Here is a 144179-nt window from a genome sequence, read left to right on the forward strand (position 1 = left end):
TTTAATCCTCATCACATATGAAGTGGCAATGAGGGGTGAGAGAGAAATTAGTCCTCTCTACAGTATATTTTATAAAGCATATACTTTGTAAAATATATTATAAAGAACTATACTTTCAAAGTGTATTCATTTGCTGAATTTAGAGGAAGGTCAAGCTAGTACTTAACAGAAGAAATTTAAACCAAAGAAGTGGCTTGCAGTTTAAATTAATACTGGGAAATCTTTTACTCTAGGGGAATGTTAAAACTATGTAAGAACAAAGTTTTTAAGTTAGCCCCAGGCAAGCAAAGGGAACACCTACGCTCATGCAGACGTCTTTGTCCTTCCCTAACTGAAAACCAGAGGCTGCTAGGAGTGACCTTGGGTGAGCGACTTCAAGCTCCCTTTGAGTCTAAGCCTTTGCTGTTTTCTCTCTCTATAATCCAAATAGTTCTGAGTCAAGGGTCATTGTGAAGGTCAAGTGACAGTTCTGAGGAAATAGCCCCATAAATTCTACAGAGCCATGCAACCAGTAGTGGTTATAAGAGCAGGCCTCCCTGGCTTTTCTCCAAAAAAGTTATCTCCACATGTGCACAAATACAAGGTAGTTCTCTCTTCCTGCTAGCTGGGGGTCTATGGCTCAACATCTGGTCATCAGATTGGGTGGCAAACAGCTCTATCTGTCGAATCATCTTGTAAGTCCAGCACAGGCTTGGGAGCGGCTCGCCTGCACCCAGTTTTCTCCTCGTGTGTTTCTCAGTTCTCCACCTGCCTCAGGCTGTTTTCATGCATCCAGATTGGAGCAGGCTTTTCCCTGCTCCCAGTTGTGTGAAACCGTGGCTTTCACGTGTGCCTTGCCCTAGCTGACTCCATTTTTACAAGCATTTGGCTCTATTCTGAGCACAAATAAAAAAGTGGCATGCACCTGATAGGATCACATGTCTGACAGCATCACCTAATAAAACTTACCAGATTATACTGAAAGCATACAAGTACATGGGTGTATCAAAACCACATCAGAAAAAGGTCCCAAAAGTTATTGAATATAATAGACCAACAAGAGGGGCAACACCCTCTCCTGGACGTCATAGAAGGAAAGACACCCAGCAATCTGATGATAACAGCCTTATTAATTTGTCATCTGACCATTTGGTACATGGGTGAGTCAAAGGATCCACAGTGGAGAACTCTATAGTCCCTGAAGCTTTGGGTCAGCAAAGTTCTCAATGCTTGACAAGTTTCCCTTGAGTTGCTGACTGCCTGTCCATTTTTCTGGACCCAGACCATCTGATCCACAATTGAGTGAGTCAGAAGCGATGGGATAATAAAATGATGGAGTAGAGAGGGTGTGGGTAGGCAGGTTCGGGCAGGGAGAGGATGGAATAGGAATCCCTTTCCAATAGAAAAGGAGATGACACAGGAACAAGACACAATGGAGCTACAGTGTTCAGGGGCCCTAATGAGCACTGTGCTACAGTGGCAGGGTGGAGGTGAGGGTCTGAAGGCTACGAAGCAAGACCTTGAAGAAGCTGAGTCAGTAAGGATATGTCTACTGCTCCCGAAGGAGCCAAGGCTCTATTCCCAGAGACAGCTGCCTGCCAGCAAACCCTCTTTGCCTCTTCTTGGACCTGGACTGTAAACAGATCCATGATCTCTTCGCTTCCTCTCCCTAGGCTAGCTCATTTTCAGGAGGCTGTAGCTCTTACCAAGAGTTTAGCAATTCCAATGAGTGCTGAAGTTGTGGGTACAAGCCAGGCCAGAGAAGCTGGAACAACTTTACTACCCTCATCTCTATCTTCACTTTCTGCCTGAGGCCCCATTCCTTTTACAAATGCCAAGACAAAGAGAAAAGAAACATACAAAATTTGCTTTTTGCTGAAGAACAAGGCTAGTGGACAAGACACAAGCCTCCTGGCCATTGTAGGACAAGACACCAACAGAAAGGAGGACAAAGGCAAACAGAAAGTCCAGGTGTGTTCTCAATAAGCACTAGGAAATGGCCAACTGACGTCAGGTAAGAGCTAATGGAGTGAGGACTTAGTCAAGATTTGTTGTTCTTGATTGGATGGAGATCTACTTTCCTGTAAGGTCTAGGAATACATCTTTCTCAATTCCCCACTTTCGGTTTTTGCTGATGTTTCTTGTCCACAATTCACATGCCAGGATACAAATGTAGATCAGATTTCCATTTAGATGCACGATGCATATCTAGGACATCTTCAAATGTGTCTTGAGATTATCAATGAACATATTGTTTTCATACAACATCATCACAGCCTGACTGCCTGTTTGTACATACAATCTCCCTGTCTCTTTATTGTCCCAGTTAGACAGAATATTTTCCATTTTGAAGGGGCTAAATATTTTCCCTAAGGGATTCACTAAGACTTGAATTTGAATTCAGTTCTGTCAAAAGCAAAGCCTGAATATTTTATTGCTACTTCCCACAACATTCTCTGCTTTCTAAACTGTCTAGAATATTTAATAGTCTGATGATTTTTTCAACAGAATAATTCCTTGCTTAATGCAGTAGAAAAACAAACATACCCTAATGTCTTGGTGTTGAACTTTGCAGCCTCCAGAAAGGTGAAACAGTATATGCCTGTGTCTTTAAATTACCCACTCTTAGGTGTTTTACTGTATTAGCTCATGTAGTTCAAACACCTGCCCTGGTGAAGCGGGAGGAGTTGAATTTATAGTATGAGTAGCGAACAGGAAATTATAGCCATAAAATTAACCTAAACTCATTCTTGTCCACTCGACAAAAACATTAGTTTAACAGTGCCCAAACACAAACTGTGCAAGAAAACAAGCCAATTGAGCAAGACTCAACAGAACCGATACAGGATAGGATTATTCTAAGGATTCGGAACATTGTAAGTATTGGTTGTAGAAAATATTCAAAGAAATAAAAGGCTAAACTGAAAAGAGCCTATGGGATACTGTGGGCAAGGGGAAGATCAGAAGCAAAGATTCGGCATGGCGGGGAAGGAACAAATCAGAGCCAGTTCTCTGGAAGAGTCACATGAGGATGTGTACCGAGAAAACACAGTATGGCTCTGCAGACTTCACACGGAGCAAGGTGATTGTTGGCACCGTAGGAGGGATGAATGAAAGACAGGATCTTCTTTAGAGGAAGCTTCTGTCCAGGAAAGGGATCAGATGGCCAGGTAAATAACCGAATGCCACAAAGTATGGTGGGTTCGAGAAAAGGATTCAGTGTTGGCACAGACAAGAAAAGCTATCGAGTGTTCAAAGCTTGGTGAGCGGTTCTCTGGGAGGCTGGATGATGCCAGTGCTGAGAGAACTGAACTGATGGAGGCCTGGCTTGTGAGGTTCCAGAGGGAGCTTTGGGCGTCACTGAAATACATATCTGTCAGGGCTGCTGCATATTTGGAGTTAGCCCTGGTTCTGGTCAGCTGAGGCTGAAGAATCAGCTGTGATTAACAAGAGACCATTACTGCTGAAGAGAAACTTTTTCCTTTACCAGGACAATTGGTGTTGGTTATCTGGAACTGAAAAATGAGTGGTGATTAGTAAGAGACCAGCATCACTGTGATGAAATCTTGGAAGTGTTTTCTCATAGTCCACACACAAGCTTTGTTCCGGAGGCATCCAAGGTTGTACCTCCTACTGGCAGCAGAATTTGGTGGTATCAGAGTCTCCCAGTTGATACCGGTTTTGAAGGCATAAAAGGGGTTGCAGAGAGCAGCAGAGGCTTGGCATTGTTGGGCAGGGCTGATGTCCCTAAAGAGAGCCAAGAATTTTGAACATGACCATACCATGGGATGACCACCAAGAACGGCAGCACCAGTGGATTGGAGACTCCTGGAGCATAAAGACAAGCTGTGTGTGCTGCAGAGGGAAGAACTGGAGAAATGACCCACATCCTTTGGAGACACCCAGAAGACCATGAGAGAACCCAAGACAATTGGACATTGAGTTATTTAAACTGTGGGAGTCTGGCTTTGCTTCGATCTGATTGTGACTGTGTCCTAGTTATTCCCTCTTGAAGTAAGGAAGTACTTAACTTACTTTATATTGTGATGTGGACATTAATGTGTGATCTTGGGGATGAACAAGAAAGGAAAGGTTATGGCTTAACAATGATGTGTTTGTGTGTCAAGTTCACAAAGAGTTAATGGCGTTGTTTTATGTCAACTTGACAGAAGCTAAAGTCATCTGAGAGCAGGGAACTTCAATTAAGAAAGTGCCTCTTTAAGATAGTACTGGAGGTAAGCCTGTAGGGCATTTTCTTATTTAGTGATTGATGGGGAAGGACCCAGCCTATGGTGGGTGGCACATCCCTGGGATCTATAAGAAATCAGGCTGAGCAAACCATGATGGGCAAGCTAGTAAGCAGCATCCTTCCATGGCCTCAGCATCAGCTCCTGCTTTCAGGTTCCTTCCCTGCCTGAGATCCTGTCCTGACCTTCTTCCATGATGAACAGTCATATGGAAGTATGAGTCAAACAAATCCTTTCCTCCCCAGCTTGCTTTAGTCCTGGTGTTTCGTCATAGCAATTGCAAACCTAACACATTATACTTGTATTTTATTAAATTATTGCCTATTCCACCACCCCCATCCCAGAGTTTCTTGACTATGTTTTTCTTCGTTTCTTCAGTTCAGTTGTTTGTGGCTCACAGATAAAAGGGCTTTCAGGCATGGGTCTGAAACTAGACTTTTGGTTTTGCAGATAACAGTAGGCTGGGATGAAACATTTTCTTAGAGGACTAAGGAGGTAATTTTCATTTTATAAGAATGCTTCCAGTGTTATGTTTGGTTTTGTTTCTTACGTGAATTTTTAAAGGTGGTTCTCCTTCCTCTGTGGCAGATAGTTATACTGGGTATAGAAGTCTCAGTTGTCTGTCTTTGGTCTTTTAGGATTTGAAATGCATTGTTCCGGGCTTTTACAAGTTTCAGAGTTTCTATTGAAAAATCAGGTATTATTCTGAGGGTTTTCTCTTATATGTGAAATATATATTTCTATATTTTTTCTTTCTTTTTTGTATATTTAGTGTTTTAATTATGTTAAGCTGTGGGCATTTCTTTCTGTTCCAGTCTATGCCATTGACCTGGGATTCTTTTACCTGATGTGTGCCTATAATTTGAAGGTTAGGTATTTTGATGGAGCCCCACATTTCCTGCATTTTTTCCTGTGATGATGATGATGATCGTATTCTTTACTTATTTTATCTAGATTCCATATTTCATATTTGATATTTTATCTTTTGCTTGATTCATTTTACTGGTTAGGCTCCTCTCTCCTCAGTTTTCTGATTGGGATTTTGAAATTTGAAGTTCCATATTTATTTCATCGTGCATTTTCTTCAGTGCTTCCACTGCTTCAGCCTTTAAATCCTGAACCATCTTCCTCTCTTATCCAGCTGTGGATTTGTATTTTCTTGGACATCTCTCAAGCATATTGTTATCATCTTGGATTTCAATGAAATATTTGTTCATGTTTTCTTTAAATTCCTTGAATTCTTCAATGCAGCACATGAATGTTATCTTAGGTTCTGCACCCTGGAGTTTCCATTAGACACCACTTCTATAAGACCACTGAGTTTGATGAAAGACTTGCTGTCTTGGCCATTTATGCCGTTTTTGTTTTTGCAGTTTGGCTTGTGCATGTGGCCCTCTTCCCTTGGTTGTCTGTCTGAAGTGATAACCTGGCCAGCCTTAGGTGGGCTAACACAGGAGCTATGTGACCAGAGATATGCTAGGTAAAACTTGTAGGTGAGCTTTTTGACTCAATGAGACAAAATGGCTCCCAAACCATGGGTTTGGTGCTAGGCCTATGGGTGCAGAAATAGCAATGGGTGGAGGGAAGGCTGGAAGAGGAAAGGAGGGTCTCCACCGTTAAAGGCAGTTCTGAAATGAAGCAGAGTCAAAGCACATTAATCTGGTCCTACACCTATGGATGTGAAGATGGCTACAGGAAGGAAGGATGGGAAATGGAGGACAGATAGGAAAGGGAAGAAGCAACTTACCCAGCAAAGGCTAACAACAATAAAAATGGTTTGAGGGTAGATGTCTGAAACCAGGTTTGCGGTTTTACAGATGGCAGTGGGTTGGGTGAGTCATTTTCCTAGATGTCTAGGGAGATGACTCTCATCTTGTTGAAAGACACTTGTTGGAAGACAGATCTGGATTGGAATGGGAGTTATTTCCTTTCTTATTGTGTGACAACAGGGATGGTACCTAACTTTTTTTTAGTTCACTTTTTTGTCTATAAAACTGAGGATGAGGAAGCCATCTTACAGTTGTATGTGGCTCAGAGGTGAACTATCTAAAGCAGGTAGTGAATACTGAGTATTCATGTGCTCCTTACACTTTACTGGTTTTTCTAGTGCTAAATTTTACATTTCAGTAACTTTGAACTACTTTTGGCAGCAGAAGCTGCTATCTTTAATCTTATGGTTCCTACAGTGTGTACTTTGGTGGTAAAAAAAATGAGAAAATTAATTTTAGAATGCATGAATGGGAAGCAGAGGCAAGCAGATCTCTGAATTTGAGGCTAGCCTGGTATACAGAGTAAGTTGCAGAGCAGTCGTGGCTACAAACAAACCAACCAAACACATTCAGAATAGATTAATGACTGTTAGATGGAGGAAAGTGTCAAGGTCTCAAGATGTTTTCCTTCTGGTAATTTAACAAGAATACCTCCAGTTGTTGAGCTTTGTATTAGTCTGTTTTATTGCTGGGGAGAGACACCATGATGAAGGCACTTGAAGAAGAAGGAGGAGGAGGAGGAGGAGGAGGAGGAGGAGGAGGAGGAGGAAGAGGAGAAGAAGAAGAAGAAGAAGAAGAAGAAGAAGAAGAAGAAGAAGAAGAAGAAGAAGAAGAAGAAGAAGAAGAAGAAGAAGAAGAAGAAGAAGAAGAAGAATGTAATTGGGGTCTTGCTTACAGTCACATATGGAACTTGCTAAATTTTAAGGAGGAAAAGATTGGCCTGAGAACTGAAGAGAGTTAAAACAAAATCAGAAACTGGACCTGGTGGTCCATCCTTACAATCCCAAGGCTTGGGAAGATTGGGCAGAAGGATTGAGAGTTTGGTGTCAGCCCAGATCACATAGTTCATGGAGACCATTGGCTACAGAGGGAAACCCAAACAGAATAAGAATCAGAAAAGGAGGAGGAAGAGGAGGAAGAAGAGGAGGAGGAGGAGGAGGAGGAGAAGGAGGAGGAGGAGGAGGAGGAGGAGGAGGAAGGAGTATAGAAGAAGAGGAGGAAGAGGAAGAAGAGGAGGAGGAAGAAGAGGAGGGGAAGAGGAAGAGGAGGAGGAAGAAGAGGAGGAAGAGGAAGAAGAGGAGGAGGAAGAAGAGGAGAGGAAGAGGAAGAGAAGGAGGAAGAAGAAGAGGAAGAGGAAGAAGAGGAGGAGGAAGAAGAGGAGGGAGAAGAGGAGGAAGAGGAAGAAGAGAAGGAGGAAGAAGAGGAGGAAGAGAAGGGGGAGATCTGCCACCATTCTTGGTATTTTTGTACAGAAAAAATTTTTAGGGAAGAGAAGTGGGCTATATCTACCTGGAGTGGTGCTTTAGTTTCTTTTACTGTTGCTATGATAAAATAGTCTGATAATGGAACTTCAGGAAGAAAGGGTTTATGCTGTCTCACTGTTCAAGGGTACAATCCATTATGGTAAAGAAGCAAAGGTAGCAGGCGAGTGAAGCAACTGGTATGTTGCACTTAATTAGAGAGCAGAGATAGAGAAGATACCTGCTGCTTCTTGGCTCCCTTCCTCAGCTTACAACATACAGGATCTCATCCAGGGAATGACCCTACCCACAATTAAGATGAGTCGTCCTACATAAGTTAGCATAATCAAGCTGACTCATCACATTCTCCGAGGTTAACTTCAATCCAGGTCATTCCTTGTAGGTATCTGGAGACATGACTCCTCAGTGATTCTTGATCAGTGGTTCTCAACCTGTGGATCACGTCCCCTCTGTGGATGGAACAACCCTTTCATAGGGATTGTAAATCAGGCATCCCATCTCCCTGGGGTCACCTAAGACCATCAGATAATTATATTATGACTCATAATAGTAGCAAAGGTACAGTTATAAGGTAGCAGCCAAAATAATTTTATGGTTGGGGGTCATCCCAACATGAGAAACTATATTAAAGGGTCGCAGCATTAGGAAGGTTGATAATCACTGTTCTTGATTCTATAAAATTGATAGTTGACATGTATATATAATTATAATAACCATCATAGGTTTTCCAAATACCAGGACAGTGGCATCTTTTGCCACCATATGAGGCAGGACGGTGATTGGCTAATGTAGGGAACACAACATTCCGTGTTCCTTTCCCTCTGGATCCGTAAGTCTGTGGCTTCCTCACTGTCTGGCACAGGTGGGCTTGTGAAGAAGTAGGGTGGGTCACAGGCAGGAGGCAGGTGCCTATCACTTAACTCCAAAACCATTGATGGGGAGAATTCTGGGGAGGGAAGCTCAGAACATCTCCCATCTCAGGAGGTAATGAGCCTGGAGCCAGAGCTTAACTGAATCCTGCTCTAGGTGGTTGACAGCACCCCTAGCGACAGGGGGCACAGTGGTCAGTTCTGTACTTATTTTTGTTTGTGCTTTGCCATTTATTTAGTTTGTTTTATGTATAAGAGTGCTTCTGTCTGCATGTGTGTATGTGTAGCATGTATATTATTGGTGCCTGCAGAGGACAGGAATCCCTGGCACTGGAGTTATGAATCGTTGTGAGCCACCATGTGGATCCTGGGAACCCAACCCAGGTCCTCTGCAAGCGCAATCTATGTCATTCACTGCTGAACCTTTGCTTTAATCCCGTCATGTTTTTTGACCTTAGTGAAGAGAAGTGTTTTATTTGGCCTTCCTTCTTGGCAGTTACCATCAGCACTGGGCTCCTGGAGTTAGCCTCACCTTGGGTGAAAAGGTTCTCCCATGGCTCTTTTGGAAGAGGAAGGTAGTAGGTAGGAATCTGAAGACACATCGAAATTGCTCACTACTCCCTGCCACTCATGTTAGTCCACTAAGTCATGTTACTGGGAAAAGAGCGCCTCCCCTTTCTCCCCAATTGTCCCATTTGAACTGCACCTTCACTGGTCCTCTATCTACAACTTGTGTTGTAAATTTAACCTATCACTGTAGATTTATTTTTCTCGTTGGCCTCATGATTCTGCTTTTCTCTGCTCTTCCTACTGTTTTTTAAATATTCCATAATACATAGTTATGTAGTTACCCAGAGAACATAGTTTGGATATCGTAATGGTTAGCATCCGTTGTCAACTTGACAACATCTAAACTTACCTGGATGGTGGACCTCTGGGCATGCCTGTAGGAGACTACCTGGTTGTGCTATTTGAGGTGGGAAAACCTGCTTGCTGTGAATGGTACCATCCCTAGCTGGGAATCCGGACCACATAGGTAGAGATAGGTATCGGAGTAGCGGTGACATTCATTTGTTACTCTCTGTTTCTTGACTGACTGCAACAGACCAGCTGCATCGAGCTTCAGGTGCCTTGCCTTACCATGTCAGACTAACATCTTGTACTGCAGACAAACTAAGCCTTTCTCTCTTAAATGACTTTTGGGGGATTTTTTTTTTCACAGCAACAGGAAAAGAAACTAAGATAGAAATTATTATCTGCTTAGGGGAGGGATGTAGGAGAGTGTGGAAGTTTGGGTTAGACAAGCCATTGGATGCTGGAAGCACAGCTTAACAGGCCATCCTCATAGGATTGTAGAAGACAAAAATGCCATGGCATGTTAGGTTTCAAAGAGGAATGAGGACCCCATTGGGAACTGAGATATCCCTGTGATGATGGGCATCACAGATCTAGCTGTACTCTGCTTCTGGGTTGAACACTTGAGAGAGGCTCCATCTTGTTCTGGAACTGGAACTTAGCAGCACTACCCACGTGGTACTGGTTTGAGGGCTAGGAATGATGTATAATTGAGGGAGTTATGGGGTCTCTTTTATCAGTGTGTGTGTGGGGGGGTGTGGGTGTGTGCAAGGATTGGGCAATGTCCCTTCTGAAACTTTAGCTACAAATGTTTCTGTACTGCCTCTTCCACAAGATGCCAACTATATCTTTCTTCCAAATAACCATCTTACAACCCTACCTTTGTCTCAAAAAGTTGTTATGACCACCTTGTTATGATTATCTTGTTATGAGCACCTTGGTATGACCACCCTGTAATCATGTCTTTGTTTCAGGAGACCATTGTGACCACCTTGTCATGCTCTTCTGTAGCCCTGCTATTTGCCAGCCAAACCCCTCTACTCCTAATTATAAAAGCCCTTATCTTACCTTGTCCGAGGCGGATCTCTTGATACCTACCTGTAGGGAGAGACAGCCCATATATACAAAGAAAAAAGCTTACTTTAATTCATTTGGCCATGATGACTTGGGTTGGTGGTCTTTCTGCTCACATCTGGGGGATTAGTGGTAGCAAGCTTTCACTACTCTCTGTTCCTGATTGTGAAGGCTATGCGACCAGATTACTTCAAGTTCCCACTATCTTTAGTTACCCACCAGGATCCTTGAATCTTGAGTTAGAGCAAAGCCTCTCTCCATTAAGTTACTTTTGTCAGGGCATTTAACACAGCCTCAGGAAAAGAAAGTAACACAAATACATTGGCAAGTAAGTTTACAAAAGAACAAATCAAGTGATGGCTACAATTTAACAAAACAAGGCAGCTGTGTCTTTTGTGATGCACAAAGGCGGGGGAAGAAGCCACCAGTGGCTTCCCTTAGTCTAGGCTTAGAGATAATTACAGCCTTACAGATGATGTTTCTGCACTCCTCTCCCATGGGGTTTGCTCTGCCAAGGAATGTGTCACGCCATCAACCCCAGCTCTTTTCCAAGGATAAACGTTCCCCTGACAAAAAAGAGGTCCCCCCCCCCTCACCATTCGCTTAGCTATCAGGAACAGTTCTGTTTACTCAAATCCTGTCTCTAAGTAGCCAACATGAAGGTGCCGGGTAATAACCCCTCCTGTACTTAATCACTTCCACCTGGTCCTTCACTCCATCTAAGATTGTTTCAGCTGGTAATTTTCAAAGCCCCCCCCCCCACCCCCGAGTAGGACCTCCACTCTGCCATGCATCCCACAGCTTTCCTCTTCCAGAAAACTCTCCGTGTGTCTTTATTCCACAGCAGCACGGGTCTGGGCTAGGGGGGTGGGGTGGGTGGGTGGGTGTGCTGGGGAGTATGTTCTTAATTTTTCTCCTCTGTAAGTCCTCTTTCTGCCAAAGCCCTTGGCCAGGATCCAGAAATGGCACATTTAATAATACCTAGTGTGTTCGGGTGATACTTCATAATTACATTGGTGCTGGTGGAATTGTTGCCTTGAGGATAATTTCTGAGTGTGATGAAAGTGGACAGCTGTGTGGCCCCCGCACGCCCCCTACTGGAAGATCAGAGAGTCAAGAAGGAAGAAGAGAGGAAAGGAAGGGAAGAAGAAAGGGATGTGAGGCGCGCCGCCTGCTTTTGGTAGGGGAAAGAAGACAGGTTGATTAAAGGGGAAGGCTTTTAAGGCTCAAGGACAGGAGATGGGAGTGTAGATGGCACCTTGGCTGGCACCTGGCATGAGGTTAGCTCGCTGACTATTCCTTAGCCACCAATGGTCCCCACGTTGTGTTTTCTTAGAGTACTCACTATCCAGGCTCGGTGCCTCACTTTAAAGTTTGGACCTGAGACCCGAAGGGAATACAGAAGGAGAAGGGTCCAGGAAAGGCTGTGCTAGGCAAAGGGACGATGCCTGGGTACCAACAGCCGGGCCATTTGTGACAGAGGCATATGGCCAACTCGTTGGCCATAGCTTTGGAATATGTGCCAGCAGGGCCACCTAAGAAGCAGCTGCTCTTAAGCTTGGTTGAAACCGCTTGGGGACAAATGCTCTAATGGGCTTCAGTTGCCAGGCCTTTCAATGAGCCTTGCCCTTTGTCAGTAGCACACAGCTCAGACATGTTGTCGCTGGAAGACCTCTTCTCCACGTGGCTCTCATTCTAGATCTGAAGTTTGGCTGCGAGGTGCCAGGACACAGCTTTAGCCCCAGGAAACTGTCATCACCCATAGGAGACATCTCTCTATGGCCATTGCTTAAGAGCACATGTACCCAAGACCACAGCGGAGCCCACAAAAGCAGGCGATTTGGAGATCCGAGGATGCCAAGCTCCAGAGGGCACCTGCTGGTCACACTTGGGCTCTGCTCTGAGCTGGTGACATCAGCTTTGTGGCCTTATCATTTCCCCAGATTTCCAAACAATTCAGGGAGGATCGTGATAGTTTCAGCCCAAAGAAGCTTAAAGGTCCAAGATGTGATTTCTTCAGAGCAAAAGACGTAAGAATGACATTATCGAGAACTCTGCCCCAGTTGCTGTGTTCAGATGCCAAGTCCCCAAACAAAGCAAAAACAAACACCAAAAAGGAGAATGAAAACAAGATGAGCTACCGTGAGCCAACATGGTGGGTCCTGGCAGCTGTTCAACTTGACTTCATCATTGCCACCTTCCTTCTTGGGTCACTGAGGCTCCAGAGAGCCTCACACTTGCAGCAAGTGACCGACAAACAACGGGCATTTATCTCTTTAACTCTGGAGGCTGAGATCCAAGATCAGGGTGTCACCAGACTCCCTGTGTGGCAAGAACCCCTTCTCATAGCTACTCCGTCTTCACACATGTCTCCTGTGGTGGACCACTCCAGAGAGCCTTCCAGAGCCTATCTTAATTTTTTATTAAATATTCTTTGAGATTATAACTACATCATTTCCCTCTACCCTTTCCTTCCTTCAAACATCCCATATACCCCTCTGATTCTCTTTCAAATTCAAGGCCCTTTTATCTTTAATTGTTATATGTGTGTGCATGCTTGTATATGCATACACGTATGCGTACACACACACATACAAACACAGTTTCTTGATCCTGCCAACTCTACCAGGACAAAAATTCCTAGCAGCTCGCTGAATCCTGAGCTTCTAGCCTTAAAGTCCACTGATGAATAAGTAAATCAATGCATTAGAAACTAATTAATTAGCTGGGCATAGTAGTTCATGCCTGCAATCCCAGCTGGGGCAGGAGGCTTGCTATGAGCTTGAGGCTGCACTGAGCTACATAGTTTCTAGACTAGCCTGAGCTACAGAGTCTCAGCAAGCAATGACAGCAGCAGCAGTAATTTAAATAAATCAAATAAAAAGCATCAGAAAATGAGCTCTGAAAGGATTTCCAACCATATTAGTTAAGTTTAAGTTCTTGACCAACTTGAGCTTTTATTCATTTCCTTTTATGTATAATCTCCCAATGGATCCATGTACAGGATGGAAAGGTCTGCTCCTCTCCAATCTGGGAATACACTTAAGTGGTAGGTGCCTCCATCTGCCTTCCCCATGCTGAATATTCCATTTGGTTATCAGAGGGACAGGTGCTCAGTAATTCCTAGCCACTGAACCCATCCTGGGTGTCTATCTCAATGAGAGGTTTGAATTTGGAAAGAACTTATGAATACAAATATGGAACTGTTTCATTTTTTCTTCGTAGTCTTCTGTCTGGTTAGAGGTCTTGGCCACCATTTTCTGAATTGTCAGTTTCCATAATATATGTCAGTGATGGTCTCTGGTCTCTTGTGGCAGAACAGACAGCCTGACTGTCCCCACAGCAACTGAACCTTGCAAATAAAAGGCAAAGGGAAGAGTTTTATGATAATTTACAAATCAGCAGCAGCAGGGGTATTCTGAAACATACCTTGAATTTCTTCAAAAGCAAACTCCCCCATTCTCTTGTTGTCTGATATTAGCTCTCATTTTAAGGCTTGATAAAGCAATTTCTCTCTGTTTCCTGTCCTGGTTCTCCAATCACCCCATAAAAGGACCAGTCTGGAGAATCCAATAGGATCACTCTATGGAGCAGAGACTTAGAGCAAATCTCAGAGACAAGGCTCTGAGCTGGATTAAATGCCAAATGTGGCTTTTTTTTTTTTTTACAGGAACTTGGGAGGCCCCTGATAAATCCAAGCCTCTCTCTTTAACTGACCTGGCTGGAACTTTTGACACACAGATTACAAAATGGGCGTAATTAGTTGGAGATATTAATGGATTCTGTCATGTAAAATATTTGTAACAAAGCTTTTCCTTGAATTCCAAGCAGAGAGTTTTGGCTCCTGGAGCCAAAGAATCCTTTGTTCTGGGGATTACATCACAGAACTATTTTTAGAGGCCAAGTCTGCTTTGCCAGGGCCTTGGGGTTACTGCCTTTCCTCTTCTGCCTTCCAACTCCAGATTTTTTTGTTCCCCTTGTCCATTTCTCTTCTTCCCAGAGTTGATCATACAGATGGCATGACCAAAGAGAAATGAAGGCCTTATGAAAGCCACCTGGGGTGTAGGTGCCACCTCTGGGTGCTCCCAGAGGGGTGAGAATATATTATATACTCTGCTATAATATATACTATATAAGACCTTAACCCAGTAGAGACTATTTTACAGTGTCTGAAACCTGAGGCCAGAACTCTGGAGAGACGAGGGAGTCTTCCTTTCTCCTCTGTGTCCAGCTAAAACAAGATGTATCTAGTTCAGCCATGAAGGAGAACAGCCAGCTATGAAGGGGGTCTCTGTTTGCAAAATGGCTTTCTACAGCAGCAGGATCTGATTTCGAAAGGACAGGCCTATGAACAGAGGAGCATCTCCTCTCCTCAGCCAGGTGTGAGCTTTTTCCTGTCCACTTTACCCTGTTCATTTGATGTGGGCCTCTATCTACCAATGCAGGATTGGACTTTGTGGTGCTGAGGAAGCTGAGGACCGGACAGCAAAAGTCACCGTCCTTAGTTGTTGAAGCAGCTAGCCAACTGTTCTGCTTTGAATGTAGCATTCTTTCCAGCAAGCCAAGCAGGGTTCCCCAGATGGAGAAGAGGAATTCTAGGAAATGCATGTCTAGAGGAGGAAGTCTCAGCTTTGACCTGGCTTGACTTACCTTGGGGACCAGGACAACTGGGACACGTCCTTCAGCGACTGGGGCCATCTTGCTGGACAATGGTTACTGTTGCCTCCTCCCTCTTATGTCTTAGAGGAGAGGGCTTCATGGTGACCCAGAGCCCAGGGGCATGCAAAATTACTGGTATAGGGGTATGCTGCACTTTTGTGTGAATTAGCCAATGGCACCTCCTTCAAGCAAACAGTGCCACAGCAAGTTACCCAACTTTTTTTTTTTTTTTTTTTTTTTTTTTTTTTTTTTTTTGGTTTTTTGAGACAGGGTTTCTCTGTATATCCCTGGCTGTCCTGGAACTCACTCTGCCTCTCAAGTGCTGGGATTAAAGACACGTGCCACCACCGCCTGGCACAAGTCACACAACTTGAGGGAGAAGACCATAAGGGAATGTAGCATGGGTCCTAACATTTTGTAGGGAGTCAGAAAAATTACCAGTGGAAAAGAGGAGGAAACTCTTCCACATAACCAGCCTGAATGGAGAATCTATTCTCTCTGTTCTCTAAGCTTTCCCAGATTATGAACAGTGTCTACCGCAATCCTTTCAAAGGTAGGAAGGCTCTACACAGTAAAGCTAGGCTTCCCTTAGGAAGCACAAGAACAGGGTCATCAGGAGAGGAGCTCAAAAGCTTTGTTGCAAGTGGATGCCTAAAAAAAATTTTTTTAAATTAAAAAAAAAGGGGGGGGATGCATGGAGCCTAGATCCTTTGGAGTTGGACCTGCATTTGATCTGTGCATTGGGTAGTAGTGAGACTGTAGAAGGGGTGTGGACAGGCTGTGGGGTAGATCGCGGAAACACCTCCTTCCTCTTTGGCTTAGAGGTCACCTGGGGCAGCAGAGCCTCCTTGTGAGCATCTGAGAGCTGACCAGGAGGAGCTGAAGACAGGAGGCTCTTCTCTAGATTTTTTTATTGTGTAAATTCCAGAATGTTTTGGTTTTTTTTAATGACTCTGAAGAGCAGAAACTGACATAGGGGGCTGAGCCAGGCTTAAGCTCATTAGAAAAATAAAGAAATGGCTGGCTTTTTTTGTGCCAAAGATCCGTGAAATAAATTTATACTGTTTATAAGCTCCAAGAAGGGTTTCAAGTTCACATTCATTCGGCCCATTAACACCCCTCCCACCGCCCACCCCGTCCACCCCCCACCAGACTTCATGACCCAGATCCCTATGTAGGATAGCTTCCTCCCTCATGCATGGTTCTTAAAAACTGCACGACTGTCCTTTTGAAAGAAACTTTTTACTACAGCCAATTAAAAAAAATTAAATCTGATTTTACTTATAAAATGTTTGTAGTGGATGTAGGAGAACCGGAAGGGGTTCATTGGTTTGTTGTTGTTGTTTTTGTTGTTGTTTTTTATTGTTGTTTTTGTTTGTTTTGTTTTTTGCTTTAGGTCCATTTTTGACTCGTGGGAGAGCTGGTAATCCCTAACTACCCAGGATAGTCTAGGGTATAGCTGGTAATTCCTAACTACCCAGGGCAGTCTGGGACAAGGGTTTGTGCAGTTTTGAGGAATGCTAAATAATACGTGGAGATCTCAACTTGGTGGATTTCTTGAGAGTCTGCATAGTCAGTGTCTGGGGAGACAACCTCTCCGAGAAAGGCATATGTTCTTCTTATCTCCGTTCCCCTACCCACAGGCCACATGTCTCTGAGCTTCCTGGACCCTCCTAGTTCTTCATCTCAGCTGAGGAAGGGGAGGGAGGGAGGGAGGGATGGGAGAGAGAGAGAGAGAGAGAGAGAGAGAGAGAGAGAGAGAGAGAGAGAGTTCAACAGGAGGCTGAAATGTGGCTTTGATTCTCATCTGACCTTGGAGGCCATCTTAAATGGATGACTTTGTAAGGGAGGAGATTACTCTCCCCACAGAGGTCAAGGCTGCATTTGATCTGAATTATTACTGTCCTGACCCTGTCCTTCCCCTGCAAAACCTGGAACTGATTCTGTGGGTGGTTTTAAAAATCCAAAGTAGTAAGAAATGTTTCCAGTTCTGTGTTCTCCTGTGGATTATTTCTAACATATGCTATGGGTCTGAACAAAACTTAAACCAGGGTGACAGCACGCTTCATTCAAGCAGAGTCTGTACTTATTTTGAGCCTGTGATGTAAAGCAAAAACAAACAAACAAACAAACAAACAAACCTACAAGGGTCTCCTCCAGCCTCTTGTGTCTTAGCAATAGTTCCTATTTTCTTGTGCCACATGGAAATGGTCTGGAGCAAACTTCTCAGGGTGAAGATGGACATTTCACCTGCTTCTGTGAAGGCCTCCTAGGCCTTCTCAGTCCCTTGTCCACAAAAGCAGCATTCCCAAGCTGTGCACAGAGGCTGTGGCTCCTGACCTTGGTGCCATAAGGCTGGCTGTGTCCTCTGAGGCAGTCTGGAAGCCTGGTATCTGCTCAATAGGCCCCGTGCTTTTTTCTCCATATGCTCTCTGGAGCCTACAGCTTTCTCATTCAGCCCGGGTGAGAGAATCTGTTCTCTGTCCCACACCCAGAGGATCCTGTTAAAGACCGCGTACTGTGCTTCCTAGTCACTCAGTCAGCTGGCTGCAGCTCTTCTTTGCCACCCTCATTTGTGGGTTCCAGAAATTTCTTAGCCATGGTCCCAGGATCTTCGGCTCCAGCCAAGACTCTGCCTTTTTTTTTTTTTTTTTTTTTTTTTTTTTAGTTTACTTCTTGGCTATCTCCCTCTCAACCCCAGCTCTGTACACATTGTTCCCTCTCTTCTTTCATCCAGGCAGGCTTCCTCTCCTCTGGACAGGGAGTATCCTCATGAACAACAGAATCCCAGAAGAAAAATGAAGAGTAAGTGGCTTAAGGGTCAAGGGAAGCATAAGGCAGAACCGCTGTCTGGTTCTGTTGGTCCTGGGCTTGCTGGGCTTGCCAAGGGAGGCAGGCCAATGCTGGACAGTTTGCAGAGCTTCAAGATTAGCAAAGAGTAACACCTGGCAAAAGCTGGGGACAGTGGAGCTCAGCAGAGCGAAGTCTTGGAGTGTTGAACGACTAAGCTCTGGATACAGAGGAAGCAATGGTGCAAGAGTTATTCTAGCCAACAGCAGACATGGCTCATGTTGGTTTGCCTTCATTGCTTTGGGCTTTTCAAGGGCAAAGAAAATGATGTGGGAGAACTGATGACTGCTTGGCCTTGATTCTGTCCACCATGCTAAGCTCTGCATGGTATAAAAAAACATGGGAGAGAATAAGAAATATGTGTTGGGCATTGCACGATAAAGACCGGGGTCATTAGAGAAGAAGAAGAAGAAGAAGAAGAAGAAGAAGAAGAAGAAGAAGAAGAAGAAGAAGAAGAAGAAGAAGAAGGAGAAGGAGAAGGAGAAGGAGAAGGAGAAGGAGAAGGAGAAGGAGAAGGAGAAGGAGAAGGAGAAGGAGAAGGAGAAGGAGAAGGAGAAGGAGAAGGAGAAGGAGAAGGAGAAGGAGAAGGAGAAGGAGAAGGAGAAGGAGAAGGAGAAGGAGAAGGAGAAGGAGAAGGAGAAGGAGAAGGAGAAGGAGAAGGAGAAGGAGAAGGAGAAGGAGAAGGAGAAGGAGAAGGAGAAGGAGAAGGAGAAGGAGAAGGAGAAGGAGAAGGAGAAGGAAGGAGAAGGAGAAGGAGAAGGAGAAGGAGAAGGAGAAGGAGAAGGAGAAGGAGAAGGAGAAGGAGAAGGAGAAGGAGAAGGAGAAGGAGAAGGAAGGAGAAGGTGGTTACCTAGGAGATTCTACAACACATGGATGTCAGCTGCACTCAGTGGAGTACCTGCCTACGCAGCTGACTCATGAGCTTGGGTTTGGAGGCATATTCTATGAAACACAAAGCATGAACAGAGCAACCTCCGAAGGGTGTCAGAGAGGCAGGGTGACAGTGGGCTGTGGATTGTGAAATGCGCAAAACAACAAAACGGACCAGTTGGAATACAGGAATGACAAGAAGTTGAAGCCAGCACTTAGGAAAGATTGTGTAACGGATGAAGAAACGAGCCTCCGCCTAAACCACAAGGACTTCTGGGATCATCTTGTCAGCAATTAGAATGTCACCACTTTCTTCTTCTCTTTTCTTGTTTACTATTGGCATTCTCTTGCCCCATGCCCGGTCACAGCTGGATACACGGCCATCCAATTATAAGCCGGATTTCTCAATTTCATGTTGTTATTACTTTTGCACTTCATTGACAACATAGCTATGTTATAGGCCCATGGGGCATGAGCAAATAAGGTATGCATTTCTAGGTAATATCATAACTCTCTTTTGTGGGAGACTTTGGGACCTTCTCCTGCCCATTTCTGCCTCTGGGATCTAGATGTGGAAGCTACATGCTGACTCTTAGCCTTGCTTCCTGGGATCTTCCTGAGTGGAGCTGACCTACGACCCCAAACTCTTTCCCCTTGTATTTTATTAAACTCATAATGACTTATGCTGTTGTGTTTCAAGGTGCTCTCATTATAATTCTTCATCTAGCAAACATTCATGAGCACTGAAATTTGCATTTTGCATAATAAATATCAAGTTTAGCTGTGTTATATAGGTCAAAATGTTGACTGGAGCCTTTGTGTACTGTTGGCACTAAGGGACCTCTTTCTATGCCACAGTCTGACTCCATGGCATAACCAGTCAAGCTCTAGTTAGCTCATCTTTTCCACTACTGAAAAAGAAAAATCTCCAAACTGGGAATAGTAGAAAGTGGAGTCAAAGGCAGAAATGATAGCGTTTCATTTTGGATTGGTTTAGAAATTGTGAATTGTTACATGTTTGGTCTTAAGCTTGGGCAAATCAAGATTCTAGGGTACAGAAAAGATAACCTTTTCTCATGATGACAGTTTCTGAGATATCCTTTTCTTCTAGAAAGCATGAGAGCAATTTTGATAAGATCAGGTTACTAAGATAACATGTAAGACTGAGTGTGATATGCAGCAGCTCAGGGCCAGCCATACCTTTGGACTATATTTATGATGGAAACCTTTTCTTTCTGCTGCAACCAGGTGTACACATTTGCTGGGTATAATAGTCAAGGGTGACATATGTGCGTTTTTAGGACCTGTACATTGCTCCAAGCTCTTTTGGCTTTGAAAAGTCAGCTATTACGTTGATGGGTTTCGTTTGATATGTGACTTTTAGCCTTTCTCTTGCAATACAGTTTGTTTTGTATATTTTGTATGTTAAGTGTTATAGTTAGGATGGAAAGGTATCCTGCAGTTGGGAGTCAAAGAATACCACAAAGTCACAATGCACACAAACCTCACACAAGAGATTTATTAGGAGGGGAAAAACTCAGGAGGTTGTCTGCCTCTATTTGGGTGAGAAGCAGCAAAGAACTGAGCAGAACACAGGATTTATATAGGATGGAGGGGTGTGGGAGGTATGGAGAGCTTTCTAGGGTGGCTTGGGATTGGAGGGATTATGTGGCCTTATTTTGGGCCAAACTCAGGGATTGGTAGAACTTTATGCTTTTCTGGTAAAGTGAGGTCTGACCACTCTCCTGCCTGGGCTGGGAATAGCTGTTAGAGTCAGAATGGCCATTCCTGTGAGGGGAGTCTTGGAAGCAGGACCTGGCTAATAAAGCTCCTGGGGTGAGACCTAGCTGGTGGAGGCTAAAGCCTGGCGTTTCCTGTGCCTCAAGGGGTCGCAGCTGTCAGAGTAGCCAGAATAGTCTAGAAGCCTGGCTGCTGGAGTCTTCAGGGACAGGGCATACAAGGAGTCTGTGAGCATGGTGGCAAAGGCTTCCTGCCTTCCAAGTTGGTGTGATTAGCCAGCATTAAATAATATGTCATGGGGAGTTTCTTTTTCTACTCCTGTCTACTTGGCATCTGTGTGCTTCTTGTAGCTGTATAGGGGTGTTTTCTTTTGCTATTCTATTGAAGACCTGTTATAACATTTACCTAGGATTCTTTCTTATATGTCTATAATTCATGGTATCTCAAGGTTCCTACATATTCTTATCATGTGTTTGTTTGCATTTATTGTTTATTCAGTGGGGTGGTCCAATCTCTCTATGTCATCTTCCAGTCCTGACATCTTGTCTTCTAAATTCCTCACTTCTATCCTCTCTTTAGCTTGTGTTTCCTTCACTATTTGTTTATCATTTCCATATTAAATCCACTTTTCAAATCCTGAATTGTCTTCATTATTTCATTCAGTTCTTTGTTTGTGTTTTCTTGAACTTCAATCAGATTTATTCCTGGATACCAGGGTGTTACTGGGGTCTTAGTGGTGTGTGTGTGTGTGTGTGTGTGTGTGATTGCTTGGGTGAAATCTGACCAGTGGACCAGTGCTTGGACAAGGTTTTCTGCCTGCAGGAAGAAGGCAGAAAGTATGCCTAGTAGGGATTACCAAAGAGCCATACTGCTGACTGCTGGCTCATGGTCCCAGGAAAAGGAGTGGAAGACTGAGAGGACTCACTTAGAGAGCTGGCAAGCATGGTTCCTTGCTGGTTCTGAGGAGGGAAAGGCAAGCAGGAGGAGAGTAATTAAGCAGAGTTACCAGGAAAACACCAAAGTAGGGCTCCTGGCTGGGCCAGTGTAGACAAACATGGCTCCTGCCTAAGACATGGACCTTGCTTTGGTATCAGAACACCATCAACTCTTGCCCAATACAGATTTCAATATCACACAAATCCATTCCTTATAACAGCACTGTTTTCTTTCTCTCTGCATAACTCTTGATGGCCTTGTTTATCTGGAGAACCATGACTAATACAAGCGACTTGACTTCAAAGTTTGGGATGAGTCAGAATTTAGAATATGTAAAGTATGTACCATGAATGCTATTAGTCACATCCTTAGTGAGAGGGACAGACCTGGATAGTCGGGTAGGTCACCACAATCACAGATCTGGCTTGCTGTAACTCATTTTTTTCTGCTGTTGGGGAAGGTTAAAAACAGGGGGACCTGGCACAAGATTGGGCTCAATCCACTGGTAGTGAGTGAAGGCTATGCTGGTAGGTGCCATGTCCCCTTATTTTCTCTGGATTTGCAAAATTCAAGGCCTAACAAAGGAGAAAGTCCTGGAGATCAGGGAAGTCTGGAAAAACCCAAAGAAATCAGCACAAAGAAGTGGATTCCGGCGCTGGAACCCATGAATGGACAAAGGACAAACTGAAAGGCGGCATTCCCTAAGTGGTGTGTAAAATGGGGGCTCCGGGTTAGTCAGCAAACAGTCTTATAGAGAATTTAAGAAACAAAAATTTGCACTGAAAAGAAGAAAGGAAAAGAAATATTTCCATAATAACAGAAATACAAAGTAAGGTTATGAACCAAAGGAAAACAAATAGCACATGCTTTTCAATAATAACTTTAAATTCCAGTGTCTTCATTCTTAATTAAAAGGCACAAGGTAACTAAATGGATTAAGGAAAGATATACATCTGTTTGTTGTCTAAAAACAAACATGCAAACAAACAAAAATCCATTAACATCAAGAATAGACACAACCTTGGAGTGAAGGGATGCAGACAGGATTCTAAGTTAATGAGACTAGGGAATAACTAGGTGATGGGCGGTATTCTAGTATGGCAGACTAGATTTCAAACCAAAATTAATCAGAAGCTATAAAAAAAAAATTTCACTCTGACCAAGGGAGCAATTAACTAACGAAAAAGACACTACAGTCTTAAACATCTATGCACTAAATGCAGGCACACTCAATTTCATAAAAAGCACACCACTAGACTTTAAACCACAGATTAAACCCAATACACTAACAGTAGATTATTTTAGTACATCTTTTCCCAACAGAAATAATCCAGACCAAAAGTAAAAAAAACTGAGATTAAATGACAATCTGGATAAATATAGGTATAGTCAGGCAGACATTAATGAAATAGAAACAAAGAAAATACAAATAATCAAACTAAGGACTTTTTTAAAAAGATGAACAAGATACTTTTAAAGGTACCTACATTTATCTAGATAACAGGTACCTACAGGGCAGTTCACCCAAAGAGCACAGGACACACATTCTTTTCAGAAGCCCATGGAAGTGTCTTGAAAATAGATTGTATATTGGGACACAAATCTCAAAAGTGAAATTACTACATGTAGTCTATAGGACCACAGTGTAATAAAGCTAAAAATCAATAGCAGAAGAATCTTAGTAATTAAGCAAACTTATGGAGACTAAATAATCCACTACTGATGGATGAATGTCCCAACGAAGAACTCAAGAAGGAAATTTAAAAATTCCTAGAACTAAATGAAACTGAAAACAGAGCATACCAAAGCCTTGGGGAAACATTGAAAACTGTCCCAAGAGGGGGAATTTATGGTACTGCATGCCTCCATTGAAAAATTCAAAAAGGGGGCAAATAACTGAAAGATTCACTCATGAGTTTGGAAAAGCTCTAATAAAGCAAATTGTAAACCAGAGGTCAGGAAGATGTAATTAAAAATAAGGACAGAAATTAATGAAATAGAAACAAGCAAAAATACAAATAATCAAACTACGGGAAGGTTGGGTTTTTTTTTTTTTTTTGAAGCTTTTTAACTAAGTTAACCAAGTGAAAGATGAACAAAATTGACAAGGTTATTGGTTTAACCAAGTTATCCAAGTAGAAGAAAGAGAAGACTCAAGTTAATACAGATTAGTAGTGAATACAAAGATGGATAGGAAAGCACCACAGCAGACAAGGAAGGATTTCAGGAACTGTGAGGGAACATTTTAAAAATGGATTGACTTTTAGATATATCCAAACCACCAAAGTCAAACTAAGAGAAGACCAACAACATAAACAGACTCATAAGATTGAAACAATAATAAAACTCTTCCAAATAAAAAAAAAAAACCTAAATTTACAGATTTGCAAACGAATTCTACATGACCTTCTAAGAAGAACTACAATCATTTCTTCTCATGTTATTCCAAAATTATACAAACATATGCAAAAATATACACCTGCCCTTAGTTTGATTTTTTTGTATTTTGTTTGTTTCTATTTCATTAATTTCTGCCCTAATTTTTTATTACCTCTTCCTAACTACTGGCTTACTCTTGGCTTTGTTAGAGCTTTCCCAAACTCTTGAGTGCATTGTTAAGTCAAATATATAGAAACATAAGAAGCATTTCCAAGAACAATATTATTCTAATATCCAAACCAGGTAAGGTAAAGACACTAAAACTAAAACAAACAAAAAACCCTATAGATCAATACAAGATAAATACAAGAATAAATAAACAAAAATAAATACAAGAATTGTTAACATAACACTTCAAAACAATTATAGGCACACATCTAAAAGTTCACCCATCATGGCCAAGATGGCTTTATTCTGGAGATACAGGGATGGTGACACATATATAAGTCCAAATATGCAGTAAATCATATAAATAGATCATAGGCATAGACATAATATAAATAGACTGAAAGACATACTCTGAATAGATATGGAAAAAACCTTGACAAAACATGCTTTCTTGATGAATGTTGGAAGAACATATCTGTCTTAGCTAGGGTTACTATTGCTGTAAAGAAATACCATGATAAGAATGATTGGAATGTCAAGTCCTTCAGGCATACACCAAGGAATGGTATAACTGGGTCATATGGTACATTTACTTTTAGGGTTGTTTTTTTTTTTGAGGATTTTACACATTAATTTCCAGAATGGCTGTACCAGTTTGCATTTCTACCTACAGTGAATGAGAGCTTCTCTTTCTCTACAACCTCTACAACATTTGCTGTTTTGTTGACTCTTGCTGTTTTGACTGGGGTAAGATGAAATCTCAGTTGTCTGAACTTGGAATTTATCTAATTGCTAAGGACAATGAATACTTATTGAGGTATTTCTTAGCTATTCTTATTTGAGAAAACTCTGTTTCGATCACTTGCCAATTTTTTAGACTCCCTCTTGTAGTTACCTGGGCTGACTCCATCTGGCTCTCAGTGGCTTTTGGGAAGTAAACCACTTTGTGCTAGCACTTTATGGAAGTAATCAAGTGTTGGTAAACTGTGGCATACCTCTAAGATAAAAACAGCCACCATGCACCAGTCAGGAGGAGATAGCAACCCTGTTCCTCAAAGAACTGAATGCTACTGGCAACTCTAAAGGAACTGGAATAGGTCTTCCCAAAGTCTAGCAATCTAATAATAGTCTGCCACTCCATCATCATGAGAGTCTGCTGTAGTTGGTTGTTCTGACAAGGACAAGAGGTGGGAGGTCGATGCTGGTTTTACTGACCCATAGACCTTAGGTGGAGACAGGGCCATGAGCACAGAATATATTTATATCTCAAGTTTTAAATTGTTTATCAGCAGCATTTTTATAACAATGGCGTATAATCCCATAAATAAATAAATAAGAACACAGTCCTGTCAACATTTTGACTGTGACCTTGGGAGACTGGGACCCAAAGATCTAGCCTAGCTATGCCTAACCCACAGAAACCATGGGATAATAAAGAAGTATTGTCTTTAAGTCACTGCATTTGTGATTTATCTTGCAGTAGAGAAGATTACCCAGGCATAGATCTTACAGTTTAGAGTGGAAGATGAATTCAGCAGATGCATGCGGTGGTGCATGGTATTCTTTCTCTAATACAGTGTCTCTTTCTTCCAGCTATTTGTCATGTGACTTTAGAGTTTGTCCTACAAGAAGCATAGGGTTCATTTCCCCAATCTTTGATTTTGCTTTGGGACAGTGGAATGAGACATCCTTTGCAGACAGCCTGTTTACAGCCTGTTTACAGCCTACACCTTAAAATGTCTCTTTGCTTTCCTCTGCTACTCCATCATCATGAGAGTCTGCTGTAGTTGGTTGTTCTGACAAGGACAAGAGGTGGGAGGTCGATGCTGGTTTTACTGACCCATAGAGCTTAGGTGGAGACAGGGCCATGAGCACAGAATATATTTATATCTCAAGTTTTAAATTGTTTATCAGCAGCATTTTTATAACAATGACTTATAATCCCATAAATAAAAAACAAATTACAATTGTAATTTTTTCCATGAAGGAGAGATATGGATATAAAAATGAGATACACTGAGTATATTGAGGTATGATGAAAATATTTCCTAGACATTTGAGAGCCAATGGGTAAAGACATCTGCTACCAAGTTTGACAAACTGAGTTAGATTCTTGGAGCCCATATGATAAGAGAAAACTGATTCCCACAAGTTTTCCTCTGACTGCTACATGTAGCCTGTGGGATATAGGACATGCATAAATTAAATAAAAGTTAAAAATGAAAATAATGTTTTGGGGGCTGGAAAAATGGTGGTTCAGTGGTTAAGAGTACTTTCTTCTCCTGCACAGGACAGAGGTTTGATTCTTGGCACCTAAATGGTGACATCTGGGACTCTAGTTCCTGTAGATTTATCCCACTTTCCTGGTCTTTCTGGGCACAAGACACACACGACATGATATACCCATGCATACATGCAGGCAAACACATATACAAATACAAGTAAACCTTTAAAAAAAAGGAGAAGGAGGAGGAGGAGGAAGAGGAGGAGAAGGAGGAGGAGGAGAAGGAGAAAAGGAGAAGGAGAAGGAAAAGGAGAAGGAGAAGGAGAAGGAGGAGGAGGAGGAGGAGGAGGAGGAGGAGGAGGAGGAGGAGGAGGAGGAGGAGAAGGAGAAGGAGAAGGAGAAGGAGAAGAAGAAGAAGAAGAAGAAGAAGAAGAAGAAGAAGAAGAAGAAGAAGAAGAAGAAGAAGAAGAAGAAGAAGAAAAAGAAGTAACACTAAGGTGAGATTCCTTAGGAATCAAATGGTAGGAGCTCTGCTCCACTCTGTCATGGAGGAATGAGAATGCATCAGTGTGCTGTAGAGGTTCAGGGCTAATGTGATGGATATATATTAAAAGAAGACCCATAGAAGAGATGTGCCTACAGCAGGCATCGTGGTCCAACACTTGTTGTCTTCACATCAGAGAGGCTGAGAGCATGAAGGCATCTCAACCCAAGAGGCTGAATGACTCAGCAGTCCCACCATGGAGCTTGAAGCCTGGACAATGATGGAAGAGCCATGACTGGGCTTCTGTCCACACTGGAAGGCCAAAGATCATCATTGTCATCATCATCATCATCATCATCATCATCATCAGCAGCAGCAGCAGCAGCAGCAGCAGCAGCAGCAGTAGAATAGATGAACTTACCATCAAGGCTCTAAGGCAAAAAGCAAAGCTTTTCTTCCTGATCTTCTTTTATCTGGCTTCCAAAGAAAGTTGATGCCCAGATTTAGGGTAGGTCTTCCCACTTTGAATAAATAGATAAGGAAAATTCTTCATAAGCGAATCTAGCAGCTTGCTTTTTAGTTGGTCAAAGTAGAAATTTTTGATTTCTTTGGAAACTCAGTTATGTCACATGATATTTTTCTGGAAGCTATTTTGTGAGAGGATGTTTTGCTGAAGCAGACACAGGAGAGGGCATATGATGTTTTGCTGGACTAAGGTACGTGATGTTTAGAAAGAATATAAATATAACCCCACAGACAGTGAGAGGATGTTCTTGCATTGTTACACTTTGCAATGCTTTGCTGTTCTTTGCTTGTCTTCACTTAGTAGAGAGAAATGCCACCAAAGAACTTCTCATGGTATCTCAGCTGTTTCTTGCTGATTCAGAACCTTGCAATTTCTGCTTCATTAAGTTCTGCTTCATAGAGCCACTCCTACTGATTCGTGTTTGGTGTTTGCTATTGGACTAGACTGCTGGTATCCTGACAACGAAGAGTGGAATCACCCCAAAGAACTATTTCTAAACTGGTCCACAACCCCCTTTTCCTATAATCCTTCTTCTTTCCCTGATACATTTGGTCAGTGGGCTAGAAAAGAGGTTGAAGCATTTTAGAACCCTGAATAAAGTAGGTTTAGAAATATCTAAACCTACATACAGTTCATTCCAGATCCCATCAAGTTGACAACCAAGATTAGCCACCGCAGACGGGAATTCTGTCAAACAAAGGAGAAAGAAGCACAAAGTCCCCAGGTAGGAAAGGGTGCTTAGCACATTTGAGGATTTGCAGAGAGGCCAATGCGACTGAAGCTGGGGAGGGCGGTGAGGAGGAAGATGAACAGCCAATGAACATACAGATAAACTATTAAGTGCTTGGAGGCATGCTAAGTACATTCTTCTTTATGGTTGAAACAGGGATTCTGTAAGGGGCTTTCAAGTGGTTTGAATGAGAATGACCCCCATAGGCTCATATATTGAAACACTTGGTCCCCACTTAGTGAAACCGCTTGAGAAGGATTAAGAAGTGTGGCCTTGTTGGAGAATGTGTGTCACTGAGTATAGGATTCAAGATTCAAACACATGCCAGGCCTCAGTCTCTCTCTCTCTCTCTCTCTCTCTCTCTCTCTCTCTCTCTCTCTCTCTCCCACCTGCCTGCTGCCATACTTCCCACCATGATGATCATGGACTAATACTCAGAAGCTTTAAATAAGCCTCTAAGCAAGTGCTTTCTTCTAGAAGCTGCCCTGGTCCTGCTGTCTCTTCATGGCAACAGAACAGTCACCGAGACAGATAAACTGGGCAAGCATGATGCTGGAAAACAAGACACAAGACTTTTTTTTAATTAGTTCTGGGAAGAGACAAGAGTGACTTGGATCCAAAGCCTAGTGGTGTTGATGGACAGAGAGAGTAGATCAGGATGTTGGAATAGGTAACTGATGAGGGGGAGCTGGGGAAGACAGTATCATCACTCACGGGAGTGCGACCCTCGGAGCATTTGCTAGGTCCAGCTGAAGAAAGCTGGAAGAAGAGTATGCCCAGGATAAAGTCCTGGGCTTGCTGTTTAGGAACCATGGTCAGATGATGTCTTCTAAACATTAGGTTCTCCTCTGGAAGTGACTGTGTTGCACTTGCCTTATAAAACTTCATTCTCTCAAATGAAGGCATGCGAGAGAGGGAGTTCTGCACACCAGCCTCAGAGTTTGCAGCAGGATCTTACCTTGTGGAAGAGACATAAAATGGAGATGAGAGCTAAAGGCTTGGGTGGCCAGGCTACCCTTGAACCTGTCCATCTGGTTGTTTGAGGGAAAATCGGTGCAGAGAAAGAATCAAACCTTGAGACCTCATGGGGACATTCCTTTGTGACCAGCATAGAGTGGACCATGAAGGCTTTTTCCATTGTAATTGTTTCAGACTTGGGAGCTAAGAACAGTTCCTGTTCTTCATGACACCATTAGGACAAACTGTCCCTGTTATCCCTGAATCAGAAACACCATGTCTTGGCGTTGGAAAATTCTTGGGGTTGGGCCTGGCTGCTGAAAATCTGGAGTTAAGTAGTCACAGAATGGAGGGGCCTGTGAAGTCCTGCTTTTCCCTGGGCTCTCGCCTACGTGAAGCATAACAGTCTGTACTACTAGCATGCCCTTCCAGCCACAGAGCTTTGGGTGAGGCCAGAAGGTGGCAAGTTTTGATCTAAGACCATTTGTTGAGCTTCTCATGCTGTATTGTGCCTAAACACAGTAGGGGTTTGACAGTGGGTGGTAGGATGCTCACTTAGAGAGGTTACTTCCAACCCCTCTCAAATAACTGTTTCCAACTGTGCCCCAGAAGAGGGTTGATATGTACCGTCACTCTTGGAAGGCTCCTAGATGTGACCCAATCCTCGAGTTTCCTCTTTCAGTTCACAGAGATGCCAGGTGCCTTTGTTTCCATGAGCACCTGCTTTGATCTTGTCCCTGTTCAACATGCAACTCCCATCACTGTCCAGAATACTTGATGGGTGTTTCCCTCCAAAACAACTAGGAAACACCAAGCTGTGAGCCATTCACACTAACTTAGAATCATGTCCTTCGACTTAACAACTGGTTGGGCTTTGATATCCTCCCAGAGCATCTCCCTTCCACTATCTGCATGGAAACAATACTTATCTCACCAAGCCACCATGGAGAAGCCATGGTAGAGATATCCATGCAAGAACTCCACTCACAGCCTTCACAGAGTGAACCTTCTTGGATTGGTAGTCCATGAGTCACCCTATATCTCTGAGGTTCTTTTTGAGGTTCTGAGGAACAGAGGCCAAAGTTTCAATTGAGAAGGATCAGAAAACTCCAGGACCCCATGTGTTTTACATGTCTTTTGCAACAGGATAGCCTACTCTAAGCAGCCCTTCTCCATTTGGACAGCAGGTTTCCCTGGCCAGGCATCTGGATGACATTTCCCCAAACGCCTCCTCTATGTTAAGTTTGGGGTGAAGGATGTAAATCTGACACACCCACATAGAAGCCACCAGTTTCTGCTTTCACTTGTGTTTTCTCTCTCTCTCTCTCTCTCTCTCTCTCTCTCTCTCTCTCTCTCTCTCTCTCTCTCTCTCTCTGTGTGTGTGTGTGTGTGTGTGTGTGTGTGTGTGTGTATGTATGTGTGACTTGCAGCCTTTCCAGTGCACATACCCAAAGCAGAGTTAGCATTCCTGTTCAAGCCACCAGGTGGTTCCTCAGCCCTTCCTCAGGTACATATAATCTTTGGTAGTCAATTGACACATGCTATGAAGTTGTATATGTTATATAGTAACATTGTACGAAGTAAGTAGTTGGTAACTGTAATTGGGTAATTGAGTGGTGTTTAATAAAAGCAGTATATCTATAGATAGATAGATGGATGGACGGGTAGATGGATGGATGGATAGATAGATAGATAGATAGATAGATAGATGGATGGATGGATGGATGGATAGATAGATAGATAGATAGATAGATAGATAGATAGATAGATAGTGGGGAAAGTAGAAGAAAGTCATGGCATAAGGTTGCCTTCTCCAATCTTAGCCTGAAGGAGCAGGGTCAGAAGTGACCCATAGGCCGTTCAGTGATGAGAAGCAGTCTATTTGCACTAACTCCTTTGGGAGGGCTCTAAGAGAACATCTTACATTGCTTGACCAAGAAGCCAGAGGCTGAGAGGACTTACATGGTTTTTTGTTTTGTTTTGTTGTTTGTTTGTTTGTTGTTTTCAGCTCATGTGGTCCAGTCTCCAGGGCCTTAGAACAAAGTAAAGATGTACTTCGCATCTGGAAGGAAAGCCAGTTTTTAAATACAGCATGTTGGCCATACATGCATTACGCTTGTGAGACATCTCCATAGCACAATTTGGCTGCAGGTAGATTCTACTGCAGATAACTATCTTCCCAGGCTGGTGTGCTTAGCTCAACCTTGTCTAGAAAGATGGGGCTCGGGTTAGGGTTACCCTCTTCAGCTCCTTCTCTCCCGGGCTTCTGACCAATAGGATGGAAATCTCTGCTTGGATCCCGTGGTTGAAATGTGTGTAAGACACAACCCTAGAAATCAACGGTGACTCCCTTGTCCTTACTGCCCATCAGTGCAGGGTGGGGTAGTCACGACCTCAGCGGTTCTCAACTTTCCTAATGCTGCAACCCTGTAATACAGTTCCTCATGTTGTAGTGACCCCCGGCCATAAAATTATTTTCATCGCTACTTTATAACTGTAATTTTGCTACTGTTATGAATAATAATGTAATTATCTATGTTTTCTGGTGGTCTTGGGTCACCCCTTGTGAAAGGTTCGTTTGACCCTCCAAAAGGTCATGACCCACAGGTTGAGAAGCACTGTATTACTGCAAAGGACCTTGGTAGAATTGAGTGTACTGTGCTCCAGGCTGGAAGGGAAACTTGAGCTGATCCTCTTTAGCTCTGCTACTCCTTCAACTGTAAGATCCCTAACTGTGGCCTTGAGCAGATGTCTACTCAGCTCCATGGGTCTCAGTTTCCTCCGTGCTGAAATAAAATATCATGGCTAGAAGATGGCCCCGGCTTTGTGAGTGACATTGGGTGGAGCACAGCTGGGATCATTTGTTCACTGAGACCCATTACACTGCTTTGTCCAAAGGGGATCACGTTATACCTCCAACAATCTTTCATAGAGCATGCGCGCCTGCCCATGACCTCTGCTTTACATGATTTCCAAGCTATCTTAAGGACTCATGATGCCTTCCACAGCCTTGGATTTCACACAGCTGATGCAAATGGTGAAAGGGAGTCATTAGAGTCTTTGCCCTTTTAGATTGTTCCTGTATAAGAGTTGGTGGGTAGCTAACCCAATGGCTGCCTCAAGGAGACACATCTGAGGTTTCCCCAGCAAGGCAGAGCTCCATTTGGTGTATAAATTGCTCATGGTGCCTCCCCCACACAAACATTCTCTCCATAAATTGCTCACTTTCCCTCTCAGTGTCTGTTTTTTGAGTTCAGCCCCCAGTCAACTTCTGGTCTCATGGCTACCGTGGAGGAAGCAGTAATGAAGAGGGTATGCAGCTAATAATAGTGTATTATTCTCCTCTGAAATCATCTGTCTCCTATTATGGGCAGCATGCTGTTACAATAAACCAGGTCGGAAAAACTAGCTATTTAAAAAACAAAAATCCACAACAACCATGGTGACACATGGCTCTAGGTACAGGGTTGAATTCTAATTTGGTAACATGTAGATCTTAGTTCCCTTATCTGAAAAACTAGACAGGGGGTTCTAATTGTACCCATGTACTAGAATCCTACAGATTGAAATATGCTATAAGTCTGAACCCAAGTTTGTCTGTTAATTTAGGTAAGGTGGGACACACATCTTAGATGCTGAGGTATTTGTGATAACATTTTTTGTTTGTTTGGTTTTTGTTTTTGTTTTATTTTGGTTTTTTTCTTGTCCTAATAAGATGGTGCAGGTTAGGAGGTTGATAGGGAGAGAATTTCCTAGTCATTTTTATCTCCTACTAAGACTGGGTGAACTCTTCTGTTCCCCAATGATCACTCACTTTCCTCTCTATGTGACACCTCCTTTCTATTCATCTGAGCACCTGGTTCAGAAACCTGTTGTCAGCTATGGCTGAAAAGTAATGGGTGTGATGGATGGGACTTGGTTTCTGTAGCTCATGGCCACGACTTCATTCCTATGAGGAAGGAGAAAGAAAGCCATCTCCGACGTCCAGAGGACTTCCTCTTTGTCACCTCTGACCTCTTATGTATAATGTAACTGTGAATAATAAAGTTAAGCCAAAGTTGATTTTTGTTCATACCTTTTAAAGAAATTGACAAAACATTTTTTCCCTCATCATTCTGTCTCACTTAGGAAATTCCAACCTTTTTCAAATGAGGCAACATTACCTTTTCCCCAGTTATTTACCTCTTTTCTTTTTCTTTTTTCTTCCTTCCTTCCTTCCTTCCTTCCTTCCTTCCTTCCTTCCTTCCTTCCTTCCTTTCTTTCTTTCTTTCTTTCTTTCTTTCTTTCTTTCTTTCTTTCTTTCTTTCTTTCTTTCTTTCATGTTATCACATCAAACAAAACCTGATAAATTTAAAGTTTCCTTACCTGGCATGCTGATATTTGAATTCATGGTACTTTGCACAGTAATGAAGAGCTGACAAACAACTCGCTACAGTACACATTCAGCTGAGGGTCTTAATAAAGCTTCCTGGGACCCAACTGTGCTCATTCACTGTAGGTAGGCTTATATGGCTGACTTTGTCTTGAGTAACTGAGGCAGACTCTCTTGACTTAAGAGACAAAGAGAATTATTTCCTAGGTCATTTCAGAAACAAAAATTGCCAACCCTCACTATTACAAATATAAAATGTGCTGAGACTGACTTGGCCATGCAAGGGATGGTGTGACATGGTTCCTATCCCTGGAAAATAGCCAGAAGGGAGTGGCCTCCACCAGTGTTAATAGTTGCTGTTGGTGTGAGACTTGTTTGTATAATTATGTACATATTTTCATGTTCCTCCTTCAGGGAATATTCCCCCTCTTAAGGTTAATTATTCTATGATAATCAGAGACAGCAAGAGTTTGGGTGACAAGGGTGTATCTATGTCCTAGGCAAAAATGATAAACACTGAGACCTTCATGAGAGCCCTTAAGGCTGTAGACAAGAATTCTGAAAACATGAGTGCAAAAATATGTAATTTCTCAACTCTGCAAAATATAAGAATGCAATATGAATTATATGAGGGTCTTCATGAACCCTAAAGAACAGAGGCAGCTACACTATGATCCAGCTGGTCAGAAAGATGCAAAGGCAGGGCATATCCCTGAGTTCAAGGTCAGGCTGGGACAGAGCAAGTTTAGGCCCAGGCATGGTAAGAATTGGTGATCTCAGAGTTAGATCCCACCCAGCTAGCTTATATAGTCTGTGCTTACAAAGGCAGGCAGATCTCTGAATTCATTTGCAATGTTTTCTTTTTTTAAATGTGCTTACTGTTTCTAGCAATCAAGGGGGCTGTAGTCATGGGATGCTGATTCATGGGAGAATTAAAAGGGAACCTGGGATGCTAACAGAACTGGTATATAAATAAAATAATAAGCTTTGATCTGCTAGAGATAAGCTATCTAGAGAGTTTTTGCAATTGCAAGACTAAACTGTCTAGAACAGAACACAGGCTGTTAGCTTGTACCTCACAATTTGACTTTAAGTTATTCTTTTTGCTGCTCCCAGACACCCCTTTCTCAGAACCCTTCTCCAAGCTGAGGTTGGTTCTACAAAAAAAATGCAGCCCAGGCAATGGTGGCACACACCTTTAATCCCAACACTCAGGAGGCAGAGGCAGGTGGATCCTTTGAGTTCCAGGATAGCCAGGGCTACACAAAGAAACCATGTCTTGAAAAACAACAACAAAAATATATAATGCTTATGCAATATGATCTAACCATGTCTGTTCTTTAATTTCCCTATTTAATGTTTTATTAAAAGTTTATTCGTATTTTATTGAGTGAATTCTCTTAGAGCCATTTGGATAGCTGTGTTGCTCAATAATGACCTTTATTAGTATGATTCCAGAGAAATACATGGAATTGTAAATTTTATACTTGTACATTAATAACATTCAATATGTAAAAGTAGTAGGTTGATCTGTTCTAAACTCTCTGATGGCTGTGGGCACTTCTTGCTACTGCCCCAATGTTGTGGATTCTCAAATGAAAGACACACACACACATGCACACACACACACACACACCACACACACACACACACAGCTTCTATTTTAATATGCCTTAAGCAGTGCAGTGGCTGGGCCACTCCCAAACTTCCATGTCACTAACACCTCCCCTCTGATACTCCTGAATTATTACTTACTGAAATCTATACCCCATCTATGCTACTCTAGACCCAATTAGTGAGGGGTCCCTTGGGTCCGCTCTGCCCTGTTTCTTACGTGGCTCTGTATGCTTTCTTTCCTACAGCTCTCAAGCTTGGTCCTCCAGCTTCCCCTGCAAGACAATTCTAAATCCTCCTTCTTCTCTGGGTTCCCTTGCCTTAAAATCTAAAATCCTACCTCCTGTCTCTCTGCTCAGTCATTGGCCACCAGCAACTTTATTTACCAATTAGAGCCAATCGGGCATGGGGACCCAAAGCATCTTACATGAAGATATGTGAATTGAAATGTAATTTGGGAACCCAATTAACATAATATAAACATCCACAACATTTCACCCTTTTCGTCCATTAAAAGGCCCTTTTTCTTCTCAGATATACAATGAACATAATTATAACAGCTGTATAAACTATAAGGTATGATATACACTAATAACATCTAGTTCATCAATTTTTGTCAGTTTAGGTACATTACTCTAACATCTATTCTAACTTAAAGAGTTTACGATTCTGTACCTGAATCACGTTCTGATTTTAGCTTGCATTACTATCTGAAAACTATTCTTTCAAATCTATATCATCTTCCTTAATGCTAGACAACTTAAGTTTGATTATCAGACGATAACTAGTCTTCAATCCCATCAGTGATTGGAGAACAAATTAAATATTACCTGAATTTATAGGAAGCACAGAAACTTAGCTTCCAAAACTTAAACAAAACCAAAACCAAAAACCTATAGGACCTTGTTGAGAAGAAAATCCTAAGCAGGACAGGTTCGAGACACTTGTCACAGGTAGTGACAAGGGCAAAGTTCATATGAATTGTGATTGGAGACAAGACAGGCTTTGAGTCCTGTGCTGACTGGTTTTATGTCAATGTGACTTAAGCTACAGTCAAGAGAGCCTCAATTGAGAAAATGCCTCCATAAGATAGGGCTGTAGACAAGCCTGCAGGGTGTTTTCTCAGTTAGTGATTAATGGGGCAGGGCCCAACCCATTGTGGGTGGTGCCATCCCTGGCTGGTGGTCGCGGGCTCTATAAGAATATCGGCTGAGCAGCCATGGTAAGCAAGCCAGTAAGCAGCACCCTCCATGGCCTCTACATCAGCTCCTGCCTCTAGCTTCCTGTCCTGCTTGAGTTCTTACCCTCACTGCTTTTGATGATGAACTGTCCTATGGAACTGTGAGTGAAATTAGCTCTTTCTTCCCCAAGTTGCTTTTGGTCATGGTGTTCTATCACAGAAGTAGTAAACCTATTTTGAATGCTTATCTGGAGCTAAGCACACAGTGAGACAAGCAACACTGTTTATTTTATGTGGCTGCGAGCAGAATTCCTGAATGAGTGACTTGAAGACGGGTTTATTGTGTCTCATGGTTGTAGAGGGCTCTCTGATCATGCCATGTGGTAGCACGAGGTTGAGTAGAATATTATGGTTGCATAGGGTGTGGTGCAGGAGTGTGTGCACCTCATGGCCGACAGGAAGCAGAGTGAGGCCGTAATGGGAAGGATCTAGAGCAAGAGATAGTTCCCAAAGGCAAGCTCTGGTTACCTATTTCCTCCAGCCAGGTCCCACCTTCCACAGTCTTATCACTTCAAATGTTCAAGTCTTGAGTCCGTCAATGAGTTAGGCCAGTGGTTCTCAACCTTACTAGTCCTCTGGCTCTTTATTACAGTTTCTCATGTTGTGGTGAACCATAACCAAACAATTGTTTTCATTGTGACTTCAGAACTGTAATTTTGCTACTGTTATGAATCCTAATGAAAATATCTGTGTTTTCCGATGGTCTCAGGTAACTCCTGTGAAAGGATCTTTCGACTTCCAAAGGGGTTGAATAGGTCAGCTCAGGATACTTTGGAAAATTCTACCAGACCCCTCCCCTCCTGGGAGAGAAAGGTCATAGAGCACATAGGCACCCCTCCTCTCTGGAAGGAAGAGGCTAATTGCATTCCTCACACCACAGGGGGTGGGGGACCAACTGCTGGCCACCTGCAAATGAGGGAAGACCAGAGCACATAGACACATTCCTCAGGGCTGAGGGACTGCTGGCCCCCACAGACAAGAAAAGCCCTTGCTACCTAAGGACCAATCAGTTTAAAAGTTGCACTGTTCTGCCAATCACATTGTACCTAGTGGCTGTTGGTCTATTCTACCCCTGAAAGCTGTATAAAAACTGGCTGAATGGGCTGCCTGGCATTGCGGCTTCTCCTTCTGTGCAGGGCAACCCCAACACACTGGAACAATAAATTCCTCTTGCTTTTGCATTGATCCCAGCTCCGTGTTGCTCACTTGGTGGGGGGAGGTTCCCAGTAAGCTAAGGCTCATCAGAGTCTTACAGGGTTACAACAGGTTGAGAACTGCTGGGTTAAACCAGTTATTAGAACAGAGCCCTCTAGTCTTTAAAAACTAGAGATGCACTTTACTAGCCTAGCTGTGTCTCAGGTCATGAAGTGATAAGATCCACGTGCTCTAGTATTCTCAGGCTGAAACTGGTGGAAGCAGGAATGAGCCTTAAGGCTGTCAGGAGCAGAGTGTTTGAGGCACACCCAAAGAAGAGAGATTTCATATAGCTTTTATAAAAGTTGTTTCTACCTGGCACAGAAATATCACCTTGTAAAATATCAAGGTGGTGATATCTAAACCCAAGCTTCTGTCTGCAGGTATCAACTTGATGTAGAAGTGGTTTCGATGGCCTGTCTATACCACCCTTTCTCAACAACCTGGCCACTTGGAAGACAAACATCTCAGGTAGGAGAAAGAGAGATGGGGATGGGGTGGGGGTGGGGGGTTGGGGAGATTGGGGGATATGGGGGTGGGGGTGGGGATAGGAGAGACTTTTTGAATTGAGTATCTGTCTTGGGAGAGTCTATGGAATTGAAACTTGACTTTCAGATCAATTTCATGTTGTGTGCATCATGTGCAATGGCTGACATATCTTGTGGCCTTTCCAGCAATTGGTGAATTTTCTAAAGTGTTCTCTTCCTCTTCCTCTGACCTTATGGCCTTAGATGATTTTTTAGCTATGTTTACAACCAGGTGACCAGGTTTGTAGATACACACACACATACACACACAGACACACACAGACACACATACCACATCACAAACCACATACCCTGCTCTGGCCAAAGATGCTCCTGTCAAACCCTGAGGATACTCTGGGACATGTGACTACAGCATGGAACACTGGGAAATCAAGCTACTTTACCATCAGTCTGATGCGTACTGCAGAGAGCAAAGACCAACTGGAAAAAAAGTGAGTTTACTCAGCAAATAACGTTTTAAAGTGATCAATTTATCAAGAGTTGCCAGGAAGACAAATTAATATAAAGTAACTCTAGGAAGAAACTCAAATATCTGAGTCCCCTGCTTAAACAGAAACAGTGAGGTTTGATGCAGATGTCTTGAAAGGGGAAATAGACCTAGGGGAACTGTAATATGATAGAGCCAGATCTTTTGACCCTCGCCAGGGTCATCCATTCTAGGACCCTACCAAGACCCAGAACAGTGGTCAATGGCCCACGGGGGTTGTGTTTTCCTGTACCAGGTGCTACAGCATGCACCACACAAATGGAGGGACCAGCTCAGCTCAGCTGGAAGAGCCCCAGACATACAAAACTTGCTCCAGAGAGCAGTTAGGCTCCAAGGTCCTTCCCACAGACTTGGACAGAGTAGCAAAGGTATGTGTGAAGGGATCGCAGACACCTGGCAGAGCTTCCTGGAAGACTTGTGGAACCCTGGTGCCATCTGATGGCCACGGTGGGGAATGAATGGGAGACAGGAGCAGGACTGCTTTGGGTGGACCCCAGAGGTGGCTCTCAGCTCTTAAAGTACTTGACTTGGCAGGTTTAAGTCCCGAGTCCCACAGCTCTGAAGTAACTAGTGTACTAGATAGAGATCGGATCCTCCAGAAAGTCTTTGGATAGTCTAACCCTGTAGGTTCTGTTAGGTGTGGCTGGGAGTTAGGTTTTTACACAGCATTCGAGAATGCGGAAGTGAAGCAGGGTAGACTGGGAGGTGTTCCAGGCCAGAGTGTAAGGACAGCATTGAGTCAGGTAAGACATGGTCCCCAAGCATTAAGGGCAGTCGTGGGTGGACAGCTAGGTGGTGTTGTGGGAACAGAATGCGGATTTCCTCCCCTTTCTGAAACCCTGTCATCCTGCCTTCCTCTCATCCACCTCTCTCTTTCTCTCCTCAATCTTTCTGCTACGAGGTCCCCATTTTGAGTGGGAAGGAAAGCAAATTCAAATCCATAAAGATAAGGCAGACTCTCAGTTCTTTTTCTGTATTGGTTATTCATGAAAAAAAAATTAAAATGTTGGTTTTTTTCCACGCAGGTTGTCTGCCTAATGCTGCTGCACAGGTTACCTGTCTGCCCGCCGTGCCACATGGGCCGCAATGAGATACACCAGGCCAAACAGTTCCATGTGGGGCTTTATTTAAGATGGGGAAAGGGGTAGCGGGTGGGAAGAAGGAAGAAAAGAAAGAGAGAGGGGGAGAAACGGTACCCAATTATATACGGGTGATGACATAAATTACAGGTAAAGGTGGGCCATTGAATTTTGGGTATATGGTGGCTGTTGCCTTGGCAACAGGCCTATAGCTACACTGTCCTAATTGTTGCCTATATGACATCACAGGTCTCGGTACCAACAAAAAAACGCCAATGTCTATCTTCCAGAAATAATTTTAGGCTACCTTTTTGTAGATTTACAGGCATCAGGTTGTTTCAAGCCTTAGCCAAGAGAGCAGTTCCTTTTCAAAGGAGTCCTTGTAGTTTTAAGGGCCCTTGGCGTGGTCAGGCTGGTATGGAAGGGGTTAGAGATTGTTACTCAGCAGCCATTGCTCTTTGGAGAGTTCCATTATCCAGGAGTCATTCACTCTTAGAGCTTGGTAGGCTGAGGTGATTTTCCTGGGGATCCTCACTGCTTAGGGGCACTAGGGAAATTTTATAAGAGGTTCTATTTGACGGTTGTGCTAATGGGGATTCTGAGTATAGCCAAAGCTGGGCACACTAACACAGTCCAGCTTTATAGAGACTGGAGAGCCAACAGGTCAACCTCATGTTTGGTTCACTCTTGTCCTCCAGGCATGAGGCATCTTCTTCTAGGTGCCTGTTCAATACATGCTTAAGGGAGGCAGCTTTGAACCTACCAACAAGGAGCAGAAATTGGTTGTCTCTTATCTAACTTGTAGAACACGCCAGCTTGATGCAGTATTGGGAAGGGAAGGGAACAAGGTTTGAATCTACTTCCTTGGGATCCTGCTGAAGAAGGCCAGGGCAGTTTCTTCTTCTACACGTGGGATGGTAAGCTCTCCGGGTTAGAGCACAATCTCTGGTTTAAATACTCACATGGCAAAGGGATTACCGAGTTTAGGGTGGATGGTGTGCGCACATGCATGCACAAAACAGCGGTGCTGTTTAGGACGACCAACCGTGACAGAAAGGCAGGGAACAACTGATTGCTGGATCTGTGGTTAGGGTGAGGCGTTCCTTTTGCCCTAGGGAGCCTGGCTTCCATCTTTGCAGTCTTATCAGCAGCGGGCTCTGGGCATTTGGTAAAACAGCCGTGTGATACCAACACTACAAACTAGAATTAGAATCTTTAGTGGCCATATCAGAAACAAAAGCCAGCTGAGGATGGATATCAGTGACGTCGTGGGATCACTCACAGTTCTCTCTCCTCTATATTTTCAAGCTCTGCCTTTGTGCCTGTCTGTCCTAAAGTCTACTTGACCAATACTTGTAAAATTCAGTCACAGCTGGGTATGGTAGCACACCCTACAATTTCAGTGTTTTGAAACTGAAGTAGAAGGATTGCTATGAGTTTGAAGTCAGCCTTGGCTATATGAAGTCTAGGTCAGCCTGGGCTGAAACTCTGGCTTCAAACACACACACACACACACACACACACACACACGCACACACACACACACACACACGCACATTCAGACACTCACATATAGAGCACTGACTGCTCTTCCGGAGGTCCTGAGTTCAAATTCCAGCAACCACATGGTGGCTCACAACCATCTATAATGAGATCTGACACGCTCTTCTGGAGTGTCTGAAGACAGCTACAGTGTACTTACATATAATAAATAAATAAATAAATAAATAAATAAATCTTTAAAAAGAAACAAAACTCCTACACTTAAAAAAAAAAAAAAAAAACTCTCTCCCCTGTTGGACATAACCCTGTGGCTATCAATCATGTAGAACCAGGCCTCTGGTTCTGGCTGGATTCCACCTCCACAGTCAACTAGCTATAGCCAGGTTTGCCCCGCCCACAGTTACTGGGCAATTGCCAGGAGGCCTGGCCCTCTATAAAAGGAGATGCTTGGCCCCTCCTAGCTCTCTTGCCCTGACTTTCTTGTCTGCCCTACCCCCACCCCATTCCTCCTCTTTCCCTATTCTCCCCTCTTTCCACGTGGCCATGGCCAGCTCTCACCCCTCTATCTTTTCTTTCTCTCTTTACTTCTCTATCTCTTTTCTTTTTCTTACTTTTCTGTAATAAAGCTTGAAAGCCATGGCTGTCTCTTCTTATCTAAATCCGCCATGTTGGAGTAATGGAAAAGGCCTCATAGCGTTCCCAGCTGACAGAAAGGACCAAGGACTTCCCCACCTGGCCTGGTTTCATCCACAGGTACTCTGGCTTTGCCCCACAGGACTTGCAATCCAGATGCCCGCCTAGCCAGGCAGTCTCCCTCTACAGGTACTCGGGCCCTGCCTCGCCATTCCCTACATTTCCCAGCTCTCTGACAGTCTGCCATAAGAATGCGTTTTGATGGGCAGGTGACAAGGGCTGTCTCTTTTGAGACAGTCTGACTGGGGTCAAGTTGAAGCCATTGGCTCTGGAAACACATGATTTATGACCAGAAGAGTTTCGACGGGCCCAAGGCAAGCATGTAGATGAGGTCCTTCCGTTGACATAGGCCCGAGTCCCTTTGAAGGGAGACCTACCTTGGTCCTCAAGCTGAAGACAGCAGGGCCACTGGGGAAATGTTTCCTGTCTCTAATAAGTTTTAAACTTGTGAGTTTTTGTTGGTTTGTTTATCTATGTAAAAATAAACAAAGCACCTGGTTTTAGTCAACAAACAGTGGCCCTTTAGGTCGTCAGTCCCTCCTTTTGGTCCCCAGGTGAGGGCTGGGGGTCCCCAGTGAGGTGAGGACCATGCAGTAAGCCAGCAGAGAGCCTTGCTCCCTGTGGACTTGTGATGTCTCTGCAGTCTAGAGAAAACCTTGGTTTGGGGATATCTATGCGGTATACATGGCCTGTCTTCTAGAACCCTGTGTGACTTCAGTGGGAAAGATCTTGAGCTGCCCCTTTCCCCACAAGCTCTTGGCATGCAAACCATTAGCTTGAAGTCCCCTTAAGCCAGTGGCGTCTCATTCACAGACCACATTTAAATCCTGAATCTAAAAGTATTCTGGAACTGTCTTTGAGCTTTTCTCTTTCCAAATAAAAGAGTTTTGATTTCAGATGTTTGCTTCTTTGCCAAAATCCTAAAGTCACAGATGCCGGGCGGTGGTGGCGCATGCCTATAATCCCATCACTCTGGGAGGCAGAGGCAGGTGGATTTCTGAGTTCGAGGCCAGCCTGGTCTACAGAGTGAGTTCCAGGACAGCCAGGGCCATACAGAGAAACCCTGTCTCAAAAAAACCAAATCCAAAAAGTCACGGACTCCACCCCCAGACCACAGGGACTGGACTCTTGTAGAATGTTCAGATACTGAAGCTGGGTTGCTCAGAACTTAAAGCCGTAACTGACAGGCAACGAGCTTTGCAGGCTCTCTCTGTGGGCACCTGGAAAGGGTGGCAAAGACGACAGGATGCTGGTGGGTTCTGAAGGGTGCCTGCCACAGATGCCTTTGGAGCTGCAGCAGGACATCTCTGGATTGCAGCAGAGCTTTTACCAGCCACCTCGCGCCATCTTACTGTTGGACATATCGCCAGGTGGAGAAGGGAGAACAACCTAGATCTGGCAACTGAGTGGAGGTACCTCAGTGGTTCCGGTGACTCAGGAGGGACCACACATCCCAGCAGCAGGAGAGCACAGAGGCAGATTGCCTTCAGCACTGTCTTCTTGCCTTTGTTCTTAGATATTTCAAAGCAGAGATCATCGCATCCTGGATCTCAATATGACAAAGCAAATGTAGATATTTAAAGTCATTTTTCAAGATTAGAATTAGAGCCTTGGAGATCTGGGCTTGGTGGTACTGTAATCCCAGCACTTGGAGAGTAAAGATGCCACATAGTGAGTTCTAGTCCAGCCTGGGTAATAAAGTCAGAGGCTGTCTCAAGAAATAGGGGTTTGCAACCCTATAGGAAGAACAACAATATCAACCAACCAGACCCCACCCCCACCCCCAGAGCCCCTAGGGACTAAACCACCTACCAAGGAGTACACATGGAGGAACCCATGGCTCCAGCCACATATGTAGCAGAGGATGGTCTTGACAGGCATCAATGGGAGGAGATGACCTTGGTTCTGTGAAGGCTTGAAACCCCAGGTTAAGGGAATGAGAGAATGGGGAGGTGGGGGTGGGTGGGTGGGGGTATGCCCTCATGGAAGCAGGGGGAGGGGGATGAGTTAGGGGGTTTTGAGGGGGACAGGGAACAGGGAAAAGGGATAACATTTAAAATATAAATAAAGAAAATATCTAATAAAAAATACTTAAAAAGAAATAATAACCCAAGGCAACAATATAATTAATTGTGAAGCCACAACATATTTTCCTTACATTTTTCTTCTTCCTATTTTAATATTGGTTTTCTTACTATTATAAACCAAATCTAGTCATGCTGGGTAGCACCCTGGGTCTTGTGGCCCTGCCTGCCTCAAAGCCTCACCCGCTGTCTCTGTTGTTGGCTACACGGGGCCTGGCCTCCTTTGATTCAACTGCACCACAGAACCACTTTTCTGCTAGAATCTTCTCTGCTGCTGCACAGGCCTCTGATTAACATTGATTCATTTAACATTTCTACTGTGAGTCACCTTCCTCCATGCAGACGATAGAAAACAAAGAGTACACGTCTACTTGGTGGTGTGAAAGACACGAGCCATGTGTGCACCAACGTAGAAGAGGCAAATGGTGTTACAGGAGCATGAACCGTGGCTGGTGCGAGATCTGAAGAAAGAATAGGAGACAGTGCTACATGACACAGTGGAGAGAATGGCCCCATGGCATGGGTCAGCGTCCAAGAAGCACCAACAGTGTGCAGAGAGCCTGAGTTGCAATGGGTGTGACGCCAGAGGAACAAGAGAAGGCTTTCTTTGTCACTCTGGAATATTCTGATATTGGTGTGTTGTGGATGGCGCTCTGCTGCTTGTGTTTTATGTTAATTCTGCTCTCCCAGGAGAGGTTGTCTGGAATGAGGAATGAGTCACCTTCCTTCTTCTTCTTGTGGCTTCTTGTGAACCAATCCCCTAATAAATAAAGGAGCCAATCACTGGGCAAGTAGGCGGGACTTCTGGGTTGGAAGGAGAAAAAGAGGAAGCAGGAGAGAGGACCTTTTGGAACAGGGACAGCATATGGGTAAGATGTAGCTGATAGAGTTTCCCAGTAGCATGGTGGATTCACAAGGATTCACCACCAGAGAAATCAGATTTTAATAAGGCTTACAAGATTAGATTTTAGTTGGTGCACCCAGAGATTGAGTTACCATTGTTTCTGAACTAAGTTTGTGTCGCATTTTCCTTCACGCAGTGGCTCATCTTGGTTCAGAGAGAAAGGTATGGTGGCAAAGCGTGGGTTTGCCAGATGTGCACTACAAAGGCTGTGGGGGATTTGAAACATGGGGTTGGCGTGGTAGCGACCCACCAGTGGGAACCTAACGAGCTGGGTGGAGAGATTACAGAATTCTGAGTCAGAGTCTCCATGAGATAAAAATAAGTCAGCCATTGCCTGCCAATGCATGGCCAGCCAGGCTGCTGGAGCAGAGAGTTGGAGGCATGAGAGAAGGAATGTGCCGGTGGTTCATTTTTTAATATTCCCCCCCCCCCCGCCCCCGCAACATTGGTGCTATGCTTGCAGGATGCATCTGTCCCAGATACACATCACAAATGACCTCGTGCATGAAGGCTTAGCTAGGATCAATGGGTTTGGTCCAGTGTTTCCTTTATATATAGACGTTGGCTTTTAAGCTTTTGATATATGTGCCATCCACTGGATAAGCACAGAGGTTAGATACCTAGCCAAGGAACAGGAGGGAGGAGTGGCTCTCCCAAGAAAGGGCAAGTAGAATATGTTGTTATGGAAAGACAAAGGGGAAACTAGAACGGGGGACTCAATAGGGAGGGGATGGAGCAGGCAGGTAGCGGGAGTAGGAAGAGGTGACTGATACTAAATGCCATTTAAAAAGCCATATGGATACCAACTACTGTAGAAGCTTCCGAAAATATTTACATGCGTGAGAGGAAGTTAAATGCAGTTGTCAGATAATAGTTGAAGCAATGCCCCAGTGAGACATCTTATGCCACCAAATAAAATCTCAAGTGCCAGGAATGGGTTATATCTTGGGTTATTGATCAAAGGAACCCCATGGCAATCCCAAAACATCACAGTATATCAACGAGTCTGTTGGCTACTCTCCACAACCTGGTAGTAAAAATGCTAATTTTCTAATAAGTAAGTATGAGTATCATCTCTATATGCCATTGAACATGGAGAAGTTAAACTAGTGCCTAACTAGAAGCTTCACTTCTACCAGCTAGTGCCCATTCTGCTGTAGAGAACAGGCTCAGGGATTGGGTGGATCGTCCTCTCCTGTTCCTTCAGCAGACTCAGTTTCCTTCCATTCTTTGCCTTGCACTAACCAGAGTACTGTGATGGACTGTAATCCAAAAGTCTTCAGCCAACGCACCTCTTGATAGGCATACATGATTTTCACTGTCACGATGGGTTGGCTACAACATGCAATTATGAGCCACCCAGGACAAAGGGACTACTCCCGTTCCCAGTGGTCTCTCCTTCCTCTCCTGCAAAAGGAGTACCCGCTTATGTCTGCTGGACTCTATGCTGTCTTTCTGAGCACCCAGCCTGGGAACTCTGCCTTTGGAAATGCCATTTTCCTAAGACATTTCAGTTGATCCAAGGTGTGAGGTGAAATGCTCGCAGTAACCTGTCAAGGGCTGACTTTGGCATAGAATCTTCAAGGTTAACGTGCTGGGGTAAATAGGAATTGGACGCCAGATTTCAAGCACTGTTCCTTTAGGAACTCCCTGCTGCAAGCACTTTAATGAAAAATGATAGAAAGAGTTATTGACCTTTGAGATATTTAATTCCACCATGCAGCTAAGCATCTGTAGTGGATCAGGCCAGGGGAGATTACATCTGCCCCACTACGGAGACATTGCCGTAGTTTATCTTCAGAATAGGCAAAGAAAATGTGTCTAATGAATCCCTAAAGCATCGTGTGTGCAGATGGGTTGGAGACGGACTTAGCAATTTTTCATCCTCATTACCGTGGGAATCCCTTGGAAACGAGTCAGAGATCATATGTAAATTTAACCTGCTAAATTCTCACCCTTCTTGCAGAGACTCAGAGTGGGATGATAAATGAAGACATTAAAAGAAGTTAATAATTTGAGAGAAAAGCCCTTATTAAAATAAAAATGAAGGAGCTTCACATGCTACATTCACTGGAACTGTGTGCTTTAATAAAAATGAAATAAGCCCCTGATGTGCCCCATCTGTGCAGCCTCCTCTGTGCTGAGTGGAAGACGAATGGTTAGAAGACATGGCCGCTGCCCTCCAGAGGCGTGCAGTCTAGACCAAACACAGGAGACAGAGCTGCAGTGCCAGAAAGACGCAGCAAGGGAGAAGGAAGGCGGGCAGGCAGCATCTTTTCATATTTTTATACTATAGTTCACAGCTAAACCCCAGCCTTCACCCTGTTTCCTCGCCTCCCTTCCGTGATGTAACTGGAATGTGTTCTCCTAGGGGAAGGTTTAAGTTGTTACTACATTTTTATTTTTGGAGGGGGGAGGGTAGCGTGAGAGGGTTTCTCTGTGTAGCCTTGGCAGTCCCAGAACTCTGTAGACCAGGCTGACCTCAAATTCACAGAGATCCACCAGCCTCTGCCTCCGACTGCTGAGATTAAAGGCGTGCACCCCCACTGTCCAGTCGTTACTGCATATTTTAAAGAAAACAAATAGACGTTAAAATGTGGGTTTGAGTTGATTAATCTCGATAGAGGATATTTGGCTTTATGTTTTCTCATTTTTTTCTGTACTCTATCTTAGAAATTTTTTTTCACTTAAAAGGTTGGAAGTAAACATTATACACACTGTGTAATAATAATGTTGACCACAAAAAAGAAGGGAGGGGAGGAGAAGGAGAAAGGAAAGTGAAAGGAAAAAAGTAGACCAGCCAGGAGCGAATCTTAGTGGTAGAATATTCTGCTGGTGTGTGAGCCCCGGGTTTGGAGGAAGACAAGAAGGATGAAAGGCAGAAAAGAATGGAGGAAGTGAGGAAGAGGAAAGTGCACAGGGAAAGAGGACCGAAGACAGGGAGGAAGGAAGGGAGGGCAGGAGGGAGGGCGGGAGGGAGGGAGAGGACAGAAGACATAGGGAAGGAAGAAAGGAGAGAAGAAGTAATGGAGAGAGAAAAGAAGGAAGAGAGAAAGGATGGAAGGGAGAGAAGATGGAAGAAAGGGAGGGAGGGAGGGGAAGAAAGAAAGGGAAAGAGGAAGGAAGAAAGAGAATTAAGGAGAGGAAGGGACACAGTGAGGGAGGAAAAAAGGAAGAAAAGGGGGGAGGAGGAGAAGGAGGAAAGAAGGAAAGAAAGAAGAGGGAGGGAAGGAGGAAGAGAGGGAGGAAGAAGAAAAAGAAAGATGAGGGAAGGAAGGAAGGAAACCATTAGTAAGAACACATACGATCAAAGGTCACTTTGGATGGAGAGTTAGCTAATTTAGGCAAAAAGATGAGGTATGACTTAGTGTGTTAATCAGGGTTTTCTAGAGCAGCACAGCTGATAGAATGAACACCTATTTAAATGAGATTTAATTACATCAGCTTACATGATGCATTCTGGGCAGTAAGCAAAGGCTCTCTTCAGACAGGAGAGGCTGAAATCGCAGCAGTCCTTGCTAGATAACCTAGCAGCCCCAAGCTGGTGCAGAAGACCGGGAGGATTCCTGGAGACCTACTGGTCTTCCGTCCATGTGAAGGCCCAAAGCATCTGGGTTCTGGTACCAGGAAAGGTGAGTCTGCAGGAGCAGCAGGGTTAATGAACGCACCGCTGAGGTCTGCAGGCGAGCCTGCAGGAAGCAAAAGCTGGTCCCCTTTGGTGTCTTCATAGCTGGGCTGCCAGCAGAAGGTGCCCTGTACACTTAGAGAGTCTTCCCCCTTCTATTACTGTAATCAATAAAACTCCTCACAGACATTCTTAGAGGCTCATGTAGATGTGAGAAATAAGATCTTCACTGCCTAATAACAAATTCAAGAGACCAGTGAAAGCGAAGTGGTTTTTAATATACTGTTCTGCAGAAAGGAACATCAGCATAAAGCAAAGGCAAGGGTGGCTGGCGTGGTGACTGGGTGCAAAACAAGAGTTTTTAAAGTCTCCCCCCCCTTGGGCTGGAGATATGGCTCAGCAGTTAAGAGCACTGACTGCTCTTCCTAAGGTCCTGAGTTCAAATCCCAGCAGCCACATGGTGGCTCATGACCATCTATAAAGAGATCTGACACCTTTGTCCGGTGCATCTGAAGAGAGCTACAGTGTACTTTGATATAATAATAAATAAATATTTGGGCTGGAGCGAGCAGAGCTGACCAGAGCAAGCAGAGGTTCTGAATTCAAATCCCCAGCAATCACATGATGGCTCACAACCATCAGTACAGCTACAGTGTACTCATATACATAAAATCAATCAACCAATCACTCAATCTTAAAGTCTTCCCCTACCCCCACAGGCTGGGATTTCCCACCCCTTCCTCAAATTCCTCATCCTATTGGTTAGGATGCAAAGCCTTATCTAATGAGTAATTTGAGGCTTGAGACTGTTCCCCCCTTTTCTGACTCAGTGATATAGCAGGCTACCTATAACTTTTCAACTCTCAGAATTCCAAGATAAGCCGGCGCCAGCTCCCTCGTTTATCTGGATCTCCGATGAACTCTGAGCACACCTCATACTGAAAACGGACCAGGACATTTCTTTCAGACGCTCCCCAAAGCCTTATCTCATAATCGATTCCAGATCCTACAAGCTGGCCACAAAGATTAACTTCCATACTTGGAGCGAGGAATGGCGGGGATGAACCGAGAAGAAACTTGCCAGGAACGACTCTCATCTGTAACTCTTAAAGAGTAAGCTTCACGGCCCTGAGAGCGTGTTCAAATGTCTACCTTCTTCATTAATTCACGCCACAGATAATGCCTGCACACCTGACATCTGACACAAGCTTGCTAGGCTGCGGATTCTTCCACGGGAGTGGGCAGGGTGCCCACCCTTCCTGGAGTCCCCATCTCCCCTTTTATCATCCTTAAATGAAAGGGACGCAATGCAACCTTGTCTATTCTTTCAGCTTCCTTAGAGCGAGACCCCGTCTCCTACCGCTCTGGGCCGTCACAATGGCACGCTGTCATGACACTGGTGGGTGCCCATTGAATACTTAATTAACTCAAAGGAGCGATTGAGAGCCTCACTGGGGTCAAAGATAAAGATAATGTTCCTCTCAAGGGACATTTACTAAGTTGTCTTAACTCAATCACGAGACAGAAGGAGTTACTGAGAGCTAAAAGCACAGGTACACACTGGTTAGAGGACTGGTTAAGAGACATCCACTCAAAGTTTTGGCTTCTGATAATGAAAGGTCAACATTTTTTCCAACAATATATTTATTGTATGTATTATAATATTATATAATATATACTGTATATTTCATATATAATTATAATATAATATAAATTATATATGTCCAGACATATTGATAAAAATGACAGATCTCACATTAAAGGACAGTATCCAGGTTTCTATCATTCCTTCTTATTATACCTCCATAACTTATTATTTTTATTTATTTATTTATTTATTTATTTATTTATTTATTTATTTATTGTTTTATTTATTTATTGTTTTATTTTATTTATTTTTTTTCAAGACAGAGTCTCACTGTGTAGTTCTGGCTGTCCTGGAACTCACTCTGTAATTCAGGCTGGCCTCGAATTCACAGAGATCCAGCTGCCTCTGCCTCCAGAGTGCTGGGATTACAGGCATACACCACCACACCTGGCTCTGAATTAGATTTCTAACAACAGAAGAAACAAAAATAGAAATCACAAGCTAAGGCTTTTCTGTTTTACTCCTTCATTTTTTTTTTTAATTAAAAATTAAAACAAAATCCTAAGTTTTATAAAGTTCTCTGTGTTAGTAATCTGTCTGTCTGTCTGTCTGTCTGTCTGACCAGGTGACTTTGGAGTGTTGAGTTTTCTCTTTCTTGTATCACTATTGTTCTATTATGGGTTATATTTTTCTCCTGTGGTCTCATGGTTCAATTTTATTCTTCACTTCAGCCAAAGAATTCTTCTGTTTTGTTGTGGTACCTTAGTGGTAACAAATTCCTTTAGCCTATTCTTATAAAAGAAGGGTTTTGGTTTGTCTATTGTGGTATAGATTTTTCTGGGTGGAGTAGTCTGGGTTGGCTGTTGTTCATTCAAAATTGGAAATAAATCTTTCCAAGCCCCCTGGGTTCTTTCCATTGGTAAACCCGCTGTCACTCGGATGGGCCTGCCCCCGGTGGGCAGATGTGATGTCAATGCCCTTACTTTGGTCTGTATGTTTAATGTTTAAAGTATAATATGGCACGAGGATGTTTCTTTTCTAGTCTTCTTTGTTGTCATAAATATGCTTATTATATTTATTATCTAGATATATTAAAATAATATATCTGGATATCTAATTTTTACTATCTATTTTTCTAACTCTTAGAAGTTTGAGTTATGGTTCTTTTGAAAATGTTTCCAAGCTTCAAGAACAAGATTCTTCTCATTTTCCTATGCCCCTAGCCTGTAGATTTGCTCTTCCCACAGAGCTGGCTGTACTTTGGATCTCACTCCTGAGTCCTTTGTCCTTGTTGACCAACGCCCCCTTCACCTTGTCCTTCCTTTGATCCTCTTTACCTTGAAGATTTCCACAGATTTTTACCTGACACACTATGGATTTTATTTCAGACATTTAGTACTTTCATTTTTCCTTCAGCATTTCTGTTTCTTTGCTGAATTGTTTTTTTTTTCCTTCATTTTATTTTCTGCTTTGTATTTTTGATTAGGGTATAATCTTATTATTTAGTTTATTTGAGAATATTTATAATAATCAATCTTTTGAGTTCTCTGGGATTTTGTCCAGTTTACTCTCAGCTGTTTCTACAGAATTAGTAAAAATTTGGAAGAACGACATTGTCTTTATTTCTTGTGGTTATTTGTGTTGGGGTTTACAAATCTAAAATTGTTTCCTTATTTGAGTTTCTTTTAATTAAGTTACTTATATTATTTTGGTGCAAGTATTTGCAAAAGAAGTAGAGGTGAAGTGTTTACTTCAGAAAATAGTTCCTCCATCCAGGAACTCAGGAGCAGTGGACTCCCTGAATAGAACATTAACATCAAGATTAACCATAGCTTTGGGCTGAGGCATCCTAGCCAATTAGCAACAGTGACGTCCATGCTTATCTGTGTACTGTACAAAGACTGTCTTGTGTTTTCCATTGTCTTGTGTTTTCTATATGGTTTACCTGGGAACTTATAAAGTCCTATAGTTTAACAGCATGTTAACACATTGCTCTATGTATGTAGCTGAGACTCAGATTTCTTTTATAAAGGAGGTGTTGTGCAGCACTCTCTTTTTAATTTTTTTCTCTTATTTGTGAGGCTCTACCCACATCATTTCTCCTTCCTCCTTCCTCCTTCCTCCCTTCAAATCTTCTCATATATCCCTCCATGTTCTCCTTCAAGTCTACAGCCCATAAGGAACTAAGTAAATTGTTTTAAGTGTGTAAAAGATGAGGCTTAGAGATTTGATATTCATACATACACTTTAATATTAAATATTAATTTAAGGTCAAAGGTAAAAGTTAAATTTAAGATGCTATTTGTATTTGTCAGTATTTATTTTCAGTAATCATCTTTTTCTTGATGAGGAAATGCTGCCCAGGTGTCAGATGTCATGAGCTTGGCTCTATTCAACATTGTGATACCCACCTGTAGCTAAGAAGACAAAGTCCTGCCCCTCTTAAATGCTGGGGCCAAATGTAAACCTAAGTTTTTCTTTTCTTTTCTTTTCTTTTCTTTTCTTACCATCTATGGAACACACGTGCTGTCTGAAAGGTTTCTTCTCACAGCTCAACCTCGACCTTCTGCAGTCTGAAGGACTTCTCCAGTTCTGTGTTCTTTGACTAAAGGAGGCTATCAGACACCCTGCACTCAAACTCACAGGTTTCAGAGAAATTATTCAGGATCACTAAATGATGCCATGGGGCATTGATGGACAGTCTTACAAGATGAGACCCAATTGTGTGATAGGGCCCTCCCAGAAGAAAGGGAAGGCAGCATGGCACATTCAGTATCCATTGCACACAAGAGATAGGAGCGCATTGCAACCTGGATGCATGCTACCATATAATGAGACAAAGGGGCTAAAATATAAAGGAAAACTAAGGAAAGGCTACATCCTACTGTGGTTGGACCTTAGGAAGTGAGCGCTCATAACCAGTACTGCATGCATGCTGCTCCTAGCATAGACTCCCAGGGTCCCATCTCTGCATGACAACCCCACAACCTTTCTCAGGGGTACTTGCTCTGGCTTTGAAGAAAGTGATTTCATCTCCCTTGCCACTGGGGTACAAACTCTAGGATGCCAGGTGAGGTCACCTCACCTGGCACCAGTGGATGGATTGATTTGGATAAACATCCCAGGAGTCCTCCTGGCATGCTGGGGCAAGGACTCCGGGAACACAAAGGAGTCAGTCAGAACTATGAACCAGCCAAGGGCGTGCCGCCCATCAGACCGGTAGAAACAAGGTTTTGTTTTGGCTTGCTTGCTCCTCAGAGGCACAATGGAAGCCTGCCTGATTACTTCCCTGAGTCGCCCAATTAGCTTTGCAGGAAACAGCTGTGACTCGAGGTCACTGGGCAGCAGCTTGTGTGAATGTGAATAACTAAGGCAGACAAGTTTCAACACAACTCAAGGGTTGAGAGCAAGGTGGAGTCTTCAGACTGTGGGTCCACAGAAAGTGTCATAAGGCTTATGGTGGCTCTCTGTGGACATCCTAACATTGGGGTTTATACAGTGCTAAAAGGTACCTGAGATATCTTTACAAGGAGAGTGGACAAAGATGGATGAAGGGGTTCCCCATCCCCCCTTCCATTTCTTGTGCCTTATTGTTGTTTTCTATAAGGAGAAAATGAGTTACAAACAAATAAAACTCATACCCAGTAGAGGGTATGATTAAAAAATAATAATAAAGGAGATATTCAGGATATTATAGCGTTGACATTCTATGAAATTGATTGGTCTTCTCCATTCAGTCCGTTCCAAAGGGACACTAGATAATGAACTAGTTAGCAGAGTGTTTAGAATTATCCTGGGGAACTCAGGTGTATCTGTGTGTCTGTGTGTTTGTCTGCATGTGTGTCTGTGTGTGTTCCTTGTACATGCAATGCCTGCAGAGGGATTTGAACTGCAGTTATAGATGTTTGCCCAAATCCCCTATTAATTGCTCTCTGAACTACCCTGGCTCACAGCCTGTGTGAAGAGAACTGTACAGTTAAAATGACTCAGATGATTGCTTCCTCAGAATACCAACCGAGACCCAAGAAGTTTGGAAGCCAAAGGAAGTCTCTTGTCTTATGACCCATTGTATCCCCCAGAGCTGATGGTACTCCCCACACCTACCACAGCCAGGCCCATGCCAGAGGCCATCCACACCTCTGAAGCCACCACTCCTCCAAAGCCACTAGAGACCTCCTGACTGCAGCCACTCCAGATCCACTGGTTCTAACTTTATATACTCTGGCTGGGGAGTACCAGGAGGACCTGCTGGCAGCCCTGCCCCTCATAGTTGCTAAGGGTCTCTGCAAATGTAATTGAGGGAAACTACTGTGATCAAGATGTCAGATGCATGGGGAAAATGTACTTTTATGTATCAACCTTTTACCACAACTGATCTCCTGAGTTGGAAAAACTAAACTCCATCATCCACTGAGATGACTGGACTGTGACTTATGTGATGTAATCTACCATCCAGACTTACCAGCCCACTTGGACTAATTGCCTCTCATTCTCCTGACTCTGTTTAACACAAAAGGTGCTATTGAATTATTCAGGCAACTTTGAGATGCCAGGCAGGCGGTGTTTTTTGAGTGAGTTGTATGAATTATGTGGTTGTTTGAAGGAGAATGGTCCCTTAGGCTCATATATTTGAATACTTGCTCCCTAGTTTGTGAAAATGTTAAAACACGAGGCTTATGCCCAGAATTAGTTCTCCAAGGAAGAGAACTAATACCTAAAGGGACTCTAATAATAGCCAGGAATTTCAGTAGCTCAGTATTAACATGAGGCTCTCTCTTTTCAATAACATGCAGGAAAGAGAAAAGGTCATGCACATGAGCAAAATCTCAGAGGTCTCTAGGAACCTAAAGAAAGCCCAAGGCATTCCAACGAGAGGCAACAGAACACAGTCCACACTTTCCCCTTTGACCAGGATGTGAACAAGGATCAGCAAATGACTAAGTTGGTCAGACCCAATGGGACATCTGATATCAAATGCAAGTTAGAAGGCTTGCTTGGAATGAATGCCAGCCAAAGAGGTTGCAGCGAAGACATTTTTTTCAGCTGAGACCAAGAAGCCCAATCAGAAGCAAACTCAAAAATTTAAAAATGGGGCTCATCTTGATGCTGCCCTAGTAGAATGGTCAGTACCCATCTGAAAAGGTGCCCTGCAGGGCCAGGACCAAGGTCAGAGAAGAGACAGACAAGGACTGCCACACCCGTGAATGAGATTGGATGAGAACCAATGTGCTTGTTGCTCTTAAGAAGGCCACTGAAAGAGTAAGTGACTCCAATGGCATTTTTCTTCTTCTTCTTCTTCATCATCATCATCATCATCACAGAATTGTACCCCTTCTGGGAGAGAAAGGAGAAGCAATGTAATTCAGGGATGTTATCAACTCTCCAGGGTCCTGAAGAGAACCCAAGTCATTTCTTTGCGTTACTTCTATGGTCTCATGGTTACCAACCAAAGCTATGACTGTATGAGTCCCCCAAAGATGATTTTATTGGACTGATTGACATGGGAAGCTATCCAAAACATCTGGAATGACGGAGCTTCAATTTGTCAGCCTGTCTTCAACCCCCACAAAAGTCTTTGCTCTGAATTACTGTAGGGAGCTAGCCCACTGAGTGTAGGTTGATAGCAAGGCAGAACATTTTGTGGTGACTTAACCTGTAGCTCTCCTCTAACTAGGACAAGTCCCTACAGTGGAAGCCACAGGTAAATGATCTGTTTACCCCTTCTTATCACATTAACAATGCAATTTTGGTGACCATGAAGCCATTCACAAAGTCCTCTACTGCCCTGACTGTCCTATGCCTCTGATGGGTTGGGGCCTCTTAGAGAGCTTCATGGGTTCATATCACCCAAGTCAAGAAGTCCTAAACCTAGGGAAAATAGAAGTAAAATTCATGACTCTCATGACCTCTCAAGGGAGAAGAATGACCTTTTTAGTGTCGCAGAGACGCCACAACGAGGATATGAGGTTCCCTTTCAAGATGCCTAGGGCATGGGTTGAAGATGAAGATAGTTCTCCCAGACAGGCCCAGAACATACCTCCAATAGTAGCTAAGAGAACTAAGGCGAGAGGCTGGGCCAACCAACACTAACATCATTCTATCCCTTATAAGGCACAAGTTGGGATCCGGATGAGTAAGGAGTCATGGAAGAAATCACAGATAACAGGAGAAAAATGGCTCAAAGTCTACACTAGACCTGGAAAGCCTAGAACACTAGGGATTATTTGGGAGATACTTTTTTTTTATTAAACTAATAAAATATATTTTAAAATAGGCAACTCAGTATTGACATTTTTTAAGTTGTCAAAGTAATATACAGTAGTTAAATGCCTCTTAAATATATGAGATGTCTTCTGAAGCCAAAAATAATATGCACTCAAGCAGTTTTTAAAATCTATTTGGAATATAGGACATGATAGAAGTAGAAAACAATCTCTTTTGAAGTCCTCTATGAAAGAAAATTGTGACAAGTTCCTGATTAGACAGAAACCATTCCATCTCCAAAGGAGAATATGCAGCCTAACTATAGCTTCATAGAATGAATTGAGTAGTGTTCCTTCTGTTTCTATTTTGTGGAATAGTTTGAATTGGTTGAATAGGTTGCATTGGTATTAGATCTTCTTTGAAGGTCTGATAGAAGGTTTGCACTATACCCATCTGGTCCTAAGCTTTTGTTGTTGTTTTTGGGAGACTTTTAATGACTGCTTCTGTTTCTTTAGTGGTTATGGGACTATTTAGATGGTTTATCTGATTCTGATTTAACTTTGGTATTTGGTATCTGTCTAAAAAACTATCCATTTCATCCAGATATTCCAGTTTTATTGAATATAAGCTTTGGTAGTAGGATCTGATGATTTTTTTTTTTAATTTCCTCAGTTTCTGTTGTTATATCTCCCTTTTTATTTCTGATTTTGTTAATTTGGATACTGCCTCTGTGCCCTCTGGTTAGTCTGGCTAAGGGTTTATCTATCTTGTTGATTTTTCTCAAAGAACCAGCTCCTGATTTTGTTGATTCTTTGTATAGTTCTTTTTGTTTTTACTTGGTTGATTTCAGCCCTGAGCTTGATTATTTCCTGCTGTCTACTCCTCGTGGGTGTATTTGCTTCTTTTTTGTTCTAGAGCTTTCAGGTGTATTGTCAAGCTGGTAATGTAAGCTCTCTCCAGTTTCTTTTTGGAGGCACTCAGAGCTATGAGTTTTCCTCTTGGTACTGTTTTCATTGTGTCCTATAAGTTTGGGTATGTTGTACCTTCATTTTCATTAAATTCTAAAAAAGTATTTAATTTCTTTTTTTATTTCTTTATTTCCTTGACCAAGTTATTATTGAGTAGGGTGTTGTTCAGCTTCCATGTATATGTGGGCTTTCTGTTGTTTTTGTTGCTATTGAAGACCAGCCTTAGTCCATGGTGATCTGATAGGATACATGGATTTATTTCAGTCTTCTTGTATCTGTTGAGGCCTCTTTTGTGATGGCCAATTTTGGATATTGACCAATATATGGTCAATTTTGGATAAGGTAGCATGAGGTGCTGAAAAGAAGATACTCTTTTGTTTTCCGATGAAATGTTCTATAGATATCTGTTCTATAGATATCTATAGATATTTGATCCATAACCTCTGTTAGTTTCACTGTGTCTCCATTTAGTTTGTATTTTCATGATCTATCAATTGATGTGGGAGATTCGTTTTAACACTGGAAGATTCAAAATCCTTTGGGGGGCTTGTCCACTCTTCGCCTGTATAGCTCCCCTGGTTATAAGATTTGTCTCCAGCAATAAAAGTGTGTAGGCAATTTAAGAATGATGTGATGGGCACGTAACCTCGTAAGTCATGAAGATGCTATGCTCGTTGACATGGGGAGTTTGTAAAGGGCCCTCCAGAACAAAGGGTAGGTAATATGGCATAATTATATCTATGTGTGCATGAGTGACTCTGTCACAACCCATAATGAAGACCACTCAACCAGAATGTAAGCTACCATTTAAGGGACATGGGCTAAACTGTACCTGAAAACTAGTGCTATATATCCTGCTGCTTAGGCAGACTCAGTCTGCGGCTGTGAATCCACAGAGCCAGTGCTGGCATGAATCAGTGGTGCCCCCTGGAAGAAAACCTCTGTCCCATCTCTCTGTATGAGAGTCCTACCACAGTGGGCTTATATTTCCACTCTTAATGTTAATTAGATGCTGATGTCTGATTGTGCCCTCAAAACAAATGAAATCCAGATTTCATTCAGTTTGGACCCATAATGTCAATTCCACCAGGAATTACATCTGGTCCGTGGATGGGATCATCTGTAGCCGGGAGAGCTCTGCCAGCGAGCCAGTTGCTTTAATTGACCTCTTGTAACATTTCCAGGCATCCTCTTGCTGTGCTGGAGTCTGATCGCACAGTCACACTTTAATCTGTCAAACCAGACTTACGTAAAATAAGACCGTTTCCCTGACCTTATTTCTCAATGTTCCACAGTTGATCGTAATAAAATAGGCCAAATAGCTGACCTCTGAACTCAAACTAGCCAATGAACACTCAAGTTTTGGTGCCAGACTGGTGGTTGTCTCAATGGTGGACGCCTTGCAGGAGACAATGGTGGTAAAGGAATCACTGCTTAACAGCTATGATATCGTATACAAAGACTTCTGTGAAAACACAAAATTACCCAACTGTTGTCTTAATTACACATTCAGTGAGAATTAGAATACTAACGTGGTCACTTTAAGTATGTGACAGATGTTATCTCACTCACATTACACACCAAAACATGTTGTCACCAAATAACTGTCCTATGTGCCAGAGATCCACCCTTTACTATAACTTATCATGGACCCCTGAGGTGGCCCTCCTCGAAGAGACTCAGACTGCTGCTCTTTCTTTTGTCACCCCTGTGCCATCTTGAAGCAGCAGAATAGTTTCTGTCCCCTCCTCTGCCAGCAGTTGATGTCAATATCTGAGAGGAAATTGAGACCAACTTAGGTTTTCTAAGAGGGTTTTTTAGAATTTCATTGCTGTAAAGGGACACCATATAAAGGAAAATGCGTAATTGTGGGTGGCTGACAGTTCAGAGGTTTAGTTCATTATTGTCATGGTGGGAAGCATGGCGACATGCAGGTAGACACCGTGCTGAAGAAGTAGCCGAGAGGCCCAGGTCCGGATCAGCAGGCAGCAGGAAGAAAGTGTGACACTGGGCCTGGCTGGGGCGTCTGAAACCTCAAGGCCGAGCCCTAGTGATCACTTTCTTTAACAAGGCCCCACCCACCACCACCACCACAGGGCCACGCCTTCTAACAGTGCCACGCCCACAATCACAGGGCCACGCCTTCTAACAGTGCCACGCCCACCATCACAGGGCTACGCCACACCCACCGCATTAGGGCTACACCTTCCAACAGGGCCATGACTGCCACCACAAGGATACACCTTTTAACAGTGCTCCTCCATGAGAGGTTATGGGCACCATTTTCATTCCAACTACCAGAGAAGGAAACTTATTTCTCCTGAAACCTGCTGACAAGTTCTGCTCAGGGACAAAATTTGGGAGAAAAGATAAGGTAGGTGGGAAGACGCAGGGGTCTTGAGAAACACCTAACCTAGAACCCCAATGTGAGTGTGGGTTTCTCCTCATTCTGACAGGAGATTTAGCCTACCTCAATAAAGCTTTTTTTTTTATTTATTTCATTCTCTTTACAGGCTAATGTTTTGCACAGGCAATATTTGCCTATTCCACAGAACAATTTCTGCTAATATCAGTGTTTGCTTTCAGACCCCGGGACAAGGGGCTGAGGTGCTTATTTCACGTATAAAAGCAGACCTGGCCTCCAGTTTCTCCCAGCACCCCTCAGCCCTTCCTGGCACTCCTGCTCCCCAGTCTTGGATGTTCCAGCCCAGGGGTTGGGCTGCCCTTTCCCCCAGAGGCTCTTCCCGATATAATCCGGACATTTTGGTCTCCTCTATCTCTTCTCTCTTCTCCGGGCCCTTTCTTTCACTCCCCAACCCCCTCCCCATTGGGTTGGTCCTTGGGGCCAGTGAACTCCTGCCGAGAGCAACTTGCCAACAGATCTGCTTTTAACCTCATCTAATCTGAACTGACTCATTTCACCAGCAGCAGCTGGGGTAGAGAAATAACTTTATCAACCAGGATCCCTGGAGCGGGTACGCAGGAGAACTGGGTGAGGTGTGCTAGGGCGTGACCCAGAGATGCATCCTGCAGATTCAAATAGTAGCTGCCCGAACTTGAGAAGGAATTGACTGGACTAGCTGCATCCTGGTAGTCTTTAGAGGCCGTTCCTTGGGGCCCATCTGGGTCATCACATGTTACTAGGGAAACGAAGGTTCCTTTTAATACTAACTAACTAACTAAGAAAGTAAGTAATAGAAATGGATTAAAAATGAATGAGGACAGTTTTATTATATGTTACAAGAAACCATGGTATAGTTAGGTTCCAAAAAATTCTGGTAACTGCCAGATAAGAGTCTATGGGAGAAAAGTCATGCCTTTTAAATTAGGCATAGACTAGAAACAGTTTATTAAGAGGAACTACCAAGAATGGAAGCAGGCTAGTGAGTTTAGGAAGGAGCCCTAAGGTTTTGGCACCAATGAAGGGGGCATAAAAAGAGAGAGAGTGGTTTAGGGAATGTGGCACCGCGGTGTGGGGGAAGGGGGTGCCCAGGCGGGCCCATGCCCAGGCACCTCTTCCCCTCTCCCTCCCCCCTCCCCGGGACCACACGCACACAGCACACAGACATGGTTTAGAATAGAGTTTATTCAGGGCAGAGGATGGGAGTTAGAGAGGGAGAGAGACAGAGAGAGAGAGAGAGAGAGTAGAGAAGTAGAGGCCAGCCCATGACCACGTGGAGAGAGGGGGAGGGGAGGAGAGCCCAAGAGGGGCAGAGAGGTAAGAGTAGAATGAGAGAGAGAGAGAGAGAGAGAGGAGAGAGAGAGAGAGAGAGAGAGAGAGAGGAGGAGGGAGAGAGAGAGAGAGAGAGAGAGAGAGAGAGGGAGGGAGAGGGAGGGAGAGGGAGAGGGAGAGGGGGGAGGGAGGGAGGGAGGGAGGGAGGGAGGGAGGGAGGGAGGGAGGGAGGGAGGGAGGGAGGGAGGGAGAGAGAGAGAGAGAGAGAGGAGAGAGAGAGAGAGAGAGAGAGAGAGAGAGAGAGAGAGAGAGGGAGGAGGGGCAAGTAACCCCTTTTATAGTGGGCCAGGTCTATGGGGCGGGGCATACCTGGTTGTTTCCAGGTAAGTGTGGGGTGGAGCTTAGACAGAATGCTAACACTGGCCACCTGGAGTATGGTCTTTTCTGATGCTTCCTGCACACAGTATTTCTTGGGTTTTTGTTTTGCACCTTCTCTGTTTGTTGGATGGGGCTGAAAAGGGGTTTCCTGTCCTCTGAAAACGACTTCTTTCACATGTTAATCTCGAGGAATTTTTAGTTCCAGCTCTCTTATCAGAAGCCCGTGATGTCACAGCTATCAAGAAAACTCTGTACCGCTTGGCAAAATTCAACCCATGGCCAACCTCTACTTCTCTCCTCTCTCCTTCTCTCTGCCTTTCTCTGCCTCTACTACCCTCTTCACTCCCCTCCCCATGCCCTGAATAAACTCCATTCTATGCTATACCCATCACGTGGCCAGTCCCTCAGGAGGAAGGGATGCCTTGTCTTGGGCCGGCTGAGGCACTCCCTTGCCCCACACCTCACCCCATAGAACACACCCCCCTTTATCTTTTTATAAACAACCTTAAGACCTACACAGATTCTGAATCGATTGTTACTAAAACGTACTGTTTCAAAGCAGAAAGGCACAAGCTTGCCTGCCTGTGTGTCTGAGGTCCCGCATTTATGACATACTCATTTAATATTTTTCTCCAGGAAGTCACTTATATGAAGAAAGCATAAACAACACCCAGTCAAATGTGGTCCAGTAGCCAAATCACTAGGTTTCACAGGGAGCAAGGACTTCCTGTAGACTATAATACTATGACAATCTACTATGACAATCTATACTTCAAGATGGGGGGACCTAGAAAGTTTGGGGGTTACTGAGGCAAATCCTTCAGTTTCAAGATTTTCTTTGGTGGTGATGGTGGGCGGGCGAAAGGAGCGGAGCACACGTGTGTCAATCAGAGCTGTGCCTACAGTTCCGCAAGATCCTGGCGGCTAATGAAGGCCTGAGAACTGTGTGTGCGAAGAGTAGATCTTTGCAAACAGACTCCGTCTGTATACAAAACCTTTGGTAATCCTAAGAAAGGCAGGGCATACTTGCAGAAGGTGGGGGTTTGCATTTTACATAATGGACTAGGGGCTGCTTCAGCACTTTGAAGTGTGTTCCCTTTTGGCTTCCTGAAAGTTCCTTTGCATTAACAATTTGTACGATTTTGGGTTCTGATGAACAACATTGTTTTCCCAGAATTCTGATTAGCACATGAATGCCAGCCCTGGGCCCCAGGGAATGCAAGGCAGACACATTTGCAATTGAATATCCACTTAAACATTTGGGCTCAAGTTTGAAGTCTCAATCAGTTTCCTGATCCGCCACTGCTCCTCTGGGACCCTAGCCCAGACGTGAGTCCCTTGGGATGTAAATGGCCTGTCTCGAGTTTTATGCAATATTTATGCATCGAAGAGATGGGAGATGGTGAGGTCTAACTGCCAAGGGCATAAACATTTTGCTGCCACTCTACTGTGACTTGTCTGCATTCAACCCTTTAACTTTCATTTTTTATTAAAGTGTGCACGCCGAGAAATCACCTAACCTTGCCAAATTTATAAAGCAAGCACGCAGGGGCGCGCTCACGCGCGCGCGGGCAGCCTCCCCCCACCTTCTAAAAGCTTTTTCCACTTTCCTCAAATAAAACCTCTGAGAATATTTCCTTCTATTAGCACCTTCAAAGTTATAAAACAATTGCTTAACCCCTCCCATCTCTTGCTCTTGTCCTCTTGGAGTTACCTGTTTTCCTGCCTCACCTCCCCAAGGTGTGGGCTAGAGAGCGGAGAACAGTGTAATTAATCTGGTCCCTATACCACAGAGCACTTCTGATTGGAGGTGGACTATTGAGTTTAGGGTTTCCGTGGGGGTTATTAATCCCAGTAAGATAAGAGTTTAGAAACGGAGTCAAAAGAAAACTTGAGGGTAATTTTATTAGAGTTTACATAGTGCAGGTTAGCGGAAAATCCGGGCAGCCGCTATGAGGAGGGAGGGAGGGAGGGAGGGAGGAGGGAGGGAGGGAGGGAGGGAGGGAGAGAGAGAGAGAGAGAGAGAGAGAGAGAGAGAGAGAGAGAGAGAGAGAGAGAGAGAGAGAGAGAGAATGCCATTCTTTTTCAGTGAGTTGCAGGCTGGAAGTAGTTTATTAAGAAAGGAAAAGAACGTCCAAGAATAAAAGAGGGCGCTGTTGTGCGGAGGAAAGAGACCGGACACCCAGCCACCTGGGTAGGGTCGCTCACAGTCCCCGTCCTCTGCTCTGCATTTCTCGGGCTGGTTGTACACAGACCCTAGGCTAAGCGAGGGCTTCCAGAGTTCTTCAGAGAACTGGCGGCTGCTGTTCACACGGGACTCTCGATGTAGCATTTCTACCGCGGTGCGATGGTTTCCAGGAACTTTTGTTCAGTTTCCGCTTTCTGAACGTCACTGTTTTCTACCTCTGGCCTCACCACACAGGTGAGTGTCCAGTGTTTCCAGCTATTGGCTTCTTTTATACGTTAATCTTGACACCTCTCTCTTTCCCCTGCTCCCGCACTACTGCAGGCTAGAGTGAACAGAAGTTGTGGGCAGGATCGGAGGGGAAAAGAATTGCCCCAGCGGTGTTAAAGATCTAAACGACTGAGCTTCATGATTGTGAAGAGCTAAGTATTATCTGACGCACTCAAATTAGGCTGCTTTTAATCCCCCTGAAAGCCATTTTTACCCACCCTGTGCCTGAGCTAAGGTCGTTGTGACTACCAAACTCTTTAAGAAGGAAGTCCTAGCGAATCACTGGTTTCCACTGATCCCAAACTAAGAATGTCATCAGCTGACATCTGAAACCTAAAGCGAGCGGTTAACATTTCTTCTAGGCGCCACCCAATAGTTACCTAGCAACAGCCAGGTAGGAGCCTGGCTTGCTTTAACCTCTCATCCTCCCTCTCTCGGTCCCTCCCTCTTTCTCTCTGTTCCCCCCACCCCACCCCAAGAGTTCCCTCCTCCCGTCTGGCCTCTTTCCTTTATCCTCTCTCCGTCCTTCTCTGTCTCCTTTCGTTCTTTGTCTCCACGCCCTTCTCATCCCAAATAAACTTCATTTTATACTAAATCCGTCTTATAGTTGGGGGGGGGGGAATCATACCTCCGCACGGGCCCGCTGAGGCACCCCCTCTCGCCGCACCACGCCGCCTCATTACAAAACATATCTGGAGCCCAGTAAATCTCCCTGTTGACCCCTCCAACGGGTTTGGTGAGCGCCTTGATTTATGACTTTATTTATTTTGTAACCATCAGTGCAGCTGTATCAGCCTCACGAATCCACCCCTCCCCAGCCTCTCCCTTGGGACAAAAAGACTGACTAGAGCCTACTGTCACTTTTAGAACACACTGGCTCAGGACTGGTAAGGAAATCGAACCCAGCTCTTATTCAGAACCTAGGTGGCCTTAAAGTATGGCTCCATTTCTTAACCTTCTAGGCTCCACCCACTTGTTATCTAGCACTCACCAGGTAGGCCGGGCTTGGTATAAAAGGGGGGCCATTCGCCTCCCCTCCCCCCACTCCCTTCTCCCCTTGACCCCTTTCTCACCCCTCCTTGTCCCCGCCCCCACCCCTTACAAAACTTACCCTGGTCAATCGCTCTCCTGGATTCTAGTCCCATACACTAGATCAGGTAGGAGCGTGTAGCAAAAGCACCGGTCCTTTCCAGATTCAGAACTGAGCCCTGTTGTGATGGTCAGTATTATTAATGGGCCCTCTACCTACCTCTATTGAACATGAAACAGACTCTTCATAATTTAAAACAGTAACTACATGGTGGAATGTATGTAGTGGGGGTGGCAGGAACACATGTTGCTGGCCCTGGAGAAAGGACACATTAGACCAAGTTCTCAGCACAAAGGAGATTTATTTGCCTCTGAGGAACAAAGACAGGGGATAGGAGAAAAGGCAGAAGGGAGAAACAGGGCAAGGGAGAGGGACAAGTGATATTTTCTCTGGACTGACAAAGGACTGCCTCTGGATAGAGAGGAAACAGGTGGCCCATAGGAGTTCCTAGGACATCAGAGCAACACAAAGTTGGGACATCCACCGCTGGCTTGCTGTGAGCCTGGCTTAGATAAACGTGTGCAGCCAGCTGTTTCCTAACACAGCACTCAGTACATAATTACATAATGATCGTAAACGTGTGCCTAGCTTATGTATTAATAATGCCACTTTGATCATTACAGTATGTTCCTACTACTTAGGAAGAAATAATAATGTATCGGGCCAGAGAGATGAATCAGTGCTTAAGTGTGTTTCCTGATTTTCCAGAGGACCTGGGTTTGGTTCCTATGTTGGGAGGCTCACAACTGCCTGAAGTTACATATGCACATGCACACGCACCTATGCATGCACATGCACACGCACCCATGCATATACATGCACACGCACGGACATACACACATATACACATATACTTTCTCTCACAGACACATGCATGCAGCCACATGCATATATACCTGCATGCACATTAAATAAAAAAAAAGATTGTTAAACTATGAAACATGTTGTACTCTGTTGGCAGAGCTTATGTCTTATGTGTACTGGGATTATAAAGTGTGTGTGTGTGTGTGTTATTTAATCTCATGTTGTTTTATTCCTAGTGGTCTCTAAGTGTAAAACATCTACTGCTCGTAGTACCAGGTAAAGAGCCCATCTAGAAACAAGCTAAAGTGAGTCACGGATACAGCTCTGCAGTCAGCCCTGTTCCATACCACCAGGGCTCTGATCTTAAAGGACTCTATGATGTCAGCCTCTAAGCTTGCATTTCTCAGGATGGAGCCTCAGGATGCAGCCTGGAGTTGGTCTTCAGTGTTAATGGGCAGCTGAGTTCCCCCTTCCCACAGCTGGGCCTCAGCTTGTTCTGTACGGAAGCTCCCTGCCAGGGGCTGTCCAGGGCAGCCGCCTTTTCTGGACAGTCATTCTCCTTCCGTTTAAGTGACATTTCTTCCGTGGTTGCTGACTGTTTGGAGGGTTCCTGTTCCCAGTTATTTTCCTACTGCTTGGGTGGGCTGCTGATTTCTTCGTGGCCTAGTTTGAAACTTCTCAAGAAGTGTCACAAATCAAGTTATCGGGTTAATTGCTCTGGAGAGAAGACGCTTGGAAGTTGGGAGTCAGAAGGGAGGAAAGGGCAGAAGAAACAAATATGGAATATAATAGAGAAACGGAAAAAGATTTATGTTTCGAGGAAGCTGTAAATTCTGTTTCTGAGCTCACATTTTTAACACTGAGTTTAAACCATTTTGGAATGGTAGGTAAAGACAGAAATCCGAGGCTTTTCAAGTTTATAATTTGAATATCTTTAGTGCTGCTGCTCTGTATGGGATTTGAGTCCTCTGATGTTTGTATCAAGTCAGTCACTTTCAGCCTGCTGACAGGCGTCAAAGGAGACAACCAGCTATTCTGGAATCTCAGACGTGATCATTTGGATGGTGATGGTTAAAACTGGAAGAAGCTAATACAGCAGGCTTTCAAATTAGAATCTTTTCAAAAATCCATTTTCATTTCCAGCCTCCTAAAGGGAACTAGAGCGGTGGCCAAATCCCCCAAGCACAGGCCACTGGCCCAACAGCAGGACTTAATGACTAGTTCTGGTAACAAGGGTTTATAAGTCAATCAGCGTGCGCGTATTTCCCAGCTTTTATTCCATCTTTCCTATAAGCTGTAACACTGCTAGAGGCAAAACACGGAGAGATTGAGGTTCTCTCTCCTCCCAGTCTTGACAAGAAACCATAAATAAATTCACCTTTCTATTTTTATACATATTGTGGTATTTTCATCATCAGTAGTTTCATCATATATGATTTTTATAAGATAGCTAGTTTCATCATAAATGTGGATGAGTGTTTAAAGCCAGAGCCAGGTTTCACAGCCAGGATCCCAGGAATGCTAGGAATAGAGAATGTGATGAGGTGTTAAGATGGGAGATGGTGGGCTGGAGAGATGGCTCAGCGGTTAAGAGCACCGACAGCTCTTCCAAGGTCCTGGAGTTCAATTCCCAGAAACCATATGGTGGCTCACAACCATTTGCAATGGGGATCTGGTGCCCTCTTCTGGTGTGTCTGAAGAGAGCAATGATGGTGTGTTTATATACATAAAATAAATAAATAAATCTTAAAAAAAAAAAAAGATGGGAAATGGCATAATGTGACCAAGTCTGTGTGCGATAAGCTTCAAAAATAGCCAGCAGCAGGGCTAGAAAGTACTAGCCCACACGTAATCCATGAGAATAAGTTAAGTTCTGTGCAGCTGAATTGCTTCTCCAATCAGAGATGATGGGAACAGGATCTCTATTCTCATCAAATGTGGCCCACGTGCCCCGGAATGTGACTGGCCACATAGGTTTATTTTACTAAAATCATTATAAGTAATTTGTACTGTGCAAATCTTCCTGAGGCTAGGAAGTCAAACACAGAACTCATTGTTAGACTTCACCAGCAATGCCTATAAGCTGAGCTAGGCTGGAGGGCCACAGAAAAGGGAGACAGACTTCACGATGTCTGGAGGTCTGTGACACAGCAGACCATCACGGGACTACTTTACCAGGGAAGACTCAAGACCACCCTCAACCCTGTGGGACCCGTCCAGCTACAGTCCATCGACTCTCCTTGGATTCATTTTAATGTCATCAGTTTATCACTAACTAGCCTTGCAAAAATGGCCTGCATCCTGGCCTGAATCCATCCTACACTGGACACCGTGGTTCATGTGAAAACCCCATGTGTGAAGGTTTGCAGATGCTTGGCGCAGGGAGTGGCACTATTAGAAGGTGTGGCCTTGTTTGTTGGGGTAGGTGTGGCCCTGTTGGGGTAAGTGTGTCACTGTGGCCATCACTAGCAACAGAGTTGTCCAGTACTTAAGTTTGCTCATCCCTCTGAACTTTACTCTCTTTCTTGAAAGCTGGGATGCAGTAACTAAATAAAACTACTTTAGCTCCCCCAAACTGCTGGCCCTATGCCCACCCGATTCTATGCATGGCTCCTGGGTACTTGCATAGAAGTACTTAGGGTACTTCGGCTAAAGCCTTGGTTACTGAGCTGTGAAAGAATAAAGTGTCTTGCTGCGACTACATTTCCTTGGCTGACTTTGGGTTATTCATTCAGCAAACTGCAGACTTCTGTGCACATGGGGAAGCCCTGAGAAACTTTTATGAAGAGATAAATCTTCATCTATCAATGCAGCCACAGGCGTTTCATCTTCCTGCTTCTATAGATATTTCCACAGGAAGGAAAGATGGCAGTCTGGTACTTGGGCTAGTCAGAGAGAACCAGAGGAAGCTGTTACCATAAAGACTTAATCTGCAACACAGCCTCATCTATCCGGGCACATCCCCTACCAAACCTCCATAGCTTCTTCCCTTGCGCTAGAAGTCCAGCCCCCACCTCCACTCCTCTTAAGTTCTACTTCAGCGTGGTCTGTTTTACCCTGATGCATTCCTATGTTTTCAGACTCCTGTGGACAGGCACCATTACTGGCTCTACTTTTTCAAGGACTTGGCATACATCCAGATGTTTCTTCAAGTGGGTGTTGATTAGTTAGAGTTTTCTTGATTTAAAGTAATTGAATACCATTGTGGTGGACGATGAATCTCTTTATAGGACATTGTTGTTGGTTTGGATATGCAATGTCCCTGGCAGGATCATGTGTCGCATACTCGATCCCATCTGGTAGCACGATATTGGAAGGTGTTAAAAACTTTTAATTTGGAGAACTAGGTCACTGGGGGTTGACTATGTAAGTTGTACTGGATCTGCGTCCTTCCCCTCATCCTGTCTCTTTTCATCTACCATGACTAAGTAGCCTGGTATATGCTTTCGCTGTCGTGATTTTGACTCATCCCACATCAAGAAGCAAAGAAAAGCTGTCCGGTTAGCTATAATTGTTAATTTGACAAGGCTTGGAGTCATCTGAGAGGACAGACTCTGTGGGGAACTGCCTAGATCAGCTTGGCCTGTGAGCATGTCTGTGGGAGAAGGCCAGTTGGTGAAGAATGACCCAGCCCACTAGGCAGGTGTTCTTGAAACATATAAGAAAGCTGTCTGAATGTAAGTCCATCTGGTAACCAGAAAGCAGAAGGCATGTGTAGTGGGAAATTGCTAAAATATAATACCACCCCTCTAGGCCTCTGCTCCAAATCCCAGAGGGTCTCTCTCTCCTGCACAGCACCCACTCCTCCCAAGTATCCAGCAAAGCATGACTCTTAAACATGAGTAGTTAACCAAATATATTTATATATACGAAACTCCCAATTACATAATGCCAATTTACAATGATAAGATCTTACCCCAGTATTTCTAACCACCCAGCACACCAGAAACACATCTGATGCCATCTTGATCTGAGCATCTCCTCCTCCGCCCCTCGTGCAGCTCCCAGGCTCCCTCTCTCTCCGCCCCTCCTTCTCTTAGCTCCTCCTCCTCTCTCCCCTCTAATCTCAATCCTCTCACTGCCTCCATGTGAATGGATAGGAAATATCTTTCATCAGGCATGCTCCCTGGTCCCTGGTGGAGTGCGGTGCCTAAGGTCAGAGGGGACTCTGGGTAGAACAGCAGCAAGCACACCTTCAAGGTCCTGCCTTGAGTTCTTCCCTTGACTTTCGTCAATGATGGACTGTGATTTGGGGATGCAAGCTAAATAAACCCGTTCCTTTCCTCTCCTAAGCCGCTTTTGGAAAGAATATTTAATCATTGTAGCAAAGGAAATGAAATTGGACCAGGAACCAAGGGCTACGAACCTCTGAAAATCTGAGCAAAATGAAGAATTCCTCATTCCAAGTTAATCATTCAGATATTTTGGCACTAGGGTGCAAAGTCTGACACACAAAGACACATATATGTGGAAGATCATGCCCCAATCGACCAGTCAACTTCCTTTTATATTTGTACACACACACACACACACACACACACACATGTTAGTATAACTTTGAATTCTATTAAGTCTTGTTCTGACAACTTTACTTACCCTCTCCTAAGCTGCCCTCTTATGACGACAATGATGATGATGATGATGATGTTGATGAAGATGATGATTGTGGTGGTGGTGGGGATGATGTCATTTCCACTTCCGGCCGCCATCGGGTTCATTTGCTGTTATGTTGCACACCTTTATTTTCTTGCTTGCTCCTACAATCAAAGCCAATTTGGAGCCTTCAAATCAGTAAGCAGCTCTCACATTTTCATGATAGGTGAATGCTACTACGTTCAGGCCAAGTGGTGTGTCGGCCCTAGACACTGGTGGGGATGAGATATTTTAGGGTTGTCATTTAAAGGGATAAAGGTTGTGTGAATACTTGATCATCTGCCTCTTACCTTTCCTCTTCCCCAGATGGTTTTTCCCTAAGGTTTCTAACTACTTTTATTTTTTCCACTACATTCTGAAATTCTCAATAATATATTCTATTTTATTGACCATCTATTCCCTTTCTTTTTTTGCTTTCTGAAAATCACCCAGAGCTTTCTTGAAAGAAGGAAAGAAAGAAAGAAAGAAAGAAAGAAAGAAAGAAAGAAAGAAAGAAAGAAAGAAGGAAGGAAGGAAGGAAGGAAGGAAGGAAGGAAGGAAGGAAGGAAGGAAGGAAGAGAAAGAAAGGATGGAATACACACCTGGATGATTTTACATCTTGAATAGTTTGTATTCTCCTTTCATAATTCTTCCTCCTTTCCTGGTTGATAGAATTTTTAAACTTTTATTACTTTTTTTTTTATCAGTGGAAGGGAAATAAATACAGAGGACATCTCCCCTCAGTGCTTGAGTGAATGAAAGACTGACTCTGAGCCACCAGTGTTTGTACTAGATTTTTAAAAAAGATTTCTTTCTTTCTTTCTTTCTTTCTTTCTTTCTTTCTTTCTTTCTTTCTTTCTTTCTTTCTTTCTTTCTTTCTTTCTTTCTTTCTTTCTGTCTTCCTTCCTTCCTTCCTTCCTTCCTTCCTTCCTTCCTTCCATCCTTCCTTCCTTCCTTTCTTTCTTTCTTATATATGAGTACACTGTAGCTGTCTTCAGACACACACAAAGAGGGCATCAGATCCCATCACAGATGGTTGAGAGCCACCATGGGGTTGCTGGGATTTGAACTCAGGACCTCTGGAAGAGCAGTCAGTGTTCTTAACCTCTGAACCATCTCTCCAGTCCCCAGTTTTTGTACTGGGCGGGGGGGGGGGGGGGGGGGGGGCGGTCTTTCCTCCTACCTTATTCAAGCTCATGAATATACACACTGGAAATGCTGAGTTCCATCACAGTGTGACTCACTGAAGGTGTTTTAAATAGTGCATATTTAATATATAATCAATATAATTTAATAATAAAAACGTTATTATTATCATTATCATTATCATCATCACCATCACAACCATCTGAAAATTTCTCCAGCATGTATTTCTGACTTCTTTGTCAAAAATCAGGTGTCGCTGTAAGTATGGAATTCTGTCTGGGTCTTCAGTTCTATTCTATTGATCAACATGTCTGACTTATGCCAGTTCATGTCGATCTTGTTACTTCAGGTCTGTAGTACAACTGGACATCGATTGGGGAGGGTGATACCTCCAGCACTTCTTTTATATTTTAGGGCTGTTTTAACTGTCCTGGGTTTTTATATTTCTATGATGTTAAGATTGTGTTTTCAGGCTGGGCGTGGTGGCGCATGCCTGTAATCCCAGCACTTGGGAGGCAGAGGCAGGAGGATTTCTGAGTTTGAGGCCAACCTGGTCTACAGAGTGAGTTCCAGGACAGCCAGGGCTACACAGAGAAACCCTGTCTCAAAAAAACCAAAACAAACAAACAAAAAGATTGTGTTTTCAATTTCTGTGAAGGGCTGCTTTGGAAGTTTGATGGGGCTTGCCTTGAATCTGTAGATTGCTTTTGATAGAATAGCCATTTTTTACAATATCAATCCTATTAATCTATGAGCATGAGAGAGTTTCATCTCATGGTGTCTTCTTCAGTTTCTTTATTTAATGTCTCAAGGCTTTATTATACAAGTATTTTTATTTTGATTGTTAGAGTTCTCTCTCTGTTTACATACATATATATATAATATGTATGTATATATATTATATATAATGTATTAGGAATATAATACATGTCATTTTAAAATACACTATATTCTTTATACTGTGTACTATATATTGTATATAGTATATTTTACATTATATATATATACTATATATAATATATATTATAGCATAATATATGATATACAATACACTATGTACTATATGTTATATAGTATATCATATATATGATATATGATATATAATTATAATACACTATATAATATATAGTGTATAATATATAATGTATAAAATATATAATATAATATGTAATATGTGACAATACATGTATTATGTAATACTATAATATATAATAAGATATAATTATATTGACATATAATGTATAATACAAAATAAAATGTATAATGTATAATATGTAATATGTAAAATACAATATGCAATATACAATATATAATATATATATAGGATAGAGAAATTGCTCAGAGGTTAAGAAAACTGAATGCTCTTCCAGAGATCCTGAGTTCAATTCCCAGCAACCACATGGTGGCTCACAACCATCTGTAATGGGATCCAATGCCCTCTTCTAGTATGTCTGAAGAGAGAGACAGTGTATTTACACACATAAAATGAATAAATAAATCTTTTTAAAATATATAATTAATGTATGATGTATAATGTAAAATGTATAATGTAATATAAATGTAAATGTGTATGTATAATACATAATATATATAATATACAATCTGTAATATATAATCTGTAATGTATAAATATATAATATACAATTAATATGCAATAACATATAATTAATCTATAACCTATAATATGACATATAATAATTATATAATATATAAAATACCTAATATAATGTGTAAAACACAATATACAATATATAATAAACAATATATAATGTATATTTTATAATAGATAATGTACAATGTATAATGTATGACATAAAATATAATACATAATATAAAATAAATGATGTAATATAGAATATCCAATATACTGTATACAATATGCAATAAATAATATCTAATATTTAATACGGAATATGTAGTACATAATATACAATGTACAATGAATAATATATTAAGATATATTTTGAAACAACTTATACATATAATATATAATGACATATTAATATAATATATTGATGTAAAATATAATAAATATATAATGTATAATTGATATAATATATCAATATGATGATATATATAAATATAATCATATATATTTCCTTCAGTTGCTTTATTGCTCTAGTGAGGAATTCAACTAGTGTATTGAATATGGTATGAAGAGACTGAACATCATACTCTTGTCCTGATTTCACTGGAGATGCTTTGAGTTTCTCTCTGTTTAGGATGATGTTGGCGCTGGGCTTGCTGTAAATTATGTATGTTGAGGTGTGTCCCTTGTATGCCTCTTCCCAGGACTTTTACATGAAGGGATTTTGAATATTTTCAAAGTCTGTTTCTGCATCTCAGGAGACGATCATGTGTCTTTCAGCCTGTTACATGGTGGATCACATTTCTTGACTGCTGTAAGTTAAAGCATCCCTGCATCTCTGTGGTGGAGCCAACTTTATCATGGTGGATAATCTTTCTGATGTGTTCTTGAATTGGTTCGCAAGTATTTTATTGAGAATGTTTATATCTATGTTCATAAGGGATAGTAGTCTATAATTTTCATTTTATCTTGTTTAGTCTTTGTGTAGTTTTCATTCAGGGCAATGGTTGCTTCACAACCAGAATTAGAAGACATCCCTTCAGTCTCTGTTTTATGGGATAATGTCATTCCTCTTTGACGGTCTGCTTTGTTTCTATACTGAGTCACTCTTGGGCTTTCTTTTTTTTTCTTTCCCTCCCTCCCTCCCTCTCTGTCTTTCTTTCTTTCTTTCTTTCTTTAAATTATTTATTTCATGTTGATTTGACTCTGGTAGTAGTGTATATCAAGAAACGTATTCATTTCTTTTTGGTCTCTGAGTTTGATAGAATATCTATGCATGGCCTTGCCAGTCTAGGAGTTTTCACACCATTTGCTGTAGTCTCCCCTTTCACCTCTAACTTTATTAATTTGAATCTTTTCTCTCAATCTTTCAGTTAATTAGGCTACGGGGGTTTGTCAATATTGTTGATTTACCCAAAGAATCAGCTCTTTCTTTCATTGATTCTTTGTATTTTTTTCCTTGATTGTTTCAATTTCATTGATTTTGACCTTTGGGTTTGATTATTTCTTCCCATTTGCTCTTTTGGTATAATATTTCTTCTTGTTTTTCTAGAGCTTTTCAAATATATTATCAAGTTATTAATTTAAGATCCCTCACATATATGTAATATATTCATATATATTATACATATATGAAATGAATATATTTATTTCATATATTACTGTGAGTATTTTTATATATTACTGCATATATATATATATATATATATATATATATATATATATATATTACTACAAACTTGCCTCTAAGAACTGCATTCATAATGTCCCATAGGTTTGGATATGTTACGTTTTTATTTTCACTCAATTCTAAAGATCTTTCAATTTCTCTGACTTGGCCCAAATTTTATCCTTTAGTCTATTTTTCATCTCCCATGAGTTTGAATGCTTCTTACTGTTTTTGTTTTTGTAGATATCCAACTTTAATCCATGGTGGTCAGACAAAATACAGGGTGTTATTTCAATTGTTCTATATCTGTGGAGATTTGTTTTGTGTTCTAAGATATGGTTAACTTTAGAGAAAGTTCCATGGACTTCTGAGAAGAAATTTTATCTTTCAGTGTTTGGGTGGACTGTTCTGTCGATGTTTGTTATGATGTGTGTTAGGTTAATATGATTTAGGATACTATCCAACTCTAGCTTTCCTTTGTTTAGTTTTTGTCTGAATGTGGGGGTCTGTTGGTAGAGTAGGGTATTGAAGTCACCCAGTATTATCATCAATATTTAATTTTAGCTGTTATCATACACACACACACACACACACACCCAAACACACACACACACACACACATTACAAAATTGAATCCCCTTGTGTTTGGTGCATATGTAATTTGAGCTGTATTACTGTTTCTTTTATAAACATGTGAGTTCTTGTGCTTGAGGCACCAATGTTAACATCTTAATTCTTAAGAATTGAAATGTCACCTGGGTCAATGAGTATGTCTTGTCTCTTTTTATTAGTTTTGATTCCAAGTCTATTTTGTCAGACAGTGGCTTGCTTCTTGGGCTCAGCCTGTTGGAATGCCTTCCTTCATTCCTTTCTTTTAAGGCTATATCAATTTATCTATCTTTGATGGTGAGGTGTGCTTCTTGGAGACAGAAGAAAGATGGGTCCTGTTTTTTAATCCAGTCTTTTGTTTGAGGTATTGAGACCATTAGTATTGAGACTTATTAGTAAGTAGTACTTATTAATTCTTCCTATTTTGTTGTTGTTGTATGAGTTTTCCCCCTCTCTTTTGCTAAACTATTCTGAGATTATTTATTTTTTGTGTTGTTTTGAATTTCCAAACACAAAGGACTTTCTTCCCTTCCTTCATTTAAAAAATATGATTTATGGTAAGCCAAGCTTTTATTTTATTTTTCCACAGCCAGAAACAAGAAAAATAATCTTGTAGGAAGAGAACACACATATTCCATGTTCATAACATTAAAAATTCATTATATGCTTCTGGACATTTTTTAAATTTGTTATTATTTTTATATTAATTAATTAAATTAACTTTACATTCCAATCACAGATACCCTCTACTCCTCTCCTCCCAGTTTCTTCCTCTCATCTTGCATCCTCCCCATCCCTCACTCTTCCATTTCTCCTCAGAAAAGAGGAAGCCTCCCATGGACGTCAGCTTGCTTGGCATATCAAGTTGCTATAGGACTAGGCACATCTCCTATCGAGGCCAGGCAAGGAAGCCCTTCTGGACATTTTAAATAAACTGAACCTGGATCCACCTTCACTATGAAAGTGTAACAAGCAAGCAAGCCCCATCTTGCTCCAGCAGTGTTCTGTGTAAGCTCTGGCAAGCACTTAACGCATGCTTGTTTTTCGTTTTCTAGGCTTAGTGGAATTTGCCAGGATTTATATTTGTTCGGTTTTCTGAGTCGGTAAATAGATGAACAATATTTAGTTCTGTTTACAGGAGATTTATGGTCAAGATGATTGGGAACTCCATTCTTAAAATAAGTATGAGAAAGAGGAGGAGTTTTGTTGTTGTTCAGGAATCCGTTGCTGTCCTGTAGAAGACACCAAATCAGCTCAGAACCAACAGGAGCTCAAGGGTATAACGTACCAATATAGATCTGGCCAAATATTTATATCTTTTGTTGCCCACTGGGCATCTTCCTTGTGTCTTCTGAATCCAGAGATGTATCTTTAGTCTTTTGCTCAGTTTTCTAGAGCAGTCAAGGGAAGGATACTGGAATGTGCTTACATTTGTATGTACAAGTGATTTCAGCAGTTACAACTGTCAGCTGAGCACAGGTACCATTTGTGAACACACAAAAAAAATATTTTTATTGGCTTAGCAGAACTTGCTTCATCTGGGACTTCTGCGATTCAACATCTGTTCAGTTTCACACCACCGGCCTGATGTGCTCAGTCCCAAATGCCTTTTGGCATACTCTGCAGTGTGCTGTTTGCCTATTTGCCTCCTAAAAGCAGTCATATGTGTCCCACCACTGTGGGGCGGTGGATGTGCCAAGAAACTTGGTAAGGTTGAGTGGGTTTGAAAGCCCTAGAACCTTATGCCAGAGGATGATCGGTGCTCCCCTGACCATCACATGACCACAGCAACCCATAGAGAGGATTCCAAACCCCCTACACGTGCAGATGAGGTATCCCTAACATCTCAGACCAAGCCAATAGAAAGCATCTGCTGTCAGATCCCAACCCACCCCCAATATATAAATATATGTAATATATTTATATAATATATTATATTATATATACATGTATATTATATATAATACACACATACACATACACATACATACATACACATGTATATGTGTATATATATGCATATATATGTATACATACATATGTATACATACATATATGTAATCCTATCCAGAAGAAATAAAGGTGTGAGAAGTACTTCATCACAGATCATCTGAGGGCTTCTGTCATGTAAGAGCTGTAACACGTCCAGGGGAAGATGGCTCTCTCTTGAAGCTTTTGCTGTTGGAAGCTGCCCAGGCCCATCACGGCCACTTCCCGCCTGATGGCCCTGACCTAGCTGACCGCACCCCCAATGGCTCTGCAGCTTGCTGCTTCACACCATCCAGCACCAACTTCAGAGCAGAGGTGGGACTTCCCTCTTCCCTTTGTAACTCCCGGTGTAAGTCCTTGGCCACTCCCACCAGGTCAGAGCCCCCAGGGATCTCCACTAACAGCGCTCACTATACAGACTGGCACACCACCTGTTGTTAAAACAGTGCAGTTACACTGGCTTCTTATTTTGTGATTTCTGGATCATGTGAGTGTTAATATTGTAGTCACCTTTGCCTTAGTTATCTAGAATCATAGGAACAGTTTTTACAATCACATAATTCAACTAGAATTATTTTAATACAACACACAATGGTTACTCCCTAGAAAGGTAAAAATTGTGAGCATATTATATAATTTTTAAAGATCTATTTATTTATTTTATGTATATATGAGTACACTGTGGTTGTGAGCCATCATGTAGTTGCTGAGAATTTTAATTCTGGACCTCTGTTCACTCTGGTTGGCCCTACTTGCCCTGGCTTAAAGATTTATTTATTGTTATATCTAAGTACACTGTAGCTGTCTTCAGATGCACCAGAAGAGGGCATCAGATCTCATTACGGATGTTTGTGAGCCACGATGTGGTTGCTGGGATTTGAACTCAGGATCTTCGGAAGAGCAGTCAGTGCTCTTAACTGCTAAGATATCTCTCCAGACCAGAGTCATGTTATATTAAAGTCACATCACTTAGAGTTGTGTAATACTAGATGACTCCTTATTGTGAACGAGAAATAGAGTCGGTAAAATCAGTGGGCAGAGAGTTGTGAGTGAGATTGTCTCATGAAGATAATTCTGTGAGCCAAACACTTTCCATGTTTAAAACAATATTACATTTAACTCATTTTTGATTGGTGATACGGCGATGTACAGGGCTTTTACACTTTTCTTCCAATTTCTCCACTCACAGAGCAAAGCCACAGTTATTTGCATCTGGAGGGGATCCTCTCGGATGTAGAATGTTCTATGTTAAGAGCATGCTTGTCCTGGGAAAAGAGCCCCTGCCTGCACTCTCACAAAGGGCAGGGATGGGTCCACCACTGCTTCCCACTGCAGAACTACAGTTAATCTCAGTCTTTAAAATCCCCAGGTAGGTGGTGAGAACCCTCTTCAGGCTGACCCGGGCAAACGAGTCTCACGTACTTGGGGTTCTAGATGCTGTAAGCTGAAGAACCATGAAACACGGAGAGAAAGCCAGCATTGCTACAACGCATAATAAAGGCAGGCGTTGGGAAGATGAAGTCAGAGAATGGAGAGGAATGGCCTCAGTCTTTCAAGGCCATGGGAAGCATTTGGACTTGATCATAAAAATGAATTGATTTGCTGAAAATAAAAGCTGGGGCCCAAAGCTGCTTTAGCAGGAGCACCGACTGCTCTGCTAGGGGCTTAGATTTCATTCTTAGCACCCACACTGTGACTCACTATGATCTGAAATGACAGTTCCAGGACATCTAACACCCTTTTCCAGTTCTTCAGGCCTCTATATGTACCTGACACACATGTAGGCAGAATGTCTATACACATGAAGTTAAAAAAAGGCACACACGTGCACACACATAGTCACATATACATACGCCCATACACATACATGCTGACATACACACACATGCTCATACACTTTTACACACACATACAGAAACAGACATATACGCACATGTACATATACAGTCACACATGTGTGCGCATGCGCGTGTACACACACACACACACACACACACTAAAGCATCCTTTCTAGGGGCTGGAGCGATGGCTTAGTGGTTAAGAGCACTGGCTGCTCTTCCAGAGGTCCTGAGTTCAAATCCCAGCAACCACATGGTGGCTCACAACCATCTGTAATGAGATCTGATGCCCTCTTCTGGGGTATCTGAAGACAGTTACAGTGTACTTACATATAATAAATCAATCAATCAATCTTTTTTTTTTAAAGGATCTTTCTGGGCTTGGAAATGTGTTAAAAGACAAGAGTGAAATCAGAAAGGCTACTCAGAAGTCCACTGCACAATTGCAGTTGAGTCGAAGAAGGCTCGCTAGCTATGTCCGTGGTCAGGAAGAGATGCTGAGGGCTGGCTGGGTAGAAAGCAGAACGGGAGAGAATGAACTGACGGTGTCTATGGTGGCTCTCGGGTTCTTGGCTTGAAGAGTGATGTAGAGAGACTGAGACACTCAAGGGAGAAAGCATTTTTGGACCAAGATGACAGGTATGCTTCAGGGTCAAGTGAAGAGGCCACAGCAACCCAGAAGCCTAGTTTGTTTATTGTTTACAGTTGAACAAAAAGATGGGGTTATTGCAAAAAGCTGAGCATGGGGGCAGGTTTAGCTAATCTCTGCAGGAGTCATTTTCAGTCCAATAACAGTGCTAGGGATGGGTTTTATCTTGTGATGGGCCTTAAATCCAACCAGAAAGTGGCTGGATATACTCGTGACATCTAAGCCACTATTGCATCAAGGGCATGTTTTGCTAGATCAGCCATTACTATGACTCACAAGGTTTACAGTTGGATATGACCAACGCTTCCTTCTCTCCTCTGGTAGGGTGCATAATGTCTTTCAGCACCATGAAAAGTAGCCAGTAGGCATGAAGTTTTATTTACTGACTTGTTTTTGTGCAGACAGAGTGTGGTTACTTGAGGTAATGGCAGTCATTTATCACACACTTTTTGTTGGGGAATGTTTCTGTGCATTGTGTGTTCAGGTGCTGATTTCTGTACTCCAGAGGTCTGGTTGTAGTCTGAATGTTGGGATTGTCTTATTATGAAATATCTCCTGACTTCTGTAAACACTGTACTCAATTAACTTCTGATTGGTTGAATAAAGAGCCAAACAACCAACAGCTGGGCAGGAGGGGAAGAGGTGGGACTTCCGGGCCCAGGGAGGGAGGGAGAGAGAGAGAGGGTCTCAGGTGGGGATGTGGCATCACCATCAGGAGATGAATGAAGAAGAGGTGTCAGGGTGAGACTAAAATGGCAAGTATGTGTACATGACTGGGAAGTAAGCCAGGCCAGCACTGTTGGGTTAGAATAGCTGAGTATTTGCCAAGCTGCTGTGCCTGAAGCTTTTAATAAATATAAAGATCTTCACATTATTATTCAGAGTAAGGGCGGGCATAGAAAACTGGACTTTTACAATTTTGGGCTCTGGTAAATAACTCTTTCCCCCCAAAGTTATTTGTTTTCTTTCTCTGTCCAGGACTATTTTGGAATATAGGGTACGTTTGGACTGTGTATGTGAGGGACCTTACTGTAGTTATACATGGGTGGGGCTTTGTATGCATGCATTTTGTGATATGTTCCTTGGGATATCAGCAACTTCCACATGCAAAAATGCTTGTCTTGTGGCCTTTGAATTTCTATTCTTGGAAATAGCTCAGACATTCATTTAAGATTCTAAAGAGTGTTCTAAGATGACTTTCAGAGCCTTCAGTGACACCACTAGTCAGAAGTACAGAGCATGCCCATTTAGTACTGTGGCAAGGTGTAACTTTGGCTGGATGAGTAGGAGAAAGAAAATGCCCTATTTAACACACACATACACACACACACACACACACACACACACACACACACACACACACACAGAGCTTATTGGCATTGGGCGGGGGCCAGTGGTGATTGTTGGTTCTGCTGGGCTGGGGAGCGATGAATTTAACTTCCCTTCATCTTGTACAGAGATGCAGCTGGTCTGAGTTGAAGGCAAGCATGCCTATCAGTACCTTCCATTTCTGGTGGTAGGATAAAGGCAGGTAGGATACAGTGACTCTCTCAAGATTACACAGTGAGGAGCAAGGCCTAGAACCCAGCCCTTTGGCACCAAGACCTGTGCCATAGCTACTACCTACAGCATTGGCCTCCAGGTCACATCCTTCTGCTTATTTCAAGAACGTGATTGGCATCCAAGGAGGGCTCGCTTCCACCCCCAACTCATTATTGTCTGGATTCTAGAACCTACATCTGGGCCTCGAAGAAATCAGTGGTACTTCCATAGAAGAGGGTAGCCCTTTTTTGTTTTGGCTCTTCAGTTTCCCTGTTTTCCCAACAACCCTGAATTTTCTTGTTTTGATACTGTTGTTTTCTGATCTCAGTCACAGGTCTCTGGTTGTCCCAGACCTTACACAGACTTGGGTGGTTTTGACTTTTATTTCCCTAGTCTATCAAATTTTTTCCCTTGGCAGGAAAGGCTCATGGAGTATCTGAATCTGTCTCCTGGGCTATAGATCTGCATCTCTAGGACTTCCCTTTATTTGATCCTTTGTTGACTCCGAATTACTCACAGAATCATCTCACCTTTCTGGCCTGGCACTGTTCCAGTCTTGTGATATCGTATCCTTACATCTCCTCACTTACATTGTGTACCACAGACTGCTAAATGGCCACCAGACTCGTGTGTGTGTGTGTGTGTGTGTGTGTGTGTGTGTGTGTGTGTATACATACTTTTGTTCCAGCTTGTAGTTTTGAGTATTTTGCACTAACATGGGAGAAGCAAAAGGGACTATTATATACAACAGAAAAGATCCTTACAGGAAGTGGGGTGCTTCTGTGTGTGCAGGGTTCCTCTGCCACTCCCTTGGGACTGGACTGGACTGGACCCTTTTGTGGGAAAGATGTGGAGCTTGAGAAACTCCTTAAGGCAACTTGCTTATAACCTGTTCCTCAAAAACAGGATCTTTCTGTGCCACTGAAAATATCTATTTGATGGCGATAGGGACCCCAACCTTCTTCTCAGGTGAAACAGAGACATTCATTGTCCCTGGTAAATGTCTACTTGCTATAACAAAATGATCTCTGTGTCACCCGAGCCAGCCCATTTTGAAGGCTTAAGGTTTCCCCTCCTTACCTAATAAGGAGCTAATAAAGCATGCCTTGTTCCTCAGAGCAAACCTTCTCAATGGCACGATCTTCATATCACATTTGCACACGTATTAAGTTGCAGCCCAGACCTAAATGGTCTTCTTTATGCAAACGTAATGGAAATCTGGGGAGACAAGCAGCAGTAATGGGGAGGTGACGCAGAAGAGTCTTTTCGTGCTAAGAGTTATTAGATTTTCGTTGGGCACTCACAGAAAAATAGCCCTAGGTTTTTTATCTTTGAATAATAGATGTTTAAATCACAGGGGACCTAGAAGTTCTCAGAACTTAGAGGCTATCTGCTACTCAGAGCAGATATCCCAGCTTCGGTTTTTTTGTTTGTTTGTTTTTAAATTTGTTTATTATATGCGAGTATACTGTAGTTGTCTTCAGACACTCCAGAAGAGAGAGTCAGATCTCATTACAGATGGTTGTGAGCCACCATGTGGTGGCTAGGATTTGAACTCAGTACCTTTGGAAGAGCAGTCAGTGCTCTTAACCACTGAGCCATCTCTCCAGCCCCTATCCCATCTTTGTTGACGCTGATAAATAGAACATGTAGATTTGACTACACATCCTGAGTGACAAAAAATTCACTGCACACAAAACAGAGAACAACTGTAAGAAAACAGGGTATATGATATCACATATACATAGATGGTACCCAAAGGAAAATTCATCTCCACTCATTTATTGTGGATATGCACAAATCAGACCTAGAAAATTCAATTTAAAGGGCTTATGGGAATGGATGGGGCTCTTTGCCCAGCTCCTCCACACCCTGGATTTATTTGGAAAGCACCAACTACAAACATTCCATCCCGTTGTCAGACGGGAGTTCAGGACAAGGTCCCCTGACACTTGTAGCTTGAGGACATACAGAGGGATGACAGTTCCAACTTCAGATGAAAGCAGGAGGCACAGCCCCTGTTCTAGACTGTTTTCCATTACTCTGATAAAGGAAAGGTTGATTCCATCTTATCTGTTTCAGTCCATTATTGAAGTAAAACAGTGATAAACACATGGTCTATAGGACAAACTCAACTGCCTACTTATGGATTCACCATAGGAACTTTGCTGTATAGACGAATGATATCATGAAGAGCCTGGCTTCTGCCCTTCTGTGGCTTGGGTAAAAGCTTGTTCCCACTAGCTATTCTATTTCTGCATCTGGGCCTTCATTTGCAATAAGGATAAATCTAGTAAATGCTCCGTCATGTTTTGTGAGGATTAAAGGCGTTTATACCATCTGATTAATGGACACCTGACAGTTTTGGCACATGTATTTACCATCTGAATTTTTATTCTGTAAAAAATAGTGTACGTCACACATTTAGGATCTCAATAAAAGTGTCTTATGTGAACTTCCTCTTCTCCTATCAAGAATATCTCTGGAATATGCAGAGTAAATTGTAAGCAGAGCAAATCTGTGGACTCTTAAAGCCTACGCACAGTGGAGTATATCCTGTAGCAAGGCTAAGACTTCTCACAATCTCCTCCAAATACTTCCACCAACCAGGTACCCAAGTATTTGAATTCATAATCCTCTGGGGGATGCTTCTTATGTCAAGACTTGTCCATAATTAACTCATCGAGTTCTTTTTATACTTTCCAATAGGAAAACTGATAACAGGATCAGAAATGATTTGTCAATGGTAAGGATTCATTAGTGTCCTCTCCCAGCAGCACAGTGACATGTAACATCTTACATTTCCTCATTTTTTTTCCAGCATTCCCTGGATGCTGTAGCATGATACAGATTAAAGGCTGGGACATACCCTTTGACCCCGGGTTACTGCCTCTCCTGTGGGTTTGGCTTTATTAGTCTCCCTTGATCTCCTCACATACCCTTGGAAACAGAATGACAGACAGCATTGTGGTATTCAAGATTATGCTGGGAGATAAACAAACACAGCATGAAATTGGGTGTCATAACCAGAAAGCTCTCCATTGAGTTCTGATTATCTTGAAGAGAGAGTGTTGGTTTGACATCACCAACATTCTTCTAAGCGTAGCTAATTTTCCTTTAGAAAAAAAAAGAAGAAAGAAAGAAAGAAAGAAAGAAAGAAAGAAAGAAAGAAAGAAAGAAAGAAAGAAAGAAAAGAAAGAAAGAAAGAGGAGGCCGAGTTTCACTCACCAGTCAGGTGACGACGTAGCTAGTAAAAAAATAATATTAATTTATTTTTATGATATATGTTCTCAGAGTTATTATTGCTGGCAAGTGACCCACAAATGACTTTTTATGGAAAAGAAATGCTTCTTGAATATATCTTTATATTATAAATGCAAATGCAGTTAAATCACAGTATAAACGTTTAGAAGTTTAAAAATGGATCCCCTTGAAGAAACCCAGTTCTTAAGTTGCCGCTTATTGACATGCGTAGGTGGTAAGAACCTAGGAAGCAGACAGCACTGAGGCAGCCAGTGCTTGGGAGGTGATATGCGGTATGAAGTAGTATGGAGAGGAAGCAAGTTAGTTGTATTAATTGCGCTTCTGTTTGCTGTGATAAGACATCACAATCAAGGCAGCTTACAGAGAAGTTGACCTGGGCTTATGGTTCCATAGTCCGTGATGGGGACAGAGTGACAACAGAAGCTGAGGGGCCAAACATCTAATGGCAAACATGAAGCAGAGTGAGCAGACTGGGGGTACAGTGAGACTCTGGATCCCGGAAGCCCACTCCTCACGAGGCATGTCCTCCAGAAAGCTTGCAACTTCCCGTATCTCCAAGGACCGCCAACTGGACCAAGTGTTCAGATTTACAGCCTGTGGGGAACATTTCTCACTCAAACCATCCTAATAGTGTACCTTGGCTTTGCTCTTTTTTAACCATATAATCTGTGGTAAGTTACGCCACAGATGACCTCTACTCATGGAAACTCCTTCAAAGTTATTCTGAAAGCTGAGTAGCTTTTTCTATATGATAACACGAGCTCTTATTGTGTTCTCTGCTTTCTACTTTCCTCTAATCCCACCATGTGTACTATTCCTTTGCGACCAATGGTGAACTCTACTCTTGACTGCCTCCCATTATGAGAAGAACCCGTCAAAAGCTTTGTAAGAAAGCATTCTTACCAGGCCAGGGGAGGAGATGGAGTTCCCAAGCCTGACTCTGAGCAGCACGTGCAGTGAGCATTGTGTGTGCAGTGTGCAGCAGCAGTGAGCATTGTGTGTGTAGTGTGCAGAAGTAGGGAACATTGTGAGTGCAGTGTGCAGTAGTAGTGAGCATTGTGTATCCAGTACACACTAGCAGGGAACATTGTATGTGCAGTGTGCAGCAGCAGTGAGCATTGCGTGTCCAATGTGCAGCAGCAGAACATTGTGTGTGCAGTGTGCAGCAGCAACATTAAGTAGTATGTGCAGTGTGCAGCATCAAGTAGCAGTGTGTGCAGTGTGCTGTAGCTTTGCACAAAGACAGCTCTGGTTAAGTCCAGAATGAGCTGCCTGGTAGTGCTTGCTAATGTTTGGGAAGAAAGCCAAAATAATCCAATGGGAGAAGAGTCACATTTTAATGACACAGAGCTACAAATTTCAGATTTTTATGTGCAAAAGAATAAAGTTGGGTTTATTGCTTACAGTAAATTAAATATTTAGTTCAGAATGTATCATAGGGCATCAGAGCTAGATCATAAAAGTTGTAGAATAAAATGTACAAGTAAGTCTTGGTTTGAAGGTAGGTATGGAAAGAAGAAAGAAAGAAAGAAAGAAAGAAAGAAAGAAAGAAAGAAAGAAAGAAAGAAAGAAAGAAAGAAAGAAACAAAAGAAAGACAACAGAAGGAAGGAAGGAAGAAAGATAGGAAACAATGAGATTTTATCAAAATTTAAACATTTATTCTTCAAAGCACATATTTCAGACAGGGAAGAAAGGTCATGAGTAAGATACCTGCACATCTTGTATTTGATCAGTGACTAGTATCCAGAACACAGACGAAACACAACTCAACAGGAAAAAGACAAATATTTGAATACTTGAGTTGTGGAAGATTTAAATGCAGAAGAGGTGGCGGAGCAGAGGAGGAGCAGGAAGAAAGTGTGAACTGAGGATGTATTTAAAAAAAAAAAACTCTACTGGTTTAGAGTGGAGGTACCCTACATGGGTAAGCACTGTTTCTCCCAGAAGCCATAGGCTGTTACGTGAAAATCCCAGTGTCATGTGCAGGAGGCCTCTCTGTAAGTTGCTGGGGCAGGAAGACCCCTGATGCCGCCTAAACAATACATATTGTCATTGTCTTTACTCTTGGCCCATAGACGTTGACGGTAAGACCCTATTGCTGAAGATATCAACCACACACTTTGCATACAGAGCAGAGAAATCAAGATAAAGCTGAGTTGGATGCTCTCTCCACGCTGACTAACTCCCACTATAAAAGGTGCCAGAAGGTCCTATATAGGCTGCTAGAGGTTAGGAAAAACATCAATAGTTTTACCCAGCTATGGGCTTGTCACATGACCATTACATGAGACACCGTGACTAAGACAGATCTTACAGAACTACAATACCAACCTGCTAGGAAAGATATGTCCGTTGGTGCAATAGTGACACGGTTAGGATGAGCTTAACCAACTATGGTATGGTTGCACAAGAGAGAATCCAAGCCTCATATTGTAAGCATGGTCCACGTTCATTCAAGAAACACTGGTTAAAATCAGTGAGTCGCACAGATGCAAAAAAGACATGGAACCAGAGGGAGAAAAGAAAGCACATGGGGTAGGGTGGGGTGAAAGAAGCTAAAGGAGGTTAAATAGAAACAGGAAGAGCTGGGCCTTTAATCCCAGCACTCGGAAGGCAGAGGCAGGAGATTTCTGAGTTTGAGGCCAGCCTGGCCTACAGAGTGAGTTCCAGGATAGCCAGGGCTACACAGAGAAACCCTGTCTCGAAAAACCAAAGAAAGAAAAAAACCAAAAACCAAACCAACCAAACAAACCAAAAAACCCACCACCATCACCAACAAAAACAGTATGATTCCTGTGCAAAGCTATCAAAGAATCCATTTTTAAAAATAGAGGGAAGATCAGAATAGACATTCCTCCAGCGTAGATACATGAGTGTACAAAAGACACTCACTGTCATTATTTATTCACTAGGGAGATCCAAATCAAAGCCATAGTGACATACCATCACATATTCCCTAGTGCGGCTATATACAGGCAGACATGACACATCGCAGGCACAGCACAGAGAGTTTGGTATCCTTGTGCATTGATGGTAGGGGGGATAAAACAACGTAACCACTCAGGATCAACCAAAGAAAGTCAAAGATACACATCCACCCCAGAATGTGTGCACAGATGTTCATAGCAACATGATTACCCCCAAACTGAAAACAACACCAATGTTCATCAACTAATGAGTAAATAAATACAGTATACAGCGTAACTGCGCAGTGGAGGGCTACAGTCCTAAGTCATTCACGAGGAGCAAAGCACCAGTTCATGCTGCAGGGTGGATGAATTTTATATCGCTGGCTTGTAAGAGAAAAGCAAGACATAAAAGGCCGCACATGGTATACGATCTCATTTCTCTCAAAACTTAGGGACAGAAATTAGATTATGAAGCTGCTGCCTAGTAAATGGACCAGACAGTGTACTGCATGCGCTAGAGTATGGTTGTTATGATGTGTGAAGCTTTTAGTTAAAAATCACCATAAGACATACACATCAGAATTTATAGGTTATGAAATTGACCAGAGGCATGTCTCCTGCCTGAGATACTTTTATCAACACGAATAAAATGGGTGTACCTGTGAATATGTGTTATATGTATTCAGTTCAAAGAAACTAGGGACGCGCAAAGAAAATCAAAAGCTAAAAGGAAAGACCAGTACGATAAACACAACCTAGTGTGCTACAAAGTAAGGGAACTCATAAAAACAGGAAATGCAGACTGCCTCTATATAAAGCATCAAGGCAAGCAAAGCACTGGTCAACCCCAGTAAGTGTTTGTACAGACAGAAGCGATGGCGGGTCAGGGGATCATGAAGTAGGGAAGCTAAAGCCAGCAAAGCGGACTGATCTCTCACTGCTCAGATGGGATCTAAAACTTACAGGAAATGGAAATTCCCCAAGAAAGCATATTTTCTCAAAGTTGAGATGAAACAGTTGTGAGTCAGTTTCTGAGCCTGGGACAGAATATCTGGGCGTAACTTCTAAAGAGGGTAAGTTGCTTTGGTCTTATCCATTTCATGGTCTTCTCATTTCATGGTGTGTGTGTGTGTGAGAGAGAGAGAGAGAGAGAGAGAGAGAGAGAGAGAGACAGAGACAGAGACAGAGACAGAGATAGACAGAAACAGAGAGACATATAAACACAGAGACAGAAACACAGAGACAGAAACAGAGACACACACAGAAACAGAGAGACAGAGAGAGGTGAGGAGGGATAGAGAGACAGAGAGACAAAGACAGAGAGCGACAGAAAGACAGACAGAGACAGAGACAGAGGGAGACACAGAGAGAGGTAAGGAGAGAGGAAGGTAGAGAGACAGACAGAAAGAGAGAGAGAGAGGTTAGGAGGGAGAGAAGGAAGAAGAGAGAGGAGGAGAGACACAGAGGCATACAGAGAGATGGCAGAGAGAGATAGAGAGGGGGGAGAGGGAGGGAGGAAGAAGAGAGAGAGAGGGAGAGGGAGAGGGAGAGAGAGAGAGAGAGAGAGAGAGAGAGAGAGAGAGAGAGGAGAAGAGGAAGAGAAACCAGTTCTAATGTCCTCTCCGAGGATTTACCTCCAATGACTTCCCTTCCTCTCTTGGGCCTCACCTCTCAAAGGCTCTACCATGCCCCAATAGCACTGTACAGTAGCAACCAAACCTTTAGCCTATGGAGAACGTTTAAGATACAAAACTTAGCAGAACCCAGAAGTCGCTCCTTATGAAAACATGAGTTGTAAACCCCTGGGCATATGTTTAACATTGTGTGTGAGAACATAGTTATGTAGTTTATGGGCACACATTGATATGCTTGGACCTAATACAGAGTTTTGTGGTAAAACACTGCAGGCCCTACCATGGAAGCTGGGAGCAGTGAGTGGAAGGGTGGTGAGCACGTCCACTGGTATGTAATGCTCTTCAGACAATAGGCGACATCTCAGATGTAAAACAAGAGAACGGCAAATTGGAAGGCTTATACATTTCTGGAAACATTTTGACAGCAAAACACTTAACGATACATTGAGAGGAAATGTCTATGATGTGTTTGCAGATGCTGGACTAATGACCCCAACCAGGAGGGAGATAAGCAATCAGAAACTTGATGGAAAAAGAAGAACAAAGTAATGGACAGATGACAGAAGCATCTTATGGCTTGTAAATAGGCTGATAAAGATTACACAGTTCATGGCAAGAAGAATCCAAAGCAGTACGGAACTTTCATGACATTTCCACTGACTGATCCAGGCAAACTCCAGAAGCTGGCAGCACACAGCAGCAAGGCTGTGGGAAAGTAGGGCTCTCCTCTACAGTGTTGACAAATGGCAGAGTAGGAAGAGCTTCTGGATGGGATCCCTGGACAGCACAGAATAGTAGATGTTTAACCTGTAGACCAGCAATCTTCTTCTGATAGTTTTTTGACAGTATATATGTACTCCTAAGGATTTAAAATAACAAATACTGGATGTTACACCCAGCTGGTGTCTGTTATGATAAAATATTACGAACAAACAGAATGTGTGCCCTTAGCTGTTGAAGAAGAACTTTCCTCAAACTATCCCATCCTGGAGGGAGGCTCCTTAAGGCTTGAGAAGTAAAACAGCTCACAAGTTCAGGAAGTTCTTGAAACTTACTAGACTAATAAGACCACCCAAAATGTGTGCGTTCACAGGTACACACACACACACACACACACACACACACACACACTCACACACACACACACACACACACACACACACTATACAAATATACAGGCAGTAACAATTGCAGGGAAGAAGAGATTTTCTGAACAGTCAAGCTTCCTGAAAGTGGTATCGAGAGCCCGAGAGTCAAAACTTTCATAGATTATCATTCATGCTGGGTCATGCTGGTGATGAAATTGCTTTTATAATCGTGATCCTGTAAATAGTCCTTCACTCACACTCCAGTAAATAACTCCAGTAAATTCACTGGTTCAGGAAGCTAGACTTGGGTGACATTTTCTTTGGTTTGTCTTTGGTGTCCTCCCTAGGGTGAATAGGTATTTGTTCACAATCCCCAGGAAAAGTCCTACAACAAGAGACCAATTGACTGGACCAGGATGGGGGAGGGCCTGTCTCCACAGCGATATAAAGAAGAGAGATTGCTCTTAATTACAGTGAGTTAAATTCAGATCGTATTGCTGACAGGCAGAGACAGGATGTTAATGTTACATAGATTTTGTTATCCTCTGCACAAAAAACCCAACAAACAAACAAACAAACAAATAAACAACAACAGCAAAACCAGGGAGATGAACACAGTCCCAAGCATGCACTTGTCTCTGTGCTAGGCATGCATCCTGTCATTGTCCTGTGTCCCCAGAATCATTTTCTTTTTTTACATGAAGAAAACCAGGAAGGAAAAACGTGTGATCCTCATACAAGAGCAGATTAAGTGAAGTGTGTGGTATATCCCTATTAAATTTTTGTTTTATAGGTTACAATTTTTAAAGAAGTAATGTTGGAAATACAAAGATCAAGCCCAGAGCCAAATCCTAGCCCAACGTCAGCACAGATCAGGGCAGAGAAGATAACTTGTGTTAGTCCTTGCTGATTGCTGAGGGGACCTCTAAGTGGTGACCCTGAACAGTATGGAGTGGACGGTTTGCATGTGGGTCTGGGGTACAGGCGCGTACAAAGCTTGTCACCTAAGGACCTACCAGCAGCACCCATCAAGGGCTACTAACTCTAGCCCCCCCACCTCCCTCCTCTCTCTGTTTTCTTTCACAAGCATTCTACGCTGTCAGGCCTCAAGCTCTATCCTGGCCATAGATACAAAGGAACAATTTCAGCCTTCCAGGAGCTCCAACTAGGGAGGCAGACAAGCATTGAGAGAACTCTCACTCTGGTGGCCTGAGTAGTGGGAAAGGAAATTCAGGCACGTGGAGAGACGAGGAAGAAGGTTCAGCTTTTCTGTGGCAGCCAGAGCTGTCACTCTGGCTTTTTGTAGTGTGGAAGGATTGGTACTATCTCCGAAGTGGACAAATCACCCATTCCGTCTGGGCTCTGGCCAAGACACTTCACCCTTGTCACAGGCACACCCTCCCCAAGGACGGAGGGTTCTGCTGTCCTGCATGACCATTGTGTTTGGCCAGTCCCAAACCTTTCAGGCAGACTCTGTCCATAGGAGTCTCTGGATGACTCACAGGAACTGATGGATGGCTGCAGTGGTGGCAGTGTCCCCCTCAAATGTGCCTACCCCAGGTGCCCCTGAGAGGGGGTCCTAAGTAGATTGTACCGCCTTGGTCTATTAGCCATGAAAATATCCAAAGCAAGTAATGACAAAAAACCCCAGCCGGCCTGCCCCTTGCTTGCTATCTTTTAATAAATAAAAGGAAAAAAATGGCTCGAGGTGAGTCCTAACTTTCTTCTTTCTTCTAGTAGATGGGTCTTTTTGGAGAGAATCTATCTAGTTCAGAGGGAATGAGCCCGAGACAGGCATTTTAAGCCAAATCAGTGCTAATTGCTGATATCTCTTGCTGCTCTAAGATGATTGAGAGCGGGATTGGATTGGCTTCTTGCTGAGAATAATTTTGAGGCGCTTCATGCTGTGTTTTAACCTCTGGGCTTTGGCTCAGAAAATCCGTTTGTCCTTAGTGAAATTCCCCAAATGGATGTGAGATTTTTTTTTTTTTTTTTGACAGACAGCTGCAACCTCAGTCTCTTCCACACGGTGGCAGACCTTCCCCGGGAAATGCGCTCTTCTGTGGCCCTGGCATCTTGAAGCAGAGTTTCACAGCATTCCTTAGCAAACATCATTTCTGTTGATTTGGCTTTGTTAATGTGTCAGAGGGAATATGTGCTCATACATACTGGTCGTGTTTGTTTATTACAGCTTTTTTTTTAATTTAGAAAAAGAAATCAAAACAAATAAAGCTTTCGCCATTTTAGTGGATGTGCCCAATGGATCAATCAGGATGGTTAGAGAGGGGAATGGAAGGGAGAGATAAGGAGAACAATTGGGCAGATAGCCACAGCTGAAGAGCCTCCTGATTCCGTTCTTCCTTTCACTGTGGTGTGGATACTATCAGTGTCTGTGTCCAGGGAATTGGCCTGGTGGGCGGGAATGATTTCTCTTGTCGCTCCCTTGGAAATGGCATGAGGATGATCCTCACTGCTCAGGCCTGCAAGCTCTGGCTTTCTTCAGGATCCGGGGGATGCTTCACCCAGTCCTGTAGCTGCTTTCCCTCCCAGGCACTGATAACTGTTCTTAAAAATGCATCTAACAAAAATCAACAACTGTGTGCACACACGTACAAAAAAATGAGATAATCACTCTTGAAAAGAAAAAAAAAACACCCAAAAACAAAACAGAAACTAGTTAAGGAGATGTGGGCGATCTCTTCTGAGCCTTTACTGTCAGCCCAAAAGGTGTAAGATAATGCAAAGAAAGAAAGAAACAAACAAACAAACAATCTGGAAACATCATCACCTTCACTAACATCCATTTGATGGCCCAGACACTCAAACTTACTGTTCTTTATTTTTTTTAACCCTAAGTACATTGATTTTATTTATTTATTTATTTATTTATTTATTTATTTATTTGGTGACACTTACTTGAAATCTCTGTAAATAAACCCGAGTACAGGTTTGGAGATGAGACAGAACTGGACAATGGAGGAAGGCTTCTCCATACTGAGGATTCCAGGGCCCTCATTCCCATTCCCTGGTTCCCCCCCTCATCCCCCCCCCCCAGCATCTAATCGCCTGGTCATGATCCTTCACTGGTAGGAGCCTGGTAGGCACAGCAGTTCTGTCCCTGAACTTTGAGCTGTGACTCAGAAGGCCACAGAGGTGTCTCCAAGCAGAAAGCAGATGTCACTAAGTGACTCATAAGTCAAGTACCCAAAGGGAGGCAGATATCTGCAAGATACATCTGGGGAGGAATCTTGCTTGGAAGCATGAGCAGGACCCCACCTCACCACCCACGTCCAAGTCCTGCATGGCAGAGGCAACCCACGGAACTGCCGGCTGGACTCCTGCTGGGTCATGGGACACTTGCTCAGAGTGACTTACTAATCAAACAGCCAAATGTTGCTCGCTGTAGGCTTTCCCTAAAAATGATTTCTGCAGAATAATACTAAACAATGCCACGTTTCCTCAAAGTGCTGACTGGACGCAAGTATTCAAAGGTCGTTCCCTGAAGTCCACATCTGTTCCTGGAAATGCTCCTTCCAGGAGAACCGAGTACTGGGGATTTCATAGCAGAAGGCAGTACCATGTTATAGCATCCAGTTTTACCGGCTCTGAGGTGCTGGTAGTGGGGGCTGCAAGTTTTCTCTTGCAGGCTCAGTGGCCTCTTCTGCTACCCCGGCAGGGGTCTTTGGCTGGTGAAAAGCACACACAGTGCAGATCAGACCCACTTGACCACGACCTCTGAACTTCAGTGGGCGAATACAGCAGCAACCACGGGACTTTTGCCTAGCCAACCATTTCCTTGCTTTCTACATACTTAACAAACAAACAAACATCTCATAGCACTAAACTTCCACCCACTTCACAAAGAAGAAACCTGGTGCGGGGTGAAGTGGGGTGGGGTGGGGTGGGGTGGGGTGGGGGAGCAGGCCTTCCCCAGACTCCGACTTTTGCATCTAGCCCTCAGGCCTTGTGCGTTTGCCAGGGATATATCCTATGCTCTTGGATACAACCATACTCTGAGCCCCTTTCTTGTCACATGAAATCAGTGTTCCAGAACCGCCTCCTGCACCTCTCAGAAATGTCCTATTCTTTGCTCTTCTGGGTTTTCCACGCAGGCTCCGAGCATGTCTCATTGTCCTGTATTCCTAAGGGAAATTAATGATTCCAATCTATTTGTGTGATCCCTTATAGAGTGATCTTCTTTTTTCTCAATTTTTCCCTTTCATTAAAAATAGATTATTTGTCCTCCTGGTGTCCTCATCCCCTCTGACTCACACAATCTTTCCACCTCTCTTCCTGTGGGATTTCCTGAGCTCCGAGGGGAGGGATTTGAAGGATCCTATTTAGACTCTCTCATCTAGTAATGTCTGGCTGTGGGTCTCTGCTTCTCTCCCATCTGATGCCCAAGAAAGCCACTCTGATGATGACTTGTATAGCAGAATATCATTAGGAGTCATTTTGTTGACTTTTTAAAAAATCATTTATTTAATGTATATGAGTACACTGTTCCTGTCTTCAGACACACCAGAAGAGGGCATCGGATCCCATTACAGATGGTTGTGAGTGATTATGTGGATGCTGGGAATTGAACTCAGGACCTCAGGAAGAGCAGTCAGTACTCTTTACCACTGAACCATCTCTCTAGCCCTCTACTTTTGTTTTTTAAAGACCAATAGCATTTGGTTTTACCTTCGGTCTCTGGGATATCTAACTCTGGTTCTTGGTTACTGAAGCAGTGTCAGTCATGGGTTTCCTCTTGTGGAGTGGGCCTTCAGTCAAATCAGTCAGTGGTTGGCTACTCCCACAAGTTCTGTGCCACCTTGCCTAAGCAAATTTTACAGGCACGGCAGATTGCAGGTCAAAGGTTTTGTGGCTAGGTTGGTGTCCACATTTCTCTTTCAGTAACCTGCAGAATACTTTCCGCACCAAAGAGATTAGAATGTAGGGGTAAAGGCTCCATCTACACAAGCTCAACGTCTTCCTGCACAATGAGTTGTATGGATGTTTCCCCTGTTATTGACTGTGTTCTTACACTGGCATCTAGACATCTGGGTGTGGGATGATTATAGGTTTGGGTGTTTGTGATGGTTTGGATATGCTGGGCCCAGGGAGTGGCACTATTAGGAGGTATGGCCTTGCTGGAGTAAGTGTGGCCTTATTGGAGGAAGTGTGTCATTGAGGGTGTGGACTTTGAGATTCTCCTAGCTCCCTGGAAGCCAATCTTCTCCTGTTAGCCTTTGGAACAAGATGTAGAACTCTCAGCTCTTCCTACATCATGCCTGCCTGGACACAGCCATGCTCCTGCCTTGATGACAATGGACTGAACCTCTCAACCTGTAAGCCAGACCCAATTAAATGTTGTCTTTATAAGAGTTGCCTTGGTCATGGTGTCTGTTTACAGCAGTAAAACTCTAACCGAGACGGTGCTGATTCTGGGTGAGTCTTTGTTGGTTGGGTGGGTTTTTTCCCCTTGGTTTCTGTTTCCTTTTGGGATTTTTCGGAGAGTATGACTGCTGTGGTTGTCTGTTTTATTGGTCTGCTCAGCTGACTTCCCTGCCACCATTCAGTGTTCACAGGGAATGCCTGCTGGTGTTGGGGGCTGGGATCCTGGCATGAGTTGGGGGAAGAAAGATTGGAGGAAGGCTTTTTGATTCATTGGGGATAGGGTCAGAGAGAAAAGGGAGACCTCAGCAGGTTTTCTGCTATAGAGCTGGGAGGAGACTGGGGGCATTGGATCCCAGGAGCAGTAGGAGAGGCCTGGGTCCTCCTTCAGTCTACTGGGATGGGAGAATCTTTGGGATCCAAGAAATGAGAAGAGGAGGACAGAGAAGGCTGCCACAGGTATTTTGCTGTAGCACTGGGGAAGAGACTGGATATGAGGAGTCAGATAGAGAAGAGATAGAGAAGAGAAGGTCTGCAGGGTGTGGCCTGTGGGTTAGCAGGGGATGCCTGCTGGGGTTGGGGGTTGGGCTAAATTGGGGCAAGGTCAGTAGGGAATAGTCTGTGGGATCTGCAGGAGACATGGGCAGGGGGAAAGGAAGGCTGGAGCTGGTTGGATGGGGCAGAGAGAGAAGAGGTCTGAGGGCAGCCCACATGGTTTTCTCTTCATACACTGATCTTACTTAGGCTTTGATTTCTTCACCTGTAGTATCAGGATAAGAATACGATCAATGTCCAAACATTGATCTTTGTTTATAAACAAAGTGCTTATTATTCTTGAGTTAGAATCTGAAGTCTCATTTGTCACAGTCTCAAGCTTTGTTGTCAGACTAGAGAGAATAGAATTCGGCATATACAGGGCTATGTTAGCTTGAACAATTGGTGAGTTTGTGAGTTACAGCTGTTTACTGGGATGTCTGCTGTAGTAGTTGGGGATGAGGGTAGAGGAGATGAAGAGAAAAGTTCTGGAATGTCAGGGAAGGATAAGAGAGATTACATATCTTAGGGAAAGCTAGTTTGGGGCAGCAACCCCCCAAGTTTCCAGGTTGAGCCTTTCTTTGCAACCTTCTACTCAGGCCCCAGCTGCTCCTAAAAGTTATGGGATGGATAACTTCACCTGGGGCCTCCACGTTAGCCTTGCTACTCGGGGACCTCTCTTGAAGGGAGACCCTGCCTTGTGTTGAAGCTTGTTTGCAAGTTGTTTAGTTTGATTGCTAACACTCCCCATGGTAACATGACCAAGACTTCACTCATCCTTGAAGCACTGAAGGCCTATGGGAAAATTCCCCAAGTAGGAGATGAGATATTAGCAGACATAAGCAGTGTAGACCGTAGACACAAGTCCCTATATTCCGGAGAAGGTTCCACTCCACTGTTTGGTTTGTGAATGAAGAGTAGGTAAATATTAGGGACCAGACAAAGTAAGGTAAGGAGGGGACCATGAGGGGCCCTGGGCAGAGGTAATCATGTGTTATGGGGTGGGGCAGTTGCACTACATAGGAAAGTGTACAAAGGGACCAGGATAGCTCTGGATGGAAACACACCCATAACGGTCTGTATTGCCGGATCCTCTGGGGAACCCATGCTGTGGAAGGAGCAAGCCACAGGCTCAACTACAAGTGAGTTAATCCATTATCAGTTTTTCTTTATAATGACTTCTTCCTGGCATAAAAAGAACCACATCAGACTCGATCCAACTATTCTGGGATAGGGACCGCACATAAGCATCTAATTACGTACAGGTTGACCAGATTGAAGCCACACTTCAAAGACCCTTTTCTAGTGTTCATTGGCTTGTGGTTCCCACAGGCAAAGGACGGGAAATGGACCTAAGATGGAGCTGGCAGAGATTTGTGATTCCAATCAGCTACGTCAGCCAAGTGATTTCTCTGTTCTTATCAGAGAAAAATCTTGTTAGGAGCAATGGGGGCCTGAGTGGATGGTAGCAACCGTTACTACAGGAGGCTTCCTCACACCATCAGGGCCTGTGGCCACCGCCTTCACTGACCTCTCTCCAGGGAGTTCAAATCCTCTTCATTCTGGGGAGGACCAGAAGCTGTCATTAGAGTTTTATTTCTGTTAAACAAGCTCATCAGCATATGATGTTGCTCAGTCTGGACACCCCTCCCCCACCCTGCTTACCTTTCTACCACACAACACAGTAATCTTCCTCTTCCCTCCCTCTCCTCCATTCTTCTCCAGATGCCCCTTCCACTGATGCCAACGCTGTGCCCTTATGGAGAGCTGTGTGGCAAACCAAGGGCCTTCTCAGTCAATAGGAGGACCTGTGCCCTCCAGCCTGCTCCATGGGCTCTTTGACTATATCTGTGTTCCTTTCCCAGATTCCTCTCTGATGCTCAAAGCCTGAATTGTCCTTAATCCCCCCCATTACTGAACGATTGTGATTATTCTATATCTACTAATATAATATGAAAAATATAATTATTTGCATTAGGATTCTTTAGAAAGATAGAACGGAAAAATGTGTATGCAACAACAGAATTTATTAGGTGAATGAATTCTGAGGCTGGGTTCATCCCACAGTGGCTGTCTGCAGGCCGGGAGAGCTTCAGTCCCAGAACAAGAGAGGCTGGAGATACAGCCACTGTGTGAGGCTGAGAGTCTAGACCTTCCTAGAGAGTCTCTGCTATATGTGTAGACTGAAGCGTCATGTCTGCAGGCAAGGGCATCAGTGGGGAAAACACTGCTGAATGTCCTGTTGTGACAGCTAATCCTTGTTGTCGGGCTTGACTGGATTCTGAGCCAGGAGGCATGTCTTTAGGGATGTTTCTAGAGCCGTTTAGCTGGTACTGGAAGATTCCCTGAATGTCAGTATCATAGCAGTGTGGGCGGAGTCTAGGACAGACCTGAGAAAGTCAGTTACCTCCAGCACCATCTCTCCATGCTAGAGGTGGGTGGACTGTGACCAGTGGCCTCATAATCCTTCAGCCATGCCTTCCTACCAAGGTGACAGCGCCCTAAAATGGCGATCCAGAATATTCCTTCCATCCCATCTTAGTTAGGCTTTCTGTTGCTGTGATGAAACATCAGGACCGAAAAAGCAAGTTGGGGAGAAAAGAGTTTATTCAGCTTACATTGTATTTCGTCGTTGAAGGGAATCAGGACAGGAACTCAGGCAAGGCAGGAAACTGGAATAGGAGCTAAAGCAGAAGTCACAGAGAGTGATTATTCCTCAAGGCTTGCTCAGCCTGCTCTCAAAAATAACAGGAAGCAACAGTCACTATTTCTTAATATCTCTTATCATCAATTCCTCCTCCTCCCTCTCCCTCTCCCTGTGCACCCCCTTTCTCTGTCTCTCTGTCTCTAAGACAGGATCTCACTGTGTAGCTGTGGGTCTCACTAGTAGCTAGAACTCATTATTTAGACCAGGCTGACCTTGACACAACAGTCAAAGGAAATGCAAAATGCAAAAGGCTCCTAACCCAAAACATCCAGGAAATCAGGACACAGTGAGAAGACCAAACCTAAGGATAATAGCTATAGAAGAGAGAGAAGATTCCTGACTTAAAGGGCCAGTAAATATCTTCAACATAATTATAGAAGAAAACTTCCCTAACCTAGAGAAAGAGATGCACATAAACATACAAGAAGCCTACAGAACTCCAAAGAGATTGGACCAGAGAAGAAATTATTCCCATGACATAATAGTCAAAACAGCAAATGCACAAAACAAAGAAACAATATTAAAAACAGTAAGGAAAAAGGTCAAATAACATATAAAGGCAGACCTATCAGAATTACACCAGACTTCTCACTATAGACTATGAAAGCTAGAAGACCCTGAGCAGATCTCATACAGACCCTAAGAGAACACAAATGCCAGCCCAGACTACTGTACTCAACAAAACTCTCAATTACCATAGATGGAGAAACCAAGATATTCCATTACAATAACAAATTTATACAATATCTTTCTACAAATCCATCCCTACAAAGGTTAATAAGTGGAAAATGCCAACACAAGGAAGGAAACTACACCCTAGAAAAAGCAAGAAAGAAAGTAATCTTTCAACAAACGGAAAGAAGAAATTCACACAAACATAAAATAACATCAAAAATAACAGGAAGCAACAGTCACTATTTCTTAATATCTCTTATCATCAATTCCCAATAAAAAGGCATAGACTAACAGACTGGATATGTAAACAGGACCCAGCATTTTGCTGCATACAGGAAATGAACCTCAGTGACAAAGGCAAACACTACCTCAAAGTAAAGGGCTGGAAAACAATTTTCCAAGCAAATGGTCCCAAGAAACAAGAATGGAGTAGTCATTCTAATATTGAATAAAACCAACTTTCAACCAGAAGTTATCAAAAGGATAAAGAAGGACACTTCACACTCATCAAAAGAAAAATCTACTAAGAACTCTCAGTTTTGAAAATCTATGCTCCAGATGCAAAGTCATCCACATTCATAAAAGAAACTTTACTAAAACTCAAAGCACACATTGCACCTCTCACAATAATAGTGGGAGATTTCAACACCCACTGTCATCAATGGACAGATCATGGAAACACAAACTAAACAGAGACATATTGAAACTAACAGAAGTTATGGACCAAATGGACTTAACAGATATCTATAGAACATTTCATCCTAAAACAAAAGAATATACCTTCTTCTCAGCACCTCATGGTTCCTTCTCCAAAATTGACCATATAATCGGTCACAAAACAGGTCTCAACAGATACAAGAAGATTGAAATAATCCAATGCATCCTAAGTAAGGCTAATGGACTAAGTAAAACTGGTCTTGAATAGCAATAAAAACAACAGAAAGTCCACATACACATGGAAGCTGAACAACACCCTACTCAATGATAACTTGGTCAAGAAAGAAATAAAGAAATTAAAGACTTTTTAGACTTTAATGAAAATGAAGGCGCAACATACCCAAACTTATGGGACACAATGAAAGCAGTGCTAAGAGGAAAACTCATAGCTCGGAGTGCCTCCAAAATGAAACTGGAGAGAACATACACTAGCAGCTTAACAGCACACCTGGAAGCTCTAGAACAGAATGAAGCTAATACACCCAAGAGGAGTAGATGGCAGGAAATTATCAAACTCAAGGCTGAAATCAACCAAGTAGAAAAAAAGAACTATACAAAGAATCAATAAAACCAGGAGCTGGTTCTTTGAGAAAAATCAACAAGATAGATAAACCCTTAGCCAGACTAACCAGAGGGCACAGAGACAGTATCCAAATTAACAAAATCAGAAACGAAAAGAGAGATATAACAACAGAAACTGAGGAAATTAAAAAAAAAATCAGATCCTACTACAAAACTGGAAAATCTGGGTGAAATGAACATTTTCTAGACCTAATACCAAAGTTAAATCAGGAACAGATAAACCATCTAAACAGTTCCATAACCCCTAAAGAAATAGAAGCAGTCATTAAAAGTCTCCCAACCAAAAAAAGCCCAGAACCAGATAAGTTTAGTGTAGAATTCTATCAGACCTAATACCAATGCTGTTCAACCTGTTCCACAAAATAGAAATAGAAGGAACACCAACCAATTCATTCTATGAAGCCACAGTTACACTGAGTATTCTTCCTTAGAGATGGAACAGTTTCTGTCTAATCAGGAACTTGTCACAATTTCCTTCATAGGGGACTTTGTACGAGAGTTTTTTTCTACTTCTATCACGTCTAATGTTCCAAATAGATTTTAAAAACCTGTTTGAATACTTTTAGCTTCAGAAGATATCACATATATTTAAGAAGCATTTAACTATTATAAATTATTTTGATGCCTTAAAAAAAAAAAGAGCTCAGACGCTGGAGGCAAATGTTGCTCCTGTCCACGCTGTACATGCAACACAAGGAACACAGCACTCAACGCCCTTGAACCATTCTGGAGACCCTGTGTCCTCATCGGAAGAAGTGGCCATGCCTGTAGGGCTGGTGATGAAATGACAGGACTTGTGGAACTTCAGGATGAGGAATAAATATAATGTGTTTATCTAAATAAACAAAAACAAAATTCAAAACAAACCAACCAAAAATGATTTTCTCAAAAACTTTAATCATTGGTTGCATACTTTCTTAGGATACAACCTTCCTTGATTATATAAGCAAATGAAAGAAACAAAAACTGAACCAAGCAAAAACTAACATTATGATAAAACCAGTTTTTATTTAACCTAATGTCTTTTCCCTTAAGATTGGTGTCATAAAGCCTTGCTGTTATAGAAATGCTAGACAGGATGCCTTTATTTAAGTTTGGCTAAGTTAATAAATCAGAAATTTCCAAATATATATGGAAATACATGTATAAAAGAGTTGGCGCTTACCTTCCACTCTGCTTTGAGGCAGAGCCTCTCTTGGTTTCCTTTCACCGTGTATTCCAGCCCAGCTGGCTCCTGGTTTCTGGGCAGCTGAGTTTCTACCTCCCGTCTCACAGTGGGAGAGCCGAGAGGGCAGATTCACACCAGGCTTCTGACTTTTTGTGTGGTGCCTGGTGTTCTGAACTCAGATTGTCAGGCTTGACTGGTAAGCAGGGTTATCTGCTGAGTCATCTCCTTGTTCCCCCGATTTGTTCTCAAGAGTCTTACTGCAGGGGTTAGTAAGGGTGTCTAGAGTCATAGAGTTTATGGAATGGATCTTTCTCTCCCCCTCTCTCTAAATATCATTCATTTATCTGTCTGTCTGTCTGTCTATCTATCTATCTATCTATCATCTATTATCTATCTATCTATCTATCTGTCTGTCTGTCTGTCTATTATCTATCTATCTATCTATCTATCTATCTATCTATCTATCATCTATTATCTATCTATCTATCTGTCTGTCTGTCTGTCTATTATCTATCTATCATCTATCTATCTATCTATCTATCTATCTATCTATCTATCTATCTATCTATCTATCTGGGATTTGCTGAAATGATGTACACGCTACAGTCCAATGGCTAGATGTGAATGGAAAAGTCCAACAATCTAGCAGTTCCTCGGTTTACAAGGCTGGGTGTCTCAGCTAGTCATCTGTATATGGTAGAATCCCAAAGAAAGAGGCTCCAAGGCTAGGAGTGGATGCCCTAGAAAGGCAAGGAAGCAGACAAAGAGCAAATGTTTCCCTTTTCCATGCCCTTATGTAGACTTCCAGCAGAGGGTGTGATTCAGATTAAAGGTGTGTCTTAAAGCCTCAAAAGTCCAGACTACAAGTAGATTCAACCAATGACAACCAATAATAACTATTATACTGCATAACTGGTCCACAACTCCCATCCTTGCTACTGCTGGGCTGTGTCTTCTGCTTCCAACCTAATTTTGATCTGTTTCTGTTTGCTGAGTCCTACAAGATTGTTGCTACTGTTTTGGGGACTCCAGTCTGGTCACTGTGTCCCGTAGCCATGTTTTCTGCTGGTCTATGGTTCTAAGTGACTCTTCCATAGGTACACAGAGGGAAGCCAAGAAAAGAGATCAGGCAAGGGAGCAATGATGGGGGAGAGGCCAGAGATACAGCTGAGAAAAGATGCCAAAGCATGTGTCTGGGATGGATGGAGAAGGAAGGGAAGGAGGGGGGTAGGAAAGGGAGGGAAGGGGGAGGGAGGGAAGAGGAGGAGGGGGGAAGAGAGAAGTTTATTCTAACATTTTGTAAGCTCTGCTGCTGAAACTTCTTAACACCTCCCAACCATCAAGCCAGGTAGAGCAGTTTCATTTCTCCTTGGAGAGATTGAGAGTCTGGTCCAGGTTGGCTTCTGTGTCTTGGAGAGATCAGATGATATACATTAGGATTCTGTCTAAGCTCCACCCCACAGTTACCTGGCAAAGGCCAGGTAGGTCTGACCCACTATAAAAGGGGCTGCTTACCCCCTCCTCTCTCTTCTCTCTCTCTCTTGCCTCTTGTCCTCTTGGGCTCTCCTCTCCCCATTCCTCCCCCCCATCCCTCCACATGGTCATGGCCAATCTCTACTCTCTCCTTCTCTTTGCCTTTCTCTGCCACGACTACCCCTTTAACTCCCCTCCCCATGCCCTAAATAAACTCTGTTCTATACTGTACTGTGTGTGGTTGGTTCATCAGGGGGAAGGGATGCCTCAGCATGGGCCCGCGGAGGCACCCCCTTCCCCCACACCACACACCCATAGAACATATTCTTAGACCACTTTCTCTTTTTATGATCACAACAATATAAATCTCTTTTTATGATCACAACAATATAAATCTCTTTTGACTTTGGAAGTCCCCTGAAGTCAGAAGAGAGGTCCCAGGGAAGTATACTCCATACTCCCTTCAGAAGGCCCTCTCCTTGCTCAACAGGAGACTTCTGGGTCCTCTTCCTTCCCACTCTCATGGCTTCGTGGAACTGGAGAACTGGATCTAAGCTTGGTGGTTTGACTGGCAGGTCATCAGCCACCCTCCTGTTTCCTTTGCCAGCCCAGCATCCAGGGGTCTCCCCTGAGCTTCCTGGGCCATTTTCAATTTTTACTCTAAGAAGAAAGAACCATATGGCCCGCTCCGTGTGGTTCCAGCCTCTCCCACCTTCTTCTGACTCAACCACACTGTGGCCAAGGAGCTGCCTTAGTTCAGAGGCATGGTAAAGACAGTGGGTCCTCAACAAGCCTGTGGACCGAGACGGAAGTGCTCATTAGGAGGAATGATCAGCCCCCAGCCGCTACCTCCTCGGCCTCCAGGTGGCGCTGTGGAACAAGCACGTCCTCATCAGTATTCTGCCCATACAATACATGCTGGGGCATGGTGGCTATTCTTCCTTTAGCTCTAAAAAGGCAAACATGAAATCAAAACAAGAGATGGAGGAGATCTAATTAGGAGTTCATAAAGCAGGGCTGGTATCTCCACTATCAGGCCGGAGCAAGACGGTTGTTTTCTTTCTACTCTGTCACTGATATAAATGAGTTTTTAATTCTCCCTTTTGTGAAGAGCAGGTTATCACACTCTATTCATTAAGTGATTCCAGACTCTGCATTGGGGCTTAACGGTGGTTTAAATTAGCAGGCTTTGCCTTTGACATCCTTAGAGGGGCAGAAATAAGAAGGCCAGAGAGAAAGGTAACAAATTCTCTTATGCACCTATTGGGTCTGGATTTGGGTGCTGAAAGATGCAGGCGTGACCTTGGACAGTATGGAGGTGAATGCTGGAACCCTGAGTTGAAGGGTCTCCTGCTGTCTCCTCCCTAGGTGGCCTCCTGTCTCGTCCTCATAGAATCTTTCTTCTTACCTCTTCTTTCACAGAACACTAGGGCTTCTGGGACTTCCTGTCTGGAAGTTCCTGCTGTGTCCTGCTCTGGTTTCCTACTTAATGCTTTTGTTCTTTCTCCAAGTTCACACCCTCTCCACCTGTCTGCATCCATCCAGCGCTCTCAAGATTTAGCTCACATATATCTTCTAGGACAGTGATTCTCAAGCTGGGTATTGAACGACCCTTTCACAGGGGTCACCTAAGACCATCAGAAAACACAGATTACAATGCATAATGGTAGCCAAATTATAGTTATGAAGTGACAACGAAAATTATTTTATGGTTAGGGTCACCACATTTTGAGAAACTGTATTATACAGTCACAGCATTGGAAAGGTTGAGGACCACTGTTCTAGGAGGATGCACTGACTCCCTACAACCATTAGACGTTCCTCTTGGATTTCTCTTGGCTTTTAAAACAGTATAGATAAGTGATGTTTGTGTATCTTTGTTCATCTTGCCTGATAAAGTAGACCCCAGGGCCAGGACCCTCAAGTTTACTCCTCACACACAGACATTCACGTCCATTCAAGAGAACCAGGTCCAGGTGAGGAGGCAGAGAACTCCGCAAGCATTCAAGAGGGAAATGGCTGTGTTCCCTTCAGCCAGTCTGTGGGCCTGAGCTTCTCAGTAAGGTAGTGCTCAGTAACTTCCATCCGCTCCTCACATATGGGTCTTCTATACTCTGTCCTTGGTCTACCTTTACCCTCATTTGCTGCTAAACTGAATTTGTGTTTCGCAGTGCTAGAGATGGAGCCTAGGTCATTTCACATGTCAGCCCATCCTTCATCACCGAGCTGCACACCGGGTCATACCCACCATGTGATGGAGTCCCAAGCCCGGGGTGGGGGCTGGGGGGTGGGTGCGGTTGACTTTCTACTGACCTGTGCAGGTCCCTGTTTGTGAGTCCTGGGATCCGAGGTCCTGAAAGAACAGGACGGACTACAGCCTAGTGCTATGGACAAACTTACTTCCGTTTCAATATACATTTATGCAGGAATGCAACTTAGAAAGCAATCATGAAAGGAAGGTGGTTTGAGTTCAGAAAAAACACCATCAGAAAAACATGTAAATAAAAGCCAGTAAGTGCATACTAAATATTGATAGAGTAGCCCTTTTCCAGAACTTTCTCCGGACAGATTAATTTAAACAAAGCTGTCTGTTACATACTATAGATTATACCTGGGAAAGCGTGAAAGCAAGACATGTCCAGGTTCAGGGGACACTGACCAGATTGGGTTCTATAGCTATGATCTGACATCCAACAGGAATAAACATGCATTATACATTGAATGTAGATGTTTGCTACAGGAGGCATGAAGTCACATCCAAGAACAATCCAGTTAACAAAACACACCTGAGGTAAAAGGCCTTCTGCCTTCTGTCCTGGACCTCTCTCACAGTTTCCCAAGGCACTGCTCACTGTGGTCATTCCTGTGACTGTGATTGAACAGGGCACACTCAGAAAGCACAGTGCAGTACAGTGTGGAGTATCTCCTTATGGCTAGAGATCTGAGGTGCGGTGAGCCTATTTTGATCAAGTCTGCAGATCCCCAATTTCCAGCAGGGAAATATCTCAGCGAAGAAGCTGGTTTCCTGTTCCTCCTGTTACTTAGTTCCATTTCGTCAATGTGCATTTTTTCCCCTGTCAGGTCAAGGTCTTGCGTAAAAGTGATGAGTTGAGGAAATGCTCCTAGGACAACTTGGGAGGGAAGGTGAGCTGTCTGGGGAAGTGAGGAAGCCAGGGTGAGGCAAACTCTGCAGAAGGCTACTTTGTCCCTAGAAGGGCTTGAGTTGGGAAGGAGCGGGCCTTGATGCCTAAAGGAGGCGGGGCCTAAAGGAGGCGGGGCCTAACTCCAAAATGGTTCCTTTCTCTGAGCGCAAGGACACAGTGGCTCTAGCAGCCCAAGGGCACTGCTGAAGTGAGCAGACTGCTAGTGATTCTCGTAGCAGGTGCAGGAGGTGGGAGCTCCGGTAGCATAGGGACCCACAGGTACAAGAGAGCTGGCAGCACGGAAGAGCCCAGAGCTCTGGAGAGCACAACCCTGCGAGCTTACAGATGGACTCCTGAAGCCCAGAGAAGGAAAGCCACTGCTTCCAGACGACACAGATTGTGAGTGGCAGGGCTGGGAATTGTGAGCAGGCCTCCGCGCTGCACTTCAGACCTTTCCTCTGACACATAGCCATCTGTTACCAGGTGGCGTTAGCAGCTGATGTCCACAGCATCACACCGGAGACATTGCCTCGCAATGTATGCAGCCCTGTTTCCACAGTGATAATGATACAATGAGAAAACCAAACCACTTAAGGCCTGGGAGGTGGCTCTGTCGGTAAAGTGCTTGCCCTTGCAAGCATGGGGATGGAAATTCAATCTATAAAACACATAGAAAAAAATCTGGGCGTGGTGCCACATACATGTCATTCTAGTCTCCGGGAAGCAGAAATAGGCAGATTCCTGGTGTTCTCTGGCTAGCCAGCCTAGCCTGCGTAGTTAAGTTTCAGGCCAGTGAGAAACCCTGTCCTAAAGATGAGATGTGTGGTTCCTGAGGAATAACCGCTGGCATCTGTGTGCATGCACACACATGTACATGCACACATATCTTCATTCACAAGGGCATGTATACACCCACACCCACCCACACACACACACACACATACACACACACACACACACACACACACACTTTCCCCTCCTCCCACAGCCTCCATCAAATTACAAGATCTCCCAGTGTCTGTACAGTAAGAACTTTACAAGACTCTAGAAGCTGAACACACTTCGTTCCGGGTGCCAGGTCTGTTTCCTTCACCCTTCCCCAACCTCCACCACACACACACACACACACACACACACACACACACACACACAAGCGCTGAGTGACCTTCATGTTCTCCTACAAATAAACAGTGGTTGAAATGGGAAGAAAACCCAGCCCCCAGGCCTGATGCTGAGAACAAATTTTGTTATCTGTCTCAGGTCTTAAGGGAAGCCTTAGTGAAAGGGGCTTCTGGGGCTGGAGTAGCCACTCCCCGGAAGTGGTTATCTTGTACTGCATAAACAGTACTTGTACTGCACTCCAGCATCTGAGTCTTGAACACCAGCAACACTAAGAAGTATTTCTCTATTGGGTATGGCCAAATGCCTGGAGCCAGTTACCTTCCCCTTTAGTGCGCTGGATAGCCTCTCCAGGTCTTCCAAGGGAAGACACGCCGGGCACACAGAAAGCGACCCTGCACTGGAATGGCATCTTTCTTATGTCAGTCACAGATGCCACACTTAAAATGCAAAGGGCTGATGGGGTGTTATTAGCACAAGTGCCAAGTGTCCCTGCTAATGACATTTAAAAGGAGGACTCGATGTTGTAATTCTTCTGAGCCCTATTAGTGGGTCATAGTGGAAGGCAATTCAAACAGTTGACAGAAAACAACTACACTCTGCGTCGGTAGACACTGGGTATGACAACTTTAAATTGAAACCCAGGCAAATGGCACTGCTGACTGGTAGTGCCAAGTAGCCGTATCGTCACAGGGCAGTTTGGTTGGTGTCTCTGAGAGATTGCCTACCCCTCCGGAGCAGCAGTGTGCCCCACTCTGGGTGCTGGGCAGTGGTCTAATCAGGAGTCATGTCCATTTGTTTGAAAAGGGCATTCTGTAGGAACAGCCTGCTTTTCAGACATTAGAGATGATGATGATGACGATGATGACTGTTGTCTTTTTATTTATTTATTTATTCTTCTCTCATAGTTCCCCTCCCTCCTTCCAGTCCCCTCCCTGACCTTCCCTTTCCCCTACTCCCAACTCCGCCCCTCTTCTATTTTTCTTCAGAAAAGAGCAGGCCTCCCAGAGATATCAACCAAGCATGGCATAACAAGTTACAATAAGACTGGGTGCAAACCCTCATATCAAGACAAGAAGAGGCACCCGGGAGGAGGAAAAGGATCCGGGATCTGGTGAAGGAGTCAGAGACCCCCCTCTACTCCCACTGAGAGGAGTCCATAAGAATGCCACGTGACACAACCGTAACACTTGTGCAATCAAGTGGCAGCTTTATTCACGATAGCTAGGAATCGAAAACAGCTTAGATGGTCCTCGAAAATGGATAAAGAGAATGAGGCGTGCCTACACAGTGGAGCATTACTCAGCTATTAAAAAAAAATGACATCATGAAGTTTTCAGGTGAATGGATGGAACTAGAAAAGAACATCATCCTAAGTGAGGCAGCCCAGACACAGAAAGACAAACACGAGGTTTACTCTCTTATAAGTGCATAGTCACTGTTAAGTATAATCATGCTACAATCCAGAGACCTAGAGAGGGTAAGTAACAAGGAGAGCTCATTGTGGGGGGGACACATGGATCTCCATGGGAAGGGGAAATAGAACAGATTTTTTGGGTGAGCTGGAGGAGGAGGGAGAAAGCACCAAGAGAATACTATCATCATCATCATCATCATTATCACCACCACCACCACCACCACCACACCGCCATCATCATCACTACTACTACAACTACCACCTCTACCACTGTTATTGTTATATTACTTAGTGAAATTGAGCACAGGTCAACCTGGGATTTAAAGAGCTTAGGACATGTGGCCCAAGACCTGAGGACTCTACTGGGGACTTGGAAGTCTTGCTTGCTGTTGCTGGTGTAGTTCTAGTGTCTGCTTCTGCTGTGGTGACTATTCCTTCTCGCTTTAAACTTAAATTGCCACGGAATTCTTACTAGTTAAGATGTGCATGGTATCTGTGCTGAATAGTTTATGTCAACTTGACATAAGCTAATGTATTCTGAGAGGAGGGAACTTCAATTGAGAAAATGACTCCGTAAAATTGGGCCATAGGCAACCCTGGAGGGCATTTTCTTAATTGGAGCTGGATGGGGAAGGGCCCCCACTCCTTTTGGAGGGTGCCATGCTGGAGATGCTAGTCCTGCCTCCAGGTTTCTGTGTCAGTTCCTGTCTTGACTTTCTTTGATGATGGACTGTGAGGTGGAAGCGTAACCTGAATAAACCCTTTCACACCACAAATTGTTTTTGGCCATGGTGTTTCATCATAGCGACAGTAACCCTGACTAAGACAGCGTCCATCCTTGGGTTGCAGAGATCACAGGAAGAATGTGGCTTGGGCTGGTTTGGAGTCTGTCTGAGGACAGGTTGAGTTGGTGGGTTCTCCATGCTTAATAATTTACCTCTGTCAGAAAGGAGTGTGATTGTAGCTATAATGCAGACTCCTTGGTGGGCTGTAGTTGTGACCAACAGCGGAGGTGATGTATCCTCTGATCTGTGTCTATTGAGTTCTGGACTCAGAGTGGGTGAGAGATCAGCTCTTTCTCTTAGAAGGAAACAGCTTTGTTAGGAATCCTGATACCCAGAGACTCCTGAAGACGAGAGAGCCTCTCTGTCATTTCCACACAGGGAAGGCTAAAGCAGGGCATAACTCCCCAGGCAGGAACATTCCCTAGCCCTGCCCTTACAGTTATGTATGCACCCAGGCATGCAACCCAGAAGTTTCATGAGCTATGTCTGCTGGGCCTTGAGACCTCACAGGTTCCTGCCTCTAGGTTTCCTCCACTCCACCCTTCTTGGATCGGCTCCCACTGGAAGTCTTAAAGTCTTCAGCATGGCAGAGCCAGGAGTAACGTAGGGAGCATAGAACCAAGGTGTCCCAAAGGAATGCGGCTTTAAAAGACATAGACCTCCTCGCTTCACACCATCACACTGTGTGGTTCTTGGAGCATTTGCTCTGGTGCATTCATCATGGTGAACTAAGAGAAGATCTAGAAAACGAAGCCTTTGGAAAGCAGGAATGGGGCAGCTTCAGACACCTCAACTACCACCATGGAATGGATTTTACCTTATCGTCTGGTATTGAGCTGTTGTTCTAATACACTGGAGACTAATACACTGGAGTTAAGGAGCTTGTAAAAACGGGAACACTGAAACATCATATCTCTTTATAACTGTTTTTTTTTTAATGGCAAATGGTCACAGTGTTTCTTAGACCCTGTATGCGCCAGTATCAGACAAGGTAATGAGCACAGAGGTGTGCAATTGGTCAGAGCAGCAGTTTTCAATCTGGGTGCTGTGACCCCTTTTGGGGGTGTGGAATGACCCTTTCAGAGGGGTGGCCTAAGACCATCAATGGACACAGATGTTTACATTATAATTCAAAACAGGAGCAAAATTACAGTTGTGAAGTAGCAACAAACAGGTTTATGATTGGGGGTCACCACATCATGAGGAACTGTATTAAAGGGTTGCAGTATCAGAAACGTTGAGAATCACTGCTTTAGAGCAAATGAAGAGCCGAGATCTCTACGTGAGCCTTCATGCTAGGACTAGGTGTGGTGGTTTGAAAGAAATGGCCTCCATTTCTATTTATATATTTGAATGCTTGGACCACAGAGAGTGGCACTAATAGGAGGTGTGGCCTTGTTGGAGTAGGTGTGGCCTTGTTGGAGAAAGTGCATCATTGCAGGGGTGAACTCTGAGGTCTCACATGCTCAAACTCTGCCTAGGATAGTACATAGTCTCCTGGTGCCTGTAGATCAAGATGTAGAACTCTCAGCTCCTTCCCCAGCACCATGTCTGCCTATATACTGCCACATCTCCAGCTGTGATGATAATGGACTAAACCTCTGAAACGTGAAGGCAGCCCCAATTAAATGTTTTTTTCTTTGTAAGAGTTGCTACGGTCATGGTGTCTCTTCATAGCAGTACAACTGCAACTAAGACAAGGCACAAGGGAAAGTCAGCGAACAGAGACACTGAGAAGAGGCTTAGGAGGTTTGTGCTATCTAGGAAGCAGACTTTATTGAACGATGTCTAGGGAGATATGTCCAGCTCCTCCTTTATCCATAGGAATTTGAGCTGGTGACTCTCCCCAGCTAAACCTGCTGCAATAATTGGTTTATGTGATCAATTGGCTGGTTTATACCCCCTAGTTATTCAATCAAGCACTGATCCAAGTGGTACTGTGAAGTTATTTTATAGATGGAGACCCACCACCAGTTAATTTCAACAATGTTAGCTATGTAATGCAAGTGCATCTCATCCAGTAAAAGCAAAACCAAGGCTTCTGGAAGACAGAAACTGTAGTGCCAACTACTACTATCTTAGAGTTTTGAGTCTGTCCTATGAATTCCAGATATGTTGGTCCCCGCTCCTGTGAGGCCATTCTTTCAAAGTATCCCTCCTTCGCTCGTCCTGCCTTCTTCTCAGCCCACTCTGTTAGGTAACACTAATATACGTCCATATGCAATTGCTTCTATAGCAAGGCTTGAGTTATGACTATGTGTACATCACAGGGCACAGTATTTTGTGTGTACTTTTCTTTCTCTTGAGAACACAAAGAATCTAACTAATCCATCGCCTTTCTTCTTTTCCGATACAAAGACACACTGAAGCCTATGAAAATTGAAGCATCATCTGATGTGGAGAATCAAAGGTCACTCCAGGGAGCCCCTCTATCTCCCTTTAATGTACCATTGGCTGAGATGTCTTGGCCATGGTTTTAGAAGCACCTGTCCCAGGAAGCTGTGCCATACATTCAAAGCTCTGGCTCTCTGTGTGTGCCTTCATCCAGGTTACGTGTAAAGTGTTGCGTTAACTGTGGCTCGTTATTCTTACAAGTCTCATCTCTCCCTTTTGTGCTTTGTTATCTCTGCCCGTTTGTCTCCATTTTTTTCTTTGCTTCTCATAGGACATCCATCTAAGACTCTTCATGTGTACGCTTTCATTTTTGTTTGTTCTTAATGATATCTGTCAGTATTAGTGCAAACGTATATCATTGTCAATATATATAAACACTTTAAATTCAGCAATGTGCCCCTCTCTTCCTATCGTCCTGTGCTTTTTTAAATTCAAATATTTTGTATACACTATATTTTGATCAACAGTCTTTCAACTCCTTCCAGATTCTCCCTACTTCCCTCCACACCCAGTTTAATCTCCTTTCTTTCTCTCTGCCTAAAGCAAAACTGAAACCAAAAATGAAAAACAAAACAAACGAACAAAAAAATCCAATAAAACAAAAATCAGAACAATACAAAATAAAATGGTAAGCAACATCACCATCACCATCACCACCACTATCACCACCACAACTATCACAACAACAACAACAACAATATGGAGTCTTTGTTGTATTGGTCAACTACTCCTGGATCTGAGACATGCCTTGGAATGTAGTTGTCATACCCAGGTCAGTCCATTGGAGAAAATTTATTTTCCCTTTCCCAGGGAGTATCAATTGCAAGTAGCTTCTTGGTTAAGGATGGGACATTGTGTCCACACCTCCTTCTCAGTGGTGGGCTTTGATCTGGTTTAAACCTGTGTAGGCTTTGTGAATGCTATTACAGTCTCTGTTTCTATCAGCCTCTTTGTGTGTACAGAGCCATATTGGGGAGTCATACCATGGTAGGAACTTGACATTGGCCAAGGACAATTCCTGGCCTTAGGGCATAATAGGGAAGCAGGTTAAGGCAGGAATTTTTATCCTAGGGTGGAGAAGCTTAGAGTGAAGGTTAAGCTCTTTGGTCCTCCAGGTCTAGGAATTCCTGAATTAAGCAGGTGACACACCCAGCTGCCAGATCAGTGGAGACAAGGATCTCCTGGAGAAGCTAGACAACTTCCACTGGAACTCAATCCTGAGCATGGGGAGGAAGGGTTTGCCCAAACTGTTAAAAGGTCTGACCGACATTAAAATTTTGGCCTCCATCAGTGAAATATTGTCCTAGCCCTTCTTTCTTTTTGCCCCTTCCCCATCTATCCCTCAGCTTCTGTTCTAGCAACCCAGTTCGTAATAGCTGCAGGCAGCTATGGAATACAACAATTGTGGGTGGAAGACACTGTTTCCTGGGGTCTACTTTCCCTCTTTAGTTCTGGGATTTTGTCTGAACCTGTGTAGGTCTTGTGAATGCTGTCCTAGTCTCTGGAAGTTCATATGTGTATCAGCTCCAGTGTGTCTGCTCCTTTGCGGCCATCCACCACCTCTGGCTTTCACAGTCTTTCCCCTTTCTCTTCCACACAGACCCTTATCTCTGAAGGAGAGGTTTATAAAGCCTTTGTACTAAGACCGAGTACTCCAAAGTCTCCCGCTCTCTGCACATGGTCAGATTCTGGTTCTATGTGTTCATGACTACCTACATCAAGAAGCAGCTTCTCCGGTTAGGATTCAGTGATGCACTGATCAATGGGTATAACAGAATTGTATTGGGAGTCAGTTTTATTGCTATGTTCTTTTAGTAAAATAATAGTAATAGCTTTCCACCCAGGCCTATGGTTTTTCTAGACTCAGATTTTGGGCCGTTCTAGCAGTATCAGGCATGGGTTCCATTTCATGGAGTGGACCTTAAATCCAATCTATAAGTGGTTGCTGGCTCCCATAACACTTGTGCTATATTTGCACTACTGTATCTTGCAGACAGGTTGCCATTGTAGGTCGCAGGGTTTGTAGCTGTGTGACTGATGATTACCCTGCTCCTCCCCTAGCATGGAGAGGACCTTCCAGACTCATGAATAGGGTGAGTAGGGTGAAGTCTCTTGATTAACATCAGCTTGGTTTCTCCATGTTAGATGACATAAGTAAAAGCTCTCCTCAGCAATAGTACATACTATCAGGTTGTAGAGATTAGCAGCCTTGTCAATACCCTGTGATATTTGGAGGTCTCTATGGTACCCCATTCACCAAGGACTCAACAAGATCTAGCCCATTCCTAGTACCGAAGCCTTTTAATTGGTGCCATAAACTGTCTAGTTGGGGCAATGTATCCCCTAGTATATGGCAACTCTATTTAAATTACTATCTTACATGTATGTGAGGAGGCATCTATAGCTCTAGGTTTCCATATGGCGTTCCTCAAGGCCTTTGGTATTAGTTGTTCCTCCCATAGTCATTCCTCTACCCCGTCCTTCAATTCCCATTCCTCTCCCCATTTAATTCTCCTAGTCTAGTTTCTTCTTAACCTCCCGGTTAACACCATATTCTGTTTTCCCTACCTTGGAAGATCCTGTTCTCTACATCCCCTGGTCCCTTACTTGGTATCTGACCTTGAAGGTTATTGAGATTGAAACGCATATATCTAAAGTGTAAAAGCTAACATCCTCATATAAGAGAACACATGGGATATTTGTCCTTTGGGATCTATGCTACCTCACTCGGATTTTTTTCTGTCGCCATCCATTTACCTGCAAATTTCATAATTTTGTTTTTTTCTTAATAGCTGAATAATATTCTATTGTGAAAATGTGCAACACTTTTATCATACAGTCATCAGTTGCTGGACATCCAGGCTGTTTCCAGTTTCTGGCTGTTATGAGGAAGGCAGGAATGAACACAACGGTGCCTTTCCAGACAGAAGTCTTGATGAGATCCCATTTATTAATCATTGGTCTTAATGGTTGTGTCATCGGTGTCCTGTTCAGACATTCCTTTCCTGAGTTCAAGCTATTCTCTGCTTTCTCATTTGTCAGAATCGGGAATCTAGTCTTATTCTGACATTCTTGATCCATTTGAGGTCAATTTCGTACAGTGCCATACCAGTACCATACTGTTTTTATTCTATAGCTCTATATTTATCTTCTTTTTTTTTTTAAGATTTATTTATTGTTATATGTTAAGTACACTGTAGCTGTCTTCAGACACACCAGAAGAGGGTGCCAGATCTCATTACGGATGGTTGTAAACCATTCTATAGCTCTATAATACAGCTTGAAATCTATGACAGTAATGTCTTTAGCAGTTCTTTTATTATTCACGATTGTTTTACCTATCTTGTTTTTTTTTTCCTTTCTGTGTGAGTTTCTATATGAAACCTAAGATTGCCCTTTCAGTTTCTATGAAGAATTATGCTAGAATTTTGATAGGGACAGACTGCATTGAATATGTAGATATGTAGATTGCCTTTGGTTAGATGGTCTTTTTTTACAAGATTAATCCTACCGATCTATGAGCAAGGGAGATATTTCCATCTTCTGGTATCTTCATATTTTTCTTCAATCTCTTACAGTTTTTATTATATAAGTCTTTTACTCTCTTGGTTAGAGTTATCTTAAAATTGTTTTTGAAGCTGTTATGAAAGGTATTGTTTTCTTGATTTCTTTCTCAATCTGTCATTTGTAGCTAGGAAAGCTACTGATTTTTGTCTGTTAATTAGGTGTGCTGCTACTTTGCTGAAAATATTTACCAGCTGTAGAAGTTTTCTGTGGAGTTTTTAGGGTCATTTATGTATAGAGATATATCATCTGAAGATAAAGATACTTTGACTTCTTCCTTTGCTATTGGTATCTACTTAATCACCCTCAGCTGTCATATTTCTCTAAGACTTCAAATAATACACTGAATGCTTAGGGAAAGAGTGGACATCTTTGTCTTGTTCTTGATTTTAGTGGAAATGCTTTGATTTCTCTGTGTTTAGGACAGTGGTTCTCAACCTGTGGTTCATAGTCCCTTTGGCAATCCTCTATCTTCAAAAATATTTACATTATAATTCGTAACAGTAGCAAAATTACAGTTATGAGGTAGCAACAAAAATTATTTTATGATTGTGGATCACAACAACATGAAGAACTGTGTTAAAGTGTCTCAGCATTAAGAAGGTTGAAAATCACCGGTTTAGGATGATGTTGGCTGTAGGCTGGCTCCAAACTGCCTTTTAATGCTCAATCATGTCCTCTGTGTCTCTGGTTCTCCAGGACTTTTCTTAGGAAGGGATTTTGGATTTTGTCAAACGCCTTTTAAATCTAATTATGTGATTATATCGTTTCTGGTTTTTAGTCTGTGTGCTGAATCATGTTTATTCACTTACATTTGTTGAAGCATTGTTGAATTTCTGGGATGAAACCAACTTTATCATGGTAGATAAACTTTTTGATGTGTTTTTTTATTTAGTTTGTAAATATTTTAATGATAATGTTTGCAACTATTCTTTGTTTGGCAAGGGACTTTGATCTATAGTCTCTCTCTCTCTCTCTCTCTCTCTCTCTCTCTCACACACACACACACACACACACACACACACACACACAGACAGACAGACATTGTTGTTAGGTCTTTGTGGTTCTGGAAAAAGATAATAGTATCTTCATGAGAAGAGTTTAAGAATGTTCCCTCAGTTTCTATTATGTGAAATTATTTGAGGAACTTTGATGTTCATTCTTCTTTGAAGGTCTGGTAGAATTGTAGGCTGAATCCATTTGCCCTTGGGCTAATTTTGGTTGGGGATTTAAGTTTCTGCTTCTATTTCTCTAGCGTTTATGGGTCTGTTTAAGTTGTTTATTTCATCTTGATTTAAGTTTGGTGGGTCATAAATATACATCAAGAAGTTCATTCATTTGTTCAAATACAGATTTTTAAAGTATGTCCAAACGATTCTCTGTATTCCCTTCTTAACCACATGATGCCTCTCTTCATTTCTAATTTATTACTTTGGCTCTTCTTTTACTGTGCTTTTGCTAATTTGTCTAAGAGTCTGTCAATCTTGTTGATTTCCTCAAAGAATTAGATGTTCTTTTGATTGGTTCTTGATTCTTTGTAATTTTTCTGTTTGCTTTGTCTCTATTTCATTGATTTTAATAATTTCTTTTCAATTACATTTTATGATCATTGTTTCTTCCTGTTCTTTTAAAGCAGTGGTTTCCAGCCTTTATAATGCTAGGACTCTTTAATTCATAACTGTAATTTTTTTTCTGGAGCAGCGTCTCAGTTCCTATGACCATTGAAATATCTGCTTTCCAACAACTGCATCCCACAGGTTGAAAACCACCATTCTAGAGCCTTCAAGTGTAACATTAGATTATTAATATTTGATCTCTCCAATTTTTGATATAGGCACTTAGTGCTACAAACTTGGCTCTTCAAACCACCTTCATTGTGTCCTGTAGGGTTTAATACTGTGTTTTTGTTGTTCTATTTCTCTACCCTAGAAGCAAACAGATAGATACCCTCTAATCAAAACCTGCCACAGCCAGCACCACAAACAACCTCACATGAACCTCTTTGGTGCCTCTGGGAAAATTCTCAGCAGCAGACATGAAGTGCAGCATTGCTAGCCATAGAGTGTGTGAGTGCAGAGTAGCTCCTAGCATGGCTTCCATGTGGACACCCTCACAAGCATTGCATACAAATGCCCAAACCACCAGCAGTACCCAGTTTTCCAGTGCCTGCCAAGAAAAGAGATGGCAAGTGGGTGTCTAAGTTGTTCCTCTCTAAGTACTAGTCAGCTAGAGCACACCTTTGCTGTACTTTGATGCACAGAAGTGTACAAACATTCACCTTCTGTAAAATGCTATTCAGTCATTGAGTAATTTTTTGTTTGGACTTCTGACTTTTTCTTGCTAGCACTTTGATATTTAGAAGTCCACTGAGGATGTTCAATATTAATTACTTGTCTATTTTAGATTCTATAAACATCTCCTATTCGTTATTCGCCAAGTAATTCCATTGCATGAATGCCCCAACTTTTGATGTTATCAAATCCATTAATTTTCTCCTGTAGTTTGTACCTTGTGGATTTGGGTTAGGAAGTTATTTTCTAGTCTCAGGATATAATTTTTCCATTGTCATTTATATTATAGTTTATTTGTATTTCAATATCAAGACATCTGGAGTTCATTTTGAGATTTGGAGTCAGGTAAAGAACTAGTATTACTTTTTAATTTAACCAGTCAACACCCCTAACACTATTCATAAGCATCCGCTGCAGTTTGATTTGTGGGAATGCATAACACATATGCACATTCACATATACACATACACACACACCACAACACACACACACATGCACAGCTCTTTCCTTTCTTTGGATTGTTTTATTTTTGCATGTGCTAAACTGTTTAATACCATAGATTCTTTTATTTTGAGATAAAATCTCATTAGGTATTCCCAGGGTGGTCTTGAACTTGTGATCTTCCTGTCTCAGCCTCCCAAGCTGATAGAATAACAGATGTGCACAAATGCCTGGCTTACTGTGACTTCATGGTACATTTAGGAAAGGTATTTTCATTTCAAGCTTCATTATCAAAGTTAACAGTTTTCTTTTTTTTTTGACATTCGGTAAAATATCATTTATTAAAATAAACTGTTATGCATAAAACCCAGAATTTCCAAATGTGTGTACTTTTAAGTTGTACAAACTCAACTTCCTGGCAAAAATATAAAACAGTATATCAGAACACAAAAATAGTTGTATACCCAAAATCGAAAACCCTATAAGGTAATACTGGGCATACGCTTTCTTAGATTGAAATAGAAGTTTCAGTTAATTACATCAATCGGCTTACTTAAGTTTCTTTTTTTAAGCATAAAATTGAGCTCTAAATCTTCAACTTTACTAGAAAATGCTTACAAATCCACTTTCAATCAACTTAGGAATACATTTATGCCCACCATTATTACATCTATATCAAATTTTCCCTGACAATCTTCAATTTTAACATGTTTTTCTACAATTTTATCAGAAATATTTTCCACATAAATTGTCAATTCTATTATGAAATGTCTCTTTTTCATTTTACAATTAATTTAGCAATGTCTTTTTATGTCTACCACTTTACTCTTTAATTTCCCATGAAAATTGTCAATTTTAACGTGTTTTTATATATCTCTTCTATTTATGAGAAATATTTTCCATGTAAATCTTCAATTTTATCATAAAATGTTTTTACTTCCTTTTTCAAAAAAAAAAAAAAAAAGCTCTCCCACCCACCTGCTAACACTGGCATGTCATTTGTTTCTTCATCTCTACAAAGAAGTTAGTAACCCCTTGAAAAATGTTTCAGCTAATATTCTTCACTTGCTAATATTTATATTAAAAAATAGCACTCACAATATGACATGTGCGTGTTAAAAACTGAACATCATTTTCCCTCACTTCATTGATTACATCTTCAAACTGGCCTCAGTTTGTTACTGTGCTAGATAAAATCTGAGTCTGATAAGTGAACCTAATGACTCAGTGATAAAACTTGTTCTGACCTTAATCACAGCTTTTATTTGAAATAAGGTCCCCAGAGGTGGTAATTCAAGAACACCTCATTTGGGGTTTCTGGAAAACATTTTGTTGGAGATTCCAATGGCAGTGAGCCAAAGTTCTGTCACATGCATCATGGTAGTCTATCTCAAGGGAGCAAAATTAAAGGTTCTGACAATAACCTCTTAAAATTAAACAGGTAGAGCAGAAACTCATACTTGTAATCCCAGTACTTAAGCTATAGGGTGAAACCAATTTAAGATGAACATAGTTTTTATGAGTTTTTTTTCTCTAACTTTTATTGATTGATAAAATTAGATACATATAAAAATTCAATAAAGGATGTGTACAATGCAAATCAAACACACAATTACCCATGTGCTTACCTCAATTGATAGCATGCAATAGGTGTGTGATACCCCAGTCTTCTAGGCTCTCTCTTCAGAGATGGACTTGGTGGTGAACTGGACTCTTCAGTTCCTTATCTCATTCTAAAACTTGTACAAATAAATATTCATGGTTTACATTTGAATTTTTATATTTTGTTTCATCAGTTTCGTGGAAGTGTGGATATATTCTCCAGCCTTCTTCCACACTTCAGCATTGTATTAGCCATGTTAACCTCTGTTGTTGGATTATCAGTTTCCATTGTTGGGTGTTATTCCATTATGTGAGTATTCCACACTGAACTTACCGAGCTGTACCTGAATGGCTTGTGGGTTTTGCAGTTACTAGTAATGATGTGATAAATATGCCTGTGTAGTTCTTACACTGCATATGAACAAGAATTCATTATTCTCTATAATAAAGCTTTTAAATGGCATAAGACCTTTAATTTGAAAAAATATTGAAGGCTTTTAAAAGATATTAATTTTATATTTTCTTCTATTTATATTGATTGCATTAGAAATTACATTTAATAAAAGTCAAATTTATTTATTAATTTATTTAAGATCTTGGGACAATTGGTTATCCTTGTTCTAAAGAATAAAATTAGGCTCTTACTCTGCATCATATGCAAAAACCATCTCAAATGCCTAAAAGACATAAAATCTGAATGTATAAAAAAATTACCAGAAGAAAATGCAGAGGGTCATGATGTTGGTCTAGACAATGAATGTTTGCACATGACCTGGAAAACATAGTCAACAAAAGTGAGAATGGATTACAGAGAATGCAAAGCTTCTGCTTGGCCAAACAGAGCAAAGAGACACCCAGGAATAAGAGAAGCAGTCAGCAGTGTGAAGAGACAACTAGCAAACTACGTGTCTACTAAATGGCTCATGTCTAAAGCACATAAGGAGATGAAAAAGCTCAATACTAAGGAGATAATCTGATTTAAAAATGGACAAGGAGCAGAATGGATATTTCTCTGAAGAAGATACTCAAATGGTTAAAAGATGCTTTGCATCAGTGATTGCAAGGGAAATGCAAATTAAAGTTTCAGGGAGATGAGACCCCTGTAAACAGCCACTCATACCTGCTAGAGTGGCTGTTATTATGCAGAAGATGAAAGATGGCCGTGTACACTCTTGGCAGGGGTGTAAATTAATACAGCTGTTATAGGAAAAGCATGAAGGTTCCCTCGGAGATGAAAACATCACGGCCGCCTAGGCTGGGTGGGAGCCTACTACTTGGCGCAATTCCAAGGAAAGAAAATCAGCGCTTTGGAGAGATGTCATCATTTAGGATGTATTGTGGTACTGTTCTCAGAAGTCAAATGACATGGATGCAAACTTTGTGCTCACCAATGAATGAGTGAACCAAGAAAACATGTTCCCTATAGACTTACACTGGGGTTTCATCTCAAATCTGTTCTCCGTTATAAAAACAATAAGTCAGAAATATACTTGATGTTAACTGTGATTGCCATCTAATGTATACCTAAAATAACTTGGAAGAGAGCCCCAATGATGGATTTCTACATTGGGTTGACTCATTGGCCTGTCTACAGGACTGTTTTGATTGGTTGATTGATGTGGGAAGACACACCCTAATGTGGGTGGCGCCTTCTGATCGCTGTGTGTATAAAAGGATGGGGAAGAAGACAAGATTTTTGTCTTTGATCATTTGACCTTCAGTCTTGCTTAGAAGTCCATCGAGCCTGTTGCTGATACCACGGATCCTTCCCTGATACCAGAAGCAGCCTTCTCAGGCTTCCAACATGAACTGAAGGAGCTCTCTATGAGTCCTCCAGGTTTTCAGCACCGGATGGCGGCATCTGAGGGACATGACCGCAAGGACTGAGCCGCTATGGACTTCTCGGAGGGAGTTCTCGGAGGTCTCGGCATTTCTAGTGAGACAGCCATTGCTGGACAACTCTTAACTGCTTCATGGAAGTCAATCCAATAAGATTCCTTTACTAGTTACTCAATCTGCCCATTCTCCTCATCTAATCCTGGATAACACAACACACAACCTACCAAATATGAGGGCCCATTGATGTGACTTAGCAGGGGACATAGAATAGGGTGTCTTCATGACAGAGTGGTGGGTGGATCTGTGGCTTACCGCCCCTGTACAACATCATAAAACAGTAGCGCACCTCATTTTTATAGACTGGGAAATGATCCAACTTCAGGATTCAGACTATGGTTTCTACTGAATGTGTATCACTCTCACACAATTGTGGAATAAAAACTTTACAAGTCTAGCCACTGTTAACTGGGAGCTGTTTGTGTATATAACAGAACACTCTTCATCATTTAAAAAAGGAAATCTTGTCATTTGTGATGACAGAGGATATGATGTTAAGTGAAACAAGACAGACTCAGAAAAGCAATTGTCTCAGACTCATACTTAATTGTGGAATCTAAATCACTTGAACTCATAGAAATAGATAGTAGGCTGGAATGAGGCTTAGCTGGAGAGCTTGGCTAGCACTCACAAGGCTCTTTGTTCAATTCCCTCCTCTTTCTCATGCACACACTCACACATAGTCATATACATAAACACCACCACACCACGCACACATACATACACACATGCACATACATATACATACACAGACATACACAATTCACATACCTACACATTCACACACACCACACACATGCTCACACATACATACATATCCACACATATGTACACATGCACACATATACATACATATATACATACATACATACATAGGCATATATACACCACAAAACATACACACACCACATACATATACACACATACAAACACACCACACATACAAACTTGCATAATACACCCCCACACCCCACACCCCCACACACACCCACATACACCCCACACACACCCACACACACCCACTTCAGAGAGTATAATGGCAGCTTCCATGCTACTCAAAGGACACAAAACTTCATTCAGATAGGAACAATAAATCAGGAAATATATTGTGCAGCATGTAACTAAAGTTCATAGTAATGTATTATATTCTGGAAAATTGCCAAAAGAGTAGATTTTAAATATTCTTATTCTAAGAAACAATAAGCACATGAGATAATATATGTTAATTAGTTTATTTAGCCATATTCCAATATTTCTATATTTCAAACATATGCACAAACATATTTGTTGGAGAAAATCGCACAATGTATAAACAATCCCAGACCTACTATATGTTGATGTTAAAACATTTTAAATAAAAATGACTGTTTTCTAAAAACTGAAAAATGTGGTATTGTTTCACCCTTTTGAGAACCTCATCAACAAAAGAGAGGTAGCTCCTTATCTTGTTTCAAAATTATCACTGCTATTTTGTTGAGGTATGCGAAGAAAATTTACCCTTACTTGGGTTTGTAGTTAGAAAAAAATGATAGTCTTTTCAAATAATCTAGGCTATTATTCTTTGATTACACAGCAATTTGACAAGTAGTAGTTTCTTAAAGGCTAGTTGCTATGTGGAATCAGAAACCATGTCGGTGACCTTTTCTCTCTGTTAAGATGACGTTTGTTGGTTTCTTCTGCACTCTGAGTGAATTATTTGCTTCTGCATGGTTTTGCAGCATCGTGGGCTGGCCATTTGGGTCCTGGTTCTCTGAGACACGCAGCCATGACCAATTCTGATACTTTTATTCTAACAGATTGCATTCTTTCACATCAACCCATAATTTCAGCAGAAAAGTCTCTGTTACATGGGAAGTTTCCAAAACTTGCAGTTTTTGCTTGAATTACTGTGTTTGTCACCAGCAACAAATAATGTCCATTTCCCCAAAGTCAAAGATTTACTTCATTCGTTTTGAGTAAATGTCTGTCAATATTCAGAACTGAATAATGAAAAATTCCATTAGTATCTGTTTCACATAAACATGGCGTCTTTTTTTTTTGTGTGTTGCCGTGATAAAAAATAGCTGAAGGAAGGTTTGTTTTGGCTCACACCTTCTATCATAGCAGGGATGGCACAACGGAGTTCATGGCGGTGGAGCATGTGGGGAGGGAGGCTTCTCACGTGATGGTCAGTCAGGAAGTAAAGAGCATGGCCGGTACCAGGAAGTGACCCACTCCCTTAAGTCAGTCTCTACCCTACAAAGGCTCCCAGGCCTTCAGAACAACACTGTGAATTGCTGAATGGATGCCCAAAGCATGAGCCTGGCTCGGCTTGGTGGCTTGTGCCTGTTTACCCCAGAATTGGGGAAACTGGAGAAGGACTGTTATGAGATGGATGCCAGCCTGGGCTACGTAGTTCTAGACCGTACAGACTACAGAATAAGGCCGGGTCTCAGTCTCTTCCCCGAAAAGAGAGCCATGGGTATTCCTGTTTTAGGCAGAATACACTGCACTCGGTGATGCTGCTCGGTCAGCTCACACCAAGCACTTGCTCGAGGTCTTTATTGTTCCCATCTTCCCATTCCATACAGAGAGCACTTAAAGTGTGCTCATCAAGGTTTTGATTTTAAAAAAATCGAACGCATTTCACTGCTTCGAGGGAATTCTTAAGTAATATTGCTTTTCTTTCCCTCTGGCTCATTGTTCTCAAATTAGTAGCAATCCTAAATGTCCCTTCCTCCGGAGTGTTGGGATCACTCCTGCGTGCCCCCGGAGTGTGTGTACTTGTTACGGAGTAGACTTGAAATCCTCCAAAAATTCATGTTGCTGAAGGTGTGGTGGGCAGTGTGGTCAGAAGTGGGGCATTTGGAGGACAACGGGATCACAAGGGCTAAATCTCACCAATGGACTCTTCTAGTGGACTTACTGAACTTTTGGGGGATGGAATCGTCAGAAGGCGGAGCCTTGCTGGAGAAGGCGGAGCCTTGCTGGAGAAGGCGGAGCCTTGCTGGAGAAGGCGGAGCCTTGCTGGAGAAGGCGGAGCCTTGCTGGAGAAGGCGGAGCCTTGCTGGAGAAGGCGGAGCCTTGCTGGAGAAGGCGGAGCCTTGCTGGAGAAGGCGGAGCCTTGCTGGAGAAGGCGGAGCCTTGCTGGAGAAGGCGGAGCCTTGCTGGAGAAGGCGGAGCCTTGCTGGAGAAGGCGGAGCCTTGCTGGAGAAGGCGGAGCCTTGCTGGAGAAGGCGGAGCCTTGCTGGAGAAGGCGGAGCCTTGCTGGAGAAGGCGGAGCCTTGCTGGAGAAGGCGGAGCCTTGCTGGAGAAGGCGGAGCCTTGCTGGAGAAGGCGGAGCCTTGCTGGAGAAGGCAGACGTTGGTGAGGACTGCGCACAGGAGGTCTGTTTTGTCCCTGAGCCTTTCACTTTGTTTTTTCTCTGCTTTTGACTGCCATGAGACAAGCAGGTTGTCTTCACCACAGGCTCCATGCCACAGTTTCTGCCTCACCACAGGCCAGCAACAATGGACTCAAAGGAGTGACCATGGACTGAAACCATATGCCAAAGTAGACCTTTCTTCTTTTTTTGTTTTTTGTTTTCTGGTTTTCGAGATAGGGTTTCTCTGTATAGCCCTGGCTGTCCTGAAACTCACTGTGTAGACCAGGCTGGCCTCGAACTCAGAAATCTGTCTGCCTCTGATTCCCAAATGCTGGGATTAAAGGCGTGCACCATCACTGCCCGGCTAATAGATCTTTCTTCTTGAGGTTGACTTTCCTCAGGTATTTTGTCACAGCAATGAGGACCTCACTGTCGCAATATACAGTGGCAAACCATATGCCAGGTAATGTTTAGCCCAGTGCAAGAGAAGTGAGTTACAGTTATGTATTCTAACAACAGTGTGGGACCATTTGGGACACTGGAAGGGACCTCAGTCCCTGGGGGATGACTCACACATACAGAACACAGCTGCTCTCCCCACCTGGGCACAGTCTTTAGGTTTCCTCGATGGCGTCGATTCCTTTCATTTGTTTTCAGAGAATTCTCACAATTACCCAATGCTGGGAGGAAGGGACGGGTCTCTGCCTCTCCCGATTCACATTCTCTGCTCTGGTCATGATGTTGGGCATATTTTAAACAGTGCTCCTCCTCTCTTACCCTGCTCCAGCAGCTGTTTATTATCCGTGATTCTTTCCATTGGGTATTTTAGGGTCTTGTCTGATTTTGTATTTAGCTTTTGCTTTCTGCTGTTGTTCCTTGGCATTCTCCGCATACTATAGATTTCTTCATTGATTTTGTCTTTTTGGGACCCCTCCCTTCTGTTTCTTATCCTCTTTAGCTCAAGTTTTTACAATATTTCTCTCCTGAAATTTTATATCTTCAAGAATTTGTTTCCAGTCCCTATGTCCGTAGCTTTGTTTGGCAAAGTTCCCACTCTTTTCTCTTGTAAGCCTGTTCCGGTCGTGCTGTGGGCGGCTCTGTGTCCCTCGCCAGCATCTGCGCAGAGGAGGGAGAGAGGAGTAAGCTCACATGGAGTCTCTTTCCCGCCAAAAGTTTTTTCTGGGCTTCGGTTTTGTTCAAGGTTTAAGCCCATTGTGTAGATTACTATGTGGATGTGATGGGGAAGGGAGAGAAAGGAGAGACTTCAGTGGAGGGAAAGTGGAGGGGTTTTCTAGTAGCGGGGCAGGGGAGGTGGCCGCAGGAAGCACTGACAGTGAAAACCAGTAGGTGCTGCTGTGGGGGCTCCTGGCAGTGGGGCCTCTTCAACGGTCAGGCAGTTCTTGCCCCAGCAGACTTCCATGTGCAAGGATGGACTGGGGAAAGGAAACTGCAGTCTACAAGGGTCTAACAGGTCTCCAGCAATCATGGCGAGCCAGCGCTGTCTGTGACTTAGTGGAAACCCCGGGGCTTGCAAGCCTCCTCCCAGGCACGCGGTGAGTACAAGCTCTCTTAGATGACTCTTGAGAGTGGTAGGGGTGAAATGGTGATCCTTTTGCTGTTCCGGAATGAGGAGAACTTAAAATGTCAGAGCCAGAGGTGGTAGGTGAAGAGGGAGAAAGAGCTTCTTCCAGACACAGCAGGGCCGATGCATCTGAACCGAGGGGCAATTTTGACAGCGTGCACAAGCCCTGTGCAAGATCCAGGCAGACCGAATCCAGCTTGGATAACACGAGCATTGCAAATTAGAATTGATGGGTTAAGAAAGAAAGAAAGAAAGAAAGAAAGAAAGAAAGAAAGAAAGAAAGAAAGAAAGAAAGAAAGAGAAAGAAAGAAAGAAACACAGAGAACACAAATTTGGGTGGGTAGGGGAGGGTGGATGGATATGGGAGGAGCTGGGGGGGTGCTAAATATCAAAACATGTTGCACACACTTTTCAAAGAACTAATTTAAAAGAGAATAAAAAATTGATAATTCTCGCATACCAATCTGGGAACTGATTTTTTTCCCCTGCCTGCTAAAATCAAAGCTTTGATTGTATTCGTTGTAAATTAATAATGATTGTTTTATTGTGTGGAGAGGACTGGCTCTCTCTCTGGCTCTGATCCAAACTGGCTACCTTGAAAAATAACAGATCCGTAATTAAATTAAACACTGAGCTTGGTGACGTCCTTGAGGCCCCAGGAATCCGTGTTTGGACATGCGCAAATCACTCCGATGCCAGAGCTGTGTCCGATTCGCGGCATTTCTTCTGAGAAGTTGATGCGTTTGGGCGTTTGTTTCTTCCAAGGTTTAAGCCCATTGTTTAGATATTCTCAGTTGTCTTGGTGACTAAGCAAGAGAAATGAGTGGATTCTGTGAGAAGATAGAGGTGGCGTGACAGCGTGTCCGTTGGTCCCGCTCTGATAAAAGTGTGTAAAGTCATGTCAACAGCTCAGTCCTCTGAAAGCGGAGGCTCTGCTAATGATTCTCCAATGCCGCTAGGGAAGCCCCTGTCATCTGAAACATGACATGGTCTGTCCAAAGAAACATGAAAAGAATTGTTCCCGATCCCCAAAAGCGCACTCCAGAGAATCCTGGCATGTTCCGAGGAGGACGGGGCACTCTGCCCTGCCGGCCGCAGTGTTTGAAGGAGCCTCTGGAAAGAAGGGCCGGGGTCAAGTTTTCCTTGCAGGGCTTTTACATGGCAGACGGCAAGCTTAGGAAGTGAACTGTGAGGGGATCCAGTAGGGCTGTGGAGACAGGGAGAGATGTTTGAACATTCCAGCCTCATCCATCCGATGATAGGGCGGTCCTGCGGGGGATGCTCTCAATGGCCCCGGGATCTTGGATCTGTGCTTTAGTTGTTGTTGTTGTTGTTGTTGGAACATTTTTTTGTTTTGAAGATGCGGCTGGTGGCTGGTGCTGTCATCTTAGATATTATTCAGTTTGTTGTAATTGTACTAACAATACCCAGGGGAAAAGTCAACTAGAGCCCCCCTCCCCCATGCACACATACTCATGCACACATTCTCTCTCTCTCTCTCTCTCTCTCTCTCTCTCTCTCTCACACACACACACACACACACACACACACACACACACACACACACACATCCCAAACATACACACATATACTTGCACAGATACATTCCTCCTCTCTCTCACACACATATACATATACACTTACACACACACACACAGACACACACACACACACTCACACACATATACTCACACAGATATACTCCTCTCTCTCCCTCCCTCCCTCCCTTTCTCTCTCTCTCCCTTTCTCTGTCTCTGTCTCTCTCTGTCTCTCTCTCTCTCTCTCTCTCTCTCTCTCTCTCTGTCTCTCTGTCTCTCTCTCTCTCTCACACACACACACACAGCTAGAGATCCCAAGGAAGAAAGCCAGTGTGTACTAGACAACTAGGCTGTAGAAGCCAAGGCTGCTCCAAGGACACTGGAATATGCAAGTTCCTCTCTTCATTGATCTAAGGATAAATGAGACACCTTTGATGTCAGAGCAGCTATCTGGGGTCAGCAGAAGGGCAGTGGCCCTATCTGGCTCAGAAAATCATCTGTCATCTTCAGGGGAGGAGACGGATGTTGCAAAGTCAGCCCCCCAGCCCCCCAGCCTGCCCGTCTTGAATCCTGCTGCGATCTTTACCAAGAAACTTGCTACTCGGACCTCCTTGCTTCCAGCCTCTGGCTTTTGCCCTTCTCTTGACTGCTATCCCAGCATCTCGGGCAGCGCCCGGCAGCTTTACTGCAATGACATATTTTGTTGGGTGAGTTAGCAGCCTCAGGGCAAGCTGGCACTGTGGCTGCAGATGTGTGCAGATGTGCCCTCTGGGCTCTCTGCCACACTCCTGCTCTTCAGTCTCACTTTGCTTGGCTGCTTCCCACAGCCTCTAAGGGGACTCAAGTGTCCCTCGTGTGAAGATGGAGCTGCCCTCTGGTCCTCTCCCATACGCTCCGATCATGTTTCTCATTGTCTGCTTCCAGTGGGCTCCGCCTCCCTTCCTGTGCAGGGAGGACTGTCACCAAACCCACAAAAGTTGTCTGAGAGCCCAGGGTCGCACTGGGTATTCATGGCTGGCCTGGAACTTGTTATATAGTTCATGCTGGCTTTAAACTTAGAGATCTGCCTGCCTCTGCCTCCTCAGTACTGAGATGGAAGGTGTGAGGCACCGTGTTTTTAACTTATTAGCTTAGGTATTGTAGAAGGGTTAAAAGCGAAAGGTTCCGGTTCACAGTGTTTTCCTGGGGCAAGGAAACATTAGACATTGCTGATCTGTCCTAGTTGTTGGAGCACCATGGCCTCCGCTGCTCCAGCCACAGGCTTTACATCGGTCCGCCTTTTGATTTGGGCTCCTGCATCTCTACCTGCGGTCCTTTCTCTCGCATCCCCTGCTCCCCGAGGAGTTAACCATGACCCGCACCACAAAGGTGACTACATTTTCATCATGGACCGCCCTTCTCTTCCAAACTCCAGACTGTGAGTCACTGCCTTCCACTTGACATTTCCCAGCGGCCTGGAGATATGACCCGACAACTCAAACCCCACTGTGGGTTGAATCTATCCGCTCAGACTGTCTGTGCACCGATGCTCTCAGCCAGGGCATGTGTGACAGAGTGGATTTAATATAGAAAACTGGCTAAAGGACATCTGGGGAGGGGTAGCCAGACAAGGGTAGGAAGGAAACAGCCACCTGTGAAAGGCTGATAGAAGTTAACTGAGGTTGGACCCAGACTCTTTGAGGAAGGGTTGGCAGAAGCCAAGACTCAGGCCAGGACAAGAGAACACAGTCTATCTGCTACCCACACCTCAGGAGACTGAGGCCCAGTGTTAGTCCTGTTGTGTCACTGAGAAATATTCCCGACAGAACAATGAGGAAATGAAGATTTCTTTTTGTTGACAGTTTCAGGGTCTGTAGTCTAGCACAGGGCTACAGGCACCCTGGCTCTGAGGCCACCGAAGTGCCCGTTGGGTGCTCCACAGATGACGAAGGCAGACAGAAATAGCGTCTGAAGGTTCATATCTGGTGGTCCACACCCACCAGCTGCACCTCACCTTTGAAATGTTTTCCAAATAGCCCCACCAGCCAGGGGCTGAACCCAAGCCCTATGCCTGGCAGCATAGATTCAAACTCTGACTAGTAGAAGGTGCAGAAAAAGGGTCCGAGGCCGCTGCCTGGCTGATGTTGGTTCTGGGAATCTGCTTAGGGCTGGTTCTAGGATACTGGTTCTCTACGCTCCTAATGTTGTTGCTACCGTTTAATACAGTTCTTCATGTGGCGATCCCCACCTCGCAACCATAAAATTATTTTGTTGCTACTTCATAACTGTAACTTTGCTACTGTTATGGACCACAATGTAGATTTCTATGTTTTTTTTCGATGGCTTTCCGGGCTTAGGCGAACCCTATGAAATGGGTTGTGACCCACAGACTGAGAACTGCCCTGTAAGACACTGGTACCTTGCCTGCTTGGCCCACTGTTGTTGCTGGTTCTGCTGGGAAGACCACCTCCTTTTTCTGCCTCTCTCTAGTGGCCACTGGTGGTAGAATAGAGACACCCCTGAGAAAAGAACAGCATTTTTTTAGTCCCTTCAGACTATAAAGAAGATAATTGGAACTGAGTCCAGAGAGAGCGTCCCCCACTCTTCCAGCCTGCTTGTCTCAGTCTGGGTCCTGTCCTGCTCCAATCCAGGAAATGGAGTCTTTTTTATTAGATATTTTCTTTATTTACATTTCAAGTGTTATCCCCTTTCCTGATTTCCCCTCTGAAAACACCCTATCCCATCCTCTCCCCCATCCCCCTCCCATGCTCACCAACGCACCCACTCCCATTTCCCTGTCCTGGTATTCCCCTACACTGGGGCATCAAGCCTTCTCAGGGCCAAGGGCCTCTCCTCCCTTTGATGACCAACAAGGCCATCCTTTGTTACATATGCAGCTGGAGCCATGGATCCCTCTATGTGTACTCTTTGGTTGGTAGTTTAGTTGCTGAGAGCTCTGGGGGGGTACTGGTGGGTTCATATTGTTGTTCCTCCTATAAGGCTGCAAGCTCCTTCAGTTCCTTCAGTCCGTCCTCTAGCTCCTCTATTGGAGACCTTATGCTCAGTCCATTGGTTGGCTGAGAGCATCCACCTCTGTGTGTTTGTCAGGTCCAGGCAGAGCCTCTCAGGAGACAACTATATCAGGCTCCTGTCAGCAAGCACTTGTTGGCATCCACATTAGTGTTTGGGATTGGTAACAGTATATGGGATGGATCCCTAAGTGGGGCAGACTCTGGATGGCCTTTCCTTCAGTACCTGCTCCACACTTTGTCTCTGTATCTCCTCCCGTGGGTATTTTGTTCCCCCTTCTAAGAAGGACCAAAATATCCATACTCTGGTCTTCCTTCTTCTTGAGCTTCATTTGCTCTGTGAATTGTATCTTGGGTATTCCAAGCTAATATCCATTTATCAGTGAGTGCATTCCATGTGTGTTCTTTTGTGACTGGGTTACCTCACTTCGGTAATTTTCTAGTTCCATCCATTTGCCTAAGAATTTCATGAATTCATTGTTTTTAATAGCTGAGTGGTACTCCATTGTGTAAATGTACCATAGTTTCTGTATCCATTCCACTGCTGAAGGATTGTCTGTAACATTCCACAGTCAATTGGCTTGCAACTGTAGTTGTACTGTGAAGTTGTATTGTGTAGAGCCTTTGCCCTTCTCTTCCAGGCCACAGCACTACCTCAGCTCTTGCTATCATAAAACAAAACAGCCTTTTTCTTTAACCTGGCCCTTTGGGCTCTTCTTCTCTTGATGCCATTCTTACACTAAAACGCTCTTTTGCGCCTGGCCTTGCTCCTTGTCAAAACTGTTCACTATTAGTGGGCCTTCCCTTGACGGAGAGGGGGAAGTGTTGAGGACAGCATTTTAAGTCTGTCCCCTTGTCTTTGCCTCATCCTCAACCCCACTATTGTCTGCCCTGCACCCCAAACTTTCATCCTCACAGAACCACAGGTGGCTGCCCTGAGGCACTCTGTCATGCCACCGACCATGTTCCTAACGAAGTCCTTCCTTGGAATGCTTCCCTGCTGTCGCATGCCCTGGCCCATGGCTCCCCGGCAAAGGCAGCTGTTATCGCATGTTCTGAGACGCCAGATCTCTCCAGGTGAAACTAACGGTTCAATTCTTTGCCTTTATCACATTACTTAGCACACTGAGCTGGGATTAGATTCAGCAGTAGGTACACAAAACAGGAAGACGCACTCTGTTCAGGGGCTGGAGGGGGGAACCCCCTTGTTTGTTACCTTTCTTCAAAGCCCAGCTTCCATTCCAGGGTTCCTCGTGGACACCCCAGCTCAGTGTGCCAGCTGGGTTCACACCCAATGGGTGGAGAGTGAGTGGGTTTCTCTGCGGCTGTGGTTAAACACCACAGCCAAAAGCATCTCGGAGAGAAAGGGTTTTATTTAGCTTACATGTTACAGTTCACCATCTGGGGAACCCAGGGCAAGAACTTGAGTCAGGAAATGAAGCAGAGACCATGGAGGAATGCTGCTTACTGGGGTGTACTCAGCCTGCTTTCTTTATGGGACCACCCACAGTGGGCTGGGCCCTCCCCCATCAATCATTAATCAACAAACAACTTTCCTAGACTTGCCAATAGGCCAGTCTGATGGTGGTACTTCCTCATCTGAGGCTCCCTCTCCCTGGGTGACTCAAGCTTGAGTCAATTTGACTAAAACTAGCCATCATAATTGGGACGAGACACAGAAGGGTGAAGGGCACAGCCTAAGGCCTCCCTTAGAGGTGGTGAGATGAGGACCATCTTCCTGTGACAGCCATAATGTGTCTCCGTGCTTCTGGCTTGAAGCAGCAGAGTGATTACCCTGGTGGCAAAAGTCTAGAACCTACACTGTCAAGATTCAGGTTTGTAGGGATAGCCCATTCCAGGCCTTCTTCCCACGTTCTGGCCACCGGCAACCCCAGGTGGTCCTGATTAGCATGACCTCACTCCTCTGTCTATATGACTTTCTCCTCTGAGGGTCTTAACACTGTCACTTGGGACACGGGTCACTGGAATAAGGTTATCTATCTATCCTACCATATTATAACTTCATCTTAAATATAACATCTATGTAGCAGAGAATGGCCTCGTGAGGCATCAATGGGAGGAGAGGTCCTTGGTCCTATGAAGGCTCGATAGAAAAAAAGAATACCAGGGGAAGCAGCTCAGACTCTGCATATTGTATAACAAAAATTGTTTTTCTGGGCTGGAGAGTTGACTCACTTATTAAGAGCACCGACTACTCTTCTGGAGGTCCTGAGTTCACATCCCAGCAATTACACAGTGACTTACAACTATCTGAAATGAGATGGGATGCCCTCTTCTGGTGCAGCTACAGTGTACTTACATGTAATACATACATATATACATACATACAACATAAATTTTCTTATAAAAAAAATGACAACTCTAGAGACTCCATTTCCAAATGAGTCTTGGTCTGAGGTTCTTGGTGGTTTCCAAATGAGGACTAGGTGGCCTTGGATGCTGCGGGAGGGTGCTGAAGTCAGTGTGAGGGGCTTACTTCTGTACCTTTTACTGAGAGACTGCATCTGACACAGTCGGAGCTGACAAACTGCTTGGAATCGAATGCAACCTTCTCTGGATTCCGGTGTGTTCGATTTGGCTTCTTTCCGATTACCACTCACGGTTTACTCTCCTCACAGGCTGGTTAATCATTTTGTGACATTTTCCCTCGGAGGGGTGGGGGAGTAGAATTCATTCAGTGTGGATGACTTCCTGGTGATATTCATAATCACTTTGAATTTTGCTTATTATTTTCAAAATAAGGCATGGACACAGTTTAAAAGTGAAATTAGATTTCAAAAAGTCACGAAAGACTACAAAGACCACAGAACTATGCTTTTCTGAGGCCCAGTCCACAGGTTCAACGCTCTGGAGTCTTCCAGTGGGCCTTCCGATGTTTAACTGTCCCCGTAATCACTGCTTTCTGTGAAGCATCCATTTGGGGCATTGCATGTGACCTACCTATGCTGGCCCAGACCACCAGGCTTTCCTCCCCGGCACCTAGCCTGCATTTATCTAGCTATGGATATCACCTCTCTTGGCCTGAGGTCTTTCTTTAGAGAAACAAGGAGCAAGCCAGAAGTGCTAGCTATTTCCCTGGGCGCAGCCTTCAAGCAGATGGGAACTGGTGTATAAATTGCCTTCTTCCTGGCTCCTGTGGAGAGGTAAATCTGAGGCAGGTGCTATCCCATCCCAGGGCGTCTTTTTACAGAATTCTCAACCCGTGAGTTGCCACCCCCTTCTAGGTATAGATTGACCCTTTCATGGGGGTCACCCAAGACCATCCTGCTATCAGATGTTCACATTATGATTCATAACAATAGCAAAGTTACAATTGGGAAGTAGCAATGAAAATAATTTTATGGTTGGGGGTCACCATGATGTGAGGAACTGTATTAAAGGGTCATGGCATTAGGAAGGTTGAGAACCACTGTTTTGATGTCTTTATACCTACCCTCCACAAATGGGTTCTGATTGATTATGTACCCTTCTTGGTAGAAATACCTATCTTTAGACTCTCTTCTCTGATACTGTCTGTGTTGCCCAAAGGAGGCTTTAAAGATACCTTTTATGTGGTAAAATCCACACAATATAAACTCCACAGTGGAAACCATTTTCAAAGTATATCTCTCAGTGGAATAAAGAACAGTCACACTTGCTCAATCACCACCTCCAACGACCAGTCACCTTTGTCATCCAACACTGAAATTCCAGATTCACTAAAAAAAATGTTCCCAACCTTTCTCCAAGCTGCCAACCCTGGAACTACATAAATTTGTCCCTGCTTTAACCGTACTCCCAACCCAATCACTGAGGGAGGCACTGAGGGAGAAAAAAATAGCACAGGGCCATCTTAGGGCCATCTTAAGACCATGTGTTGTGAGTATAGGACTGTCTCCATTCAGTGGAGACATTGGCTTTGAGGGAAATCTTGAGGGAATCATTATTTGCTGTTGTGGTAATGCATTACTTCATCCAACCAATGTCTGTTATGCTGTCCTACGGGACAAGTGATAGGCTATGAGGCTGTCTTAGCTATGGCTAGATGGGGTTAGGTCAAAGATGAATTAGGGAGACAGTGCCACAGCCTGGAGGTCCAGCCTTCAGATACATTGGACAAAGGAAGTAACGTTGAAGCAGAGGCCTGGATGAGGATAGGGAGGGCCGTGTCCTGAGCCCTGCTGCTGCTTCCAAGCCCAGTGAGGAGATGCACTTGAAGGGTTAACAATCTTACTCCTTCCGCCTATGCGTGTATACATCTCCTTAACTCTCCTCCATGTGGTTATAGCATACATCTTAGATAAGTTAATGGCTGTTATATTATAGGCTTATGCAAACATTGTTTACTGCAAAGCCAGTGGGTGTACTGCAGTTATATTTTGCTCTTGCTTTTTTCTTAGAATTATAAATACTTTTCTCATTCGCATAGTTTAGTCATGGGCGAGATTTAACCAGAGAAAGGGAATCACTAGACGTTTTCCATCTTGATTTTGTTTTCAATCCTATTTTTTCCTTCCTGGTGAAGCCTTCTGTTTCCTGTTCCCTTCTCTGGACACAATCTTTATCTTCATTTAAAGCAAAAGAAAGCAGGACTTGGAATAAATAACGCAGCCAATAGTTGGTGTCAGTGCAAAACCACAACTCTCATCTCAAATGGGATAGAAGACACTTTATTCTAGAGACAAACACGAGTGACCACGGCCTGGAAACATAAATTTAGGTCATTCCAAATTCTGTGTTTCAATGAAGTAGCAGTTTCATGAAATTTTTATAGTAACAGCACAAAGAATGTCATAAAGCAAAGCACTTCAAATACATCGATGGAAACATTAAGCAGACAGCTTAGCTTCACAGAGAAATCTTAGCTCTCTGAGAGCATTCTCGGCCATCTGATTGGTGGAGCTAGAGTTTGTTAATACATCTTGAGAAAGTTTTTATTCTGTTAATCAGGATTCTAGATTTAGCTTTATCTGCTAGTCACAGAATGTTAGGGCTGACAGAGAGGTTAGAAAGTAGAGGCCGTTTAGGTAACTAAACATAGCCCAGAAAAATTGTGATGAGATCTTGAAACTGCTTTTTGTTGTTTGTTTGTTTGTTTGCTTGCTTGTTTGTTTTTCCAGACAAGGTTTCTCGTGTAGTCCTGGCTGTCCTGGAACTCACTCTGTAGACCAGGCTAGCCTCGAACTCAGAAATCCACCTGCCTCTGCCTCCCAAGCGCTGGGATTACAGGCATGTGTCACCACTGCCCGGCTATCTGCCTCATTCAAACTCACTACCGCCATTGGAATTTCGATCAGTCAGTTGGCCTTGGTACTCATAGGAATTCTTTCCAGGAATTCTCATCCGCATGGGTAAGGGACTTGAGGTTGGTTCTCTTCGTCTGGAACTCATCATGCTTCCTCTACCTACAACCATTATCATCCAAACAAGTTCTAGCGCTTTCTGGAACATGAGGAAGTCAAGATCAGTGGACATGTGCTACCTTATTTCTGCGTCTGTGGGGTAGAGCACCCATCTTAACTGGCAGATGTATAGAAGCTCAGGTAGGTGGGCCTCAAGAATGGAGGCAACTCTCTGCTGTGGAGCCCGCCTTACACCTCATCAGAGGAGGAGATCAGCCTTCTGAACCTGGACGGGACCCTCCGCTAAGGAGCCATTTGCCTTTGCATTAAGAACAGAGGGTCTTCAGCTCCCAGCAGGAAGCCTAGGGTGCGGGGCAAGGAAAACACTCATCTGAAAAGTGCCCAAGGCAGGCACATGCCCACTATCTCAGTCTGCTGCACTTCGGGGGACTCCAATAATAAGTACAGAATAGGGGTGGGGGCACAAAAAGCTGAGACTAAGATATGTCAAGTGTCTTCAAAAACCAAGGTGGGACTGTTTGCAAATGGCCAGAATGGGGTGTGCAGCCAGGAGCGCTGCGCCTGGAGAAAGCAGCCTCTTCAAGTTCTCCTTCCTCCACTGCCACACCCCACTGCCACGCCCCACTGCCGTGCCCCACTGCTGTGCCCCCAGAGCTCTCTGCTAACATTAACAACTCAGAAGCACAGTCAGACACACTTGCCCTTCTTCCAACCTCCACTCTGCTGTATCACGTGACTCACCTCCTTCTCAGTCTTCTTGACTGTTGCTCTCTTCCAGGGAGCGCCCTCCCTCCCCCTCCACCATCTTGGGAGCAGGTTTTCCCGTGCCTCTCTTATTCAGCATCCTGATTTGCCTTGTATTTATGTATAAGAAAGCTTCTGAAGGGTGTGGCCCTGTATAACTGCATCCACCACAAACCAGGCACTGTTCCTTATGTACAGTGACGCTTCAAGGTATTTGCTGAAATCAATCTTTCTCCCTCTCCCTCCTCCTCCCCTTCCCCTCCCCTTCTCCCTCCCTGTCCCTGTCCCCTCCCCTCTCCCATCCCTCCTCTCCCCCTCCCCCTCCCCTTCTCCGGTGGGTTTTCAAGACAGGATTTCTCTGTGTAACCCTGGCTGTTCTGAAAATCACTCTAAAGACCAGGCTGGTCTCTAACTCAAAGATCCATCTGCCCCTGTCCTTGCCCCTGCCCTGCCTCACCCCACCCTTGCCCTGCCCCCACCCTTGCCTCCTGAATCCTGAGATTAAAGGTGTGTGTCACCACACCCGGCTGCTGAGCACAATCTTTAAATGTATTTTTGCTGGAATGTCCGCAACACTTGTTAACCAAGGCCAGTGACCTCAATGAATTACCCTGCATTGCATCCTTCTTCCGCTATAAGGTTCCATCAAGACATCATAAATATGATGTGCTTTCATTCCCGGATGTGTGTCGCCTTAAATAAACCAGCATGTTTACTAGCCTATGAAAGAGAGACCCAGATAGACCGTGGACTTTCTAAGGCGAGCACACGAAACTTCAGATAAGGCATATGCTGAGGTACCTTCGAGGTGCCAATCTTCCCCAGGACTTCCTTATTAACGAAAACACCTCGATTATGCAGGGAAAGCCTGTGATACTGTGTTCAGCTCTGCACTTCGAAATGATTAGGCATAGAGTGTAGGAGGCAGGGGATCACCGATAATGCGCGTGGTCTTGGCATCGAAAACCGGGTGTCTCTCCTCGGCATAGCTCTGATGTCGTCACTTCACTATGGGCTTTCATCTCTTCTATGCTACGAGGTGGCACAGGGAAGGTTGAACAACTGTGGTGCGGGAGGCGATCACCTAGGAGACACGTCCAGTGCAGGAAGGAGATCAACTTCCTGTTCCTTATCTGATGTGACAGCTGGCATGGCAATGGAGCACTCCGGGGGAGTCAGGCAAGGCAGACCACCTGCCCTCTGCCTGGAAACCACGCAGCTCCTGAACATCTATATTAACCAACCTGAAAGGGCCTCTGCCTTCCAGGTCTCTGCCCGCTACAGTCTGCACCCACAGGCCCTGGGCCTGATAGCGATGGCCTTAGCCTCATGCAGATAATTGCATCTCTGCTGTACCCAGAGAGATGGCACTGGAGGTGCTTCTTACTGTGTCAGGATGTCATTTGTGGTCTGAAGATGGCCTTCTCCCAAGACACAGGGCAGGTTCTTCCAAAGCAGGGCTAGCATGAGGGGACACACAAGCCTTAGAGGTCTCGCCTCTCTGACAGGAGAATTTCTTTGTCCTCATGGTATAGCATGACTTGCTTCCTTTAAATCTTACTACATCGTATGTCCATTTTTACGATGTTTGTGACTACTATCTATTTTTATGGTGACATCACCCCACCACCACCACCGCACTTGTGCATATACATGCTTCTAAAGCCATAGTTTAAGCGAGCGCATAAACACATTTTTTTGTAAAATAAGTTGAAAGGCCATTGCTACTACCTTTCTCATGAGAATTTGCAACTTAAACCTAGATGTTAAAGGGCCCAGAAAGTCCTTCAATAAAGAGATCCCACATTCTGGCTTTCTCTATTTTGTGTCTGCATGCCCTACTTACCCTTCTGACCCCTCCTCTTCCACAACACAGATTTTCACTCTGGGGAAACACTGAGCCCTGGGAGTTGACAAATAGGACACTAGGCAGCTAGTGTCTGGAAGAGAAAAGTATCACATCAAGAGGATGTGACAACTACACTTGGTGATGGGGCCTAGCTTTCGGCCACCTGCAGCTCTGGCAGCGTCCATATATGGGATGGGAGAAGCAGGGCCCCCTAAGGGCCCTAGAAATGTTCTGCTGTGATCCCATGCAGTGGTTAGAGTTGGGCTCCCTTGTCCTCCATCACTGTCACACAGCTAACCCAGCACAGCACATGGCTACAATTGACACAGCATTTCTGATGCATCAGGTAAGGCAGAACAAGATGCAGGAGCTGCACCTTGGGAGTGACAGTGGACCAGTCACTTGGTTGCTGTTCTAATGTTATTTCCTTCCTGCTGTGGTTTCAGGGAAGAGCCTGTGAGGGAGGTAAATGACAGAAAACCATTTGAGCTCTCTGCTGCTGTCAGCTAACAGGAAGGGACAGAGGAGTCACCATTCTGCAGCAGAGCAAGCCAGAGTCTGGACACACTCCCTTTGTTCCTTCCTGCTCCCTTCCTGGTGAGCTGCTGGATGGGACCATGTTGCCTGCTGCTGGGCTGCTCTGGGGCAGGTCTTAAGCAGGCAGGCTGCAGTAGTCTGTGCTCAGGAAAGGGGCCAGGTGGCCTCCGCTCACTGCATGGTTTGCAGTGCTGGCCAAGCAGGGTTCTGATTGCTGGGGTGCGAAAGGTCCCTGGGAATCCAGTTAAGTTGTAATTAGGGAGATGGATTTCCTGCCCTTCTCTGTGTCTCACAATTAACACAAAAATCCTGGATAGTGTGCATTAGTGCAGGGCAGGTCTAAGCAGCCACAGCAAGGTCACTGCAGGAAGCCCAGCCCCCTGGAGCTTTTGCTGGTCCTTGCAGGTAGGTACTCAGGAGCAGATGCTGGCTGTTGACATGTCAGGAGCTCGGTGGGGAGACAGAGCAGCAGGGTAAAAGGCACGAGGTAAGCTCTGGTCAGCCTGCATCTTTTCCTGCCTGCTGCAACTGCCTCTGCGTTCCTCCACAGAGACTGCCTGTGGCTGGTTGCTCCTCCGGGCAGGCAGAGGGAGGAAGGTGGGAAGGAGATGCATGTGCCGAGCCAACAGTGCTGGGTTTGGAGGGCAAGGCTGCAGCAGTGAGAGCCGCTTCGCCATAGAGCTTCCTGGACTGAGGCTTTGAAGCGCAGTTCCAGCATCCGGAGGCTTCAGCCGGTTGTTAGCTCCCAAGAGTTTCGGTTCCCCTCTCTGTAAAATTGAACAGTGATGTTCTCACTCTCGTCCAACAGACAGCAGAAATCTATTTAGGGCCCTGTCATGGTGTGCTGTGTGCGGTGGGAGGAACCAGGAACTAAAGCAGAGTCCTTCTCAGTGAGTCTCTGTTGGTGCTGAGGGAGGGATTGGAGCCCCATCATTAATCATGCAATCAGCTCTCCAAACCTGCACTCTGTGCATCTGCGGATTCAAGCAGATGGACTGAAACACTTGGGAAGATTGTGTTAGCACTGAACTAGGCAGACTTTCCCCGCACCTAGTTGTCTTCCTGTAACTAATCCAGGAGGGTGGTGATTTCAGTGTGCTTCCATTGTATTAGGTGTCATATGTGATCTAGAGATATTTCTATGTATAGAGGAGAGTGTGCATAAAGGACTCCAGCATCCTTGGGTTTGGGGAGGAGAGAATCCTAGAACCAGTTCCTTGCAGATTTTGTTGGAAATCTGTCAAGGCAAGAGGACAGCCAGAGGCAGAGTGTGCGTGTGGAGAGTCTAAAAGACTGGTCAAGATAAGCATCTCCAAGGTGATATTGGACTAGAAACAGGAAGAAAATGAGACATAGGAACATCCAGGCATGGGCATGAGTAAAGGTGCTAGTGGGAGAGACTGATGTGAGAACCTGATGGAAGAGGCTGGTGTGAGAGGCTGGTGTGAGAGCCTGATGGAAGAGGCTGGTGTGAGAGCCTGATGGAAGAGGATGGTGTGAGAGGCTGGTGTGAGAGCCTGATGGAAGAGGCTGGTGTGAGAGCCTGATGGAAGAGGATGGTGTGAGAGGCTGGCGTGAGAGCCTGATGGGAGAGGCTAATGGGAGAGGCTGGTATGAGAGCCTAACAGGAGAGGCTGGTGTGAGAGCTTGATGGGAGAGGCTAATGGGAGAGGCTGGTGTGAGAGCCTGATGGAAGAGGCTGGTGTGAGAGCCTGATGGGAGAGGCTAATGGGAGAGGCTGGTGTGAAAGCCTGATGGGAGAGGCTAATGGGAGAGGCTGGTGTGAAAGCCTGATGGGAGAGGCTAATGGGAAAGGCTGGTGTGAGAGGCTTTGTTCAGAAAGGAAGGATGATGCTGAACAAGGCGAACTAAACCTTTTGATCCTCTCAGCTTTCAAAATGATGGTGGGGCTTTCAGTAGGTCCCTAGGGATGGCTTAGTGACTTTTGAAAACAGACTCAGAGAGACTCCCTACTCCCTTGCCAGGTGTGGTTGCAAGGAAGTGACTGCCTCTGATCCGGGGTCCTCACAAGGCCTTGGCTCTTCACCTGTCTTGGACTTCCAGCAGCCAGAACTGTGAGTAAGAAATTTCTGCTATTTGTCAGTCACCCGTCTATTGAATTCTGATGTATCAGCCTGAATACATTGAGACAGTCAGGTGCGGGAGTCACCAAGATGACTCAGTTGGTAAAAGCACTTCCCACTCAAGACCAAAGACCTGAGGCAGCACTTGTTTGATCCCTGGAACCTACAGAAGGTAGAAGGCGAGAACCAACCCCTAAAAAGTTGTTCTATGGCGCTCACACTTGCCCATCACACAAACACACACACACACACACACACACACACACGTAATGATAGAGTAAATTAATTAAAATTAGAAATTGTATTAGTTTTTAATTCATGTGTAGGAGTGTTTGCCTGAGTGTCTATGTGCCAGGTGTATACAGGGCTCCCAGAGGCCATAAAATAGCATCAGACTTCCAAAGACTGGAGCTACAGACGGTTGCGAGCCAACATTTGGGTACTGGGAATAAAACTCTGCTTCTCAGGAAGAGCAGCCAGTGCTCTTAAATGCTGAGCCATCTCTCTAGTCCCTTAATTAACTCTTTGAAAAGACAGTAGTAGAAAAGAAGAATGCACAGAGATTGTGTGTGTGTGTGTGTGTCTCTCTGTGTGTAGAAGAATGCACAGAAATTGTGTGTATGAGTATGTGTGTGGAAGTGCATGCCTGTGTGAGTTTGGAACTGTGGGCATGGGCATGTCTACAGAGGAAGGGGTGGTGAGGTCACTCAGGGCCTTCGTAGCTACTAAATAAGCTGAAATGCCATTGGAGGCTTGTGTCTGGACAGGAAGTGGCCTGCATACATTTAGAGCAATGCTCCGACTCTTACAGTTCCTCATGTTATGGTGAGCCCCCAACCATAAAATTATTTTCATTGCTACTATATAACTGTAATTTTGTTACTGTTATGAATCATGATGCAAATATCTGACATGCAGGATATCTGACATGCAAGATATCTGACATGCGGCTGCCAACAGGATCTCAACCCGCAGGTTAAGAGCCACTTAGAAGCTCACTGGCTGCTAGGGAAGCGAGTGGACAATTAGACTGTTGCAAAAAGGAGCGGGGAGGCCCCATGGGAGGGGACCCCAACTTCTGCGCAGCAGAGGAGTGGCAGTGGGTAGCATCAGTGCCCTGGTGCCTGGGATAAGAAAAGTAGCTTGCCACTTTCTGGAAAGACTCAGTGAAGCAGTATAGAGCAAAATCAGAACAGGGAAGTGGGAAGGGTTGGGTGGGGAAACAGGGGGAGGGAAGGGGACTGATGGGACTTTCGGGGAGTGGGGGTCCAGAAAAGGGGAAATCATTTGAAATGTAAATAAATATATCAATAAATTAAACAAAAAAAAAGAAAAGTAGCTTGCTGCAGCAGGAAGAATGTATAGGATTTGCTGGCCGGTGACCCTAAATAGGAACTATTAGGTACAACAGTGTATGCATAGCTGTGTTCTGAGCATCTGAGGAGACAGAGCTGTGAGTGTGTACACGAGTGGAGATTTTTATATATGTATATGTGTGTATATATGATATATCTTATATATATGTATATGATAAACACACAAACATACAGGTATGTATATACATGTATATATATGCATACATATACACATGTACATGTGCATATGGCTATAAATGTACATAGACACATACACATATGTACATACATACACACATACACATATACATACACACATACACACATATATACACATACACACACATACACATATACATACACACATACACATACCACACAGATACACACATACATACCACACACACACACACACACACACACACACACACACACACACACACACACAGCAGGTGAGAAGAGGGTGGAGTTGAAAGCCAGATCTAAGTTTTAGGAATGCTGAGCTGTGAGTATCCACGGGTCTGCATACAGAAATGCCTGGCAGGCAGTTGAATTTCCATTCCTGGACCCAAAGAAGCAGCTGGAGGTGGCAGATAAAATTGGGAATCATCAGTCCATGTATGATTAAAATCTTTAGATCCTGAACTGTGTGAGATAATTAAGAAGGGAGTAGAGTTTAGAGGTGGTTAAGTCTGGGACAACCCACCATTTTTGAAGCCAGACAAGTGAGAAGGAAAAACCGAGGAAGTCTGAAAGGCTCACTTGAGACACAGCAGCAGCTGTGCAGACAGCAGGACTCTGGAGGCACACCTCCCTCCTTCCCGCCTCTCCTGCTCTCCCTTCCCCTGCCCCTGCTTGCCCTCACTCCTGGCCTCAGGATTCCAGCGCCTTAATGAACACAGTACGGGAACAATCAGTGTGTATTAAAATAGCATCTCAGGACTGCTCGGCTCAGCCGAGGTCTTCGGAGCAGTCTGTAGAGAGATGGGTACCTGTATTAGGTCAGGGCTGAAGTCTCAGGGAATCATCCT

This window comes from Apodemus sylvaticus, chromosome 18, assembly GCF_947179515.1.
Source record: "Apodemus sylvaticus chromosome 18, mApoSyl1.1, whole genome shotgun sequence".
Taxonomy (NCBI): domain Eukaryota; kingdom Metazoa; phylum Chordata; class Mammalia; order Rodentia; family Muridae; genus Apodemus; species Apodemus sylvaticus.